The sequence below is a fragment of the Nyctereutes procyonoides genome, unplaced genomic scaffold (assembly GCF_905146905.1).
Source record: "Nyctereutes procyonoides isolate TBG_1078 unplaced genomic scaffold, NYPRO_anot_genome, whole genome shotgun sequence".
Lineage (NCBI taxonomy): Eukaryota > Metazoa > Chordata > Mammalia > Carnivora > Canidae > Nyctereutes > Nyctereutes procyonoides.
In genome coordinates this window covers 38,369,130-38,477,215 of record NW_026575142.1, presented here as the reverse complement: position 1 = coordinate 38,477,215, position 108,086 = coordinate 38,369,130, and the positions used below count along the sequence as shown (strand labels likewise).

Genomic DNA, 108,086 nt, shown 5'->3' with positions numbered 1-108,086 from the left:
CATTTTATAACTAGGATAAATCAGAACTATTGATGTTTGCGTGTTTGGCCCATCTAGCCATGCTGCTGGAAGTTATTCTGTGAATTCCTACCATTTTCTTTGGTGGTTCTCCGGTTTCCTAGCTTCGTGGTCATACCATTTGCAAACATGTCTAGTTCTTGTTTGGCAGTATTTGAAGCTGTTGCTTTCGTTGTTGTTTGCTTCTTATGTTAGCAAGAAATTCAAGAACAATACTGAAAAAAGAGATGACTGTCAGGATTCTTGTGTGATTTTAACAGGAATGCCTCTCTTTGAGTTTGCTGTTTGGAGTTTTTTTTTCTTTTTTTCTTTTTTTTTTTTTTTGGCATACTTATTGGTCTGTTTTCTACTTTGGCCAATGGGATTGGTTGTTTTTTTCTGGTTTGTTTTGTTTTTGTTTTTGTTTTTGTTTTGCCTTAAAAGCTATGGTATTTCTTTTGAGATTTACACAGGTACTCCATACAGATCAGAAATGAGAAGAGGGTTTGACAGCAGGTGCAGAGAGGGTGGCAACCTGAGAACACACCACCTGGACACTCTGATCTTGTGTGTTGTTTTCTTCATTAGATAGTCTCAGTTTATCTTGTTTTACTCTAATTTTTGTTAGGGTGATTTCCTCTGTATCTTCTAACTTCCTATCTGCTTTTATCTTATTTTCACTCTTCTCATTTAGGGGAGATCTTTTCATTGTACTCCTAACTGCTTAGGAGGAGTGCCTCATTCAGCTGCTTTCTTAACAGGTGTATTTTCAGCTTTTAAGGTTGTGTGCTTCTGCTAAGTGACACTGACTGCATTTCCTGGAGTTTAATGACCTTCCTCAAATTATGATCCTAAGTGGTCTCTAGCTGTTCTTCCCAGGTTTGCTTTGATCTCAGTGTTTCTAGGATATTAATTTTTACTTGGGTGCTTTTTACTTTTCAACCATTTGGGGGATTTCATTGAAAAGCTTTTTAGTTCTTTTTCACACTTGTGAATATAGTAGAGCCTGTCTGCTGTGAAGTCTCTCCTCCATGGATTTGCAGTTTCCTTCTGTAGCCTCAAGCCTTTTATGATGATGACAAGGCCATTTTCTAAATTTGCTGCTGTTTGTTCTGTGGTTTGTTAGTTCAGGGATAGTGATCATATTGTTAAAACTCTCTGCAACCTTATTTTTCTTCCATGTCAAATTTTCCTTGTATTTCTAAGAGTTTCTGCTTTGTGTTTTGAGGCTGGCATTCTGCAAAACTTTCTATGTATCCCTGTTACCAATATAAGATCATCTTCCTGCTGAATGCTGCTCGCCTGGGCTCCGAATTTGATGAGAATACCACAACACTGCTGCTATCATTGGCAAATCCATCCAGCATTTCCCAGCCCTCTCGAGGGTTCAGGTGTCATTTGTTTGGTTGTCTTTAACAACATGATAAACAGACTTTGCCATTGAATAAGTGGGCTGCAGTTCCCCCACTAGCTGCTATATTGAGATGTTCTTTTATCTTTTTTCCTGTTTTTATTATTTGTTTGCAACTTCCTTTTTTTCTTATGTTTCCTATAGTGATTTAGAAAGGTATTTCCTTAAAAAAATTAGGAATGGTTTTTATAGTTTTTAGAAATATGCTTAAAAGCTTGCAATTTAATACGATAAACTGAACATGTGTTTTTTACTCCCGCTCCCAATCCTGACCCGTTCCAATCACTGTGAATGAATTGGAAGGCACAGGAGCTGATAAGGCAGGGCAGGAGCTGTGGCGATGGAGAGCCCGCAGTGTGCCCTACTGAAGTGGCAGGTCCTAATGCCACAGATGACGTAAGGAGATGAAATGCATACCTCGAAACAGCCAACTGGGCACCGTTCTCTGCTCTGAGTACAGAGCACTCCTCAAATAGCACATAAAACCCAGAAGATATATACACACACACACACACACACACACACCCGTTTCAGGGAAAACATAGGAGTGAGGTTGGAGTAGGAGCAAGGGACCTTTCATGCATAAAAATTAGCTATTTGGGGAGAACCAGGGTATCTAGCTATTGGCATCCCAGAAAAAAACATTCTCCACATTTTGGTCCTTAGGGATCCACCAGTGGTAGTAGCTAGCCACCTTCTGCCTTGTGTTGTGTGAGAGTCTGAGGAGGCGTGGTCTCTTCAGGTGCGTGGTCTCCTCAGGTACAGGCTCCCTCTCAGCTTTTCTGGGGCTTTTTCAGAAATGTTCACCAATGACCAAGAATCACCAGATACTTAGAAAAATCTGTGTCATGAAAGAAAAGTAAATGCCTCTGGAGAGAACATCATTCCACTAACGAAAGGGAAATGTTTTTTTTTTTTTTTATAAATTAATTTTTATTGGTGTTCAATTTACCAACATACAGAATAACACCCAGTGCTCATCCCGTCAAGTGTCCTCCTCCGTGCCCGTCACCCATTCACCCCCACCCCCCGCCCTCCTCCCCTTCCACCACCCCTAGTTCATTTCCCAGAGTTAGAAGTCTTTATGTTCTGTGTCCCTTTCTGATATCTCCCACACATTTCTTCTCCCTTCGAAAGGGAAATGTTTTAGAAAAAAAAACTGTAACATCAGGGGCATTGGACATGAGCAGGTGAGTGGACAGAGAGACACAGTGCCCTGGAATATGACCCAGCAATGGACAGGAATGGACCACTGGCATGACGGACAAATTGCATATCTGAGAAGAGTTCCACATCCAAGTACATAAAGAATTCTCTGATTCCAACAATAAAAATTTTAGAGCACACACACACTGCTAGTGGGAATGTACAATGGCAGTTCGATGCAAATATTTCATTCCCAGGTAATTACCCAAGAGAAATGAAAGCATGTATCTACACGAAGACTTCTGCATGAATGTTCATAGCTTTATTTGCAACAGCCAAAAGCGGGAAACAATGCAATTGTCCTTCAGCAGGGGAATGACTAAGCATATCGTGGTATGTCCATACAAGGGGATACTCCTGGCTGTAAGGGAGGAATGTACTCTTAGCGGCAACAGAATGACTGTATCTCAGCATCACCATGCTGACTAAAAGCCAAGCAAGAACACAGACTGTATTGCGTAGGGTAAGTGTTCGCCTACAGATGGGGACATGGTGGGGAGGTTTACAAAAAGACAAGAGGACATTTGGGGCTGATGCTCATTATCTTGTCTGTGTGATGATTTCACATCGATAGGCATCAAATCATGCAGTTTAAATATACGCAGTTCCTTAAATGTCCGTGACACCTCAATGTTTTAAAGATACAAGTTTACTTTAGCCCTACAGTAACAGGATGCAATGAGAACAAAATTATCCGAGAACAGTGAATCAAGAAAATAAAACAAACGTGGTAAAATAGGTAGAGGGTATAATCAGGTTTATCCTAGAAAATATAACAAAAGGCCAAGAACCAAGAAACTCGAGATCAATTAAGACGTCCAACATCTGGTTTGTGGATGTTCCAGAAAAGCACTCTCTCCCTACTTGTGTGACGGGGATGATTTCAGACACTTCTCTCCACAAAAGCTGATCAGAGGTTTGCTTCAAGGTGACCCTTGAGACAAAGTGGGCTGGCTAGAACTGCCAGACCTGGTTATCTTTGTGGGGAAGGAAGGAAGCAAGTGATTCACTGGAGAATGATACAGTGTTTGCTATTTGAGAGGAAACACAAAAGAGTAATATCTGTGGAGAGCACATGTGTAGTAAAAGTTTGAAAATATGGATTGGAGACACATTAAAGCCCAGGACCATGGTTGTCTTTGAAGGCGAGGGGAACTGAGTCTAGGTGATGTCAGTGTTCTATGATGGGCGTTTCTTGTTGGTTTGAGAACTCTGAAGCAAATGTATCAAATCCATTTTTTTTAGATATTACTATTTATATTGGATGGTTGTGTTATATTCTGTAGTTTTTGTTTGTTTTTTAAGTATTTTATTTATTTGTTCATGAGAGACACAGAGAGGCAGAGACACAGGCCGAGGGAGAAGCAGGCTCCATGCTGGGAACCCGATGTAGGACTCGATCCCAGGACCCCAGGATCACGCCCTGAGCTGACGGCAGACACTCAACTGCTGAGCCACCCAGGTGTCCCCATACTTTGTAGTTTTATGTATTGTTTATTTCTTAATTTAAAAAAAAGTGGTGATAGAGAAGGGCCATGGAGCCTAAACTGTGAGGAGTGAAGTTGGAATGTATAAATCCGAGGGAGGGATGGGGCAACAAGGTAGGGCTGTCCCACGGATCAGAGTGGGACCCTGAGAGCCCCACGCAGGCGCCTGCCACGGGGCCTTCCTATTATTGGGATAGAGCCTGCAACACATCTGTTGCCCTGGTTATTGTGATTCGGGCTTCCAGGTGGCACCAGGAGCTCCTTGGCCCCTCTGCAGGCTGACGGGGTGGAGGGGGAGTTAAATGGGATAAATACTACATCCCCTACATCCTGGGACCTGAGGGAGGCCCGCAGGGGCAGGTCACCCAGGGGATCTCTGGAGCAGCTTGTGGCCCACATGGTCAGGCTCCACATTGGACAAGGCTGATCAAAGGCAAAATATGGTTTTGTCCACAGGAGATCTTGACCTTGTGTGGAGACAGAGGTGCTGTGAAAATACAACCTGATGTTTGCGTTGTGGAAACTTAAAAGGACAGAGAGCCCTCACGTCTGCTCAGAGAGGGTAGAGTATTTGTATGATTGGGGAGAAACAGTCTGCGCACAAGTCATACCTGTAGGGCCCAGAATGTGGAAGAGCAGGGAGGCCTGGGGCTGCGGGGGAGGACGTCACACCCACCCATGTGGGTGCTGGGTGGGGTGGGATGGGGGGGTGGCCATGGGGAGACGCAGTGCAAGGGATGGTGCTGGGAGATGGCCGGGGAGTCTAGAGGAGAGAAAATGAGGATTGGAATTAATGAAGTGCAAATTTTAGGAATCACATTTGTGACATTCATCATCCCTGGACTTAGAATTACTGAGAGCTTTCCTTTATGGTCACAGCTCAGAAGTGTTTATCCCATGGACTGAACTACAAGTGTGTTGTTGGAGGATTTGGAGGCATTTTCTCACACATGAAGTATAGACCGTAATACCGTAAGAAATTCCAATTCAAGCTGGCAGGCAAAACATAATTCAGGCTTAAGGATTTATTGTATTTAAAAAGAAAGTAAAAAAAATAAAAATAAAAATAAATAAAAAATAAAAAGAAAGTAAAATTTCAGTTTGAATAATAATTTAATTTATGAATAAATAATATTTTCATTCATAAATTTTATGAATGAATGAATAACATTTTCATTTATGATATAATACTGTATGAATGCTGGTGAATAATATTTTTGAAATATATTTGAAGGCATTTATGAAATATTCTTGAAATATTTTTGAAAAATATTTATGAAATATATTTGAAATACACTTGCAAATATTTATGAATAAATAATTTCATTCATGAAATAATGTCATTTTCAAAGGCTTAGCATTGCAAAGAATGGAATGCACACACAAGAGTCGTTAATACACTGTTGCCCCACTTGGCTCTTTCTGAGGACAGTGCAGCTGGTCAAGCCATGAAGACAGGTTTTTTTTTTTTTTTTTCCATGAAGACATTTGATGATTCATAACCCAAGGGGTCACTGGCTCCTACATCAGCTGGCTTTGCACATAGTTCTTTGATGTGAAAAGTTGAAATCTATAAAAATACATTCTAAATATGTAGTGGCCAAAATACGAAGATTTTCCCAGTAACACTCAAGAGTCAGAGTTATACTATGATACTATGTACATAACGTATATATACTATTTATACTCTAAGTTATACTACTATACTATGTGTATATATACATTATATATATGCACACTATACTTATGTGTACTATACTATGTTACAATACTTCATTAAATTTTTTCACATTTACATCAAAATGTATAAGTTTGCTCAAAGTGGAGGTTCTCCAGGTACAGTGCAAACTGGTTGGACCAGAAAAAAAGCGAATATTATTAACTAAAAATGCTATTTCAATTAACAATTTAGTAACAATCTTATTAACAAAATCGGCCTCTTGAAGTCCAAGACGCCGAATAATTACAACCTGCAGTAAGTGTGAGTCGGGGGTTGGTGGTTCCTCCAGCCTCCTCCTTCCTCCGCCCCCCACCCCGCAAGGCCCACTGCCTTTGTTAATTTCCCATGTGCGAACATGTGCCCCCACCCCCCAACCCCCACCCCACCCTCCGGGAGCAGCTCTTAACCAGGATCCAGACCTGTGACCCTGGCCTGCCCACCAGGGCCTCCCCGGGGAAGGAGGCTGTTCTGAGGGGAGACAGCCGGGCTGCTGGGGCTGCAACCTGTCCTCAGGGAGCCCGTGTCCCAGCCGGATGGGTCAGGGCACTGGCCCCCGGCCCGCTCTGCCTGGCTGCAGCCCTCCCTGGGGGTTGAGGGTCCCAGGGGAAGCAGGTGCATCCAGGCGCCCCGCTCCCTACTCTGCTGACCCTCTCCGCACCTGCAGCCTGGCTCTGAGAGCACCTCCCGCCACCCTTCAGCGTCCCCGGGGCCCCACCGTTCGAGGAAGCGGGCTCCCAAGCTTGTGGGCAGCCCAGCCTGTCTCTGGAGGCCACGGGGCTGCTGCAGGGCCCAGGGAAGGCTGGCCGGCAGGAGGCAGGTGAAGTCAGCATTCCAGAGATGGTCCCCATCTTCCAGGCGCCAGCAGCAGGCAACTTCCCATCTGGCCCCATCGCCTCTCCTCCACTGGCTCAGAATCCCCCCAGCACCCCTTGGGCTCAGTTCTGAAGCTTCTCCCGCTTGGCTCTTCCCAGGGACTTCTCTCCACCCTTGCCCTGCTGTTCACCCGCCGGCTCCTCCCCCAGCCAGGCTGCGGGCACAGCCTCAGGCGCCTGCGCTCTCTGCTCAGGGGCTGCCCTCTGTGGGAAGGCTATACCATACCCACCGCTGTTTTGGTCAAAGTGGAAATGCACCGAGGCAGAGACCTATTGACCCCTCCTCAGAGGACGTTCCCCCAGGGCCAAGAGTGCATTCAGCACCATGTACTGAGCACGGACTGTGCCAAGCACCCGTGCCAAGCACGATCAGAGGAGCTTCCGCAGGGGCACAGCGGGACCAGCCCCTGCCCAGGGGCCCTGACAGACAGGAAATAAGTAGCTAAAATAATGGCCTTGTCCACAATAGCCAAACTGTGGAAGGAGCCTTGGTGTCCATCGAAAGGTGAATGGATAAAGAAGATGTGGTTCATGTATACAATGGAATATTCCTCAGCCATTAGAAACGACAAATACCCACCATTTGCTTCAACGTGGATGGAACTGGAGGGTATTATGCTGAGTGAAGTAAGTCAATCGGAGAAGGACAAACAGTGTATGTTCTAATTCATTTGGGGAATATAAAAAATAGTGAAAGGGAATAAGGGGGAAAGGAGAAAAAGGGAGTGGGAAATATCAGAAAGGGAGACAGAACATGAGAGACTCCTAACTCTGGGAAACGAACTAGGGGTGGTGGAAGGGGAGGAGGGCGGGGGTGGGGGTGAATGGGTGACGGGCACTGAGGGGGACACTTGACGGGATGAGCACTGGGTGTTATTCTGTATGTTGGTAAATCGAACACCAATAAAAATTAATTTATTAAAAAATAAATAAAATAAAATTAAATTAAATTAAAATAAAATAAAATAAATAAAATAAAATAGAATAGAATAAAATAAAATAAAATAATATAAATAAAATAATGGCCAGTAGGAACAAGTGACAAAAAAACACGCAAGGCCAGGTGAAGGGATTATGACCCTTGGTGGTGGCTGAGCCTCCATCCCAGGCCATCGTGGTGGCCAAACCCTGATCAGTGTGCTCCAGCCCTGTCCCCATGTTGCCCTCCTGGGGACGCACTCCCCTGAGCCCTGCTGCAGCACGCCCAGGCTTCATCCGGGTGCATTCCTTCCAAAATCCTCCAGCAACTTCCATCTCTACTGGATCCGGGGGCGTTTTCTGCTCTGGGTTTCAAGGCGCTGCAGTTTGGATTACTCTGCCTCCGATTCCATCTGGAGACTGCCCTGCCCTGCGGGGCAGGACCGTGCATGACAGCAGAGAGAAGACAAGTGCAGGAGGAGCTGCAGAGCCGTGAGTCAGCTCCCGCAGGCGGAGCCTTGCCCTCCCCAGGCCCTGGGGACCCAGCCCACCTCCAGGGCCCACTGGCCGGCCAGCCGTGCTCTGACTTGTGCAGTCACTGCCCGGAGTCAGGGAAAGCACTTCCAGCTCTACAACACACATTTGAATCAAGTCTTTACAAAATTTAGATTCAAATCCACAGTTCAGACGTCTACTTATATTTTAGAACATTTGGGGAAAAACGAATCAAATATGATGCAAACAGATGGAGAATTCATTAGAGATAAAGTCACATCTTGCTTTTTCTCTTTTTCCTGGAGATGTCTAGTGGCTGTTTTGAGGACCTGGGTGTGCTGCCCTCCAAAGCCCCGCCCTTTGGAGCCTTACACCAAATTCTCACAAGGAATGGCACCGGGCCATCCAACCATGGCCACCATGCTGGAACTTCCTCTTTTCTTTTTTTTCTTTGCTTGCCTTTTCTTTTCTTTTTTTCTTTTCTTTCCTTCTCTTTTTTTCTTTTCTAAGATTTTGAGAGAGAGCAAGTGAGAGTACAAACAGGGGGAGTAGCAGGGGGAGAGGGAAAAGCAGACTCCCTGCTGAGTGGGGAGCTAGCCATGAGACTTGATCCTTGGACCCTGGGATCATGACCTGAGCCGAAGGCAGACACTTAGCCGACTAAGCCACCCAGGCACCCCCACGCTGGAAGCTTCAATCTGTGAGTCAAAGACGCCCCAGTGCCAGGCATTCTGACAACCTTGGACAGCACGGAGCCCTCATTCTGTGTCACTACCGCATCTCCAGGTGTCTTGGGCCATCTGGTGCACTGCCCATCCTGCTTCTAACACTGGTTGCACCTCCCTCTGCTCTTCCTCCCTCCGGTTCAGCTGCCTCTCTCCCTGCCCTGATGTAGGCCCTCTCCTTCCCCCGGATCCCTGGCTTGACTTCCCATCATGCTCCAACCTGGCCCATGAGTGTGAGTTTCAGGAGGCGTGGATGAGCCATTCCCTGGAGGACACCTCGCCCGGGACCATGGCCCCAGCTCCAACGTAGTGTGGACTGCTAGGACAGGCGGAGTGCTAGGAGTCACTGGGCTGAGTCCTGGCTGCACAGTCTCCTACTCATGTGACCCTGAACAAGCCACTCCAATTCTGTGCCTCCTTTTCCTCATTTGCGAAGCAAGGATAATAATAACATTGGCCACCTGGCACAGGTGTGAGCGCTGAGTGAAATAACATTTGGAAAACTCTCAAACACTGTCTGGCACATGGGTGTATTTAAAAAACGTTAAAAGGTAATATTTGCATTATTGGAGAGCATCAACATGGTGCCTTCAATTTAGCACCCAAATACTATTGGGATCACCCACTTATGAGAAAGCCGCTCTGCTCCCCCCTGGTCTTAACTAGATTCTTTCTCAAGTCCATGAGCACCTTCACTTCCTTGTCTTGTGCTCTAAAAGTGACATTGTTCCATGCAATGCCTTCACATGTTTAACCAAGTATCTGGGGATCCCATGTCCTAGTTCAGTTAACATGTAGAATTAACCATTGCATCTCCTCCTGGCAAAGGTGGTGGGAAGGTTGTGATTACGTGTTTGTGATTATGATACATAAGATTGTAACACCCACCTTGCGAGGCAATGCTCCCTAGGTGACTTCTTCAAAGCCACGTTGAAAGCCGCCCTCCAGGGAAGGCCACAGGGCAAGCAGCTGAGAGTGGCTCCAGCAGACTCCCAGCAAGAAATGGGAGCTCTCTCACACATCCGCCAATACTGCCAACAACCTCAGGATCTTGGAAGCGGATCCTCTCCCACTAGGGTCTCTGCTGAGACCCCAGCCCCCCTGACACTTTGCAGCCTGGAGAGACCCATGCAGAAGACCCGGCTAAGCTGTGCCCACCCTCCCAGGCCTCAGAAACCCTGAGGTCATAAATGTATGTGGCTTTACACCTCTAGGTTTGTGTTGCCACCAAGATACAACAACAGATAACTAATGGAATTATAAGGTATATGATGGTTTGCTCTTTTTGAAGACCACAATTGCCCAGGGTCAGAAAGTTCAAAATGGCTAAGGTAAATAGCCATGTGTCGGGATGTCAGTGTTACCCCACAGAGAACCAGACCTTTCCTGTTGGAAGATGCCCTTTGGTCTGTCTGTCCTAACCTCACTGGCAGGAGAATGCCCTGGCCATACTGCTCTAGCTGTTTTGGGTCATTTCAATACTCAACATGTCAAAAAATATATATATATATGAAATGCTAACTCAGCAAAACTTTTGCCCTGGACTTCCAGGGCCTCACTGTAGAGTGATGGGATCCAACGAACACTATCAATCACCAGTACACCAGCTGAGAAACTGCTGAAAGTAGACCGATTTCCCAGGCTTTTTTTTTTTTTTCTTTCTCCCCTTTCCTCTAAAGAAAATGGGGCTGGAGGGGGCACCTGGGTGGCTTAGCAGTTGAGCGTCTGCCTTCAGCTCAGGGCCTGATCCCAGGATCTGGGATCGAGTCCCACATCAGACTCCCCCCAGGAAACCTGCTTCTCCCTCTGCCTGTGTCTCTGCCTGTCTCTCTGTGTCTCTCATGAATAAATAAATAAAATCTTAAAAAAAAAAAAAGAAAAAAGAAAATGGGGCTGGAAAGTCATATTTTTATCACTGCCAACTAACGGAATTCAAGGATAATATTTCAGAACGTTCACCTTTTCTTTATAAAAGCCTCATCTCTGTCAAATATAATATAAACAAAATATTATATTGTTATTTCTTCAATGCCTGGTTCTGCTAAAGCAGTCAGTTTTTATGTAAGATGAATGGCTATCTAATGGAGCAATATAACAATCCCTCTGCATTTAGGGGTGGGTCTAGATATCTGCCGGCAAATGGACAGGTATCCATCTGTGGGGCAGAGCATGAAGGCTTAAACACCATTCAGCTGCATTCTGGAAGGATGGTGGGCCTCCTCCCACCAGGAAGTAGACAAGACTACCCACCTGGACCAGAGCATAGATGCTTGAGGGAGGATCTCAGGGGGACTGGGCGTCCACACCATCCATGCAGCTAGTCCTGTGATGAGCGTTGTTTCTGCCTCGACTAGGAAAGGGGTGGTGGAACCTACACCCCCAGAAGGCTGATGTTGGCCCCAATTATTCCCTGTTTTAGAAGAACCCTGACGACGGACGGCCCTCAGCCAGAGTACCTCTCCAACTTGACATTTTGTTTAGGGGGATGCTGGAAACTGAGTTGTTTCATGGATTACACTGGAATAATGGGTTCTTCGGCCTCTACAAAAGAGTTGGTTAAGAAAGAATGGCTGAAATTGTTAAAACTCTATGTTCTGAAGAGAATATTTGGGAAACCTTTCTGTGATGCTCAGAGCTGATTGAAAAGCACAGTCACTGAAGGGTCCTTGGGCCAGAAACAACCCCTGGGCGATGTTAAAAGACATGTTACATCTCCATCTTGCTTCTCTGATGCTCATCAGAGCTAAGCCAGGATGGAAATGAGGGGCAGCAAGCTCACGGTTGAGTTGCACAAGTCCAGATGAGTTTAGGAAGAGTCTGGCCTGGATTCCTGGGAATCTTGAATTAAAGAGACATTTCAGGGGATCCCTGGGTGGCGCAGTGGTTTAGCGCCTGCCTTTGGCCCAGGGCATGATCCTGGAGACCCCGGATCAAATCCCACGTCAGGCTCCCGGTGCATGGAGCCTGCTTCTCCCTCTGCCTATGTCTCTGCCTCTCACTCTCTCTCTCTGTGACTATCATAAATAAATAAATAAATAAATAAATAAATAAATAAATAAATAAATAAATAAATAAAGAGACATTTCAGAAAGTGAAGAGTTCATTAATTCCCAATGGTTAAGGAAGAAAATAATTGGAGTCTCTAGGACCAGTGCTGCCTACACACTAACTGTTTCAGGGTCCCCTTAAGGATCTTGGACCAACAGCCACTCAGCTGTCATGCAGGGGGTGCCCCTGAGAGCAGAGAGTGTCAACTACCAAAGTCCAACTAGAGACTGCACCCAGCTCAAGCATCATCGTCAAGCTGGACACTGATAGTCCTGGCTGCCACGTTCTTATCTGTAGATGTTGAGAAACATCTACAGATATCTCTGTCGCTATCTGCATATTACTGCTGTCTTCCCACAATGATGAGGACAGAGCCACCACTCTGTGCATCCCTCACTGTACTGACATGGAGACGTGGTGGTCTTCGATGTCGCTGTCCTAGAAAGTAGTGGCCAATGGAGGATATGGGAGCAGCTCAGGCACTTTTAACTTCTTGTTTGATAGAATTAAAAGTAAGCTGGTTCTATCAGAGAGCTAATGATTTTCTTTTTTAAAATCCAGCTGGCCTGGCCTGAAGCCCATATGTGGGAGTTAGGAATGTAGAAACATCTCAAATCTATTGGTATCTTAATCTTTGCAAAGTATTCAACAGTCCGAATTGTGCGAAGTATTCAACAGTCTGAATTGTTACTTCCCCCATTGCAAAGCAGCAAAATCTGTTCTCCAAGGATCCATGTGGCTAAGAAAACTCCATCCCCAACCAGGACCCCCTAAGGAGAGTCCCAATTATTCCCTATTTTAGCGTTGATCATCTGTCTAATTTGAAAGCATCTAAAAAAGATGTTGCTTGGTATGAGTATCCTTCTCCATCACTTTTGAAAGATGTGTTAAGGGAATGATTAGCTCTATCAGTCTAGAAATGTATTTCTCCCACAACAATAAACCAACTCTTTCTGCTTGGAGGAAGAAATGTCTGCATTAGGCAAGAAATGTCTGCATTAGGCTCATGAAGAAAAAAATACCTGGGGAATAGGCATATGGAAAAATGCTCAATATCACATGTCACAGGGAATCATAAATTCAGACCATCGTGAGATACCAGCACACACCCATTGGAGTAGTCCAAATCCAGAGCACTGATGACACCCAATGCTGACGAGGATGTGGAGCAGAGGGAACTCTCATACGTCACTGGTGCAGGGAAAACCTGCGCACGAATGTTTACAGCAGCTTTACTTACAACTGCCAAAACTTAGACACACCCAAGATGTCTTCCAATAGGCGAGTGGGTAAAGAAACCGTGGTCCATCTGGACAGTGGGATATTATTCAGAGTGAAAAAGAAATGAGCTATGAAGCCACAAACAGGCCAGGAAGAAACTTGAAGGCATATCGCCAGGTGAATGGAGCCAACCTGAAAAGGCTACCTACTGTATGATTCCATGACATTCTGGAAAGACAGAACTTTGGAGAAAGTTGAAAGATCAGAGGTTGCCAGGGGTTGGGGGATTGGGGGGGTGGGGGAAGGGATGAATAGGTGGAGGATTTTCGGACCATGAAACTGTTCCGTATGGTATTATAATGATGGATACATATCACTATGCATTTGTCAAAGCCCATAGAGGGTCCAATGTGAAGAGTGACCCGTAATGTAAACCACAGACTTGAGTCAATAATGATGTTCTATTATAATAAAATTATTTCATTGTAATCATTTGTATTTCTCATTTAAAATTGAATCTATTTTAGTGATTCAGTTTAAATGCCATTTATATTTTGCTCTATTTGAATTATTACTATATTATTAATATCTCTAATCGTCACAAATGCACCACGCTAACAGAAGATGTTAGTAATAGAGAAACCATGTCCAGGGGGAGATAGGTAGATGGGAAGGAACTCTACTTTCCCCTCAACTTCTGATGCTCTGAATTTCACGGGGCTGTGCTCCAGTGTCTTCCTGTTACAAGTGGTCAGGAAAGCAGACAGGTAACTCAGTGAGCTGCTTCCCAGGGCCCTCACACTGGGCGCATTTCTTAAAGGCAGGTGTGTAAACTCCAACAGGGGGCCACCTTCCCAGGAGTCGTTTCAGGACATGTGTGCCACCTGTTTGCACAGCTGGTCCCTTCTGCAAACCGGACCTGTGGAAGGAGAGGTAAGGGCAGGTGGGATGGGTCTGCCCCACGTGGCCGCAGAGCTACTAAGGTGGCACTTTGGGGCAAGTTATAAAAAGGTGCCCTTCTTCAAGACACTTCACATCTATCTCTCAGAAAATTGTCACAACGTTCTGGTCGTTTCAGAACAAGTCACTTCTATCTGCTAGAAAACTGTTTAGAGAAATACGAACCTGTGCTGTTCACACCTCTGAGGGCATCCCCTAGATGTGGTGCCTGGACACAGCCACCCCCCATCAGCTCCAGGCACGTCCCTCCTGGTGATGGGCACCCTGGACCACAGCCCAGGCCCCTGAGAAGCTTCCTTCTCCACATTCACATACCCCAGCTTAGGAGCCAGAGACATTTCAGAAGATGGTCAGAACCCCTCTGTGCAGCCTCATCAGAGGCCCTTTGTTTCTTAGATTCAGAGCAAACAAATGAGCTACTCTTCCGCATTTCTGTGTATTTCAATCGGTTAATCAGACTCAGTTCTGCCTGCCTCAGAAGGGTTTCTATATTGAGCTCCTTGAATAGAGAAGTGTTGGGGCACAGTCCTAAATCTTCGGGGGACAGCCTCCCCACACGTCTTCCTCAAGTACTGAGAATGTCCGATGCTCGTATCTTATGGGATTTTTCTTTCTATTATAAGTAACAATTTCATTCAGGACAGTAGATACTATTTAAAGTAATATATAATTAATAGCCTCTGCTGAGAGCTCTCATTGTGTTAAGACTAATCTATTGGGAAATGTGAAGTTACCAGGTGAATGCCAAGAAGGAGATGGGGAAACAATTTGCCCACTTGAATAAATAAAAAAGTGCAGGATGTTACTTTCATTTTTATTAGGAAATATGTCTTATGATAGCCTCCAATTTTTCCCTTTCTAAGAGAGAAATCCGATTCTGCACACCTCTCCATATTTACTCCCAGCCTGGCCTCCCTCTGATCTCCTCATTCTTTTGACAAGCACTCAGCACCTGCATGTGCCCGGCCCCAGCCAGAGCACCAGGCTCAGGTGCTAGGGTGATGGGCACAGGGGATCTTTCTTTCTTTCTTTCTTTCTTTCTTTCTTTCTTTCTTTCTTTCTTTCTTTCTTTCTCTCTCTCTCTCTCTCTCTCTCTCTCTCTTTTTTAAAGATTTTATTTATTTATTCATGAGAGACACACAGAGAGAGGGAGAGAGAGAGAGAGATGGAGACACAGGCAGAGAGAGAAGCAGGCTCCATGCAAGGAGCCCACAGCGGGACTCAATCCCGGGACTCTAGGATCATGCCCTGGGCGGAAGGCAGGTGCCAAACCGCTGAGCCACCCAGGGATCTCTCTCTCTCTTTCTTTTTGCAAAGTATGGAATGCTTCATGTTCATCTTCTCTCATCACTCCAATTTTAGTACATGTGCTGCCGAAGCGAGCACTACAGGACAGTTCTTAACCTTAAGGCAATCATTACCTGGCGGGTCTACAGACAATAAAATAATTTTTAATCAAAGAGACAGGTGCAAATTATGTACAAGACCCAGTGTGAGTGGAAGGGAAGTGGCTGATTCTGCAGAGCTTTCAGTTGACATTTCAGACTGGTCTTTGTACCAGAAATCATTCTAATTATTGTTGACCATTTAATTATCCTCCTGGGCACCCAGAGGATGACATTTACCATCGCTTTGTACCTGAGTGGGGCCATAAAACTGATTCTGACCGACGGAATTCAGGCAGATGTGATGTATGACACGTCTAGGCTGGCCCGTGAAATATCTGACCCTTTCCTCTCTTCTCCTGTGGCAAAGTTGGGGCCCCATATCAGAAACAGCAGCATCCCAAGGTGGAAGGCACCTGGATCACTGAGTCTTTGTCTGCAGGAGGAGGCCCTAACTGGAAAATCCTTAGTGGACACGGGAAGGGTGGGAAATAAACTTATTTTGAGGAACCACTGGAATTGGGGATTGTTTGCAACAGCGAGCCTGAATATTATTGAATACCACAGAAAGTGGTATCTTGCAGGGGCCTGCTGCTGTACCAGAAATATGTGGCCATTTTCTTAGCAGTTGGGCAAGAGGCGAGGAAGACACATGGCTGACTGGGTTGCTGAACATCTATGTTATGTGTGGACAGAACACGGCAGGATGGCTGCCCCTGGGGACTTGGAAGGCAGATCCCATCACCGTAGGCTTGTAGGAGGAGTTGTTGGAAAATGGAATATTTGAAGCTTGCTTAGATTGGCGGTGACTCGGTTTGGAAAGGCAATACAAGAAAGAGAAGAGCTCAGGAAGTAATTGGCTGTTTTGTAAGCAGAAAATGAAAGGTAATGGAGTCCAGAAATTCAAGGCCTTGTACGATTACAAAAGGTAATCTGCTTCTAGCCCCTGAACAGTAAGTACAGGAATAAAAAAATCATTTGAACTGATTAAGTGCCAGTGAACTTTCTAAGGTTCATAAAGTAGGGATCCCTGGGTGGCACAGTGGTTTGGCGCCTGCCTTTGGCCCAGGGCATGATCCTGGAGACCCGGGATCAAATCCCACGTTGGGCTCCCGGTGCACGGAGCCTGCTTCTCCCTCTGCCTGTGTCTCTGCCTCTCTCTCTCTCTCTCTCTGTGGCTATCATAAATAAATAAAAATTAAAAAAATATATTAAAAAAAAGAATATTAAGGTTCATAAAGTGACTCAGAGCAAAGGTGTGAGTAAGCGCGTGGATTTCCCACTCAGCCCGGTGGCCTCGGAGAGCTGCTGTTATGTTGAGACAGGGTCACAGGAGTGAGGAGGCAGGGAAATGAAACAGGTTCCAGAACAACATCCAAGAAAGGGATATTGTTACTGGTATAAATCAATCGGAAGTCATCAAGTTTTTGGGACGATCGTATCACTAAGAATACCATGGGTCTGGACCCAAAATGTCCTTCAATTGTTTTCCACTTAAAAACAGTCTTTGAGGAGTTCCCAGTCTTTCCTTTAAAAAAAAAAGATTTTTTATTTATCCTCTTGAAACAGAGAGATCGAGAGAGAGAGAGAGAGAGAGAGAGAGAATGAGCAGGGGAGAGAGGGAGAGGGAGAAGCAGACTCCCTGCTGAGCAGGGAGCCCCCCAGGAGGCTCAATCCCAGGACCCCGAGAGCACAACCTGGGCCAAAGGCAGACACTTAACCATCTGAGCCCCCCAAGTGCCCCATCCCCAGTCTTTCCTAAACTGGAGGTGAGCTCCCAAAGCTGTCCTGCCACAAGAACACACTGCCTGAAGTCCAGCCTTATGTGGCCATACATGATAAGGACTAAGGAGGAGCCCCCAGAAGGTGAATTCTGGGGCTGTACCCACGGGGTCTCAGCATCCAGAGCAGATGCGTGTGCACTAAGGCGCATCCATGGGCAAGCAATGGGTGTGAGCCCCAGGAGGGAGGGCTCCACGAGTTCACCCGCCTTGATCCACCACCGTTGACTGGAAACCAGGGAAGCCAGTGGCCAATCCAGCAGCCCCCAGGTGCAGGAGACCAGACCAGAGGGGCTGCTCCTGCTCCACGGAATGGCCAGAGCCACCCAGTTGGCTACCGTAACCGAACGGGTGTCCACGTTCTCTCTCGGGAAGAGGGAGGGCAAGCTGTATTGTGTGGGAAGAAAAAGAAAGCCCTTTGGTGACTAGAAGGGTGGCCGGTGGCAGAGACCATGCTATAGCTCGATTGCCTGCTTCGTTTTCCTCCTGGGATACAGTAAATGACATTTCCCTTTCTCCTGCATGTGGGTACGACCTAGGATTGGCTCTGACCATTGGAATCGGGGGAGAAATGATGCAAGCCTATGTTGGCTTGTGCTATTTAAAGAAACAAGGGACGCCTGGGTGGCTCAGTGGGTGAGCGTCTCCCTTTGGCTCAGGTTGTGATCCTGGGGCCCTGGGGTCGAGTCCGCATGAGGGTCCCCACAGGGAGCCTGCTTCTCCCTCTGCCTGTGTCTCTGCCTCTCTCTGTGTGTCTCTTGTGAGTAAATAAATAAATAAATAAATAAAATCTTAAAAAAAAATAAGGAAACAACAAAAGCTTCCACACACACTTCTCCTCTTTCTTGTTTCTGTGTTGATCTTAGAGGCCACGAGGTGGGGATGGCAGTGTCCTAAGCGGTTCCTACACGTGGAGGAGGGCTTCTCAGGAGAGCCACCCAACCGAAGACATCCACACAGACCTCGAGTAAGTGAGGAGTGAACTGCTATTATGTTGGGCCACTGAGGCTTAGGGGTGTTGCGGCTTCTAGCATTACATGCCTGAGTAATATTGTCTGGAATAATGATTAGGAATTCACATGGCAGGTAAGGGGGGAGAAGCAGGGTATTCAGCTGTAGTGGGGATGGAGGCTGAAGTGTGTTCACTGGAAGGAGCCTGGGGTGGAGGTCATGAAAGACAAGACCGAGGATCTGTCATAGGTTGGAGGACACACAGGACACAGCGAATGAAACACCATGTGGGACCCTGGACAGTAAAAGGACATCTGAGGAAAAACTGGTAAAATTTTACAAGATCTATAGTTTATTGTTGATTTCCTGGTTTGGCAGTTGCACGAAGAGTATGTGGGAACTCTCTACTACTCACAACTTTGCTACAATCATCTAAACCTATGAGAGAATAAATTAGAAATTAAACAATTAAAATTAAAGAATACATGGCAGGACACAGGATCAGATTGGACAGCGAAGCTCAGTTCTGTCAAAAGGTGCCTCTGGCAAGAGGTGGTGGGGGAGGGAGGGCTGGTAAGGTAGGTGAGGTAGACAGCCAAACAAGTGGAACCCCCCAGCCATCCAAGCCACGCACAGGTTATTCCATCCAGGCCTCAGACTCAGACACCAGATGCCTGTGAATGTGGAGGGGACATGGGTTCTGACTCAAATGGAGATCAAGGGTGACATGATACTCAGTCTCAAGCCTGAGCTGGTGATTCTTCAATCCTTTTCATGTTCAGTCAGGATCCATCCTTGGATCCGAAACATGAATAAGCCTGCAAGTGGAGAACAATGAGGTACGTGGGGAAAAGAGGCGATCTCCAGCCAAAAAATGAGGCTATCTCCAGTCGAGAGATGGTCAAGATTCAGTATTCTAATATCTAGAACCCAAACTTTCCATTACAGATGGGGTGAGTGTGGCTGCGTTCATTTTCTGGTGGGTGTTGCATCCGTATAACTGGCCCCCAGCAGGTACAGGAGGGACAAGCAAGTTGCATAAGCCGTGGTTCAGAGTCTGACACCTACCCCTGCTCTGTTGCCTCTTCTTCCTTGTGGGAAGCTCTTCATGTCCAGTGACTGGGGAAGAAGAGCCCTTGTGCTTGCTTTATGGATGGTCTTGCACAAGACGGAGGAGCCAACTGGAAGTGCTCTGCTACGGCATCAGGAAATCCCCAGGAAGACCATGCTGGAGGGAGAGCTCCTCGAAAGGCAGGGGGCTGAGCAGTCCATTAGCTTGTGCACTTTGTCTGGACTGAGAACGACCAGGACAGATCTACACTCATTTATGCGTGGCAGCTACTGATTTGTGTGGCTCAGAGACTTACAAGGTGAAGGACTGGGCGATTGGTAACAAGGAGACGAGAGGGAGAAGCACATGCACCATCCTCTCAGCATCTTATGTGAATTTTTTGGATTTCTAAATGTAATTAATTTAGAAGATTCAAGAACACTGCACAGGCCAAAGAATGCATGTCCTTGGGCTTAGCTTTAGCCACGGGACACTTGTAAATTACAAAACCAAAATTAAGCAAAACAAGTATTTGAGACCTGACATGTGTCTGCACTTCGCAGCGAATCAGGACAAACAAAAAAATCAGAGAGGAAAGGATTAAATGTGTAAGTCTCTTCATGTTGGGCTCCAAAGATTGAGGTGGGGGATTCAGGTGAGCAGAGGGATGCTGTGCAATCCCTTAATCACCACCGGAGCAGGGCCGGTATCCAGGACACGATCCGTGTCGTATTTCTATGACCTCAGATATAGCCAGTTCTCGCTATTCGCTTTATGTCTGAAAAGCGGCAGCAAACCCCAAAGGAGCAAATCCTGAGCCATTGCTCGTAAAGAAGTTGCAGGGTTAGTTTCCTATGAGCCACTTGTCATAACGTTTTCATCAACCAATCAATACATAAGTGTTTTATTGTTAATTAACGAATGGATTATGGAAGCAGCTTATTTAATGTACATAACTGATCGATTAACATTGGACTTTGCTGTCAATAGCACTGCAGCGTGTGCCTGCACAACAGGCAGGGCACATCGCAGCCACCTTGCCCTTAGGACCTCTAGACAGGCGCTGTCCCTGGGCCACTTGACACAGGGAAATCGACAAAAGACCCCAAAGTGAGGAGAACATGGTGCGACCTACACTGCATAAAGGACGCTCGTTTACCATTGGTTGACACAAGAAGGCTGAGGGCTGCCTTTTCTCTCCCAGCTGGAAACGTGCACATCGGGTGACCCTTCTGTCCCTCCCTCTACATGTGTCCGTGAAAGGCCACGGCACTGCTGCAAGTGCAGATTTGGGGGGGAGTGTAGAATATAAATTTTTGCAAGCAGGTGAATTCACAAATATGGAATCCATGAGTAATGAGAACCGACTGTGTGTGCCTATGCCCACATCTGTGAAAATTACCAGTGTATGAGATGGGGAGGGGTCAGGAGCCCAGCACAGATGGGCGCCAAGAGAGGGACGAGAGCCCCACAACGTCCAGGCACTCGTGTGCCCCCCACACCGGCACCAGCACACCCACTACGGTGGCAGAGTCCTTGGACAGGGCAGGGAGGGCGCAAGGCGTCGCCAAAGTCGGGGATAACACATCTCGGAAGCTTCCCTCTTGTGACCATCCCAGGGCCTTCATGTCATGTGTAGAAACTACCCGGAGCCCCCAGGCCCCACGGGGTCAGCGCTGGCCAAGTGGAGATGCCGGACAGGCGCTGGAGAGCCAGGGCAGCAGGTGCACGGTGCTGCCACCCCGCCGCCCCCCAGCTCAGCTCTGCTTCTGCCTTCACTAACCTTCCAGGTGGGCTCCCAGCACTCCTAGCAAGACGTGTGAAAGTCAGGATTTTATTCTGAAGGTCAGGTGGTGTTTCCTTTGTCAATGGTCACTAAAGACAAACACTTCTAAGCATAAAAGTAAATAATGAAGTTTTTACATTTTTTTCCACTTTTTGAAAAGAACAAATGCCTTAAGTTGATATAAAGCAGTGGGAAAAACAACCTACCACCTTAGGAGGAGCAATTCAGAAAAAGCACAAATGATCATGCAGTATGTGTTTCTATTCTTAGTAAAAAAAAAAGAATTTAAGTCCCCCAGGAGTAAAATGCAGATTCCCATAAATACACTGCCTATCCAATGAGTATAAGAATGTCACTTTCAAAACAGCCTGTGCATCTTAACCACAACAGTCCTTAATTAAGCACAATTGAGAAGTCACCAGAAAGAAGCCGAGTTCCAGGGGTTTTTGCCCTCCTGTTTACCCTGGGTTTTACACTCTCTCTGTTGTATGCACGACACTTGGAAGTCCGTGTGCATTTCATTCTTGAATATTGTGCCCCCGTATTTGCAGCCTAGAAACCCACCAGAACTGAAGCCTTAAATAAACTTTCTTCTCAAGTCAAGCCTCAGCAATATTTATATAACTGAGAACACTGTATTTTAGATGTGACAATTAAATATTAAAATATTATGCATAATATTAAGACTATCTTAGGATGAGTAATTCATGATAGTAGTGAAAGCTTTCCCTGAGAATTAAATATAAAGAGATGTTTGGAATAATTATGATGAAAGAGGAAGATGAAATGGAGGGAAAGGGGAAAACTATTTGACCATCCAGGGCAGGGTTTGGCAAAATTTTTCTGTAAATGGCAAGATAGTTAATATTCTCAGCTTGGGGGGCTGTGGGGTCTCCATCACAATGATTCAACTCTAATGGGATAGCACAAAAGCAGCCAGAAATACTGTGGACCAAATAGGCAAGACTGTGTCCCCCCCCAAAAAAAATCTTTATTTATAAAAAGAGGGCCGGACCTGGCTAGGGCCATAGTCTTTGACCCCCAATCTATGGGAGACAGACTCTGGAATTGATGATGAATAAGATGACACTGGCCATTACAGACCCTATACAGCCACTCAAAGAATATTAAAAACCACTTTGGGATTTGATAATAGTCCTGGGGCATCCATTTGCTATGAATTATTTCATACCCGCACCTAAAGGGAAAACTTGGTTTTACTTTTCATTTCTAAAAGGATTTTAAAATACACAGAAGATAGATTCTATTATAAGATAGATTAGTATGCAGGCTACTCGCCATAAATTAAACAGCGATTATTCTCAAGGAACAAGGAATTCTTTGCTTTCCAAAAGAAATCGCTTTTGAATTTCTTTAAATATTTATATCCCTTGTTGGATTTACTGTGCTGGATCAAGAAACTGGAATTTTCAATGAAGGTGATGTGTGGTGGGGGACCTTTTTAACCTGATGAAATATTATAGCTAATTTGTTTTAAACTAGTGAAAGGGGAGAACCAACCAGTGGGACGGGGCCTTTGAGTACTTGACCTTTGAGTAGCTGCGTGCACTTGTGTGCATGTTCGCATGCGTGTTCACTGTCCCTCACTCTGGCGCCTGTAGAACCACCCTTCAGAAGGCCATAGGCCACTCTCTGTCCTGGAACCGGCCTGGGCCCTGCTGCAGGCCATGTGGTGGGCAAGGACGTCTGAGACACAGACCCCTCTCCTGGGCAGGAGTGGCCACTCGTTAGAGCATCTCTCCTCCAGGCCGGGTTTGGATCCCCAGGCTCAGCCTCCCCCGGGGGCCTGTGTCATGCAGCAGAAAGAGCCAGGCTTCTGGACAGACTCCTAGCCACCCCTCACCAGCTGTGTGACTCCTCATGTCCCCTACTGCTCTAAGCCTCGGTTTGCTTACCTGCAAAGTGGGCACAATGCAAGTGTTCCCTACAGAGATGTTGCTCTGATTAAATGAGATGGTATTTGAGCACCCAAGACGGGGCCCGCAGGCAGGGCTGGCTCATAGCCCGGGTCAGGCCTGCTTCCTGCATTCATTCACCCTTCTTCAGTGAACAGGAGGTCTGGTCAACTTGCCTTTCTTGACATATCAACACTATCTTTACACAAGTGTGTTTGTTTTGGTACCTGCATTACATTTCAAATATGTACTTTGTCAGTCAGGGTTTTCTAGAGAAATAGGACCAATAGGATGGATGGATGGATGGATGGATGGATGGATGGATGGATCAATAGAGGGATATAAAGAGGTATATTTTAAGTAATTAGCTCCCATGATAGTGGAGCTGGCAAGTCTAAACTCTGTAGGGCAGGCCAGCAGGAAGGGCAGGCTGGAGACTGAAGCAGGAGTTGATGCCGCCATCTTGAGGCAGAATTCCTTATCCTCTGGGAAACTTCAGTGTTTGTTCTTAAGGCCTTCTTCGGATTAGATGAGGCCCACCCACCTCACCAAGTGTTCAGTCTTTCACTTCAAGTCAACTGACTATAAGCATTCATGATATCTATAAGGCATCTTCACAGAATGCCTGCGCTAGTAATTGCCTAAACACCTGGGCACCATAAAGCCAGGTTAGCCCATAAAGCTCGCCATCCTCATAATGTTCACAGGCACGTGGTCTATTCTTTTCAGGAAATTACACATTTAAAAATACCACCATGCATGCAGAAAAAGAAAATAATTTACTAAGTTTTACTCAAGAGGGATCCACTAGAAGAGCTGATAAGACTCTAGGGGAGGTCAAGGCCTCGGACTTTGGAGGTTTCCCTGGGGAGACAGGCAGGCATCCTCCAACAGATGAAAGCATAGGAGGCCACAGGCTGCTCTGTGGTGTGCCCTCTGAGTCCCCAGGGCTGCCATCAAGCACACAGGCTTTCCTGGGCTCCTGCCTGCTGCCATGTGCTTGGGGTCAAATCCCAGGGGGGGACCTAACAGGCTGGCAGGTTCCTGCCCTCAAAACCCCCACCTGTTACCTTCCTTTCATAGGGGATTTATTTCAACCTTCATACTCACTGAGTGCCCGCTGGCCCCACAGTGGCACTGCAAGGTGAGGACCAGGAAGCCACATCTCAGTCAGAAGGGGGAGGCCACCAGGCTGACTGCAGAGGGGATAGGTTAGCTGTGGGTCTGTCACGGGAGCTCGGGAGCTCAGAGTTGGGGTGGGAGGAGGAATGTTTCTACATCTCGAGAAGTTCAGGGAAGGTTTCTTGGAAGAGGTGACCCTGAGCGGTCTTAAAAATCCTATACCAATTGTGCAAAGATTGAAATGCAAGCCACCTGAGCCTGTTTGTTACAGTTCGAAATGATTGCAGGAAAAGTGCAATGTCTTAAGAGAGCCTTAAGACTTTCTCTATAACACGAGTCATATAAATGGTCTGAACTGAGAGTCACAAACTCCATATCCCCGTTGCCTACTCTTAGCTCCTTTGTAGGTATAAGCAGCTTAAACCAGAGCAAGGTGGGGGAAAGTGACCGAACACCAAATAAACAGCAGTGACCTTGAACTCTTCCAAAAAGGTGGACAATCCATTGCAGGCAGAAAGCGGGTTGGAGGCCACCTAAACGAGCCGAGTGCCTTTCAGAAATCAATGCAGACAAGTTCAGGAACCAGAGGACTGACAAGTCTGTGGGGATCCAAGTGTACACGTACAGTGTGAGCCTTTCTGCTTGAGGAAGAATTAATGACTCATTAATATGCTATAGTTATTTATCAAGGGCCTTCCTCACAGCAGCCCCTGTTCAGTGGAGTTCTTGGAGGGGAGAGTGAGCACGGAACCAAATGTGTGCTTAGAAGTCTAATTTATCTGTGGGCTCAGACGTAGGCCTCGCAGGGTGACTGGCTGCCTGTCACGTTGGCCACCATAACAGTGCACTGTGGACTGGGCACATGGGCCTTCCTGGATGTGGGGTTCGTGAGCAAATGGTCTAGAAAGAGTTGTTGAGATGTTCTCAGTGCAGAAAGATGCCTTCATTATAGCACGGGGCCAGGATCTGTGGCCAGGAAGAGCTGCTCTGGGATTGAGGGGAGTGGCTGATTCTGGGCTTCTCAGTTAGTGGGGTGTAGGGAGAGCGAAGTCTCTGAGGAATCTGTGTCTGCTGAAAGTGAGGTTCATAGGACTTAGAGGGCTAGCTGTTGTCCAGATAAGGTTACCCTTCATTATCTAGTGAAACGCTAGTCATGGGACTCTTAGGCAAAGCCACGTCCTGTGTGTCTTAGATGTGCAGCAGTGGGCCGGCCACACATAAAATGGTTTTGGCTACATTTCTCCTGCCAACGCACTTCTCATTTCCCCACTGAACAATTTTGACCCTTAAGACTTGAAGGTTGTCAAGGGTAGAAGGTCTCATCTTGCATAACTTTTTCTTGCTGAATGAGGGGGGTAGAGACATCCTTTCTTGTGTGTCAACATTGATCAGTTGGGAATTCGCATGTAGGAATTTTGAAAGGCTGAATCCAAGGTAGACAACATTTATGCGTCTCCTTGAGTAGAAAGGATCATCTGTCCACTTTAAGTTATGGCAACGAAGAAGTCTGGGCACGAGGCACATATACCTCCTTGTGCTGCTGTCAAAACATCGGAGGCCATTCAGTTTTGTAGGGCAGCCTTACTCATCTGTGCTACTTTAATATCTAGCAGGGCTATGCTATTTGGGGAGTCATTTAGGGCTTTGACCGTGTACTTATTGAAGGCTTCCATGTGCCAAGGGACATCCTCCAGTCCTAAAGGGGGAACAAAGGTGGGTGCTAGGTGGTCATACCAATGAAATGTGGGACGAGGCCATGGTTGTCTTGAATTCAGAAGATTGGCTGAGTTAGTAATGGTTTTCACAGTATATCGGTGCATTGAGGCAAAATCCAGAATACAGTGACCTATCCAGCCTGGGGGAAGCCATGGCTCTAGGTTAGGGCTGTATAACCATTGGGTCCCATTAGGAGCCAGCTGCCTAATTCTGGGCTGCCTCATCTAATCAGTAGCAAACCAATCCATGGCCTGAAGAACAATGATTTGTGAACATATTTCTGATGGCACCCACCTTAGCTGCCCAGTGTTGTTTGCCTATGTATCATAAGTATGGTTTCTCTGTCCCCAGCATAGAATTGCTTTTTGACTTAGCCATCCAATTGTGGGGGTGAGCTGTTCATATTGCCCCCCGATCTGATATATTTCAGCCTGTGTATACCAATAAGTTGGATTTTATAACATAGGCATTCTCTGGTACATATTTATTTGTAGACAAGTGACTTCAGTCAGAACCTTAATGGTTTGAGAGCATGAAAAGATCTGATCTTGGCTGGGGAGAATCCAAGTGGTACTGGCCATAGGCCAGAGGGTAACATTTTGTTTTGTGATAGAGCTATCATGAAATATAGTAGAACTTGGGTCACAGATCGTCTTCGAGACATAGGTATACAAGGAAAGCCAATTTGGGCCCCGTGACGGGGAGGCCCACCAAGCCCAACCAGATGGGCACAATATAGGCAGAGTCACATACACTCAGCAAGCTGTTTGATTTTGCAGTCAAATGCTCTAACTCTGAGCTATACCCCCAAGCTGTTTGATTTTGAAGCCCAGCATAATGCTGTGCCCATCTTAAGAAGGAATTATCAGTAAAAATTGGGAAAAAAGAGAATGAGAAAGAGAAATGCAATGTTCATTGTCATTTGAAGAGAAGTCTGAGGTCTTCTACAGGTTCATGGGAGTGAGAAAGCATGCAAGCTGGCACACTGGGTTCCTGTGGGGAAGACACAGGTTGAGTTCTTGATATAGGAGTCCACGAGGAATGGCCTTCTAATAGTAGGATGGAGGGGGCACATGATATGGCCCGGGAGGGAAGCTCTTGTTTTGCAGTCAAATCCCCGCTGTATTAGACTTCCAGTCCTTTAAGTAAAGCATGTCTCCTGGGTCTGGATGAGGTGGATTATTAGCAACTGTCAGATCAGATTTAGGGAGGATATGGTCTGCATATTTTTGTAGAGATTTGTGAATTAACTCAGCCTCAAGTGAAGTAATTCAACAGAGCATTAGAGTCTCCAGCTCTTGACAGTTCTACAGTGAGAACAGGCGCCATATATTACTTCAGAGGGGCTTGCCCCTATTGGTTCCTTTGGGGCGATTCTCACTCTCAGAAGTCCTACCGGTAAAAGAGTAACCCAATTTTCTTGAGTCTCAATGCTTACTTTGGCAAGATGTCGTTTTAAGGTGTGGATGGCCGATTCCACCTTTCCGGAGCACTGTGGATGTCAGGCCGAATGCAAATAGCAGCTAATTTTTTAAGTCCTGAGCTATTTGCTCAGTTATTTGTGCAATAAAAGATGGTCCATTGTCACTTTGTACAGATGGAGGGAGTCCAGATCAAAGGGGGTAATTTCCCCTAATAAACTTTTTGTCACTTTAGTGGCCTTTTCTGTTTTGCAATGGAAGGCTTCTATCCATCCAGGAAAGATGTCTACATAGACCACCAAGTATTTATATCCTTTACAAGATGGTCTTTGTGTAAAATCTAGTTGCCAGTCCTCCTCAGGATATGTCCCCCCAGTCTGGACTGGTTTTAAGGGCAGCAGAGGGTGGGAGGTGTGCCCTCTGGATTTACTTGTGTGCAGGTAGCACATGATTGGCAGTGGTAAAGTTAATCTCAACAAAGGTGTTTTCAGCCATTTATTCCAAGGCCTTCAGGAGTAGCCTGATGCGTACCCTGCATTAGTTTCCATCGGTTGCCTTTGGACATAAAGACTTTTCCTCTATCATTTATAACCCAGTTTTGCGCATTTTTTGAAAATCGCCATTCCGGGGCTACCTGGATTTCTTGGTCTCAGTAGCCCAGGAATCTATTTTTCAGCAGTGTCAGGACTGGTATGGGGACTCAGTACTTGCAGGTTTTGTGCAGCTTGCTTGGCTACCCGCTCTGCCAGCTGATTCCTTTTGGATTCCTTAGACGTGTCCTTTTGATGTCACCTGAGGTGACTTACAGCCGCCATGTTAGGTTTGTGTACAGCCTCTAAAAAGGCTATTATTTCAGGTCCATGTTTAATGGGAGAGTTATGACTTGTTTATAACTCTCTTTCGAAATTGCCCCATGTGTGTAGGACCAGGAAAGCATATTTAGAGTCAGTATAGAGATTAATCCTGAGGCCTTTTGCCAATTGTAAAATACAAAGGAGTGCTATTAGCTCTGCTTTCTGGGCAGACGTATTTGCTGGGAGGGCTGTGACCTCCATAATCTGGCTTAGACTGACGATCACCTGCCCTTCACCATGAAACTGCTGCCACCAGGAAAGCAGTTGTCACCTGCATTACCAATAGGAGAATCTTTCAAGTACAATCTGCTAGAATAAACAAGATCAATAGCTTCTGAACAATTATGCTCTATAGAAGTGCAATGGTCAGATCCAGGCATAAGGGCAGCTGCGTTTGAAGTTTGGCAGTTCTTGAGGATCGGTTCGGGTGTGTCTGAAAGCATGGCCCGGTATTTAGTAAGTCAGCTCACGATCATCCTTTGGTGGCCTTCAGTTCCTAAAACACTTTGGACGTGATGTGAACTCATCACAGTCAGGGACTGTCCTGTAGGAAGTTTTGTCCCCTCCTCCTACCGGGAAGGTGGTCATAACCACCACTGGAAGACAAACCAGCCACCCTTGTGCTACATTGTCAAGGGACTTTGAAGAATAGCCCACCAGGCTCATTTTATTTCCTAATTTTGGGGTCAGAACTCCCAAAGTTTGGCCTTGTTTTTCTGCTGCATATGAAGGGAAAGGTTTTTCTAAGTTTGGTAGAGCCAAAGCGGAGGCTGATAAAAGCTTAGCTTTTAATATTTTGAAAGCCTTCAAAATCTGCTAGGCTTTTTTCCAGAGTAAAGACTCTTCATTAGGACCCTTAATTAAATCATATGATGGCTTGGCTAAGAGCTTCAGATCCAGGAATCCACAAGTGGCAAAAACCTGCCATGCTTAGGAAAATGTGGAGTCCTCTGCAGGTGGGGCTCAAGATCTCATAGAGCCTTCATTCTCTCAGTAGGTAGAGTTCCATGACCTGGTGTTAGTTCATACCCCAAATATTATACTTTCTGTTTAGACACTTGTGTCATTTTAGGGGAGACGTGATGCCCTTTGTTTGCCAAGAAATTTAGTGAGGTTATAGAATTGCTATCAGACATTTCCTTTGTGGGACTACAGATGAAAATATCATCCACGTATTGAATTACAGTCCCTTGAGGCAAGGATACAGCCCCGAGGTGTTCTCTAAGAGCAGCCCTGGATAAGTTAAGATGGTCTCTAAATCCCTAGGCAAGTCTGGCCAGGTTAATGGAGGGGCCTACGGGCTTGTAGGTGGGGCTCATTCAAAAGCAAATAGTGTTTCTTCACTTAGAAGGATGCAGAACAAGGCATCTTTTTAATCAAGTACTGTAAACTAGCTAGCATCTCCAGAGAGCTGGGTAAGAATAGTATATGGATTTGCACTACAGAATGAATAGGGACCACTGTCTCATTAGTGCCCCTAAGTCTTATGCCATTCAATATTCCCCATTTGGCTTCTTTACTGGTAAAATCGGAGTGTTATAAGGAGATTGACAAGGTCTTCAACTACCATGTTGGAGAAACTTGTCAACAAGTGGTTGTAACCCAGCTTTTATTTTACCTCTGGTTTTAAGGGATACTGTCTCTTATGAGGTATAATGGTTGGGTTCTTTAAGGTCACTTTAACTGGTTGGGCCTTAAGAGCCCATCCCCTGGGACATACAATCCCAGACTGTGGGTATTTGCTACCTTCCAGACATTAGAGATGATATCAGGGCAAGGCTTTGGTTCTCCGGGTGTCAAAGAGAACAAGCCATACTCTTCTTTAGTAAGAGTAAACCTGCTTCCCAGTTTATATATTAAGTCTCATCCAAGGAAAGGAGTGGAACAAGATGAAAGAACCAGGAAAACTAAATTTCAGCAGATGTCATGTGCTGACTGATTTATATAGTGCATGTTTATAACAGTTCCTTCCTCAGGTGTAGTCGGTCTGGGTTTGTGTACAGATAGCTTCTATTAAGTGACTTTGAAACAGAGCTGGATTTTCACCAGCAATTTGAGGGACTTTCTGAATTTTGGTAAAGTTTACAGTTTGGGAGAATCCTTTTCTATTCCTTCTATTAGACAAGCTTTTAAGTAATCATATGATCCCCTCTCTCCCTACATTTTCCTGATAGGTGCAGTGTGGCTTGGTAATTGGGACAACAGTGCCCCCTACCAGAAAACATTCTCTATCTCTTCTGGCTAGTTGGTCCCCAAACTCAAGCCCCTGTCCAGATATGGTTCTTTTCTAATATACATATATGATATATATATATTAGTAGTTAGTGTTATATATATATATATATATATATATATTAGTAGTATATATATAAATCTTGTCAGGTCAAATGAAACCTAATGGATTTCACTGGATACTTGCTGAAAGCCTTCAATAAATTGAGAAAGGTTCTCAGAACATAGACCTAACAGTTGTTTAATCTGATCCAAGTCTGCCATGGAGAATGGGACATGGACTCTGATACTGCCCATTTCTCCATTAGCAACCTCCCTAAGAGGATACAATCCTGATTTAGGGGTTACTTCCAGGAGATAGGGAGCTCTGCTCCTGGTATGTCCAGTTGGGCTGGGAGCAGAGGGGTCTTGAGGCTTGTAAGGAGGAGGGATAGTGACAGTATCAATGTCCTCTTAATGTGGAGAGTTGTGTGATTCCTCTGGTAGCCTAGGTTTATTAGGAAAGAAAGGGCCTATTTAGACAATCATCATCCAATATGTCAGGAGGGGAGTTATTTGCCTGGTGAGTGGCCAAACACATTCTGCAAGAGGTCCTTATATTGGGGTTCTGTTTTATGGCCATGAAAGCCTGGACATAGAGTATCTCCATCTATTTATCCTGTTTCCTGCAGAAGAGATTTAGTTGATAGATCAGATTCAAGTTTAATATCCCATTCATGGGCCATTTTTCCTCATCTCCTAAGAGTACCAAGGCCATGAAGTGTTACAGAAGATCAGGCTTTTCTTTCTTAACTCTTGCAACCTGAATTGATCCCATTGTGTTAAAAGGCATCCCAAAGGAGAGTCCTTGGGGACTGAAGACCCCATGATCCTAGAAAAGTAGAGAAGGTCCGCTATCACGAAAATCCCCCCTCTTGACTTCCAGGTGGAGTCCTATGCAGGATATATCAGAGGTTCCTAGTGTCAAAGCACCTGGGGGGCATCCCTCCAATGAGACTGCTATGAGCACAAGGGATGCCTTGTAGGAGGGATTCTGGCATCCCTCCGCTTCACCATTGCATCCTAGGCTACAAATGGGTGCCAGGGAATGGACTTAAATAATATCATGTGCCAAGAAGAACCCACTGTTTTTAACCCATGGAAAACCCCAGAACAGTTTTACAGGGGGAAATTGCCCAATGTTGTAAGTAGTTAGTAGAGGACATTGACAGAAACAATAAAGATAGAAATCCATCAAATTCTAAACGGCATTCCAACACATGGAGTCTTTCACAGCCAACCTCCCTTGGAAATGGGTCCCTGGTTGGGTTTTAATTCAATTGGGTATTGGTTTCCACTGGTTCCAAACAGATCTCCCATGGCCAGAAGCAGTCAGACCAGAAATGTGGAAGCGATTACATTAGAGCAATGTGGAGGAAACCTCACATGGGAGTCTTCAGGTTGGCAGCTGTCCTAGTGACTTAGGTGGCTGTCTCATGCCCAAGACGGACACCTTTGTATCCTGGTCAGGGTCATCCTGATCAGGGTACTAGCTTCCAGCTAAGAATAGGCTTTTGTTCCTCCCTGTAGAGTAGCCCTGAACTAGAGGATCGCAGCCTGAGCGATCTGTGTGAACGTGTTCCGAGAAGACTGTACTCCTTGAAAATCCCCTTGAAGCGAAAGTAAAAGAAAAGAGGGAGTAACTCACCAACTTTGCCCTGTGGCTCCAGGCCCAGATAAGACAGGCCTCACTTTGGGTGCCAAAATACGATGTGGGGTCAGGGAGCAAATGGTCAAGAAAGAATTCTTGAGACATTTTCAGTGCAGGAAGGTGCCTTCGTTATAGCACGGGGCCAGGAGCTGTGGCCAGAAAGAGCTGCCCTGGGATTGAGAGGAGTGGCTGATTCTGGACTTCTCAGTGGGGGCATAGGGAGAGTGAAGTCTCTAAGGAATCTGTGTCTGCTGAAAGTGAGGTTCATAGGACTTAGAAAGCTAGCTATTGTCCAGATAAGGTTACCCTTCATTATCTGGTGAAACACTAGTCATGGGACCCTTAGGCAAAGCCACGTCCTGCGTGTATCAGATGTGCAGCAGGGGCCACACGTAAGATGATTCCTTTTTGGTTACATTTCTCCTATCTTTGTTTTCTTTATCATTTATGTCTTCCCAGCTCTGCAGACTGGAAGTTCAAGATCAGAGTGTAGGCAGGTGCAGTTTCTCCTGAGGCCTCTCTCCTTGGTGTGCAGATGGCCACCTTTGCACTGTGGCCATGCGTGGTCTTTTGTCTGTGCCATCATGCCATGTGTCTGTCTGTGTGCCCTAATCTTCTAGGACACCAGTTCTGTCAGATTAGGGCCCACTCCGATGGCCTCATTTTAACTGAATCCCCTCTTTAAAGGCCCTACTTCCAAATATAGTCACATTCTGATCTTCTATGGTTAGGGTTCAACATAAGGATTTGGGGGGACCTCATTCAACCCACAGCACTTCTCTAGATGGGGAGGTAAGTGGTGGAGGCATTTACCACTGTCTCTCCAAGAAGGTGATATTAAGGCAAAGGGGGGACAGGTGAGGAGTCAGCCATGGCAGGGGGTGGAGAGCCTTCAATAGGAAGGAATTAGACAGGGGCTCCAAGCATTGCCAGGAGGCCAAAGTGGCTGCAGTTGGGTGGGTGGGTGGGGGGTCGGAGGGGCTGAATGGGCTGGGGAGGTACCCAGGCCAGATCTGCAGGGCCCAGGAAAGGGCTGGGCTTGATAGAAATATAGGGACTCTCTGGTATAGGTTTAACCTAGAAGCTGTCTTCACCTTCCTGGTTGCTAGTTGCTGTGATCTTTGACAGGACTGCAGACCTGGATGTTTTCTTGGTCAGGTAGTTTCGATAGGAATTCCTTTCTGTCCTCAAGGTCAGCCTCTTGTACCCCTCCCCTCCATGGTCCCCCAGGCCAGATGAGCCTGACAAGTGGATTCAAACACTTGGCCCAACTATTCCCACCATATTAAATTTCCAATTTGCAAGGGCCTCGTTCTTCCTGGCAGTTCCATCTCTTGCTGCCAGCCCAGCGGTGTTACCACGCTTGTGTCTTGATGGAGGAGGGAAGCTGGTATGAGGGCTCGGGGATTCTTGACTTTGGCTCTGTGTTAGAATCCTGATGGACATTAAGATGTTCATATAAAGGGCCAGGGCTACACATAAACCTCCTGGGCTGTTCTGTCCCCAGCTGCCCTGCTCAAGCCCTGGTGTGTATAAAGAGAATGGCCAAGGTCAACCAACACTGAATACCAACAGATGACCAGATTTCTTCTAGGAGAACAGACATTTTCTTCTTTCTTTCTTTCTTTCTTCTTTCTTTCTTTCTTTCTTTCTTTCTTTCTTTCTTTCTTTCTTTCTTCTTCTTCTTTCTTTCTTTCTTTCCTTCCTTTTCTTTCTTTCTTTCTTTCTTTCTTTCTTTCTTTCTTTCTTTCTTTCTTTCTTTCTTTCTTTTCTTTTTTTTCCCTGGGAGTCTCTAATTATAAGCTGGAAGTTGGTCTGTGCTGCTCTCACACAGCCATTCTGAAAAGCAGAACTGTTTCCTGTGTCCAGAGAGGTGCTCTAACACATGGGCAGTGAGACTGGGTCTATGACCAGGAAAGGCCCCCCCAATAAAACTGCATTACAGACTCAGACAGATCAGAAAAGCCAAGTCCAAGAGAATTGCTATTATACGTGAGTCCACTTGAGAACAGACCACACAGTCTAACAACTGAAGTGCAGGTAAGGGATGAAAGTGTGACCTTCATTTGCAAGTGCTATCCTCTGTGGCATTCATCTGCACACTCAGCACAGCTGGGCAGTGAGGGCCACACCCGGGGCAGGGTGGCTCACAGCCCACAAGGAGGCCATGCCACAGTGGGCAAGGAGCAGGCTCTGGACTCAGATGCCCAAGATTGGAATCTTGGGAAGGGTATTTAACCCCTGAGCCTCATTGTCTTACCTGTGAAACGGGGACGCTCCTACATGGAGCGTGGAGGTGGGACAGGGATGCTCCTCCTACGTGGAGGTGGGAGTGGCGGGGACACTGCAGAAAGGCCTTTGCAGACCACTGCCCACACTGTTCAGGCCCCGGCAGCATCTGGTCTTCCCTTCACCACCTCTGTTCCCACTTTATAAAAATAAGATGCTTCTCCAATGGTGCTGTTTCCTACCCTCCCACAAACAACTGCATCCCCCCACACACACCACACATACAGCACACAATTCATTCACACACATTCACTCACACACACACCGCTCATTCACCCACACACGCTCACATGACACATCCACTCATACACACTCACACACACACCACAATTCACTCATATGCACGCACTCATACAGACACCACACATTTACTCATACACATTAATTCCACACCCACAACACACATTCACTCACACATATATTCATGCCACCACAGGCACACACACACTCTTGCACATGCAGTCACACCACAACAGGCTCAGGTAAGTGTCTGCTGTAACTCTAATGCACCTGCCTCTCAGGGACCAAACACAGAGCTGCCTGCATTGATGTTTATGAAATTTGAGAACTCTTTGCTTCAAAGCCACATTATTATCTTTTTTTTTTTCTAGGAAAAGCCGATACTTCATCTTTTCCTCGGGTATTTGAAATACCACATCCTTACATTCACTAGACTCTACATCTGCCTAACTCTGTTTTGGTGTTTGCTATCTTGCTTATTAACCTACTAGGTACAAGATTCTGGGGGTACTATACTGTTGGAATATGTTATACTGTTCAATGTACTATCTATGGGGGAATACTGTACTCTTACAATATTATTTGATATCTGGAATGACCCGTTTCCTCTAATTATTTTTCTTTTAAGATGTTTCTCTTTTGAAAAAATTTGTAATACTTTCAGGCATTTTCTATTATTTTATGTCTTTTTTACTTTATCCCACTTAAACTTGTAGCCAATGGAAGGGGCTAAAACAACCCGTAATATGCTTTTTCAAAGTATAGTAAAGACTCAAGTTTTCCTGGCACAAAGCACTGAAGTGAGTTAGTTGAAGATGTGTTTCTCCCAGCTAAGATGTAAAAAGCTGAGGCTTGAAAAAACAAGGTTACACACGTGACTGGTAGTGAGCACAGGACTCTTAGAAAGTCAATAGTACATGTATTCTTAAATGAGAGGATTAGGAACGTAAAAAAAAAACAGTGAAATTAAATGAGTGAATATAAGATGCCAGATTATATTTAAAATGTGGAAAAGTGGATAGAAGATTGTACTGACATCACTGGTATGTGTGTGTGCATGCACGTGTACTTGGAGGCGTGGGTGAGATGTGGCAATAGATGATAAATCAGAAAGTAACATGTAGGGGCACCTGGGTGGCTCAGTAGGTTAAGTGTCTGCCTTCAGCTCAGGTCATGATCCCGGGGTCCTGGGATAGAGCCCAGCATGGGCCTCCCTGCTCTGTGAGGAGTCTGCTTCTCTCTCTCTCTTCCCCCACTCGTGTTCGTGTTTTTTCTCTCTCTCTCTCTCTCTGTCTCTCAAATAAATAAAATCTTAAAGAAAAAGTAACATGTAAACCTTCACTCTGAGAATTAGAGAAAGCTAGTTCATAAGCTTATATCAAAAATAATCAATATAACCCATTGCTAGAATTAAAAGCCAGGGAATATTATAAAGCACCTCCTCCACACCAGCAATAAAATAAAATAAAATACATAAAAATGAAGAAACAACAAAGAAGTAGAAGATAAACCCAAAGAACAAGATAAGAGAAGTAAGTGAAAATGTAGCAACCAGAATAAAACGTAGAAATGATACTCCAGAGTAAGAAAAGAAAACTTTCAGAAAGTTCCTTAAAATAAAATACAGGCATGTGCTCTTTATGAGTGGTGCCTACAAAAAGCTGATGTGCCTAGGTTAGAAGTTGAAGGAAGTGTCTAAGAGCAGAAGGAAGCCAACTTTGTTCTAATTCAAGATTCTCTTGGCTATTTTAGCACTTTGTGTTTCCATTTTTGGAATCAGCTTGCCAAGCTTCATGGTGCTGGAATTTTGCTTAGGACCGGGTTCAACCCACAGATCAATCTGAGAGAACTGGCATCCTTACAATGCTAGCTTTCCAATCTATGGAGATGATATGCCCTCCACTCAAAGAACTCTTCTTTATTTCTCCTAAGGATGCCTTGTAGCTTTCAAGTAAAGGTCTTGAACATATTTTGATATATCTATTTCTAGATGTTTGATTTTTATACTATTGTAAAGGATGTATTTTTGAAATTTCATGTTCTCTTGTTTATTGCTGGTATTTAGAAATACAACTGATTTTTTGGTGTATTGGCTTTGTATTCAGTAACTTCTCTAAATTTATTAATGTGAATACTTTCTGTAGATCTCTTTGGCTTATCCAGGTACACAGTCATGTCCTCGGCAACTAATGAGTTTTATTTCTTTATAATTCTTTTGCCTTTTTTTTCTTGGCTTGTCATGTGCATTGGACCTACAATATAATGGTGAATTGTGTGACATGGGCATCATTGACTCATTCCTCATATCTGGGGAAAGTTTCAATATTCCACCATTAAGAGGTTTCCTTAAAGTTTTTGTTTATGTTTAGCATTAGATTAAAAATGGACCATTCTATTCCTGATTTTCAAGAGTTTTTGCGTTTTTAAAAATGCATTAAATCCCTGGGTGTCTCAGTTGGTTAAGTGTCTGACTCTCAATTTCTGCTCAGGTCATGATCTCAGCATCTTAAGATTGAGCCCATGTCAGGTTCCAGGCTCCATGCTCAGTTCAGAAGTCTGCTTGTCCCTCTCCTTCTCCTCCTCCCCCTGCTTATGCATGCACTCAACTTTTCTCTCTCTCAAATAAATAAGTAAATAAATAAATAAATAAACTCTTAATGCACTAAATCTCATACAATGTTTTATGTTTCAGCATCTATCTAGATAAGATTTCTACCCTCTTGATGTAAATGTGGCAAGTTACACAGACTTTTAGTGTTAAATAAATCTTACATTGTTATAAACCCAAATTTTACCTGATGTATTATTATTTTTGTGTATAGCTAAATTTCACTTATATTTTATCTAGGATTTTTGCATCTACATTCAGAAGAAAGACTGGCCCACCATTTTACTCTCTGTGACATCCTTGATGGGTTTTGGTAATAATGTTATGCTGGCCTCAAATCTGAAATGTGTTAAGATCTATCATTATGATTCATCTATCCTCTATGTCTTGTCAATTTTGCTTTACATTTGTTTTGAAACTCTATTATTAGATGCGTAGATGAAGATTTGTGAATCTTCTTAGCAGATTGACCCCTTTATCATGTTCAGAAGTTTATCTCTAGTGACACTCTTGCCTTAAAGTTGACTTTGTCTGGCATCAGTGTAAGTATATCAACTTCATTTGGTTTGGTTTACCTGGCATATCGTTCTCCATCCTTTTACATTTAACCTTCCTGGGTCTTGATATTTTAAGTCTGTTTCTTGTAAACAGTCTATTGTTGGGTTTTAAAAGCTATGAGTCACAGTCTTCATCTTTTTCAAGGAATATCTAGGCTGTTTATGTTTAATCTAATTACTGACAGAGTTGTGTTTATATCTACCATCTCACTATTTGCCTGTTATCCCATTTTCCTGCTTTATGTTCCTTTTTTCTCTTTTCATGACTTCTTATGAATTAATCAAATATTTGCATCATTTTGTTTTCCCCACATTAATATTGGTTACACATTCTTGCAATATTCTTATAGTGGTTACGTAGAGAAATTTTTATTCTAAAATTTAAAAACTCTGTTTAAACATGTATCAAAGCATGCTTCAGAGGATCTTGGGAAAATATATCAAAATGAAAATAGCGATTATAAATTAATACCAAACTAACTCAACGTATGTTGGTTTGTATTATGTAAACTGGGTGAAGACTAATGAAACTACAATTCCCAGAATCCCCTTTTCTGTATGGTTCTTTTTCGAGTTGAAAGAAGAAATGCAAAAAAAATTTGGAAGGTGGGAACACTCAGCCTTAGAAGCAGAAGTCATTAATCTTAGGTTGTCATGGTCAGCTATAGTGACAGACAAATGTAGAGACAACTGGTAGACCCTCGCTATCTTTATTCTCCTCTACTCTGGGTCTAACTCATCCTCCTGACTGCTGGCCCTGCTCACCAAACATGTCCCTAGGCCAGCACCAGACACCTGTGTGGACCAACATGATGGTACTCAGAGGTAGTATCTCCCTTGAGGCAGAAATCTCCCTGGATTTCACTATGGGCACCACCCTTTATGGTCCCATTGTGGAGACTAGATCTGCAAGCTCCTTTATGTCACTAGCTCTGGGGCTTCAGGTCAGCTGGTGAATAGCTTCTCTGATCCTCCCCTTCCCTCTCTAGACCTTCATTCCCTGAGCTCCTCCCACACCTGTAAACCCTAATTCCTAGGATAAATCCCTTATTCCGATAGTACTAACTGCAGCTCTGTTTTTCTGATAGAATGCTGACTTACATACAAGACAAAGAGGATTGAATGGAACATAGGAGGTCATTTTATACTGTTAGATCATACAGTTTAGAATGATTATATAACTTTAATGAATCTTCAATTACCCAACAGCAGTACTTAAAAACTAACTGTTGAGGTGAATACCTGGGTGGTTCAGCAGTTTAGCGCCACCTTCGGCCCAAGGTGTGATCCTGGAAACCCGGATCCCTGTGTGGAGCCTGCTTCTCCCTCTGCCTGTGTCTCTGCCTCTCTCTCTGTGTGTCTTTCATGAATAAATAAATAAAAATTTTAAAAATAAAAACTGTGAAACTACTCAGAAATACAAATAAGAAATTGGTAGAAACACAGCTTCGTGCTATATAAACTTGAAAACACTGATGTTTTGCTAGAAAGATGCAAATAACTCAAGAGGATATGATAAATACGAACCTGGGAAAGAGCTCTGGAAAATTTTAGAAGTTATCAATAATGTTGTTGTAACCAGATAATTTTACAAATCATTATCATGAAATCTTTAGGGAATAAATGCTGGTTTAAACTACACAAGACTCACAGATGCAAAAACTTTAATAAAATATTAATGTATATTGTCTAGTAGTCTATTCCAGTAATAATCCATCCAGTCTATCTTATTGCTGGAATGTAAAAATAAGTTAACATAAATGAAGCCATTTTATGATTCTTTTTTTTTTAAAGATTTTATTTATTTATTCATGAGAGACACACACACACAGAGAGAGAGAGAGAGAGAGAGAGGCAGAGACACAGGCAGAGGGAGAAGCAGGCTCCATGCAGGGAGCCTGATGTGGGACTCGATCCCTAGTCAGGGATCATGACCTGAGCCGAAGGCAGATGCTCAACCACCGACCCACCCAGGCATCCCCATTTTATGATTCTTGAATGAATAAACAGATCAAGGGGGAAAGGCTATAGGCTTTCTTGATAAATATTTTAAAAATCAGTATTTGATAATATTCATTTCTGAATTTTAAAAAAACTTCTAGAACTAGGAATATAACGTAATTTTCTTGTAATCTAACAACCTATTGGGAAACCATCAATTAAAGTGAATCTAGCAATTTAAAAATATGGGTACTCTGTTGAAATCAAGAATATTAAAACCACCAGCAATCAGTCAAATGGTTTATTATTGATTTGAAATTTTAAACAATGAAGATGTGAGAAACATGTAGCTGCATACTGCAAAATAGTAAGCAGTATTATCTATCTTTACAAACAATTTGATTGTCTACCTGAAGAGCCCAAGGGAAACAACTCCCTAAATCTGCTCTAATTAATAACAAACTCAAATAGAGTGGCCAGTTAGCAAGCCAACATACAGAAATCATTATCTTTCTGACATAAAAACAATAACAAGGGAAGTTTAAAAAATTCACCTCTATGTTTTTAATAAAAAAATAAAGATACCAGCAATTAATTTAAAAATAATATGCAGAGTCTCTGTGAAGTCACTAATAATATTTACCTAGAGACACAAATTTCTGAATAAGTGACATAATATCCTTCTGCATAGAAAGACATATTAATTTTTATATATGTTTAATATACTTTAATAGAACTAATTTATAGAACCTAAAAATGTAATAGTTAATGCAGTTAACTGTAGAATTAACTGCAGTTAATCTGTAGAATTCTATTTTTTTAAAGATTTTATTTATTTATTCATGAGAGACACAGAGAGAGAGAGAGAGAATGAGAGAGAGAGAGAGAGAGAGAGAGAGAGAGAGAGGCAGAGGGAGAAGCAGGCTCCATGCAGGGAGCCTGATATGGGACTCCATCCTGGGACTCCAGGATCACACCCTGGCCTGAAGGCGGCGCTAAACTGCTGAGCCACCCCGGCTGCCCATAGAATTCTATTTTTTAACCTTGAGAAAATTATTCTAAGATTTACAAGAATAACACATTTACTGGAATACACGCAATAATTTGTTTCTTATAAAATAACATTCAATTTTGGAGGAGGGAAACCCACACCCCCCCCTTGTCAGACATTAAACAGATCAACTTATAATCTAATAATTAAAATGGTATTTTTCTGGTCAACGAATTGATTGACGACCAATAATGACTAGAGCAGAAGGAAACTTTAGAAACACTCAAGTGTTTTAATATGATTTAATTTGTCATAAGATTTAATATGTCATAATTCAATAATTAGAGAAATAGTCATTGGACTTGTTGACTATTTGAAAAAAAGTAGATTTCCTATCTCATATTTTACGGGAAAATCAATTCACAATGCATCAAAGTTTTAAATGTAGGATATAAAGGCAGATGGTAGAAATACAGGTATGTGACTGGGGGAAGAAATGTTAAGCATGACTCACAGAAAAATTATCCTAAAAATAATTCTCTTTGCTTTGGTTGATCATTGTTCTTAAAGTTTGGGCCATATTTTGTTCTACTTTTATTATTTATTTGTTTGTTTATTTATTTATAAGTAATTTCTACACCCAACATGGGGCTCGAACCCACGACCCTGATATCAAGAGTCACAGGCTCCACTGACTGAGCCAGCCCGGTGTTCTCTTCATTCTTAACATATTATACTAACTGTTGTTTTATGAATCAAACTATTGTTTTATGTATCATGTCTCACTAGTTGAAAATAGTATACATATTTTTCTCTCAAATTAGCCTCTCATTAAAAAAAAAAAACCTCACAAATGTATAAAATGTTTTCCAGTGCTGGGCTTAAATTTACCATAAATATCTTTTCTCCTATGAAATTATGTGTCACATTTTAAACATCAGGAGACTGGATCCTAAGCTAGCCCAATCTGAATTTAAACTTTTCTACCTTTTAATAACTAACCAATACACTATAAAGAATGTACCAGTATTGGCAATAATAGTTCACAGCTAGTTTCAAATCTCAAATTCTGGAAATGCCTTTGCCAGGCTGGCATGTTTTGTTGGCTTTGGGCATTCTGCAAATAAGATGCCTTTGAACAGTTCTTTCTATTTCCCCCCCAAATAATTTGAAAAACACTCTTGACTTGGTCAATGGCTTGGGCCACCAGCTGGTTTGTCATTTCATTGTTTAGACATAAAATGGATTCATCTGTCCATCACCAATCAAGCTCTATTAACTACTAACATAATCACAGTGTTCATGCATATATTTCTTTTGACACTTCAAGTTTCATGAACTTGTTCTTAGAAATCAGTGGTAAAAGAACGAGGTGAAAGCTCTTCTCACCCCCCCCCCAACAGCTGTGTACTCTGTGGAAAACATGTACTATGTTCTGTGTCTCTAAAATAGGCTGGGTGCATTGTCCTAGAAAGAGCCAGCTTTTTTGGTAAAGAAGCTTAGCCGACTCTAATTGTACGATAGGATGTAGTGTTCCAATTAATAAAGCAGACATTTCATTACAAAAAAAATGGAAGTGAATTTTAGAAATATGATTTGATTGAGCCAGAGAGTAAGATAAAATAAATTGAATATTTCCTTTTACCCAAAGTGACATTTTCTTCAAAAGTTTTAGTACCCAGATAATCAAATGTGTCAGCAGTTGTATTGAGTTATAAACATTATTTGACTCATTAAGCGACCCAGTTCAATCTTTTAATTCTTACTTGGGAAGTGCTTCTATTTCCAGACCAGTGGGACAACCTCTGTGGGGCCCCTTAGTTGAAGTCTTCTGGTCAGTGGCTGGCTCGCCCCCCGCCCGGGGATGGAGCACAGACTCTTGAAATGTTTACAGATCCTGGGACACCTGGGTGGCGCAATGGTTTGGCGCCTGCCTTAGGCCCAGGGCGCGATCCCGGAGACCCAGGATCGAATCCCACGTCGGGCTCCCGGTGCATGGAGCCTGCTACTCCCTCTGCCTATGTCTCTGCCTCTCTCTGTGACTATCATAAATTAAAAAAAAAAAATGTTTACAGATTCCAATGTCCTTTTTGTCTTCAGATTCCTCCGTTCTGTTCATGTTCTGTCTGTCATCTGTCTGGGGCATTGCGAGGTGAATACTTTGGGACTCTTCTGGTTCTTTTATTTATTTATTTTTTAAAATTTAAATTCAATTAGCCGACATCTAGTGCGTACTTAGTTTCAGACGGAGTGTGCGACGATTTATCCGTTGCGTTTTCTGGTTCTTTTTCAAGACCTAGTCGCTGCTTGGCCCTGGGATGCAGGGGTCCAGGGACGCCCCTGTTTCTCCGTGAATCACCCAGGCGGGGTGGGGAGGGTGCAGGCGGGGGAGGGTGCGCGAGGGGAGGGTGCAGGCGGGGGAGGGTGCGCGAGGGGAGGGTGCAGGCGGGGGAGGGTGGCGAGGGGAGGGTGCAGGCGGGGGAGGGTGCGCGAGGGGAGGGTGCAGGCGGGGGAGGGGGAGGGCGGGGAGGGTGCCGGCGGCTGGCTCCAGTGAGTCACCCGTGGGTACCTAGCGCCTCCCGCGGCGGGCCTCGGGGCTGGGCGCCAGGGCTCCGATTCCCATTCCCAGGAGGTGAGGCTGAAGTGAAACACTCTCCCAATCCTTCCAGTTCAAGGAAACAGATGAACGGACGAGGGCAGAGAGGAGAGCCTCCCCGCCGGGCCTTCTTAGACACCAGTACTTACCATTTCTTCTCGGGGGCGAGACACACGCCTTTTTCAGCGCGATCTGCTTAAACAGGCACTGGAGCATCTTGAATCCTCGGCCTCGGAAATGGATCCCCTGCCCGGCGTTTTTACAGACGGGCCACCCCCCTTCCCCGCTTCTCCCCCCCTTCCCCGCTCCTCCCCCCCGCCCTCTTTCTGCTGCGGATCCGCCCTCTTTACGGGGTCACGGGGGGGGGGAAGGGAGGAGAGGGAGGAGGCTCTGGCCTCGTCCTGCCCGGCGACCCGGCTCACTCACCTCCTCACCTCAGGCTCAGAAGGAAGGAGACGTTGCCAGGAGCACTTCCTCCCCGCCCCCCCCCCCCCCCAGCCCATCAGGGGCTGCAGACAGTCAGCGCCTCCATCTGTTTTTCTGGCAGCACGGAATTCACTGGAAAGTTCCCTGCCAGCCAGTCTCGGACTGTGCCTGCCTGGGGGCCTGCGACCCCCCCCCCCGCCCGCCTGTGGAGCCTGCGCCTTCCCCCCCAGCCACCCCCCTGTCTGTGGGCTTGCACCTCCCCCCTTCCCTTGCCTCCCCACCCCCCCTTGCCTGCTGGCTGGGCTGAGAAACCTCGCTGTCATGAGAAAAGAATCCACAGGTCCTGAAACTTGCTATTTTTAGGTCTTGGTGGACTTGAGCCAGTTTCCTGAGTGTAGTAATTACCCAAATATTTTATTGAATACGGCCTTGAAAAATAACAACACTCATCAACTCTACTCGGAAATTCAAGCAGTTTTAAAATGGCATGTAACTGATTGGCAAAGACAAATGACAGGCGCCTGCGCTCTCCTGGGCTGGCCCCACCCTGTCTTCTTCTGTCCATACTGGCCCCTCACCTGCCCTCACCTGCCCCCACCTGCTCCTGGTCCTGTTCTCCAGCAGGGCAGGGTTGGCTCCCAGGCACACCTGGCCAGACCATCTTCTCTACTCAATGCAGGCCGTGGGTGTCCCACCGCATCCTGGACATCTCAAACCTTATGTTTCCAAAGGGGAATGCTTCCTGCCTCCCCCAACCACCAGGGTGCTCCATCTGGGGAGAAGACTTGGCCCATGCCTCACTCGGGCCACCAAACTGAGACCTGCTCTTTGCCCTTCCCTTTGGCTCACGACCCAGGTGACCCTGATGACTCTACCTTCAGATGACGAATCGGCCTCTGGGTCCCCTGGAGCCCCACCACCCTGCTACCAGTGTCCATGTCCCTTCCCATGGAACTGGTGCCCTGCCTCAACGGGCACCCTGCAGCCCAGTTTGTTCTTCACAGACATACGTAAGGACCTGTTAGAGAATGTAAACCCCATTTCGATTGCTCGCTCAGCGTCCTGCAGTCCTCCCCCTGGTGCCCTGGCCTGTTAAAGACGAGTCACCTACCTATCTGTGTGTCCTGAGACGGATCTTCCCTCTGGTTGCTGAATGTCAAGTTCAGAAACTCGTGACTCCAGGGATGGCTTAGCGAAGACTGCAAAGAGAGATGCCTCCAGCCGACTCACCCCAGTTTATATGATGGAACCAAACACTCACGCCAAGGTTCATCTGGGAACCAAGAATAGTTAGAGAAATAGAAAAATTAATGAGTTCATTAGAGTGGGGAGCAGTGAGCTGTTCCCTTCCATCAACAGGGAAATCTGGAGCCTGCCCAAGAGCAGGAAGCGGGGAACAGTGCTCCCTGGGCCACATCTTCCCTTCATTAGAGGACAGACCTGCTGAGACAAACTCACAAAGGAAATTCCAGCTTCTCTAAGAACCTCAGAGAGATGGCATCATGAGCCCACATCGGGCAGGTGCAACTCGCCGGTTCTCTGGCAAATAAGTCTTGTGTGCTGGTCCTCTTAATCGTCATTCTATCTGAGGCCTAAGTTACAATTCTTGTCCTCATTCTGCAGATGAGCAAACTGAGGTCACAGAGGTTAATCAGCGTGCTGGAGACCTCACAGTCAGGAAATGGCAGAGCCATTGCAAAGAAAACTGGCTCCACGGTCCCCATTCCTGACCAAAGAAACAGATCTGAGTTTGGGAATGTGCTGTGTGCCCTGATTCAAGTCCCAAAACAGGGAAATTTCAGCGAAGTCCACAGGTCAGACCGTCGGGCTCCAGTACCCAGAAAGGCTTCCCAATGACCTCGGTGGGAGGGGGCACGGCAGCCCAGGGACCACTCAGCTGCAGGTGTCAGGTGTCGGGTGGTGGAGGTAGAGGATCTGGAGTATAACATAGACAGGAAGTGCGACTTGTGGTCTAGTCCTAAAGGTTACAGCCAGGGAGCAAGGGGAATCAGGAAGTGAGGGGGCCTTCAGTTGGTAAGAATGATACGTGAGAAACGGGAACATTCCTGTGTCACATTCAGGTTTGTCTCTTACACCCCAGATTCACATCCATTTATATATGTGTACGTGTGTATATATGCATGAGGAAACGCTGGTCCTATAAATGGAATGCAGGTCACACAGTAAGACACGTGCCACGCGTCAAGTGTCCTGTGGTGCTTTTAGAATAGATCCGTGCTATTCTAAGGCAGTGGCTAAGGCAGTGGCTCCTGTGCTCTACCACCTAAGGCATCTACCCCAAGCTCCTGGGTGGGAAGCTGGCAGCTCTTCCCTCCTCCATATGGGATCAGTTATGGGGCCCGATGATGATTTTACGTCTGAAACATTTTGTGGCGGAGTCAGTAGTGTCTGTTGGCCAGGCCTGTTTCCTTCCTGCTCTGGGCTCTCAGCTTGACGACACTTTGGAGACTCTGCCATATGAGGTGGGGCCACAGTCCCGAATTCTGTGTGGGGCCACCACAGGCCTGGCCCCTAGGCCTCCAGCAGGACCTCTGGCCCTGTATGTTCCCTCTCAGGCCGGTACTCTTCAGGGGATGGCCGGGCCCAGGGGAACAGCAGAACTTCTGGACGGAGGAGGCTGGGTCCCTGAATGACTACATGGAGTGGAGCCTCCCTGTCATGGCCAGGCCCCATCACAGACCCACACTGGGCTGGGTGTGAATAAGAAAGGGACTGACTTGGCCATGTGCTGGGACTTTAGGTTGTTCCCTCCAAAAATGTTGGCTACTTGCTGAATCTCTCTTCTCCTAGATATTCCTTCTGGAGCTGACGCTGTGCCCATTGCTGCCTTTGTACCTCTCTCCAAGTCCTCCCCACCTCCACCTCACCTTCAGGCAAGATTTATTTCATTTCCATCACTGTTCCAGCTACCAAGGCAGAGTGAGCCTCTCAAAGCCCAAGTCAGTCCCATCTGCTCCTGGGTGTACACCTTTCTTCCAGGGGCACCTCCCAGTGCAGCCTTTGAGTGGTCTCACATGGCACACAATCTTCCCATGCCTGCTTCGGTCCACACCGCCGGCCTCATGTTGGTTCTCTCGTAGCCACCACAGGGCCTAGCCACAGGAGCAGCGGGGCCTTTCTGTCCTCAGGGCTGCTTCTCTCACCACCTCCTCCTGGAACCTCCTTCCGTCTCTCTGCCCTCTACCTCCCTCTGTTGGCTTAATTGTTCCTCATCTTGTAGGATCAGCCTGGCAGCCTCCTCTGTATCCTCCTCACCGCCCACCCCCCCAATAACCTGCCCACCATGCATGCCACTGTGTTTTTGTGTTTTCTGCACCAAGGACACTTGGCACAGAGACGGGGTTGGTTCTCTGTGTGCCTGACACCACAGGGCCTCAACAACTACACATGGGCCCTGACAATAAAAAAGATGTGTCTGGATATCGCCGGACGTTCCCCAGGAAACAAAATGAGCCCCATTGAGTGAGAAGTCCTGCTCTAGGGTCATGAAGCAGGCGGATTCATCTGCTAAGCCTCACAAGAAGTCAGAGGGCACCTCACAAGAAGTCATCTTGATGAGGTCACCCTAGTCCGTGTTAATCTGAAACTAGATTTTGTCCAAAGTGGCTCTCAGAAGCAAAGTTGTAGGGACCAAGTTCAGACCAGATTCAGGGCCTACAGGATACCCACCCGCTGCTGCTCCTCTGCGAACAGACTCCACTCTTTTTCAACGTGGCATATGCCTGACACAAGCAGTATCTTGACATTGGCCTAGGCTGTTCTGGATCATTCTGTATCTTAACTTCCCAGCCTTTCATGCAGGTAAGGGAAGCCTAATGACCAGTTCCAGTCAAGGAGATACAGGGGCAAGCTTAGTGTGGGAGTTTGACATTTTTGCTTTTCTGAGAGAAAAGGTCACAGGCAGCAGACACCCCCCTCCTTCCTTGATGAGGGCACGAGGGTTAGAGCTGGGGCAGCCAGGGAACAAAGGCTGAGGGGCCAGTGGGGTCACAGCGGGGCCAGCGTGGGCCTCCTGGAGCACAAGCCCAAGCCCTCTACTTATTGCAGGAGGACAAGACCTCTTGGCTCTGGCTCTGGGTGGAATCAGCTCACCAGGAAGGGAATGGAGAGCCAGTTGGGAGCACAGCCTGGGGTTTTCATTTCCAGGTGCTCTGCCCTGATGAGAAGGAGAGCAGGGCAGGGGGAAGGTCACTCTGGGGAGAAACAAGGCCATTTCTCCTACTTCCAGGTGGAAATTTCTTTTATTAATTAGGCTCCAAATATTTACCACTACTTTATTCCTTAATTTTCATCATTGAGACATGGAAAAGGTAGAAGATTTATATGATCTGAAGAGAAACCAGAGTTATCACTGAGACTTTTAAAGTGGAGAATATGCCTAATACTTCATTTATCTCACACTGTGAGGAAACAGGACTTTCTACACAAATTGGTATCACATTCATCAACTGAGACTTATCATTTTCTGTGTTCACAGACTTCCAATATTCTCTGCTTTATACCTATTTAATATTTATTTATTTTTTTTATTTTTATTATTTTTATTTTTATTTTTATTTATGATAGTCACAGAGACAGAGAGGCAGAGACACAGGCAGAGGGAGAAGCAGGCTCCATGCATCGGGAGCCCGACGTAGGATTCGATCCCGGGTCTCCAGGATCGTGCCCTGGGCCAAAGGCAGGCGCCAAACCGCTGCGCCACCCAGGGATCCCCCTATTTAGTATTTAATATTAATTTGAAACACTGTCAAATATCTATTTTCTGCTTTTTTAAGTCAATGTTTTTAAATGTGTTGTAACTTATGTAAGAACTTTTTAAAAAATTCAATCTCATTTATATTAATAAAAATTGTATGTATTTAAGGTATACAACAAATATATACAAAATTCCATCTATTTAAGGTACACAACATGGTGATTTGATACACCTCTACAGAGCAACACGATGATTACAGTGAATCTAATTAACATATCCACCTCCTCACCTAGTTTACCCCCTCCCTCCCTTTTTTAGGTGGAGCCTTTTGAGATCCTCCCCGCTCCGCCCGCCCCCCCCACCCCCCGCCACCCCCCCATAGAGCTCACTTTCTGGTGAAAGACCATGTGTGCCTACCAGGATGAGGGCGTGCCTCCTTGGACAAAGAGAGTCCAAGCATAAGTTGGGGGAACCCTCTTTCTACATTCCCTACAGACCACTCCCCCAATTCTCCCATGTTCCATTGTGTCATATTCCAGGTGACATAACAAAGCTAATTTTTTGTGGGGTCCCATTCATAGGACTTGCTTTGCTGAGCCCCCAGCTCTGGTTGTCCGTATTGGGCCTTGGTTGTGGGCCAGCCTCAGATTCCTCATCTGGAAAGCAAAGAGTCTGAGCTGACCATCTGCAGGGCATCTGCTTCTCAAATTCCGTGAGAGGGGCAGTCCTGGGATCCTGTGTGGTTTGAAGGGGATGTTTCCTACCACAGAAACACTGGAGCAGGGCTTGAGGCAATGCTCATCGAAGGAGCTCACACTCATGTCACCAAAGAGAGCACCAGATGCTGTGAGCCTCAGGAGGGACACAGCAGCACCTCTGCAGTGAGACCGAACGCGGATTCAACGGTCAATTTACAAAAAATATAGATGACAGGGAACGTGTTAAATGATACCACAGGGAGACATAATTGGCAAAATCCAGACTGCAGGACAAATGAACCATGTTTTTGAACAACAGTTTACTCCCCCTTCCCCAACAAAAGATGACAGAGAACAGATTAAAAGCATTAGAAGGTACAAATCAATCAATTGCAATATACAGATCTTTTATTTTGACAAAACCAATAAAAATTTTATAAGGTAATCAAAGACATTTATCATGGATCAGATATTATGATATTAAGTAAGCCATTAGTTAATACTTTGATGTGGTAATGTAGTTATGTTTCAAAACAAATATGCTTACTTATGAAGCATACTGAGTTATTTATGGGTGAAAGGACATATAATCAGGGGTTTGCTTCAAAATCATCGGAGATGGAGAAAGCAGGTGAGGACAACGGTGAACAAGTGTGACCTTGAATTGACAGTTCTTGAAGGGGTTCAACACATGTAGTCTCTCCAATGTTTTTGTTTGTTTGTTTGTTTTTAGAGATTTTATTCATTTATTCATGAGAGAGAAAGAAAGGCAGAAACACAGGCAGAGGGAGAAGCAGGCTCCGTGCTGGGAGCCCAACTTGGGACCCGATCCCAGGTCTCCAGGATCGCTCCTGGGCTGAAGGCTGCGCTAAACCGCTGAGCCACCCAGGCTGCCCAGTCTCTCCAATGTTATGTAAGTTTGAAACTTTCCATAATTAAGGACCAAAGGAAGATCGTTTTGCAGGAAAACTCACTCCCAGGATTTCCTTTAATTAATTAATTAATTAATTTATTTATTTATAATAGCCGCACAGAGAGAGAGAGAGAGAGAGGCAGAGACGCAGGCAGAGGGAGAAGCAGGCTCCATGCACTGGGAGCCCGACATGGGATTCGATCCTGGGTCTCCAGGATCACGCCCTGGGCCAGAGGCAGGAAAGCTCACTCCCAGGATTTCCATTTATTTATTTATTTATTTATTTATTTATTTATTTATTTATTTATTTATTTAATTACTTATTTATGATAGTTGCAGAGAGAGAGAGAGAGAGAGAGAGAGAGAGAGAGGCAGAGACACAGGCAGAGGGAGAAGCAGGCTCCATGCACTGGGAGCCCAACGTGGGATTCTATCCTGGGTCTCCAGGATCGCGCCCTGGGCCAAAGGCAGGCGCCAAACTGCTGCGCCACCCAGGGATCCCCCAGGATTTCCTTTAATGAGTGGTGGCACTGGTGCCTGAAACTTTCAAAGAGCTCAGCATTCACCCTTGCAGGCAGGAACCTACCTCTCTGAAGAATACCTTTCTTCATGGCTGAACACAGAACCATGTGCATGGTGCATGGTGCAGATGAACCACCACCTGCCCTACCCCGTCACATTATTTGCCTTCTGGTGGCCAGAGATTACCCACAAGATAGACATGACTCACCAGGTCTTATAGGCTGCCCTCGGCGATATGTTAACATTTTCTGAATTGGTTGCTGTGTCAAGGTGCTTTCTGCAACAAATGACAGTGTGGCCTGTCCAGAACATGCAGCAACTCGTGAGTGTTTATCACTTCAGATGCTAGGGGCAGGGGAGCGGAGGGCTTGACAGGGAGCTGTGGTGTGGTCAATTCTGCTGCTTGCTGGTGATCTTTCCAGAGGAGGATCTTTCCCTCCTCTGGCCTGGTTGCCAGGGTGCTGTCACCTCTCTGGCCTCAAGAGGGCTGCAATGATGCCAGGCATCCTATGCAGATAGAACTATGTCCACTGGTGAAGCAGGGAGTGTCCTCTGGCACGTCTCTTCTTCTTCACCTGGAAGATTTTCCCAAGAGTGTCCCAGCAGCCTTCTCCTCTAGAATAGAGGTGTACATTGAGCTTATGTTGGCATTGGCAGAAAGAATGACACCATTGGGAGTGCCAGAGACCCTTTCTGTACACCTGGCCGTGCAAATACTTGAGCAGAACCAGGGCTCTTGGGGCTCCTGGGTGGTGGGGCCAAAGGACTTGGGTGGACAACCAGCAGCATCTGCTTGGAGGTCGACATTTTGAACCAGCAGAATGCAGGCTCATGCCTGCTTGTCTGGGTTCTCATGAGAATGGACATTGCTGACACCTTGGGCAGGTCCTGCATTCCTGCCAGCTGTAGAAGAGTCGCTTTACACCTCTTCACATCAGGCAGGTGCTCTCTTCTCCCGGGTGCTAGCCCCTCCTCATTCAGGTCACACTGGGGTCTCCATTGTCTGTCCCCGGCATCCCACACCCCTTGCCATGTGACTGCAGCCTTTCTGGTCAGGAGGTGAGGGCTATTTCCCCACCTCTTGAATCTTGTCAAGGCCTGGTCACTTGCTTAGGCTCAAAGAATGGTTATGAGGTGCAGGCATGCCAGTCCTTCATACCTGTTGGCTGGCTTTCTTGAAACCCTTTTAGCCACTCTGAGAACAAGCTGGGGCTAGCCTGCTGGATAATGAGAGACACATGGGCCAATCAACCCTGGAGTCCCAGCTGCCAACCAGCCAACTGCCCACCATGGGAGTGTGGTCATTCTAGACCAGCCAGTCTCAGCCCATCTGCCAGCTGACTGCAGCCTCTAAGTGATCTGTAAGCCAAGGTCAGCTGTGTCTGACCCAGATCACAGTTGGGAGCGCCCGGGTGGCTCAGTGGTTGAGTGTCTGCCTTTGGTTCAGGTGGTGATCCCTGTGTCCCAGGATTGAGTCCCCTATCAGGCTCTCCACAGGCAGCCTCTTTTCCTCTGCCTATGTCTCTGTCTCTCATGAATAAATAAATAAAATCTTTTTTTTTTTGAAAAAAAGAACCATACAATCAATCTGTTGATCTGTAGACTTGTGAGCCATTCTAAACATTTACATGGAGCCACTGTGTTTGGGAGTGTTTTATTATCCTGTAGTAGCTGACTAATGCACACACACACGGATTTTTTTTTTTTTCCGGTTACTTACATAAACTATTCAGTTTCTGAGAGCAACTGAGTTTGGAAACCCTGAATTAGGCAGAGATTTTCAAACTTCACTGTGCTTAAGAATTTCCCAGGGAATTTACTTAAAATACAGATTCCTGGACCTCACTCTTAGAAAGTTGCAGATTAGGTGAGCCCTTGCTATCTGCATTTTAACCAGCATATCTGATTCTTGCACAGGAAGTCCACGGTAGTCTGTGCTTTGGAGACTATTTGTAAGAATGAATCACTAAAAGCATAGTATAATCTCTCATGCTCCTCCTCTAACATAAGGATAGAGAGAGAGAAAAGAGTTGGTTTTGGCCACAGAAGGAAAAAGCTGGGCTTATCTGTGAAAAATGATAAGCAATGAGAAAGATTTCCCCTGGCCAGAGTCACAGGGATTGCATTTGACTTAGTATTTTTTCTTGTTTTACAGAAAGAAACATATTGCTTCTAATTTGCATAAAAACTTATGATGAAATCATATATAACGAAACCCAAGATCTAATTACAAGAAGTAGACTATGGCTGATGAGCCAAAGTTAGAGGCATTAGCTAGAGACAAACTGCAAAGATAGAGCAGGAGGCTGTAGGGGAGAAACAAATTTAAAACGTTAAGAAGTAAACAGTAATATGGGATAGATCCTGGAAGCCAGGCAAGGCTTTCATTCCCATTGAGTTGGTCAACCAGTCGGTCATTTCGCCAATTTCCATCCAGGACCTACCGCATGGCAATCGCAGTCCTGAAGCTCACAGATAGCAGGCAAAAGTACAGATAAAAAGCCATCTCCTTGTGGAACTTAGACTCTAATGGGGGGGCAGGGACACAGGATAAGCAAGGTAAATAAAATTCATGAGATGGCACAGGGGATCGAATTGTGCCCCCCCCGCCCCTCCCCCAGATGAGCCTCAACTCCTAACCTTGGATACCAGTAGAATGTCAGCCTTATTTGGAGTTCGGGTCTCTGCAGATAGAATCAAGGTAACACGAGGTTATTAGGGTGAACCCTAATGCAGTACAAATTCTCATAACAAGGAGACATAGACACAGGGAAAACTCTATTCAGTGATGGAGGCAGAGTATGGAGTGAGGCCCCTACAAGCCAAAGAAGGCCAAGGAAATCAGCAGAAGTTAAGAGAAAGCTATGGAGCAGATGGTCCCCTAGAGACCTCGGAGACAGCAAGGCCCTGCCAACACCTTGAGTTCCGGCATTTAGCCTCTAGAACTGTAAGAGAATACATCTGTGTTGTTATAAGCCCCCCCAGTTTGTGGTATTTCATTGTTTGTGGCCCTAGGAAGCCAACGGAGATGAATGCTAAGAGAATAATAAAGCAGGGAATGAGAGTGGGAAGTGTTGAGGGTTAGGTTTGTAGTTTAGATAGAACTAAGGTGTGAGAGTGGATAAGTCGTGACCCATGTGGGTAGGTCGGGGAGGAGCATCCAGGTAGATGGAACCGCAGGTGCCTGCTCTGCTATGACTGGAACAGGCTGGGTTAGGGGCAGAGCTGGAAGGTGAATGGGAGAAAGCGGGAGAAGAGCCAGACAATGCAGGGGCTTGCAGGGCAGAGTAAGCAGGAGTTAGAGAAAGAAAGCCACTAGAAAGTTTTGGGCAGGAAAGTGACATAATTCAGCTTTTTTTTTTTTTTTTTAAGGATCCCTCACAAGCTGCTCTGTGGAGAAACTGCCAAAGAGGGCAAGAAGGGAATGTGGGAAACTAGCAAGGAGGCACTGTTTCAAAGTACCCTAGAAATAGTGGTGGCTTGAAAGGGCTGTAGGTAAGAAGATGGAGGGACGGCGGGGTAGTTGCTGGGTTTAGGATGATTCCTGCAGGTTAGACCCCAGAGAATCTGTGGGTTATGGGCCAGGTAGGCTGGGAAGACTCCAGGGATTTGGGCCCTGGGCCCCGGACGCCAGGGGATCCAGAATAATGGCTGTTTGGTTTGGGTGTGATTTTCTCCAATTTATTTAATGCACATGTTCTAATCCTGGGTTTGTAATTTCCACACACACAATACACAACGCCTGAACCAAAACAGGCATTTATGTTTTTAATACCATTTGCCAAAAAGCCGTAGTGGGCCGTGCACGGCTTTTTCCCGTTGTTGCGGCGTCGGGAGGCTCCCAGCGCCCGGTAACCGGGACCCGGCGCGCACTGCGCAGGGGCCGAGCCGGCTCGGGGCCCGTCTCCGCGTCGGAGCATCCTCGGGGCCGGGCTCCGGGAGGCGCTCGGCGTCCGTCTCGGGCTGGGCTCGCGGGGCACAGGCTCTTACATAAGGACACCCCGGCGTCTGCTGCGCACTCCCGGAGCGTGCGGCCGCGGCACCGTCCCGCCCCGCCCCGCCCCGCCCCGCGCGGGCCCCGGGCCGGCACCCGGCACCCGGCACCCAGCACCCGGCACCCAGCACCCAGGCGCGCGGGCCGCGGCGCCACGGCAGCAGTGCCAGGGCCGCCCGGGGAATCGCGCCAGTGAGCTAACTGCAAACTTCGGACTGCGTTTCCTGCACAAGAAACCGTTTTTCAAAGGGAACAGAAATGCCTGCACGGGGACCCGCCGAGGAGGGCCCGCTCCCCCGGGAGGACGCGGGCGAGCACGTGGGCGGGCGCGGGCACGAGTGACCGCTGGCGGCCGGCGGCAGAGCCCGGGGCACGTCTGTCCTCTCTCTGGGACCGCGGCCGCAGCGCGACCCGTGCCGGCCCGGCCCCCCACGGATCGGGAGCCAGCGGCCGCACAGCCCGACCCCGCCCCGCGGCGCGGAAACTTCCACGCGGCGGCGGCGGCGGCGGCGGCGGCGGCGGCGGCGGCGGCGGCGGCGGCGGCGGCGGCGGCGGCGGCGGCTCGTCTGTGCGCACGCGCAGCGCGACCCGGCGGCTGCCGGGGTCCCCGGTCCCAGCGCGCATGTCTCCACGCCTCGGCCTGCGCCCCGCGGCGGGAGGTGGGGCCGGCGGAGGCAGCCGGCGCGCGGAAGGGCGGGCGGCGCAGCGGCCTCCTCACTTGTCCCTCGCCCCGCCGCAGCCCAGTCTGGTCTAGAAGGACCTACGCCGCCGTCGCCGCCCCTCCCGCCCCTCCTAGTCGCGTCTCCTTCCGACGCGGCGCCCTCCCCGCCGCACGGGGGAGCGCCCCAGTGCGCAGGCGCGGTAACCAAGGCGGCGGTGTCTAGTGAGGATTTGAAATCGGCCGCGCGTGCGCACTGACGCCCGGGCCCCGGCGAGGGAGGCCGCGCTTCCTCCCCGCCCCGCTCCCTCCCCGCCCCTCATTGGAGCGGAGGCGGCGGCGCCCCCTCCTTCCCCCGCGCCCTGTCGCCGCCGAGAGTGTCTTTTCGCCGCCGCCGCCGCCGCTGCAGGAGCACGGAGCGAGCGGCGCGAGCGTGACCGAGGGCCCGGCGCACGGCGGCGGCCCTCCCGCGGGTCCCGGGCCGCGCGGCGCCTGGGCCCGCCCCCTCGGCCCGGCCGCCCGCCCCTCTCCGATGGCCTCTCCCCCCGGCCCGTGTGGAACGCCGCCGCCGCCGCCGCCGCCGCCGCGGCCCCCGCGCCCGCCCCGCGCCGCCTGAAGGCCGCCCGCCAGGCCCGAGCCGCCCGCCGCCGCCGCGGCCTGCCCCGGGCCCCGGGCCCCGGGCCCCGGCCCGACCCCGACCCCGACCCGACGGGAGCCGCCGCCGCCGCCGCCGCCACCCCGCCGCCAGCCGCCGGAGCCGCGAGCTCAGCCCCGCGCGCCCGTGCGCCCGTGCGCCCGTCCGTCCGTCCGTCGGTCCGTCGGTCCGTGCGCCGCGGCCGCGGCCGGGGCTCGGGGCGCGGCGGGGGCGGGGCCGCGGCGGGGCGGGCGGGCGCGCGGGCCCGCGGGGCGGCGCGTGGATGGATCCGCGCGTGGCCTGGATCCAGCCCGAGCAGAAGGGGCCGGCCAATGCCCTGTGGATGCAGATCTGGGAGACGTCGCAGGGCGTGGGCCGCGGCGGCTCGGGCTTCGCGTCCTACTTCTGCCTCAACTCGCCCGCGCTGGACACGGCGGCCGCGGCGGGGGCGGGGGCGGCGGCGGCGGCGGCGGCGGGGCTGGGCGGCGGCGGCGGCGGCGGCGGCCTGGCGGGGCCCGCGCTCCCCGCCGCGTCGCCCCCGCCGCCCGCGCCCGGCCCCGCCGCGCTGCCCCCCGCGCTGCTGACGGCGCTCGGGCCCGCGGCCGAGGGCGCCCGGCGCCTGCACAAGTCGCCGTCGCTGTCGTCGTCGTCGTCGTCGTCGTCGTCGTCCTCGTCCAACGCCGAGTCGGGCACCGAGAGCCCCGGCTGCTCGTCGTCGTCCTCCAGCAGCGCCTCGCTCGGCCGGGCGGGCGGCGGCGGCGGCGGCGGCGGCGGCGGCGGCGGCGGCCGCGGCGGCGCCTTCTTCCACTTCGCCGACGGCCCTCCCAGCGCCCCCGGCGCGGCCAACGGGCACCCCGCGCCGCGCGGCCCCGCGCCCGCCGGCTCCCCGCCGCAGCACCAGTTCCACCCGGGCCGCCGGAAACGCGAGAACAAGGCCAGCACCTACGGCCTCAACTACCTGCTGTCGGGCAGCCGCGCGGCCGCGCTGAGCGGAGGGGGCGGCCCCGGGCCCCAGGCGCCGCGGCCCGGCACGCCGTGGAAGAGCCGCGCCTACAGCCCGGGCATCCAGGGGTGAGTGCGCGCCGCCGGCCGCGGGGCGCCCCGCCGGGGAGGGCTGCGCGCCGGGCCCGCGGCCGCCGCCTGCCAGCAGCGCGGGGAACCGGAAGCTTGGCTTAGATGTTGACTTTCTGTCTTTTTGAGAAGAGCCTTTTGGAAAAGGATTCCTTGTGCCTTTTTTTGTTTGTTTGTTTGTTTTTTTCCGGTGGTGATACAATTTAACCAACGGGGAGTTTAGAAGTGATTTTTTTTTTTTTTTTTTTTTGGGTGACGGCTTGTGCGTTGGGATTTGATTTTGTGCAGGAATTTACATAAAAAGCATCGTTTGCAGTCTTTGAAAAAAGCGTTTAATAGCACCCAGAAGAAAATAAAAACGTTTGCAGCACGTATTCTTTGGGAGATGCCAGCTATGTTTTAAATCTTTGCATGTTAGTTTGCAGGGGATTACAAATCCCATTTAGCCTTAGTGCAGTTACAAATGACAAGGACGGTTTGAAAAAGAAAACCGAAAACCTCAGGGTGGGGGGCCCGGAGTGTGAGTCGAAGCAGTTCCAGGTGAGGCTTCGCAGGGCAGGTGGGAATGCCACTTACCGAGCCCCTTTGCTGCCCTTTTCTCAGCACCTGCACACAAAGCACTTGTACATAGGTTTTATGTATTTCGAGACTGAAATCATGAACTTTCATCGCAAGTTGCATGCTCTTTGAAGAACTATGTAAGGATTTTCCAGGATTTTAGGGTTTTTACAAATACTAAGAGTTCTATGAATCTGGCAATTGCTACATATTGAAGTTACTTCTTAAAGTAACTTTGTTTTCTTCTAAGACGTTTATTCAAGTTGGAAGATGCTTAAGTTGGTACTATTTTAAAGCATGTGAGATACACCCTCAGAGCTCATGTCCTACAATTTGTTTCACCTGGTTTGAGTTAGAAGTGTTACTTTCTCTAAGTTCCCTGAAGCCCCCAGCTTGCATTTCAGTCCCAAGTGGGAGCCATTCTCCTCCTGCCTCTCTCTCTCTCTCTCTCTCTCTCTCTCTCTCTCTCTCTCCAGTCCTTACTTGTCAAACTGTCCAAGAAGAGGTGTTGGGGGAACTGATTTCTTGATGTATAGCATTCATACCTGAGTTCCTTGGTTTGGTGGTGATTGGGGGGTGGTGGTGCAGGTTTCCAGCTGATCATGTCACCGGAACTGACTGTGTCTTGGCACTGGGAAAATAAGACATGTGGTCTTCACTTGAAGAGCATTTCGGGGGTCCAGACAGTCCCAAGTCTTGCTTCTTCCATGAGCTACTAGGCAGTGGCAGCATCATGCCCTTCCACAAAAAAATTCAGGCCCTGGAAGAAGCTGTTTCCTTGCCCCTGGGCTTCTAGTAAGCTTCAATATGCACGTGGCTGTTGCTATTTATTTATTTATTTATTTATTTATTTATTTATTTATTTATTTATTTATTTATTTATTTATTTTTAAGTAGAGAAAACACGAGTGGCCGGGCTGGGGTAAGGCAGAGGGAGAGAGAGAGAAGCAGCCTCCTGGGGCTTGATCCCAGCACCCTAGGATCTTGACCTGAGCCCAAGGCAGAAGCTTAACTGAATGAACCACCCAGGAGCCCCTGTTGTTTTTATTAGTAAACAAGCCCACCATGTACCACTTTCTTTGCTAGGATCTGAGGCAGTGGTTGGCCTGGAAGAGGCGAGTTTCTTGATCCTGACTGTGAACCCTGCCCCTGTCCAGCACACACTAGCACGGTCTGTCCTGTGCAGGTGTGCCGACCTTCGCTCCTCCTTGTCTGTCTTTCATCAGATCCTCCGTACCTTCTCTTTATCCTCGTGCAGGTTTGTCCCCTCTGGTGGAGATTGCTCCAGTGGCCAGAGGTGGTCATCTTACACGCACTGTTGCTGGTCTCTGGGCCTCTCCCAGAACTGCCTGCCAGTGGCATGTTAAAGCATGAAAGAGGGCCAGTGAGATAATCTCTTCCATCAGGTTTGGTTAGGTCCGACCCATTTAGAACCCGATGGCACCCCGTGTCCTCTTGAGGTTAAATACTAAAGCCTGAGACTCTTAGCCTACCTCTAGGGCGCAACTGCCTGGGGGTCTGCTGAAGGGTCCTACCCTGTCAACCCCTGCTGGCCTGTTAGAACTCTGCTCAGAGGCCACGAGGAGGGTTGCAGAGGAGGTTCTGAAGCAGTGGAGGTCCACATTTTAACTTACCTAAGTAGGGGCCCTGCAGTAATGCTCTTGGTATTAATGTTCCTTTTTTCTTCCTCTTTTGCTGCCCACCCTTCTTTCCTGTGTCTGTGGGTGCTGTGTACCGCTCCAGGTCTAGCCACTTATTGCCATCTGGCCTAGAGGAGGAGCCTGCTAGGATTGCCTGCCATGTGTCTAGGAGGGTGGGGTGCCTCCTATTGGTTTGCTACTCTGAATGCTACTAGCAGGCCACCGTTTCAGGAGGGACAGAGCAGAGGAATAGTAAGGCAGAGCAGAACTTGAGCAGTTGAGCTGTGTCTGTAGTCAGAGGTGGGAGATGTTTCTCATGATCTTTCCATTGAGGTTCGCTGGGCTTATTATGGCAGCTCATTTTTTGGTATCAAGAAATAGCTTTGTCTAGAACTTGCTCCTGGCCACCAGCTTACTCAGAGTGATGGGAAGACCACCACCGAGTGTCTGTAGTTTAGAAGGGGAAAGAACTGTGATGAGAGAGCCCTTAGCCTGGGCAGGAGAAAGGAAGCTTGTTGATGAGCAGCTGCTCATCAAGATTTACCGTGCAGTCTCAGGACAGACCATGCTGGAAGGACCATGTCTGCTGTCCTCAAGAAAGGATAAGCAGTTCCCTGACGCTGTGGGAGGTTGAGTAGCATCAGCCAAAGCCAGTTGGGCATTTGCGTGGTATTCCGTGTAGCAACCTGCAGTGTTTCTTCTTTTCTGGGGTGGAGGACTCTGCCCTTAGAAACGTGACCAGTGGTGTGGCTTCAGGAGGCTGCCAGCCGTTTCATCCTTGGCTGAGGTGAACGGAAAACAAGTGGAGGAGAGCAGGGATCAGGATGGGAACCCTCAAAGCAGTGAAGATGAAGTGCTTGCTTTGGAGCCGCTCTAGTGCTCGTTCTATATTTTGGTTGGACACTCAAACTTTTGTTTTGGGAGCCGTGTGAAATGTGCTCTGTACCTGGGCTTAGAGACTTAGAGATGCGGGCAGGTGCAGACTGGCTCCTGGGCCCTGTGCGTCCCAACCTCTGGCCCCTGCCGCTTTCACAGGCCCTCACCTCCACCACCCTGGCCCAGCAGAGTGCTGTTACTCTGTCCTGGTCAGTCCTGGCAGCTTCAGAAACCTCAGCTTCACGGCAGAAGTCCCAGGTGAGGAAGGGTGGGAGACTGGATCCAGCTACATTGCTGCATCCTTACTAGTGCCCCGTAGAGCCCCGGGAAGAGCATAGTGAGAGAGAGGAGGCCCCCATGGCCCTGGCCAGGTATCCGAGTGGGCTTTGGCCTTCTGCAGGTTGTCCTCTGGAATGCTGATAGCGTGTAGCAGTCTTGCAGCATCCTTTCTGCAGGTGCCTCAACAGTGTTTTAATTTTTTACATCATTGTACCCTCAAAGAAAATTCAGTTCTTCTTCTGGTGAGAAATGGACATGTGTCTTTCACAGGATGTGGTTAGCCACACCCCTCAGGACCCCAGGTGGTCTTACCCCATGTGGGTGTGTTCTCTTCACTCTGTTCCAAGAGTCAGAGCTTGGAGGAGGAGTGTCCAAGAACACCACCACCCTTGCCCCCCAACCCCCCCCCCATGCTTCCAGCCTGACTTGGCCCTTCCTCAAGTACCGTGCCTATGCCTCCCTTCCCCAGCATGTCCTCGTGGGGACCCAGTGGGAGGGCGCAGGTGAAAGCCCGGCAGGGCTCGTGGCAGACTACAGTATCGTCACTCCTGTACAGGCCTTGCTCTGTCTCCCACCTCTGCCTGTAAACATCGTGGGACACACAGGAGAGGTTATTGCGAGACCTGCCTTGTGAGGTAGTGGTGGCACACGCAGGGTGTTGATTTCTCAGTGTGCGTCATTTGCGACCCCACGGGTGTGAGATTGTGGATGGAAACAGCAATGACCACACCGTGCACACGTTAGCTGCTGCGCTGAGCTGACCCCATGAAATTAGCTCCTATTCGGAGGTTCCTCCCCTCCTTAATAATAGCATTGCTTGTTTCTGCCCAGTCTACCACGGCCTGTCACTGCCCAGTGAAATCGAAAATCTAGTGCAGGATGCTGGTCATGACGAAGTTGGGGAAGGTTGGGCCTAGTCACAGAATAATGTGACCAGGGGCACAGTTAGGACTGCTGACGGGTAAATATGACCAGGGGCACAGTTAGAGCTGCTGACACACTGAAAAGGGGTTGCTGCAGAAGAGGAGGGCAGGATAGATGCTCTGGAACAGGATTGGAATGTTAAACAGGCTGGAGGGGATCCTTGGGGAAAATAGAGACCTCAAATGTTTTTTTTTTTTTGCAGAAAATGGCCTTGTTAATGCTCATGCTGTGGAAGTCAGAGTAGGGTGGAGTGGACCGCATCTTGTTGCTGGGGGCTTGTGATGGAGAAGCAGTAAGCAGGGCCGTTTGCTTCTTAGAAACTGTGATCGAGTGCCGTTGAAAATAATCTTTAAGTGAATGTTTTAAAGTATCAATTTTTTATAACTTTAAGATTTGTTTTTCAGGGTAAAGCCTCAGACCTTCTTTAGGTCACTATTTAATACAGAATTTTTGTCTCCCATTGTCAGTGGAGTCCTGTACCTGCGATGGGAGGAGGCAAGATAGTTACCCCAGGAAAATGAGGACTTTTTGTGTGTTAGGGTAGGTCGGTATCGTTTAGGATCTGCTTTTTTAGTTATGGCATGAAAGAGGGCTGTAAACAAAACAAAACAAATAGCACACTGTGATGTTGAAGTTGAGAAACCTGCACAAGAACACAGCCTGACAGGTGAGGGGTCACGGTGTCATGCTCCCTGGATCCCGAGGAGATTACTGTTGGCCGTGGCTCTGGAGAGGCCGCTCGGGAGGCTCTGGTCTTGTAAGGCTGCCGAGGGTGTGTGGCACCAGAGGAAAGGCGTAAAGGCAGGTGGGTGATCTTGGTGATTAAGACGGTTGCCCAAGACACCTGCTCTCCACCCCCACCCCATGCCAGTACGTGTCCCAGGTGAGGTGAGGTGGTCAGGGGTGTATCTTTCTACAGTGTGGGACTTGCACTGCAAATTAAATGTCTTTCTCTGAGATTTCTGTCCCGCAATGGTAGTTTGTTGCTGTGTGACAAATGAGCACAAACTTAACGGTTTAAACCAGTACTCATTTACTCTTTTGTGGACTCTGCATATCAGAAGCTGGGATGGCTGGGTTGGCTTCCTGCTCAGGCTCTCACCAGGCTGCAGGCAAGGTGTTGGCTGCTGTGTTCTGGGCTGGAGCTCAGGGTCCTCCTGCAAACTATTCCTGTTGGCAGAATTCAGTTCCTTGCTGTTGTAGGACTTAGGTCCCTGATTCTTTGCTAGCTGCCAGCCGGGGGCCTGTCTCAGTTCCCTATAGAGCCATCTCTGCCTTCCTTGACTTGTGGTCCCTCCATCTTCACACTAGTAACAGGGCTTTGAATCTCTCTGACCGTGTCCCTGCCAGCTGGAGGAAACCCTCTGCTTTCAGGGCTTATGTATTTGCCTACCCAGGTCATTGTCTCTCTTAAGGGCATGCTGTAGTACAGCATGATGACAGGAGTGGTGATGATTTTGTCCTGGCCACAGGTTCTGGGGATTGGGGTGTGGAATATCTTCTGGAGGCTTCCTGCCTCGCATGGAGGTGTGCTCCTGTAGGTAATGAGGAGGATGTGGTTTTCTTTTCCAGCAGTTCTCTCCCTTGACTGGACTCCAGCCCATCATGATGACTCTGGTATTGCTGGTCCTATCCTCTGGTTTTGTCTTCACAACTGAACTCCGGCAACCAGAGTGACTAGCTCCCAGTGCTTTTCTGTGCCTCTCTCATAGGTCATCTAAGAGTGGTTTACTTGAAAGCCATGTGAATGAAAACATGAGAATGACGGCGATCGAAGAGTCCCATTTGTGAGACACCCTGCATTGGCCAGCTTAGGAAAGCTGTCATTCTTGTGTGTTGGGCAGGTAGGCGGGGATGCCAGGTGATTCATTCCAGTAGCCTCTGGAATTTAGGTGTAAGTACATAGTAGTCTGTCGTGGTTTGCACAAAACCCCACCAGTTGTATGGCAGCCCAAGTTAGTGGGAGAGCCCTGTGCCTCCTGCGGGCAGAGCAAGAACACTGCTCTGCTGCTCTTCCCTGGTCCCTTCCTGTGGAGTGACTGCTACTCTTACACAGGTGCCAGCTGACCCTTGTTCTCTCACATCCCCATAGGGCGAAGGGGCTGTGTCTTTGCCTGTACTCAGTGCCAAGCACGAGCTGCTGCTAGCTACCTCTGAGTAAGCGAGGAAGCTTCTGATGAACAGTGAATGAGCAAGCGAAAGGGTCTGCTAGCTTACATGAACACGGGAGGGGTGGCCAAGCTTCATGGTTTAAGTCAAATGCTAGAGGTAACTTTTGTTGTTTGTTTTGGAATTTTTGAAGACTTGATTGCCGACTCTGAAGTTAGTTAAAAACAGAATGTTAAAATTGATTGCAGTTTATCTGCTTGTTTCTCCCAAGGAGTGCGGCTAAACCAGTTTTATACCTTGCAGTGCAGAACTCAAAAGCAGAAAGCTATCAAAAAATTCTGTATTTGAAAGACATCACCATTTAGATTTAGTTGGTTTCTCTGTTATTATAAAACTAATACCTATCCAGGCAAAGTTAGAAAACTCTGGAAAGTATGAAGATACGTTGCCTGTCCTTCAGCCACCTGATGGGTGTCCTGTGATCGATCAAGCTAGGGGAGGCCTGAGCTCCATTTGCCAGAGAAAAGGAGGAGGCACCCAAGCTCCCTCCAGACACACCAGGTGTCTGCGCAGAGGTTTGTCTGTTTCCACACGGACAGACGGGGCAGACTCGGTGGGAGCGTCTCTGAGGTTCCCGTTGTCAGAGAATGTCTTTCATTGTCAGCAACATGCCTTTTTATTGTGGGTTTGTGCTCTTTTTTAATTCCCAGATCAGCTGCTCTGCAGAACCATTTAGGCCCTCCTGTGGTTTAAGATTGGAGTTAATTTCCTAAGTGATAACATGTGGATGTAGGTGGTTTCTGTCTTTCTATATTGGAGAGAGATTTCAGATGATCATCATGTTTCTGGAATTCTGTGGATCTGAAGCAGTGGCTAGGATGCAGGAGTCAAAGGGAAATGAAAAATCAAATCATTTCATTTTTGCTTAGAGCTCTTTGGCTGGCATGTGTCTCCCACCGTTTGGGAGGCATGCCTGTGGCCTCGGGCTCGCTCCGTTAGCCTGCATCCTGCATCCCTGGAGCCTCCTTCACAGGCCTGTTTTTCACTGGTTGCATCATGGGTTCTGACTTCTGAGGCTCAGCTTCTCCACCCATGAAGCTAAGTGTCCGTACGACATCCCCCCTGGTAGGACACGCTACATAAAGGAGACTAGGAAGTGCCGTGTGAATTGTCACGTGGAGGTTTGAGAAGGCCACTCCTTTTCTTCCCCTTTCTCCTCTCTTCTCTGAGGAAACTGAAACCAAAAATTAGGCGGGGCTCATTGCCAACTGGACAGATAAAAGCTTTTTGCTCTGAGTTTGAAAATACAACTTTCCCTCTCAGGCTAGAGCTTTTCTCTGAGAAACTGTTAAAGCCTAAAGTTCCAAGTCTTCAGGGACCAATGCGATGTTGTGAGGATACTTCTCCCTTTGAGTCAAGGCGTCTTTTTCTGATTTTGAAAATCTAACCAGTGCCCAAGTAATGTGTTCTGTAGGTTTTAAATACATATCTTTCCAGAGCTTCTTAGGCCCTGCTGTCATATATCATCAGGTGTGTCATCATGTGTGACTTGTTGAAAGTTGTTGAGGATTTTTTTTGTTGTTGTCGTTCTGTGCACTTAGTAGGAGTGGATGTTATTTTTCTGAGCCCTTTGCAGCTTCTAACTTCTGTGTATGGCAAAGAAAACAAAAGTAAGGGACAGGGCACTGCAGAGCTAGAGCACGCTGTCTAGCGGCTTGCTCTGTGAAGGTGGAAGAGCTCTGGTTTTGTGCGGTCCAGTACAGAGGCCACTAGGATATGTGGCCATTGAGCACCTGTCATGTGACTAATGCAACTGTGGAATTGAATTTTAATTGCATTTAATTTTAATGAAAACTTAAATAGCCTTATGTTTGGACAGCACCAACCTAGAGTAACTTTAGACTCTTTATTTGAAACACAGTGTTTGATTCAGTAACTGCTGCCTAAATAAATCCAAACGGGAACAACAGCAAAAGCTGTAGTACTCAGCAAGCCACCACTGGAAAGCTCTAGAACTGGTGTTTCTGAGTTTCTGGCGTATATTCTTTTCAAAGGGCTGCTGTTTCAATAGCACAGGAAGCATAGTCTCGGTTCATGGCAGAGGGCAACACGGAACAAGCTCGGTACGGCTCAGAGCATCTAGTCCAGCCTGGAGGTGGTGGCCTGGCGCTCCTGCCTACAGTCCCTTGCCGACCGCTCTTCTCAGACACACAGTGGCTGCCACAGCTCCCAGGGCAGGGGGCTCTACAGGGCTCTGCTCTCTGCATCACTTTCCTCCCTGTGTTCTTAGAGCAGGCTCAGGAAATGGGTAGCACCATTCCCCTTCAGCAGATAGAAAACAGACGCCTAGCCAGGCTCACAGCCTTCCAGCGCTGATGTCTGGGAGCTCCAGGCAGTGTTCAGTGAAGGAGACCTCTTCAAGACGTGCGGGAGGGGGGTTAGCAACTCCCAGCCTCAGCGAGTCTATAGAGGGCCCTTTGCTTTTTTGTTTTTCTGAAGAGAGGTCATATTAGGGGAGAGGGAGCACTGAGGTTCTCCTGTAAGGACTTGGACTGTCAAATGACGAAGATGCTGGAGGTGGGGTTGGAGGAGTTTTATGCCAGTCCTGCTGCCATGGTATGCTGAAATTCCTGCTTTCTGCAGACACTCCAGGACTGGCCTGGGAGGTGAGGTGGTCCTGAAGGGAGCAGGACTCCTCCTATCTGGATTTTTTTCTTACAAGTTGTTATCTAAGAAAAATGGAGTATTTGATGAGTTGCTATTGTAACTGAAGACTACTGAGAGATGAAAGCAGGACTAGTAAGCGTTTGTTGACTGCCTCCTCCCATTTCTTCTTGTCAGTAGCTCGTTTTAAAGAGAGAGTAAGCCTTTTGTAGATAGAACATCTTGCCCAAGGTGCAACCAGAAAATAGGAGAACTGTAGCTTCCCAGCAGGACCAGACAGCAGCTTCCCTGCTGGACCAGATAGCCTGTGCCACCGCTGCCTCCCCACGATGGGAACAGGTGTGCCCGAATCCAGAGCAAGAATCAGGAACATGGTGAACTGGCAGAGATGGGAGCCATGGTGCAACGCAGTAGAGTATTTTGCTATAGACACCTCTGAATTTAAGCAAAGAAATTTTAAAAATTGAAGGACAACTCTGAAGAGATAGCCAGCATATGCTGGTATGGATACCTTAGGTGGCCTGTGAAATGTGGAGATCCTAAAGTATTGTGATAAGTTATCTTGTGGAAGGAAATTGATGATGAATCAGTCTAGAGAGAATGTGGCTCCATCAGACACTGACTCACGGGAGACTGATGTACAGTCCTACGTGCAAGCATGATGTAAACAGAACATAGAACGGAGACCAAATTCCAAAGAATGGGAACCTGCAAGAATAGTCACAGGTTAAGGTTTGGAATGAACTGAAGCTTGCAAAATTGTTAAGAGTGAAAATGGCCTTATAGGAGTGCTTTTGGGGTAAGACTGTTGGAAGTAAGAAGTTTATGGTTGGGAAGATGGCCCCTTGTTCTCGGCACCTTCCTTTGCAGGTGGGTGCTTCAGCCTTTCCTTTTTTCCTGTCAGGTGAGGGGTTTTCAGCACTTGTCACTCTCATCATCATCACTGGCCTGTTGAGCCCGCACCCCTGCATGCAGCATCTTGGGCAGCCCTCCTGGTACGCGGGGGGTGGGGAGCATAGCACAGAGCAGAGTGGGCCCACTGGCTCACCCAGCTGGTGGGTGCAGTGCCGGTGTTGGATCCCAGGCAGTCTGATTCCACAGCCCAATTTTTTTTTTTTTTTAAGATTTTATTTATTCATGAGAGACACAGGCAGAGACACAGGCAGAGACAGAAGCAGGCTCCATGCAGGGAGCCTGACGTGGAACTCGATCGTGGGTCCTCAGGATCACGCCCTGGGCTGAAGGCGGTGCTAAACCGCTGAGCCACCCAGACTGCCCCACAGCACATCTTTTTAACCACTAGACATGTGGAGCAAAGAAGGGATTGTTCAAAGAGGTGTGGTAATAGGGAGAAAATAATTATATGAGTTCTTGTCTCTGGGTAGAGGGACATGATCCTCTCAGGTTGCAGAGAGCATCGTGAAGTCATTGGGCTCTAAACAGTGCAGGTACCCCAAAATGGACATCTTTGTCCTGATCTCCCCAAGAGGAGTCTGGACTAGTTTCTCACAAACCAGGCATGAGGCCTGGCGCTTCACCCTATGTTTCCAGAGTGACTTCTTTACGTGGTCAGTGATGCCACTACCGTGTGTGACACCGTGCATCTTACAGTTCTGTGTACTAATTGCTAAGAGTGCTTTCTGTGGATTTCTAAATCATTTTTTTCATTAAATGGATTTGTGTGTGTGTGTGTGTGTTTGTTTAACAAAAGAAAGCTTCAAAATCATGAGTCTACCACCCAGAGATCACCAAAGTGCTGTTAGGTGACTGCCGTTGTGGACCTCTCTCTAAGCCCATAGTGGATGGACACATGGATGAATCAGCAGGACTTTTTCTGTTACAATTCATGTTCTCTCTAAATACAGCTTGCTAAATTATTAATTTTGCTTGAAAGTGAAGGTAACATGGAACTTCCTAGATGGAAATACTAGTTTCTAGGAGGAATTGCTGAGACCAAGAATGGAAGAAAATGATGAAGGGCACCTGGGTGGGCCAGTCTATCAAGTGTCTGACTCTTGGTTTCAGCGCAGGTCATGATCTCAGGGTTGTGACATTGAGCATGGAGTCAGGCTGGGCTCTGGGGGGTGGAGTCAGCTTGAGACTCTCTCTCTCCCTCTTCCTCGGCCCCTCCCCCTCGGCTTGTGCTCTTGCTTGCTCTTTCTCTCTCTCAAGTGAATAAATTTTTAAAAAAATTATTAAAAAAAAAAAAAAAGGCAGCCATCTGCAGGCCAGGAAGGGGGCTCTAGCCGGAACCTGACAGTGCCCAGGCCCTGATCTTGGACTTGCAGTGTCCAGAATTGTGAGAAATAAATGTCTGTTGTTTAAATTGCCTAGTCTGTGGTGTCCTGTTACAGCGGCCTGAGCGGACTAAAATAGCCTTTTACGTCCTGATTTGCGTTACATTATTTGTCACCATGAGTTAAGCGTTTATATTTTGTTCTGTAATTATAATTGCTGCCATTTATTGAGCCTTTCCGGAGTGCCAGGTCCTTTTCTGCATAATCTGTCGGGACTTATTAAATCTTGATGTCAGCACCCAGTGGGGCACCATCCGTATCCTGCTGGGTGTCTGACCCCGGGTGGCCTGGGCCCCTGGTGGCTCTGCAGCCCTGCCTGGACGCAGGAAACCAGTTTGCAGTTGATTAGTCTTGGTTTTGTTTTTACAGAGCCCTCAGGCTCACCCCAGGCTCTTCTGGGATGCCGTCAGATGTCTGGGTTCCCCGCATGGTCCCTGTTTCTCCTGGGTTTTGTTGAGGGGGCGTCTTCCCCGCCAGAGCTCGCGGAGCCATCTCCTTGCCTTTGCGTGCTGCCGTGAGCCTTGCAGGGCGGCCTGTGTGCCACTCTGGCTGTGACCCCGGCCTCACTCCCCATCCGCTGGCCAGGGCGCCCGGGGCCTGAGCCTGGTGGAGCGCCTGGGGCCCTGCAGCCGCAGCCTGGGGCTTAGTCACTGGCTCTGCCCCTGGAGGCCTGTGTCAGTGTTCGGTCAGGGTTGTAAAGGGAGCTGATGGTGCTGCGCTCCCTGAGGCCCGCCCTGTGCCTAGTACCCGTCTCCCTGACTGTGAATGTCGTCAGGAATCTGAGTCCCCCATCAGTGAAGATGGTTCCCGGAGGTTAATTTCTCAGTTGCCTTTCTGAAGCCTTCCTCCTGTCCACGCTGGCCCTGGGAGCAGCGTCTGTCTGTCTCAGCGTGGGCCCCTGATGTCACTCCTGCTCAGAGTGGAGCTGCACCCACAGGGCGGGCTGTGCCTTGGCTTTAGGGAGGCCGTTCCCCCCCCCCCCCCACCGCCCTGCCAACCCATTCTGAGTTGTCTCCCTGTTACTGGCAGCGTGTCTGTCCCTCCAGGGGGGGACCTCTTCCCCTCAGATGACCTGAATCCTTTTCTGTTTCCTCTGCATTCATCTTGTTGAGCTCGGCTCTTGTTGCTCCAGCGCGCGGGGCGTGTCCCTGTTCTGCTTGTCATGAGGGGAACCCCGACGTTAGTGACGTGTCCTGACCGAGGTTGCTTTTCTGTTGAATGAGGCCCCATAGCAGGTTTTTCCCAATTTCAGCTTTTGTGTTCCTTGCTGCTGGGTTTATTGTTTCTGTTGTGTACTGTTCCTTTTCTCTCTCTCTCTCTCTTTTTTTTTCTTTTTGCTGTGGTGTGTTCATGGGGTTGCTGCCAGGGCAGACCTCACAGGCTGCCTTTATGCTGATGTGGCATACGTGTGTTCCTGCTGTGCCCTTTCCACCTCGCTGGGAGATTTCAGCCTGGGCTGCGGAACTTGAAAGGCTGGCTGCATTCTGGGCTGGCCTCTCTGGGACCTGGCAGCCCCATGGGTGGAGAGTGTGGGCTTGGGGCAGCTGGCAGGCACCTGTGTCAGGGCCCGAGTCTTTCTTAAGGGCCTTGGCTATCTCAGGCCTCTTTGGTCCCTTTCTTCCTGGCCACTGGGTTTCTTCTGGAGCCTGACAGCCTTGTTTGAAGTTGGCCCAGGGTTGCTGCACCCCAGACCCAGGCACCCCTGTTCCCTGCGCCATTGGGCTTCCTCCCAGTTCCTGAAGCCTCCCGAGCTCATCTTTGCCGTGGGGGCCTTGGGCTGCTTACCCTTTTCCACGATGCTGTCGTGCCAACTATTCCATGTCTGGCTGCTGCTTGCACTTCCGTCAAGGCTCCAGTACCAGCTCCTCACCACCCCAGCTGAAGTAACCATGTAGATGGCTGTGGGTCACCATTTGAAGGCTGCATAGTGCACTCTACTTTTTTTGGTTATCATCTCCCCTCTCCATGCTGCCCTCGGCCCACTCCCAAACTCAGAGCAAGGGCCTTACTTACTTTGTTGTGCTTGCTACTCCGTAGCCAGTATCAGAATAGTGCTTGCTACATAGTAGGTCTACAGGAAATCACTGTAGAAAGATGAGTCACATCTGCTTTCTGCACTTTCATATTGACTTAAACCTTGGATCCGTTAAGTCCTTTCCCATTCTTATTCCAGTAGTGTTTTCCTTTCTCTTAAAACATTTCCCAGTCATCTTGGTGGGGCCTTGGGAGGTTGGTGAGTGCTGGCCCCCCTCCTGAGACTTTACGAGGTTGCCACGTCTAGTTTGTGCCCAGGAGAATTGGTGCAGATGACTTGTTTCCTCCTTAAACTGGATGGAAACAATCCAGGCTGATTGAATGAAAAGTAAACACGTGATAGTTAAAAGTTATATTAGTTTTTTCTGACAGTGTAAATTGAATTTTACCTGTACAGATACTGGGTTCAGTGAAGTGAGGTCAGTTCATTGCAGTAGACTTCCCAGATGTTACTGCACTAGTGTGCGGGGCACTGGCTCCCTCTGTGTGCATGTCTCCGGGCCCCGTGGAACTGGACATAGGCTCTTCCAGGTGCTCTTCGAGTCTTGGTGACATGGAAGGTGATTGTCATGTCTTCTATTGGGGCGCTGGGACGCCTTGTCCCCTTAGGACGGCATCACCAGTAGTGAGACTGCTCGTGTCTGGCACCTGATATCTCTTGAGTGGTCAAGGCCAGGGAGGGAGCCGGTGGGAACAGAGCAGCTTAGGGAGGTGGAGGCAGAGTGTGGAGATTCAGAAGCCTGCAGGAGGCAGACAGGGAGGGGTGGTTGGTGGGAAATGGAAGCTCCAGGGAGTGCTTTGAGCATCAGGAGCCCACAGTAGAGGTGCTGCCCTGCCTGAGCTCTCTATGCGAGACATGCATCTCTGGAGGTGCTTTAACTGCTGAGCCTTCCATAAGGAGGGGTGATGATGGTGCTTCTCAGGATCATGCTCAGTGAAGTGTGTCGTGCAGTGCCTGGACAGAGCCAGCAGGTGGTAAATGTCAGCTAAAAAGAAGAATATTGATATGATATGATCACCAACGAATGACAGGCTTTTTCCTGTAGAGTCTAAACGTAGCCTCCGAATCTTACTCAGCACAGCTCTTTGGCAGTGGTGCTGTGATGAGAGTGGGCCCCTAGAGAAGGCCTTAACAGGGAGCTAACGCTCTCCCTGGTGGGATGTAGCCAGAGAGAGTTGGGGTCCTTGAGAGAACACCCCCTTCCTCAGAGAAGTCTCCTCAGGCTCATTCTTCTGCATCTGCAGAGGATTTTCTGGGATTGTGGGGGTGGTGTTTTCAGGAGCCCTGACTGTTGTGGGGAGTGAATGCTGCAGTCTAGAGTAGCTTCCTGAACTGGAGGCTTGGGTGGCACTAGAACCAGAATTTTAGGGTTGAAGGGGCCTGTAGCTTGCTGGACCTCTATGCTGAGCCATCAGCGGGGTTCCCTGGCCTCCCTGGTCCTGGCCTAGCTCACTCGTGGGCTGGGACGGAGCCAGGAGATGCCCCTGCTGGAGTGCCCCTTACATAGAAGCAGGAGACCAGAGACTTAACACAAGCAGAAATGTCTGTCCTGTGACCTTTGGAAGTAAAGAAGTAGTATCAATGAATGAAACCAAAGTGATGGTTTTTTTTTTTTTTTTTTTTTTGGATGGGGGGTTATGATTATAAAAGCAATAATATACTTATTGAAGAAATTTGGGAAATATGGAAGAGAAATTACCCATAATTTTCCTGCTAACACTTGAGCATATTTCTTTGTATGGTTTTTAATACTACTCTCAGTACATTATACAGGTATCATTTTGTATTTATTTAAATCTAATTCAAGATAAAGTTCCTTCAGTCATCAAATAGCTCTTTTAAACAATTAAAAAATATTATACAGATGTACATGATCCTCTAAATAGAGTTATTACATTTATGACTTTTTGCTCTTTATAAAGGGACCCACAGTGAATTTCTGCACGTTTCTCTGTGCCAGGTCACCTGAGTGTGGCTTCCTACCTTTGTGGCTAAACACTCAAGTTCCAGAACTACGCAGCTCTGGGTCTGAGTCTTGGCTGCATGATCTTGGGCTGGTTACCATCTGCCTAATGAATACTTAGTTTTTTCATCTGTAAAATGGAGACAGTAGTATTTGCATTGGAGACTATTTGGGGGGCTCTAATGAAAATGCTGGTAATGTGGCTGGTGCTGTGTAGTGTTCCAGAATACTAATGTTTTCAGACTCTTAAACACTAATCTTCCTTACAAGATTATCCCAGTTTGCCTTCCCATTGAGGGTAGGGATCTCTGGAAAGATGACAGATCATACAGCTATTTTCATTTCAAAAATGATGTAGCTACTTGAGCTAGCAAACAAGGCTCAGGCTCTGACTTTTCGACATGGCTGTGTGGTTCCCTCTGAACACCTACAGGTGGCTGCAGTGGTTGGTAATTGTGCTGTGGCTGCCATGCATGGCTTGATGGTAGGTGGCCTGAGCCAGCACAGAAGAAAGCCAGCACAGTGAAGAGCCTTCTGGACCTCTCCTTGCACCCCAGCTGCTCTCCTGGCTGTGAGCTCCTCCATAGGCTTGAAGGTCCTGGATTGCACTGTGGTCTCTCTAGGGCACCAGTGTCAGGAGACTGAGTCCTTTGGTCATTTTTGCTGCATGATGGGTTGTGGACATGCTAAAGGCAGGTGGTTTTTCTCCAGCTGGTACCTGCGGCATGGGGTGGTTTGGGGGGTTATAATGCAAAAGTGTAGTACACTACTAATTCTATCACTGGACTGTCTACTGACTCAGGTTGTGAAATGCCGGGTTAGCTTCATTCTGGTCTGTAGGAAGCTCTCAGGTGCCTCACTGGTTCTCTCTCTAGAAGCCATATCTGAATGTCCTTTCTTCTCTAGCAGTAGATTCATAAGAAATACATTAAATTAAGTATTTTTGTCATGACTTAATGATAAGCTTTTGGTGTCTGAGTTCTTCTTGTTCTGAGGCGAAGAGAAGACTCCTGTGGTTCTCTGGTCCCTGGGCCTTTGCTTGGCACTTGCAGCATCCTTGGGTTTGCTTTGCTAAGGTAGAAGAGTATCATTTCCTTTGCTGGCCTTCAGTTTAGGTTCTGAAAGGCCCCAGACATCTATCTAAACCAGGGTTGAAAGTTACCCAGGAGGGGTTTTGGAGGGAAGGGGATGAAGAGCCCACTTTTACTGGGAGCTAAATGTGCATGGGCCAGAGTTATAGCATTGATGATTCCAAATGCAGAGCCTTTCTGACCTGGCTGTTTTGTGAATGCTAGATGATTTTAGCTCTTTCGATCTGGGTTGGCCCTGGGTCATAGCAGCTGTGCCTTCCCAGTCCATCTTGCCTACTCCTACCCCAAAGAGGTACCCTCCTCTTCCTATCTGTTGCTCTCATCCCCTCCCCTCGTGGCAACTTCTCCCAAGGGCCTCACTCTTCCACTAACATTTTAAAAGCACTTGCAGGGGTAGCTTTGTTCAAAGCCTGCCTGAAGAAAGATGTGTACACAGGTCGGTCTCCGGAGTAGAGAGATGCTCAAGTGCAGGCCTTTACAAAGCAGCCTGATAGGGCAGCTGCCACATTAACAACATAAGTAGAGGAACGTTCTGGAAACAAACTGGGTTCCAATTGTAGTTTCAGGTGTTTTCATTCCATTTTTGAGCTTGTATCAAAAAAAAAAAAAACTTTGAAGGCCTTCCTCAAGGTTTTCTGAGTAATTGGTGCAGATATTAATTGCCTTGTCACATAATTAAAAATAAATAAAAATGATTTGTAATTAGTTCATTAACTGTATCAACACATGGGTAATTTAAAGAAGATCGTTCATGCCTGAAAATAGAAACAGCCATTCCCTCATGGATGTCTGCACTTGCCGCAGGCTCAGCAGTGGGTACTTCCTGATTAGGGTCTGTGCTGCGGGGTGGGGCGTTTAGGTCCTCACAGCTCCCGTGGCTAACTCTACTTGGTTTCACTAAGGCATTGTTTGGGGCAACAATCTAGACCATGAATGTTGTGGAGCTGAGGGGAAGGAGCCCCAGTTTCTGAGAAACCTGGCGTTTTAATGCCTTTGAAAGGCTTTGAGAAGAGTTGGGGGATCGGGGGGGGGGGGGGATGGAATCGATTAACAGTCGAAGGTAGTTTCTGGTATTTTCTATTGTATTTTGCATTGTGATGGAAAGCTTGATTTTTCCCAGAGCGTGTGAATTGACCAGGTTCGTGGGGGGCGTTAGGAGTTAGCTGACAGCATGGACAGGGACCATGGGGACAGGGGAGCCCCAGGAGCCAGTGGTCAGGGTTTAAGGTCTCAGTGAGCTGGCAAAGGTCCAGCGTGGAGACCCTTCACAGCATGGCTTGTATTTAGAGGTTCAGGGACCAAAAGCTGGAGGCCTTGCTGGAGGCCATGCATGTGTTCATCTGCCTTCCCTGTTCCCCTAAAACAATGAAGACTAAAATCTGACCTCTGACCATGGTTTTCCGTAGAAGAAACGCTGGGATTTAAAATCGAGGGGAGCAGGCAAGCATCATTCACCTATAGGGAAAGGCGTGTTTCCTGTGCCCCCCCCCCCTTTCTTCCCACAGGGTTTTATTTAAAATACAGTACTTTGTTTTCACTTCAGGCATCTTGTTTACCTGCTGTAGCGTATCTTCCTGTCCTTGGTGGGAACAGAGAAGTCACCTTTGGGCCACTTGCAGGTTGTGCCAGGGCTGGGGTTCGAGGGTTAGGGGGCTGAACGCCCGAATGCCCCCAGTGAGGGTGCAGAACCAGCCAGCCCTCCTTGGCTCCAATTCAAAGTTAGACAAAATTGAGAGCCATGTAACCCCACCAGCTCAGCTTCTGAAATCAAAAATCTCCCTCTTGAAATGGGTTGTCTGTGTTCATCAATAGCTCTATTAGCTGTGAAGTCAGATAGTTTGGTTTGCTAACTGAATAACATATCTTTCACCTTTTAAATAGCCCATGGAGTTGGGTTTCATAAATATTTATGGCAACCATATACCAGGTGCTTATAAGAGAGACACTAAATTGTTGCTGACCTTCATCATTTGGTACTAAAAGCAGAAATTAATTTGGAAATGTACTAAAAATTGAGCAGTCATTACTCTTTGAATGGAGTTGGAGTCTTATAAGAGAGCAACTGTAGATAAGAAATGTCTTTTTCATTTTTCACAGAACTTTATTTTCTAGTACTTAGTTTAAAAGTGCATTGGAAAATCATGCTTCAGAAGTCTATGATTTTGTGATTAAAACTGAAATTTACAGGATCCCTGGGTGGCTCTGCGGTTTAGCTCCTGCCTTTGGCCCAGGGCAAGATCCTGGAGACTGGGGATCAAGTCCCATATCAGGCTCTTAGCATGGAGCCTGCGTCTCCCTATGCCTGTGTCTCTGCCTCTCTCTGTGTGTCTTTCATGAATGAATAAATAAATAAAAATCTTTAAAAAAAAAAAAAACCCTGAAATTTACTGAAAACTGTAATCTTACCATTGCCATCTTAAAATACCCAGAAAATGAATCCTTTAGGGCTCCGTTCACTGTGAGGTGTCAATTGAGATTCTTCCAGATGGAGTCTCAGAGTTGCTCCTGATCTGTATGGGCCGTCCCCTCGCTGGAGTGTCGGCATTCCGCTTCTCAGAGAAAGCCACCAGAGGTGTGCTGTATCTGCGCAGCCAGGGCCCGCAGCCCTCGCGTACACAGGGCAGCCGGCCTCCTTTCCCACTGCGCCTGCCCACATTGGTGACCCACTTAGCATGAGGCTGAAGCGTCACCACAAAGCAGCAGAAGTGCCTTCTCTGTCCGGGCCCCAAGCAGCGTGTGCACTTGGCTCCGCAGCTTAGTAGGAGGTTTGTGCAGTGCAGGGGTTCTAGAGTTTGTTTTCACAGCTCCCTCTAGCTGAGAACAGCAGTGCAGGCCTCACATTGCCCTGGTTCTTGCTCTACTCTCGTTGCCTCTCCAAGATGCCCTGTGGTCAGCTTCTGAGGCCATATTTTGTTGAATCCAAGGTGCCGTTGCATGCAAAGAGTTAAACCATTTGCAGTTGTTTTTGTGGGTCAGAAATACAAACTTTGTATAGACAACTTCCTGTAGAGATCAACTGACCTAAAAGGATGCACCATTGTGAAATGTGCACAAAGGAAGAAAAACGTTTAATTTTGAGCTGATCTGATGCCCAGCCATTGATTGAAAATTGCATCCCAGTTTCAGACATGTTAGAGTGTTGAGGGAGAAAGAGTGCCTTCTAGTGAAGATGAAAGAACAGTCTTTGCTCAATTCCATAATTACATCAGTTCCTTTTGGAAAATGCCCTAATCAGGCACTATTGTTACTAACATCTCGTTACGCTATTAAAGCATGGTTTTGTAAATGTAGCAGTGAGTATGTGTTTAAATCATATCAAGAACTAAAATGTTTAGCTTTGACAGACATGGCTCTTTTTTGTCCATATTTAGCTCCAAGGTTTTAAGATGTTTATTTTAGAGGATGTTTGGAAAAGAGAGTTCCCGGACCTATTAGAAGGTGTTTTGTTTGTTTTACTTGAGGTAGAGTTGGCCAGCGGGTTACATTACTTTCAGGTGTACCACATGCTGCTGGAGGAATTCCCTGCATCACCCCCTGCTCCTGGCAGATAACGTGTGACCACCATCTATCCCCCATACAGCATTGTACAGTATCACGGACCGCCTTCCCTGTGTTGTAATTTTCATTTCTGTCACTTATTTTATACTTGGAAGTTTGTATCTTTAATGCCCTCACTTACTTGCTCAGTCCCCCTACCCCTCTCGCACCCATTTCTTCCCTGTGTTGATGAATCCACTTCTGTTTTTTTGTTTGTTTGCTGTGTTTTAGATTCTACATATAAGTGAAATCATATGCTATTTGTCTTTAACTGTCTTGACTTCACATAATACACTTTAGGTCCAGCCATGCAGTTTCAAATGGCAAGTGTTCATTCTGTTCTGTGGCTGAGCAATCTTCCACTGTGTAAGTGTGCCACATCGTTACCCACTCCTCTGTCATTGGACACTTGAGTTGCTTCCATGTATTGTCTGTACAGATGACCAACAGACACGTGAAAAGATGCCCAGCATCAGGAAATGCAAACCAAAACCACGATGAGAACCTCACACCAGTCAGAATGGCTAGTATCAGAAAGACAGGAAATAACAGGTGTTGGCAGGGATGTGCAGAAAAAACCCTTGTGCACTATTGGCGGGAATGGGAATTGGTGCAACCACTGGAAAACAGTATGGAGGTTCCTCAGAAAATTAAATACAGGGACGTCTGGGTAGGCTCAGCGGTTGGGTATCTGCCTTCCGCTCAGGGCGTGATCCTGGGTCCTGGGATCGAGTCATACATCGGGCTCTTTGTGGTGAGCCTGCTTCTCCCTCTGCCTGTGTCTCTGTCTCTCTGTCTCTCATGAATAAATGAATAAAATCTTTAAAAAAAATTAAATACAGAACTATCATATGATCCAGTAATTTTACTGAGTATGTACCCAAATCAAACAAAAACAATATTTTGAAAAGATATGTACACCCTCTGTTTATTGCAGCATTATTTGCAATAGTGTGTTTTTATCAAGTTTGTCTCCTATTGGAGGGTGTGCAGGTGGTGGAGCTCTGCAAGTGAGCCTTATCCTTGCGGGGGGCGGGGGTGGGGATGGGGGGCGCACTTCTGCTTTTGTGCACTGTTAGGCCTGCAGGGATGAGAAGAGGGAGGACCTGGGGGAGGAGACAGAGCCCAGGCGGCCAGTTCTGGAAAAAGCTCGAGAATTGTGCTCTGATGGTGCTGCCCTGTCTGCTTGCTGTTACGTTTTGCCTGTCTTAGGTGAGGTTAAGGAAGAAGCAGCCAGATGTACCGCTGGTCACATATGGCTCTTTGGATTTAAAATGAGTCAGATTAAAAATCCAGGTCCTCAGTTGCAGTAGCACATTTCAGGTGCTCAGTAGCCCCGTGGACAGAACATGTCCATCCCCTGGCAAGTTGTGTCAGCTGCACCCTGCTGCAGAGCACGTGGGTCTCCGCTCGTGTCCCCACAGTGGACTTGCTACCTGTGCTTGGGGCCTGCTGGTGAGCCCAGACCCACACAAGCCAGCTCTGCTCTGGGAGCTTACTGCCCTGGCTAGGGTGGGTGGGAAGAGGCACCAGGGCTTTGGAAGCCTCACTGACTTGATACTTTTTTTTTTTTTTTTAAGGAATCTATATTTATCATTAAAATTAGAAAATGTGTACAAGCAAAAGCAATATAAAGATCACAGTCTTGTCAAGTTGTCATCTAAAATGCAGTTGGCTTTTTTCTGTTTATTTTTAAAATTTATGTGATGAGCACATTCTTGTAAAAAACAAAAACACCTCAAGCAGTATAGAGGTTCTGAAGTAGAAAGTGGAGTGTTCTCACGCCAGCCCATCCTGGTGTCCAGGGCATGAAATACTGTAGGTGTTGGCATGTGGCCTTTTAGATCTTCGCATGTATTTGGTGCATATATGGGCCAGACGTTCGTATGAAGTAGGCCCACATCTTTTGTCTCTGTACCAGCCGTCTGTCCTGGGCATCTCCTCTTATCAGCTCACCACATCTTCTTGTCCTTAATGAGTGGATGGTATCTCATGGGGGACCATGTCTTATGGCCAGCACTCCTGCGGTGAGCATGCACCGCAGATTCTCCTGTGTGTTTCAGGGTCTCCTATCACAGTTTCCCAGAAGTGATAAATTGTCAGCTTACCCCAGAGAATGCTGCTAGGGCCTGGGCCTTTCTGCAGAGTCCGATTTGTCCTTTTTCTGCCATGGGCAGTTGTCATTTGGTTTTTAATTTGTTTATCTTCAGCATGTGTTTTGGAAAGAAGTTCTGCATTCTTTGTGTTGTGATTGTCGTTTTATATTGAAGTCTAGAAAAGCCTCTTCCGAGTCCAAAATAGCATTTGATTCCCTGTGGGTTTTTCTTCTCTTTGATTTTTTTCACCTGAAAAATTCAACTCTGCATCTGAGTGATGTTTTCAAGTATAGAACAAGGTAGGAGTCTCACACTGTTGTCTTTAGGTTCCTATGTCAGGATTTGGTTTAGCTACAGAAAACAGAAGTAATGGAGTGTTGGTGGTCCAGTCTAGATCATGGGGTTATCCCTCTGTGTCGCCTTCCTCCCTTGCTCTACACCAGGGGCCTTTCCTGGATTCTGTGGGCCTTTCTTCCCTTATGAAACCTGAGGAAGTCTCCTCAGCCTCTGCCAGGGCTCCCTGGCCACTTGAGGCTGTGGGAGGGGCCCCTCAGTATCCTGGTGGACAGCCAGCTGTCTCTGCCATCTGAGGCTGTGTCCCAGGGCCTCCCATTAAATAATCAGTTTCCTGCCGGTTTTGAGATGCCACCTCTGTGATCTATCGCAGAGGAGAGTTTTCTGTGATGGTCACAGCGTGGAAATTGTCATGGGAGATTTGGAGACTGACTGCTGGTGGGCTGACATTGAGCTCTATAAGGTAGCAACTAATTTTGGATATAAGGAGACTTCAGTGTGATTTTATGTAGACTTGTCTGCTGTGAAATGCTGTTAAGGTTTTGATATGTGAGAAGAGTGCATGTTTGTTTCTGAGCAGTAATGGTTATCTGGACATAAATGATCATGGACGTACCTATGAACTGCTTTGGAGCATTGAATATGTGGGTGTACTCAGGATGGGATGTCACAGACTCATAGAATGACCTGTGTTGTAGCTGATGCCTGCAGTTGGGCATGTGGTTAATAGCATTTGATTGTGAAAGTGCGTTGTCAAAAACATAAAATGCAGCTTCTTAAAGTGATGAGAACTATGTGTAATGTTAGTATCGAGTAAAGTAATGCAAACTAGCACTGCTTGGGATGTGAAGTTGGGATGCGTAGATCTTAAATGACAAGGTCATAAGCGAAATATTTTTTTAACCCAAACATGCTTTGGTTCATCCCATTCACACTGGTCACATGAGCAAGCATTGTTTTGGTGCCAGGATCAGGTGGTGAGCCGTGAGCCCCTCACCGTGCTGTGGGAAGGGCACAAGGAAGAGTGTGGGAGTGGCGTGGGGGGCAGGGGTGCCTCCCCGATCCAGCATGGTCTCTCTCAATTCCACTGTTCTTCCTGGGGTGGTCCGCCGCCCCAGACCCCATCCTTGGTGCTTCCTCACTTGTTGGAGGGCTCCTTGAGGAGCCCACTGAGCAGGAGCAGGCAGCTGAGGGGCTCTTGGAGTTTGCCCAGATGTCACGATGGTTAGACCTTGTGTCTTTCTGGGGCGATGGTGCCATCACACCTTGGAGCCCCTGGTCTTGGGGCAGCTCCGGGACTCAGGCAGCGCCTCGCCTCACCTTGCTTGCCTCGATGATGAGCCAGCAAGGCTGCTTGTCCAGCCTGTGGTCTGGGAGTGCTCCTTCTAGTCCAGAAGGCAGAGCAAAAATACTCTTCCTGATACTCGTTACAGCAGGTCACTTTTAGGCCTGATTGAATATACCTTTCAGATAGGTGTGTCATTAGCGTATCTGATTGGCTGGATGGGACCCTTGAAATCAGGAGGCCAGTGTGTTCTGCTTGGCACCACTTCTGCTCTGGGAACGTGGGCGTCCCTCGACCTCATTACTAATCTCTTCTGAAATATGGGCAGGAGTGAGGTGATGTGATGCCCCTTGGCTTTGTCACTTGACACCAATAGGTCCTGTTGAGACGTATTCCCTTCTGGTATGTGGGCTGTTTTGCTAACTATTGAGCTAACATTATTAGGTTATTATTGAGCAAATTTTATTTATCTTCTCTTTGTTTTACTAATCAAACTTAGAGTGGAAACAGGTGAATTTGATTTGTTTTATTCCCAGGATTAGATTACTTGCCCCCTAGAATTCATCCTCCAGACTGACTGGAGATGACCATCTTTCCTTCCATGGAAGGAGTCTTCTGTGTAGATCCTTGGCTGGCCCTGAACCTGAACTCCACAAGCCCTGGCCTGCCCCAGGATGGGCTTTTTCACCCTGGGCAGGCAGACAGTGCGAGAGGTGGCTCCTGAGGCAATGGGACGAGGCAGCTTTCTGAGCTCCCCTTCTGCTGGAAAGGCTACAGTTAGATGTCTGTTAGGAAAAGAGGGCCGCGCACACTTGTGCCGCACCTGCATTGGCCCCTGGACCTCCTGGGGGGCTGGCGCCCTCAGGAGAGGACAGCTGCGTGGCGGCCTCGGGGCTTGGTGGCCTCCAGGCCCCGCCCCACGCCCCTGGGATGTGCTTCCCTTGGTTTTCTGGCTCAGGCTCCCGGGTGACCGATGGGGACACGGCCTTCAGGGCTCTGGCAGATGGGCCTGCGGGGCTGCAGGGGTGCAGCGAGCCGGGATGGGGTGTGGTCTGCCCCGAGCCGCCCCTTTATCCTGCGCCTGCGGAGGAGATGAGCCGTGGTGGCTCGCGCAGCACAGCACGAGGGCTTGGCTGTTCCCGCTAACTTGGGCGTGTCTTTTCTTTTGTCCACCAGACTTCATGAGGAAATCATTGACTTTTATAACTTCATGTCCCCTTGTCCTGAAGAAGCAGCCATGAGACGGGAGGTGGTGAAGCGGATCGAAACCGTGGTTAAAGACCTCTGGCCAGCGGCTGATGTGGGTTCACTCTTTATTCGCGCCCGGGGCTGGGGTCATAGGGTGTCCCTGGCCCTAGGCCACCCCCCCCCCCGTCCCCACCCCTGCCCGGGCCTGGCCCTGTGGCAGGGCTTCTGCAGGCGTGGCCCCGGGGAGGGTGGTGGGGTGGCAACTGGGAGTTTGGCATGCACATTCCCACGCCCTGCACCTTCCCAAGCAGCACCCCTGGGGTTGGGAGGGTGGGCCTAAGGGAATTTATTTCTGGAATAGTGCGATTATTCTTTTAAACTCACCTTGAGATTAGAATTCTACCCATTGCCCTCATTCCACAACATAGTGTATGTTCAATTTTGTAGAACTGGAAAAGAATTTCCAAGAATTACCTGACATGAATGTGTGTTCCTTGAGATGGGGGCCGTGGGCACTTGGGTGCTTAGCACAGGCAGTGCGACACATGTCCTGTGACGACCAAGTTGGTGATGGCCCAGGGTGCCTATGCTGATCAATTACTCCTACTCATGATGGTGACAGGAGACCACCCAGTGATGGATGGATGAGCTGGGCTGGTGGATGGCACCCATGCTCCCAGTGAGCAGGTGCAGAGGGACACAGGCAGAGGGAGAAGCAGGCTCCATTCTGGGAGCCCAATGTGGGACTCATCCTGGGATCCCAGAATCACGCCCTGGGCCAAAGGCAGATGCTCAGCCCGCTGAGCCACCCGGGTGTCCCAAGTCCCTCTGCTTTTACAACAACATTCATGACATTCCACGTTTTTGTACTTAAACTTTAGTGCCTGGGGGCAAAGCCCTGCCTTTGCACCTTAGCTACGAGTTTGAAAATTGTCAGCTTTGAGCAGTTGTGGGAAAGGCCAATAATTGTTTCATCTCTTCATTTGAGTTTTTAAAAATTCCCATTTCGGGTGGGTCTTTAACTTGAAGGATAAGAGGATTTTGAGGGTGTTTTGCCACCTTTCCCCCAAGCCCCAGCTTGCAGGGCAGTTCTAATTTTTCCCCAGAGTAGGGGTGCGGCCTTTCAGTGAGAAGTGGGAGAAGGCTGCCTGCTTGAATTGTCCTGTGTCATGAGACAACCGCTGTTCTCTTTCAGGTACAGATATTTGGCAGCTTTAGTACAGGCCTCTATCTTCCAACCAGGTGAGTACTAGATCCTAACCGCTCGTGTTGTGGGGATGTAGGTCTAGTTGGGGTGGGGAGTGTCTGCGTTCCTGTGCCTATTAAGGGCTAAAAGTAGGTCCCTCAGCTTAGGAATGTAAGCTAAAGGAAAAGACTGGAGTATAGAGGAAAAATTGCAGGAAACAAAATCTAATTTAGTGTTACGAATAACTGTTGTATTTTTCCTCTTGCATGTCATTTGTTGTGTTACAAAAATGCTAGACACCAGACACATAAAGAAAGATGAGTGGGAGGGTCATGGGAAGAAAATGCGGTGCAAAATATTCTGAAAGTTTTGGGTATGTTTTTGAAAATTGATCTTCTATTTTAATGAGGATTCAAGCAAAAAGTCTATTTAAACAGAATTTTGTATTTTTTAATTGAAAAATAGCTAACAAATTTGCATCCTCAAATTGTTCAACAAATTTGCATCCTCAAATTGTTCTTCAGTGTTTCCTCCTCAAGAACTATCTTGATCCCAGAACAGTGTTATGTTAATGTTTCCTTAAAAGCTTACTCTCCTCTAATCCACTGTTAGCATTTGGACACTGAAGAGACTGTAATCTCAGGATTTGGGACTTTAATCTCAGGGCCAGTGGGGAAGTGACCAGATCCCAGGTGCCCAGGAAGCACAGGTTGACAAGAGTGATGCAGTGTATGTAGACAGCACAGGAGGAAGAGCCAGGAAACGTCAAAGGGGCAGGCATTTTCATTTCAACCTCCTTGATTACCTGGGGATGCTGGGAAACTCTAACCTTTGGGTTCTCCATCCTTGTGTTAACCAATAATTCATAAACTGTCTTCCCTCCTTCAGAGGGATATGCTTAATGGGTGGTGTGTATGGCCTGGAAGGAGATGGGAGTATGCAGGCCCTAGCACTGGTCCACCCCAGAGGTATGTGTTACTGGATAGTGATGTGAGCCAGGGGTTCATGGTCACTTCTTCTTCTGTCCAGTGACATCGACTTAGTGGTCTTTGGAAAATGGGAGCGTCCTCCTCTGCAGCTGTTGGAGCAAGCCCTGCGGAAGCACAACGTGGCTGAGCCGTGCTCCATCAAAGTCCTTGACAAAGCTACAGTAAGTGTAGGGGCCTCGGCCCGCAGCCCCAGAGGAGGCTTTCGCACACCTGCCAGCAGGTGTCTTTAGCTTATGTTTATAGGAGTTGCTGCTTAAACTTTTGAAGACTTCTCTTTTGGTATAAATGTATTTGTATTTCTTTTGAATAGTTAGGATTACCAGCTGAGAACGTTATTTCATGACAGTCTGAGCTACTGCAGGGTGTGAGAGCATCACGCTGTACTTGGCACTAAAATACATGATTGGTCAACTTTTGTTAGGATGTCTTTATAAGAAAAGGATGCATCCAGGTGCTGCCTGTTTGGGTACAGGTAGTACAAAAAATGTTTACCATTTGCCAAGTTCTCTTTAAGAAACAAAACTTGCCTATTCCTTTCATTGTTTAAAAATGTATCTATATAAAAACCTTTTATCTTGGAGAGAAGTTGGAAGATGAGGGTGCTTTGATGTGTGCTTGTCGAGGTGTGTGCTTGTGAGGTTCATCTAAGTCCCGGCTTGTCGAGGTTCATCTAAGTCCCGGATTAGAGATGCCTCAGGAACTGTAAGTCACTTGCCTACTGGCAAGTGGCCCTTAGTAGAAAGTTCCCACCATGCCCTCTTGGGGCTCTGCCATTTGTCCCGTAGTGTTGGCTCCTTGATGAGAACAAGGTGGTAGTTGTCTCTGACCAGGTATGCTGGTTTGGATGTAGAGGCCAGGCCAGGCTGGGGAGCAGAAGTATCTTCATGAGGGAGTTAGCGTGTTGTGGAGTCATGGGCTCCTTCTGAAACACTTTGTGGTAAGTTCTTTGGGAAAGCATTTTGTTTTTCTGTCTTCTTGACCATCATGCCTGGTGGTCCTGGTGATCTCCAGGAGTTGCTGTCATCCCCTGCTGCTTCCCTGTCACATGTGTATCATGGGCAGTTTGCCACCAGGTGTGTGTTTCAGGACCTAGGTGAGGTGTGCACTCTGTATTCTACTAGGAGTTTTAAACCTTCGATTAGACATCACTTGTTTTTGGTAAGGGAACATCCTTTTACATTCCTTAGAGGCTGAAGGAAACAAAGTCTTGCCTTTTGTTCCTGGAAGAACATGGGTTTTGTGTGGGGGTAGGAGGGAGTGTGGTCTGCATGGCTGCTGGGGCAGCTTTAATGAGGCTGGTTTTGAGCACCTTGTGGTGATAAGTCTTTTTTATGGGAATCCTTTCAAAATAGCTGCTTCTCTGGTTTTATAGGGAAGTGGTTTTTTTGGCTCTGTTTTTATTTTTTAAATTGTCTTAGTGAAAACCCAAAGTAGAATTGTTCAAGAGAAACAACATCAGCATAACATAAAATTGAAAAACTGGCTTTGAAGTTACTCTGTTTTCAGAAATTCTTTCAAACGTAATTTGGGGACCTGGAGGCACCCCTGGGGGCGCAGGGACTTAGCTAGCTTCTCCTCCTGGAGCCCAGGACTTCCCGTAATTAGTGGCTGATGCTGAGTCTGGCCAGGAGGGCTGGGCAGAGGTGAGCAGTAGCTCTTTTCGGGGGCGGGGGGAAGGTGGAGCACGGGGCTTGGGCTTTGGGAAATAGGCCAAATTCTAAACCCTAAGCATAATCAAAATACAATGAAGTCGACATTAGCAAAAATCCCTTTTCTTCTCGTTTTTAAAGTCTGGGGTTCATGATCTCTCAGCCCTTTGGTGAGTTAGAAAAAAAACCTTCTGTACAGCATAGGAAACATTTTGAGCCAGACTCTGGTGAATGTTGGCCATTAAAGCATAATTTTTTTCAATTAAATCTTTGCAGGTACCAATAATAAAACTCACAGACCAGGAGACTGAAGTTAAAGTCGACATCAGCTTTAACATGGAGACTGGGGTCCGGGCAGCAGAGCTCATCAAGAATTACATGAAGGTGCAGTTGTCAGCGAGTTAGCACTCACTGTAAAATTGGGGAACCTGTCGTGTCGGGTGTCTCATGAAACTAAACTGATAGTTTAGTCTTTAATGATAAAGACTATACAATTGAGTTGTTTATCATACAATATTATTTCTAGAGATGCTTTGAAATTCTTTAGCTGTTTCCTTGGCTAACCATAAAGCTGAGTGATTTTTAGAGAGCTTTCTCACTATTACAAAATGACTCTCCCTAGAGCTCAGTGTGCCTGATTTGTGAGTTTAGTTTATTGCAAGTGGAATGCATCACAATGTAGTTTTTGCTTGCTTTGGATCGTTTCTGTGCCCAAGGGTGGGGTAGTGGACTTATTCTTTGAGCCAACCAGGTGTGTGGTCCAGTTGAACAGCTGGTCTTGCCCTCCTATTTTAGGGAAAGTGGTAAAATCCCTATAGAGGTAACCCCAGTGTCATAATCTGGATAGTGCCTTTTCCCACAGGTTCAGGGACCTTGCTCCTTCAGTTTTTCCCTAACCCTGCAGCAGCAGGCTTGTCTGAAGGATCATTTCTGTGCCCAGCAGAACACAGGAGCCTCAGAAGCTTCCAGTGCCCTGCCCCTCCCCTCTTTACCAGCCTCTCTCCGTTTCCTCGTTACCTTCACCCTGCTCTCTGTTCTTCTGGTGTTGGCCTTCTGCCTCACGAGCTGCTCACCTCCCCACCACCCTGATGTCTCCTCTCACGGGGGCCTCTGGGTTGGGGATCTTGTGCATTGCCTCCAGGACCTTCCTGGCTCACTGCCCCATCCCCTCCTCTGCTTCCTGCTCCCAACCTGCACCTGTCACAGAGCAAGCTAGGCCATGGGAAGTAATTTGAAGGAATACACTCATTCATTCTTCCTGAGCTCCTCTTTGTTTGGGGATTCTTCACGTAAGCTTCCTCATCTCCTCCCTGCTTAATTGTGACCTGGGGTGTGGCTCCCAGTGGGGTCTTAGCAAGCCCCTCACGTAACTAACTCTCAGGCCCCTGAAAGTTGAGGATGATTGGCTTTAGAGCCTTCCAGGTGTCAAGAGGATGGAGTAAGCTTTTCTTTCTACTATGGGAAATTTGCTATGTGAGAAATCTTTCAAGGTATATTAACAATTAACAGAAAAATTTTTCTTTTGGAATTTACAGAAATATTCATTGCTGCCTTACTTGATTTTAGTATTGAAACAGTTCCTCCTGCAGAGGGACCTGAATGAAGTTTTTACTGGTGGAATTAGCTCATACAGCCTAATTTTAATGGCCATTAGCTTTCTACAGGTGAGTGTGCGTTCTCTTTAGAGACCTTGACACTGAGACTTAAATTGAAACACATTCTTCCTTGACGTTGTGAAGCCATTGCTTCATGGATTCCAGCAGTCCTTGATCTCTCTCCACTCTTCTGTTTTGGTTTAGTGGAAACTGACTTCTGATTATCATAATAAAACTATTTTGGTCAATACTTACTCCTTTTTCTCCTTTATAGCTTGCTTTTGAGATTGATTGAACAGTTTGAGGAAGGGTGGGCTCTCCTGGTCCTGTCCATAAGGGGTATACCAGTCTGAACTGAGGACCCTGTACATGTAGAGACTTTCATGCCTTGATGGACAATTAAAAAAAAAACCTGATTTTTTGTTTACTGACTAATTGATAAAAAATTTGTCTCAGAAGAAAATTTGGATACTATATATGACAAAAAATACAAATTGCTAAAGAGAGAGCCTTTCTTCTCAGATTGACAAATAAATATTTTGTCTTAAATTTTATATTGCCCTTACTTTGTTGAGTAGCTTAGAACAGCTGTCAAGGGCATCCCTGGGTGGCGCAGCGGTTTGGCGCCTGCCTTTGGCCCAGAGCGTGATCCTGGAGACCCGGGATCGAATCCCATGTTGGGCTCCCTGCATGGAGCCTGCTTCTCCCTCTGCCTGTGTCTCTGCCTCTCTCACTCTCTCTGTGTGACTATCATAAATAAATAAAAAATAAAAAAAAAGAACAGCTGTCAATAGAAAACTTGCCTGTATGTGTTAAATGCTGTGGTGTTGATGAACCATACTTACATATTTTAATATATTAAGTAGTTTCTAAGTGAACGGAAACAATAACTACCCCATTTATATTTTCTTGAATGAAGAAATTCAAGCTTTGTTTTTCACACAGTCTTCCCCGTATACTCTAGCTGTTCTTCCAGGTGTGTATCATTAATTTTGTATTTTGATTATGCTTAGGGTTTAGAATTTGGCCTATTTCCTCACCATTGATAACGGCTGATGGAAGTAGTGGTTTCGCCATCTTTCATTATTTTGACTTCCATGGCCCGTTTTTGCCACAGAATCTCGAAGAATAGTGAAAATGGAACCCCACACCTGTTTTCTTACAGTTTCTTATGGTTTAATCACATTGCTTTGCCTTCCACGTTTTCCTCTGTGAAGTTATCTTGGTGCCATTCTCCCCTAGTTTTTGGACATTATTTTGAACTAAAATACAACCTGCTCTTTCCTCATGTTTTCCTGATTGGAACTGTTTTAGTAGCCTTGCTATCATGTCTGCTGCTTGTTCCTGTGGCGCCAGGCCCCGGGCTCAGTGCCTCCTGGCCCCTCACCCCTGGGGTTCTGGCAGCAGTCCTCTGACCCCACAGAAGGCCACACGTAGCATGGCTGGGCTGGCCGCTGACCTCTCCATGCCCCTTGTCCATCCTGCCTCCGAGCTGTGCCTTTCTTGGCTAACTAAGGTAAGAGAGCCCAGCCTTGTGCTGGCAGCTCTCACTGGCTAGAAGGCTGGCAGGAAGGGAGTAAGGTAAGGCAAAACTCAGAATGCTGCCCTTGAGCCTCTGGCACATGCAGATCCTCAGAAGCTGAAGTTCTTGGGAACCCTAAAGTACTTATAGTAAGCGTCAGGAGATGCTTCTCCTCAGGGAGTTGTATGTTTTCAGGCTTTATGCTTCCGTCAGGAACTGTGCTTTCCCCTGGACATGACTGTCAGGATCCACACCTGCACTGTCCAGTAGAAGTTCCTGCGTGGCCAACAGGGCGGCCACGATCCACACGTGCTTACTGAGCACTTGCCATGTGGCTAGTAAATGCAGTTTTTAAGTAATTTGCTTTAATTAATTGAAAAGTAAACACTCGCCTATGGCCTGTGGCTGTTGTAATGGGCAGGTCTGCTGGTGGGCCTCTTGGGTTGGAAACAGATCCATAGACAGCAGCTTAGGTTCAAAACAAGTCCGTTACCTGCTTAAAGAAACCGTGGCACCAAATGGGAGGCTGGCGCTAATCTATGTGACAAGCAGGGATGTAAATTTGGTGTAAATATTATGACACAATACTAATCACCTGTACACAGTTAAAATTAACCTTTCCACACGCTGTTTGTCACACTATGACACTGTTCAGTCTAACACTGCCCTCTATGGGTTGTCTTTTGCAATAATGGGATTAAGGTTAGACTCTCACCATTTACCATCTAGATGACTTTACATTGCGGAGAACGTGGTCTGCTTATGGATCAATTTTTGGTAACTTGTGGTTACTCAGATGTCTGTGTTAGTAGGAAGACCCTCAAGGGATTATTAATTTTGGAGAATTAAAGTATAATAAAAAATTCAGATTAGAAGGTTTTATTTTTTTTTGAACACTACATCAACAAAGACACTCCAGGCTATTTTGTCTGTAGTGTCCTCACAGAGCTGGTGACTAAGCAGGTGCCACAGATAGCCTGTCCTTGGAGAGACCACTAGGTAGCAGACTGCATGCGGTCTTCTTTAGAAAATGACTTGAATCCAAATTGTGGATCTGTCGCTTTTACAGTTGCATCCAAGAATTGATGCCCGGAGAGCTGATGAAAACCTTGGAATGCTTCTTGTAGAATTTTTTGAACTCTACGGAAGAAATTTTAATTACTTGAAAACTGGTATTAGAATAAAAGAAGGAGGTGCCTATATCGCCAAAGAAGAGATCATGAAAGCCATGACCAGTGGATACAGACCATCGATGCTGTGCATTGAGGACCCTCTGCTGCCTGGTAAGGGCGCCTTGCTCCTCACTTGCTGTGAGCCAGGGAACGTGGCCGGCGCAGGGTGCAAGGAAGGGGGTGGGTACCTACTATCCCTGCAGCCAAGGGTGGCTCATCTCTCATGATGTGGGGTCCCACAGTCCTTACAGTTAATGGGGATACCTTCAGAAGTCTTTCTTTAATGCTCCTAATTGATTTCTTATAAAGTTGGAATTTTGTTTACATCTCATAATTAACCAGAAAAATGTAGAAAATGAAAATTAAGGAAAAGAGCTTATTTTTTTTTCTGATTGGGAAAGTATTTGTCACATATTCATCATAAACCATTCACTTCTGAGAAGTATGTCACATAGAAAAGCAAAGTGTGTCATAATCCCCTTGCATTCCCCGGATGTGTATTTCTCCAGTTCTTCTCTACAAGGATATTAATATTTTTATTGCAATCTTTATTAAGTGGATCACGTAATACGGTTTTTCGGCTTGTGTTTTCAATTAACCACAAATCCTAGCCCCCTTCCCTGTGTGTAAGGCATGTTCCATTGTGAGGATTGCTGCATTGACTGTCTCAAGGTGGTCTGTGGTCTCCCCGGTGTTAGTCCCATCAGCTTAGTGAGGGGTGCTTGTTCCCCTTCCTTTAGGGACAGTCTTTTTAGTCTTTGCCGATCTGATAGAGCTGTGCAACATACATGTTCGTTTAGTTTACATTTCTTAAATGATGAGTGAGGTGAAGCAAATTTTTATTTATCCATTCCACAAATGTTTATTGAGCATCTATTAGGTGAGACACTGTTCTTACTGTTGGTGATAAAGTCAGTGACGGACAGGTGACAGAAAAGGTGGTGGAGAATGTCCGCTCCAGGTACACTGCCCTTGTATTTCTGTTGTGTGAGTTCACATGCTCTGTCCATCTGTCTGCTGACTGTTTCCTAGTGACTTTGTGAGATCCTGCGTGTGTTAGGGAAGCCTCCTTGTCATGCTGTACATTTTCTCCCCAGTTTGTCCCTTACATCTGTATTTGCTATTTTTCACTGTTCAGTTCCTATATGTATATTTTAATGTCCTCAAATTTAGTGATTTGTTTTGTTTCATGGCTGCTGGAATGTGAAATTCACTTCTTAAAAATCTTGTGACAGGAAACCTCCTGACTGTTCTGTTGTTGATAAATGACAGGACTTCGGCCATGCTTCTTCAGAAGGGCTTTTCCTGGCAGCAGAGGAACATGTTTTCACATCTGTTTGTCTGTGTTCGATCAGTGAAGTTGGAGGGATTTCCAGTGTCTTCATTGTCTGTTTAAATGTACTTGAAAGATGAAAGCCCACATTATTGCTGGATTATACTACCAAATCTAGAAAAGATAAAATTCCAGAGCTTAGAATGGCTCCTAAAAATCCTGCTCACTTGAATTGTGAAGAATGTATATGTGAGTTAAAATTCCAAACTGTGCTGTTATAAAAAGTTAAGTTCCTCGACTGGGGCCCACTTGGTGACTTCAGTGATGGGTTCATCTGATTTGCCACCTGTCTGGTCCTTAAAATGGGAGCGGTCAGCCCTGGAATGTCCTACCCTAAAGGACTTGCTTCCCGCAGGTCCCAGTGCTAACTGAGCTGCGGGGTGCCCTGGCCAGGTGTCCACCGCAGTGCGCAAGCTCGGTCAGCGCGGCTGGGTCTCACAGAGGCCGCCGCCCTGGCTCTCTGGTGTGTTCACCACCTCGGGAGTCACCAGACTTCAAGAACTGTCACTCTGTCTCTGTGAATGACATCTCATGGAGGTGGACCCGGATCTGAGGCTGCAGGTCAGGCCCCATGGCCGTCAGGAGATTTCCCAGGTGCCTGCTGCAGCCCCGCTGATGTGGTCTGGGAGCCTGTCAGCAGTGAGAGCCCGCTTCAGGATAGCTTACGTGAGCAGATCAGAAACATCTGGATAAAGGGCCCGGCATCTGCAGAGTCATACAGCCGCCTTTCTGTTTCAGGAAATGATGTTGGTCGCAGTTCCTATGGGGCCATGCAGGTGAAGCAGGTGTTTGACTACGCTTACATTGTTCTCAGTCACGCAGTGTCGCCCCTCGCGAGGTCCTACCCCAACAGAGACTCTGAAAGGTAACTCACGCCCCGGGTCGCTGTGCTGGGCTCCCAGCCCCCATGGCATGGCAGTTCCAGGCCTCAGCCTCTGCGCAGCTGGCACCACTTACCTGTCACGGGCTTCAGGAAGTGTGTTAGAGGATGTGCCGGCATGTGCTAGCTGGACGTGGAGCTACTGATAAGGAGGCCTTGTGGGCATTTGAGGTGGCCATGTTTGGTTCATCCGTGGCTGAGCACTGAAAATTTCTTCTTTGGGGAGTTGACCGTTTCTTCAGGGTATTTTATTGGGGAAGTGATTTCTGGCCTTTTAACGCTTTGGAATGTGCTGCTTTCTCTTCAGGCCGTCCTCACGGTGCACATGTCGCGTTCTAAGTGAGTGCTCGTGGGTCCACAGGCCCCACCCCGCCTCTCCTGCAAATTCATCCCTCACTGCATCGCAGCACACTTTTGCAGTGTACCCTTCTATTGGTAGTGAGAAATACTTGCAGAGTGGTTGGGAGGTGGTGGGATTGGGGGGCGGAGGGAGGGAGTGAAGGGGGTGGGCAGTGGAAAGGAAGAATAATCAGATGGTGGGAAGTGGTCTTCTACACAGTGCAGCACGGTGCTTCTGAGGCCTGGCACCCCTCTGTTTGCTCGCAGTGCTTCCCAGCAGGGTGGTGGGCCCTGTGCTGGGTGCTTGGAGTCTTGGCACCCACCACGTGCCTGTGCCAGACCTTCGAGAGTGTTGGGCAGGGGCGGGGGATGCTCCCCTGCTCAGGCCCTGGGTTGAAACAGTCTTTCGAAGTAGCTAGCTGTAGGTTCAAGGATGTGTGTGGGAGGGAACCCACTTCTACACTGTGAGCTCAGAGCACATTTGGGCTCAAGCATCAGAAACTATATTTTATAGAATTATTTTAGCTTTTTTCCTCTTTCACTTGGCAAAGTGATATGTTGTTAAAAATACAAAAGAACTGGTCAGAAGGGTTTGTGGGCTCCGTAGTAGCTCTGCAGCACGTTGATTCCCCACTGTGTCCCTTTGCAGTACTCTAGGAAGAATCATCAAAGTGACTCAGGAAGTGATCGACTACCGGCGGTGGATCAAGGAAAAGTGGGGCGGCAGGGCCCCCCCGGCGCCCGAGCTTGGTGAGTGCCCATCTGGTCATTACCCCTGACCTTCTGACACCTTGATGTGGTAGTGTCTCTTTGTCCCTCAATGCTAATCCTTCACACTAAGGCAACACTGCATTTTCTCTAAGAGTTTACAGCTGGGAGATTTAGGCCAGTGGGAGTACAACGCATGCCACACATGGACTTTAATGTTTCTTCTAGTAATTACATGAAAAATGTGAAGAGAAACTCAGGTGAAATTCATTTTAATGTATTTTATTCAATTTAGTGTTCAAAATAGTAACATTTCACCACGTAATCAGCATAAACAAGTTTGGAGAGATTTTGCCCCCATTCTGGCGCTGGGCCTTTGAGACCACGGGTCCTTGCAGCACATCCTGCCCTAGTTTCCACAGAAACGTGCACTGGGTTTACATTTTGTTAAGATTTACAGTTGAAAACTGTTGTTGTGTCCAGGTTGTTCTAGGCACATTTGAAGGTTTTCCAATAACTGAAACAAATATAATTTTAAAAATTAAGTAAAATTAGAAGTTCAGTTTGTCAGTCTGGCTAGCAGCATGTCCAGTCAGTGGCAGCTGTGGCTGGAGGCTGTCCAGTGGGGTGTGCACATTCGTCCTACGATAAGGGACTCAGCCAGGTTGTTTTCCCCACAGATAACAGGATCAAGATAAAAGAGCGAATCAGTGCATGTGATGGGGATCAGCCGCAGCGCCGAGACCCGGAGTCCCCCTACAGCCAGCGCCTGACCCTGTCTCTGCCCAGCCCCCAGCTGCTCTCGTCCGGCTCCTCTGCCTCTTCCGTGTCTTCGCTTTCTGGAAGTGACATTGTGAGTGTGCGTGCTGGGGAAACATCCATGGTGGGTGTTGAACCTCTACTGACGTGCTCATTTCTCTCCCATCTGTGTGTGTGTCGGGGGGCACCCCAAGACTGCACCGAGGGGTCCCTGCTGTTCCTCGAGTGTCAGCTGGCAGTCAGGGACTCCGTCCCTGGGGCCTGGGAGCAGCCATGCCGCTCACCGTACAGCAGTGGGAGACTTCCTTGGATAGTTGTTGTAAACACTTGTTTGGGGCTGAAACATTGAAGTGAGGGATCTGTCCTGTGTCACTTGAACGTTCTTGGGTTTTGGGAGGACTTGAAGCAGCAGATATGGCCGTGTGCTCGTGACCACACTGCAGACACTGCTTTCCTAACTGAGAAGCAGTGCGCCTCTATACAGCTCTCCCTCTTATTGTTTCCACTCACAGGATTCTGACACACCGCCCTGCACAACGCCCAACGTTTACCAGTTCAGTCTACAGGCGCCAACTCCTCTGCTGGCCAGCTTACCCACCGCCTTGCCCATGCCGAGTGGCAAACCTCAGTCCGCTACTTCCAGAACGTTGGTCATGACAACTAACACTCAGGTACATGGCTGGCTGGCCCCCCCCTCCTGGAGATGGGCCCCTGGGAGCCACGTCTGAGCTGTGACAGCTGCTCCAGGAGTAGCAGATACTTTGGATTAGAAATAGATCTTTGGAAATCTTTTGAAGGTACATTTCTGTCTTGCAGGACATTCTTGTCCTTTTTTGGGCCTGTAGCATGTAATTCCTGTCATTCTGTAAAAGACCGTGTCCCCGAGGTCCTCCCTGCCCAGTGAGGGTCTCTGAGCTCACGAGCACTGAAGGGGCTTTAGACAAAGTCCAGGGTGAGCATCTGACCCCAGTGTGACATGTCCAGGACAGGTTGAAGATCAAATGCTGGAGCCCTGGTCTCATAGGTCACTTTGCTAACAGCCAGTGAGATTAAAGCTAAGATTGCTCATATTTTAAGCCAAGGCTCAAGGCCCACTTTCTCATTTTATCTCTAAACTGCAAACTTGACTTTCTAGTGTAGTAACTAAGGAAACGCCCACCATACAGCATCATGGGCGCTCTCTCCCATGAAGCTCACCAAGAGATGAAGTGCCTCGCTCGGGATGAAATGGGCACTGAGAGCTGGGGACACCAGGGGGCTCTTTCTGGTGCTGCGGTGCCTGGGGGGAGCCAAGCCCCCACCGAGGAGAGGGCCTGTGTGCTACAGCCCCAGTGGGGTCTTAGGTAAAGCGTAAGGAAGGCTCCCTGCTCTATAGCCCCTGTTGCCCTGCAGCTGCTTGGTCAGCCCCCCTGGAGCACCATCTGGGAGACCCCTGCTCCTGTGGTATCACTGCTCTCAGAGCGGGGGCCACAGTTAGTCTCCTAGATGTGAGCAGTGCGGTTCTTGGGGGCCTGAGAGGGATTTACACTGGCACCCGTGTGCCAGTGGGCACCGTGATGCAGAGATAGACGTCGTCCAGGACCCGAGGGGCAGAGGAAGCAGGGTTACCAGCCTTACCCCGCATCTCTCCACGGGCCTGTGTTGTGGTGTGGGGGTGAGGGGGTGGGAGGGGGGTGGTGGCCACACTTCTGTTCTTTCCAGAGATCTAGGGATGAGTGTTAGTCTGAGGACTGATTTATTGAGTTGTTGCTTGGTCTTCAATGAATAATGACACTTTATGACTTGGTTACTTTCTATTATAATTGCTGTTTGAGAACGTAGAATGTCTCTGATGCAAAACAGAATCCTGTGGGGTTGTAGTAAAATGCGAACTAACTGAAAGCAGTGCCCTCCGTTGGCGGGCTTGGCGTGGGGACTGTTGACCTCTGTCCACTCGATGTCTCACTGACGTCTCTGGTCGTTCTGTACCTAGACCAGGTTTACAATACCTCCGCCGACCCTAGGAGTGGCCCCCGTCCCTTGCAGACAAGTCAGCGTTGAAGGGACTCCAGCGTTGAAAGCCGTTCACCACATGTCTTCCCCGGCCATTCCGTCCGCCTCCCCCAATCCTCTTTCCAGCCCTCACCTGTACCACAAGGTAGGCCTCCCCCTGCCTGGGCTCCCCGCACTCTCTGCCAGGCACAGGGCTCCGCAGAGATGTGTTTTGAAATGGAATTTGTTTTCTCATCATTTAGCTTCATTTTTGCTTTTCTTTGTGGTGCATAGTGTTTAAAAGTGTTATTTTAAATGTCATACGGTTTAGCATCACTCTTTTTCCATTGAACTTGTTAGCATAAAACTAAAGTTCAAAATAAGGTTCAAAGTGAAGAATATTTTGTTTTCCCATTTATCTATTGAATTAATTTATATGCTAGCTACCTTGGTTTTCAAGAAGCAAATGATACCATCAGGAACAAATGCTGGTGTGACCCGGTGCGTAGTGTCACCGGGCCCGTGGGGTTTCACCCCCTCCCCCTTCTGGGGCGCTGTGGGGCAGAGGGGGGGCGAGGCCTGCTGCTGGGTCCTGCACCTGGGGTCCCCACGAATGCACTTGCCTGCTCCCTTGTGGCTTTTCTAAGTCCAGATTCTGCACAGGAGAAGCTGTTCTGTAGGAGGAAAACAGGTTGTTACTCGTTTCCTGTGCTCTCGAAGGGTCCGAGTATTTCCCAGAACTGTGATGGACCATGCAGGTTCTGAGGGCACATGTTTTCCCTCAGGTGCTGATGGTATCGGGGACGCTGACCTCCAGTACTTCAGACGGTTCCTCTGCTATTTATCTGATCGTTTTTTGCCAGTAAATTTTTAATGCTTAAGGGTTGGCTCTTTGAAGCTATGTCATTAAGTCCTACTGTTACTCTTATTTGGAGCTAAGTAATAGAACGTTCCTCGGATCTACCCCTCCTGTCACCATGGGGTTTTCAGTGCCCTGCCAGGCATATCACGCCGGCCTGCTGGAAACACTCAGGGGGAGGTGATGACTTTGCAAACAGGAGCTCGAGCACCAGCCTGCTGGACGTTGGAATTCCTGCAGGTGTTTCCAGAACATCAGAGCTGAGGTGGGGGAAAGAAAACAAGGGCCTGTCTTAGTTCTGTGGACTCATAGGACCAGTTAGAAGTGTGATGCTCACGTCTGCGGATGTGTGCATGTGTGCTTTGATCCAGGTGTACGGCCTCTACCTCGGTGGGTCACTGAGTGGGCAGGGTACTTGCCATGTCATGCGTGATGGCCTCCATGACCTGTAAGCATGGCTTGCTCTGAGCTCCTTCACATTAAATGTCATGTGGATGCTGCACTTGCATTGGGGACGGGACCACTTTGTGTGAGCCCTGGGCAGCCTCTGTACACAGTTCCTGTCCACAGGCCGGGCCTTGTCTCCAGGGAGGAGGGCAGGGACGTAACTCAGGGACACCGAGGCTCGCTGCCCAGCGGTGGGGGCGGGGTGGTGGTGGGGGGCCCACCAGCGTCTCCAGCGCCACCTCCAGCATCACTGTCCCTCTCTGTGTCTCTAGCAGCACAGCGGCATGAAGCTGTCCATGAAAGGCTCGCACAACCACAGCCAGGGGGGCACGTACGGCTCTGTTGGCAGTGGAGGCGTGCGGCCCCCGGTGGGCAACCGTGGACACCACCAGTACAACCGCACCGGCTGGAGGAGGAAAAAACACACACACACGAGGGACAGCCTGCCCGTCAGTCTGAGCAGATAATGGCCCTGAGGGTGCCGCCCGGCCCCCCCGCTCTTCCACAGACTAGCGCCCCGCCGGGACCTGAGACCAGCATCCAGCACGTGGGCCCGGGCCCCGGGGGCCGCCCGCCGCTGATCACTCTGCATGTTCCTTGTGTGGTGGTCACGTCCATCTTAAAGAACAGCTCCTTGTGCTCATCTGTGAAGCCTTATTAAACATGGACGCAGTTTTCTGCCTTCCCGGATCCTTCCTCCGTGCCCGGTCAGGTCTGGACCGGGAACCGCAGGGATGGGACGCAGGCCTCGGCGCTTCTCAGCAGCCAGTCTGGTTCCTTCGCGGTTTGGGTGTTTTCGTGTCACGTCCGCCAGAGCAACAGAGATCAGCCCCCGTTCTCGTTCCTTCCCCATCGGGTAGGGTTGGGAGGTCGCCATTGTGTCACTGCCCTCACGTTTTGTTTCAGATTTCAGAACTGTTTTTCTATGTAAATATTGAAAACTTATGGTTTGTGCAATATCAGATATTTTTATTTAATTCATATTTTCACATAAGTTATATTTAAGGGAGGAGGTTTTTTAAACAAGCTTAGATCCTTTCCCGAGTCGCATTTTCTAAGTTGGGTTCATCGTGTCGGCTGGTTGAGGAGCACCGCTACCAACACCGTGAGTGACGGGCTCGGGGTTTATTTTTGTGTTTTTCCTGTGGTCAGACACAAGGCCTCCGAGTTCGTGGCGGGGTGGGGCGGGCGGGCGGGCGGGGGGCGCTTCCTTGCAGGGGGCTCGGCTCCCCGGCCTTCTGACCAGCTGCCCGCGGCCCTGCCGGCCGGCCTGTCTGCTGTCTCGCTCTGACCGCAGAGCTTTCACGTTTTGGTTTTCGGTTCTTTTAAAGTAGACAACAAATCCAGCGTTTAAAGTGCCAGAAGTATAACTTTCTAAGGGGACGAAGGGTTGTCGCATTATAAAATCTTAAAAAACAAAAAACAAAAATGTGAAGTTGAAGTGCTCAGTCCGTGTCAGTCACAGAGCCTGTTGTAAGGACGAGGCCGGTGAGTACCCGTCCGGACAAGGGCGCCCAGATTTAGGAATGTGGAGAAAGGAATTATGTTGATTCCGTTGAGGAATCTGTATAGCAGTATGTGTTCGTTCTGTTAAGAGCAAATCTACGAGAAGTACTTCAGCTGTTCATTGCACCGGGGGGAGTATTTTTACCGTATGGCAGGAGAGCACAGCCCAGGGATGGGCCGGGGCAGCTGGCGCCCGACCGCAGAGGCGTACAGGAATACTATGCAAGTGTAGTCCGCCATGACAACCACTGTCTTTGTTACCTTTTTTTGAACAAGAATATATCCATCCTGCCTAACCCTGAGTTTTTGGAGCACCACAGTTGTCCTGGGTGTGAGTTGCATCTCATAGGTCATCTGACTCCCCATTTTTGAAATGGGGGGTTCTGGCCCTGCTGAACACTACAGGTAGGTCGGTCTTTGAAGTCCACTAGTGGAGAGTGTCGCGTTGAGAGACTGAACTACCATGACGCCTGGTTGATGTGCAGAGTGGGGAGCTCTGGAGTGCGGACTGAGGGCCAGGTCCAGCCAGGACGCCTCTGACGTGCCCGTGGCTGGCCTCCGCCCCGGGACCGGTCCCCTGGCGCCGTTGGGAGCTGCGAGCTGCGGCTGCGGGTTCTCCAGGGGCATTCCAGAATAGAGTAGCACATGTTGTCTGCAGTTCTTGATTGAAAGTTATCAAAAATATTTAAAGATATTTAAATTGTGAATCTATTGATAAAGAAATATTTATAAAAACTGATATGTAGGCCTGTACTAATCTCCACACATTAGCAATATTGACTCACCCTACATTAAGGAACCCCCTGCGGGGCGAGTGTCCCGTGGGGTGTGCATTTTAAAGCTCGATTCACAGACACAGGCGCCATGCTCCATCCCCGTCATGGTGAACCGAATGAATTGGCCTGGCTACCACTGTGGTCACGCACTACAGGTTGAACAAAACGATATCATGTTTCGATTTTTTTTTGTGTGTAGACAACAATGTGGAAGCTAAAATTGACATATTTTTATGTAAAGTTTTTCTATTCTTTGATTTTTAATAAACTTTGAAACCAGGTGGTGTGTGCTTTCCTTTCAAGGGGAAGGGCAGCTTCTACCATTTAATGTTCTTGAACATTCTAAATAGAGTCGTGAAAAGTAATGTTACGGTCGGCTTAGGAAATTCAGGACCTAGCTGAGGTTGCGGGCTTTGTACAGAAGAATCACAGCTGACACTCCTTGTTTGCCCTCACGTTCTGTGCCCGGGGGGTCACTCACATCACTGACATGACACTATCGACGTGCCGTTCCTGAGAAGCCAGCTGCGGGATACTGTGCACCAGTGAGACTCTCCAGGGAAACCGTGCCTTCTACATCTGGCTTACATCAAATTAGATCACTTAAAAATAACAAAGACATTTTTTTTTGTTTGAGAGACGGAGAGCGTGGGTGGGGGAGACACGGACACCCTGCTGAGCAGGGAGCCTGATCGGGGGCTTGATCCCAGGACCCTGAGTTGATGACCTGAGCTGAAGGCAGACGCTTCACGACAGCCACCCAGGCGCCCCTGAGAGTTAACTCATTGTAAACAGCCAAGCAATCAAAAGTAGCTTAGAATGTAACATATTTAGAATTTGTGAGGAAGTATCTAAAAACTCACAGAGCAGTGAGTGATGGGAGGACATGCCTGCCGCCCAGAGTGTGTGCTGGAATGTGCCACCACGGAGCCTGGGACAACCCTTGTTCATCTGCTTCCGCAAGGGTGTCGGGTGTGCTCCTAGCAGGTGCTGCCCTGAGGACACAAGGCCCTTTCCACAAAGACAGGGCTGCTGAAGACCCCACAGAGCAGGAAACAAATGTGCCAGGTGTCAGTGCTGTGAACAGTGTTGGAGGCAGAGTGACAGAGTGTCTATGAGTAGGACACTGGAAAGGCCTTGAGCTGGGGCTGAGTGGCCCACGGGAGCTGGCACGGTGGTGGCACAGCAACAAGGCCCGTTGGCCGGGAGCAGGTGCAGAAGCAGAGGCTGGAGGGAGGTGAGCCGGGACGGGAAAGCAGGGGGTTTCTATGTCCCCATGGCCACTTATGGGAGGATGGACTGTTGGCGGGTGGTCCTGGGGAGCAGCGACTGCCACAGGAGGGCCCTGGTGGGCTGGGGCTGCCAAGGCCCCCTGATGGGCTGGCCAGGTGGGAGGGCAGTGGCCCGGACCCCGGTGGCTGGCGGCCCACAGCCCTCTGAATGGCACCACGTGCAGGAGCCCCAGGCCTCCAGAAGGAGTCCATTGAGTAGGTAAGTCACACCTGTGAGCTGGAGCCCTAGGGAGGGGGAGACCGCATTACCTGCAGAGTGTCACCCCATCTGCTCAGGGGAGGCGAGAGGGGCGGCAGTGTCCCTGTGTTCCCGCTGGACTGTCGGGAGGTGCCCAGCATGGCCGCTCGCCGCTCACGCCGCCCATGCTGCTCAGCTTCAGGTTGGTCACCTGCAGATCGCAGTGATCCCCAGCCACGGGGGATCCGAGGGTTTGGCCGCAGCCCGGGGACGTCCTCGCAGCTTGATCCTGGGCCTGGGCGCCAAGCTGCAGGGGCACGCGGGAAGTGGTGACGTCCCAGTGTGGACAGGCCAGTGCACGTGTGCACATTTATGCTTCAGTCGCCCTGTGATGGCCTCACTGGGGCCTCGACGAGTGTGTAGTGCGTCCTTGGAGCGTCCAACCTGCGGAGGCCGGGCCAGTCCTCGGGTAACTTAGACGAGCACGGGGAGCTGATGGAGGAAGGAAGCGGCTGCTGAATATCCCGCGCTCGGGCTGGTTCTCTCGGCCGTGGTTCTCACCAAGGGCTCGGAAACAGGCTTCGGGTTGTTTCCGCAGCTCCTGGGGCTGGGCAGTTCGTGAGCGGCTGGTCACGGGGGCCCTTGGACTGAGCTCGTCCCGTTAGTCTCCCAGCGTCACTGGGCCCTGCAGCTGGGCCCTCCATGACTTCCCAGGCCCCGGGGCGCAGTCCAGGCCACATCAGTAAGGCTGGCTGGGATTCTTCCAGACGCCGTGCTCAGCATCCACACCCTCTGAACAGCGGAAGCACCAGCAGTGCTGAAGGCCATACAGAGGCCCTCTGGCGGGTCACTTACAGTTTGGAAACAGTGTGACCCGAGGCAGATTTGGGTCCTGCCTGCCTGTGTTTGCAGAGTATCTTCGTGGTGATGACTGGGTGGCTGTGGCAGGTGTGAGAGACCCTGAAAGGTGGCCGGGCTCCGGAGCCCGGGGGGCAGCCCTGCCTGGGCGAGGACACCGCAGCCCCCCGACGGGAGCGGTGCCCCAGGGCCGGGCTTGCGGCACCCCTGGAGCCCCCAAGCTGGGACCAGAGTGAGAGCGGGCATCCTGACTGCGGAGGGTGGGGGGCCTGTAGCCTGACGCCCCCTCTGGTTCTCTGATGGTGTGAGAACAGCTGCTCATTTGGGGTGGAAAATCTTCACTTTACATTACTATTGAGCCTGTTCACAGCTCCCCACAGAGCAGCCCAGTGGGCAGCAGAAATTGCTCGGCCCAGCATGCAGGGTGAGGAATCCTAGGGCCATGCTGGGCCTGGGCCATCTCATAGGATGTGAGCTAATGACGTCAGGGCCCGGCAGATGGGTAGCGCTGTGGTTTGCACACCACCACCACTACCACCAGGGCGCGGGTGTCCTTCCCAGCTCCAGAGGGATGCACCAAGGCCCAGAGCGGAGCATCCTCTGCTAGCAGCTCTGTGAGAGAAACTCAGGTGGGCAGAGCCCACAGAGCCTGGCCCTTGGAGAAGCATCTGCGTGGTCAGGGTATCATGAACGGTGCTGAATTCTGTCTTGAGTTTGTAGAACAAAGAGTGGTTGGGGTGTTTTGGGCTGGCCTCCCTCCCTCTCCGTGTCCTCAATTTTCAGCTCAATGCAGTTTTATTTTTTTTTTGTTATTTTTTTAAAAATGCTGTAGCCATTTTTTAAAAATATTTATTTATTTATTCATGAGAGACACACAGAGAGAGACAGACACAGGCAGAGGGAGAAGCAGGCTCCCTATGAGGAGCCTGACATGGGACTTGATCCCAGGACCCCGTGGTCATGCTCTGAGCTGCAGGCAGATGCTCAACCGCTGAGCCACCCAGGGATGTAGAGTATAGAGGACCCAGGGATGGGTCTGGTGCAGGGAGGGGGTCCTGCCCGAGTTTGATCTGCACCTGCGCGTGCCGTGCCAGGTGGAGCAGAGTGATGCTGGCCGTCCTTGGGGGTGACCCCATCCTCCTCGATTTCCACCCTCCCTTTTGGGACTGGCCCCTTCGTCCATGTCAGGTGGGGCCCTTCTCCCCCCAGAGCCACCTGGAGGGGGCCAGAGGATCGTTTTCCTCTCTTCTAACGTCAGGTCCTGGAATCCTCACTGGTCAGTAGTTAATCAGCTATTTCTGACATCCGCTCTGTCATGGTCAGAAACACGCGGGTCGTCTTTCCTCCGTACAGATCGTGAGCCCTCTGGAGTGTGTACGTGTGCCTGTGCGTGGTATTCCTCCCGGGTCAGCTCCGTGCTGGACCCCTTCCCCTGTCCTGCTACCACGTGTCACAGAAAGTCTGCAACAAACAGCAGAAATTGAGTGAAGGAAAAACATGTTTTCACGTTCAGAGGAACAGCCGCAAATCGGTTAAGACTCAAGGTGTCTTTTTTTCTGTAGGAAACTTGGGACCTGGATACGTACCAGACTTTTTAAATATCAAGTCCTCCTTGCAGGCTGTGGCTGAGGGTTGTGTGTGGTGCTGTGATCGTGAGCCTGCCAGCTGTCAGCCCAGGAAGGGGGAAGGCTGAAGCCACAGCAAAGCCCCATCATTGCCAACATTTTGTTTTGTTGTTTGGCGTTATCCTGGCTCCCTGGTGTCCTGTGTCCTGCCCCTGGATGGGGCGCATCTACTGACGAATCCATCCCCTACCCCGCAGGCGGACTCACCTCCCTCCCTGCTGCTGCCTGCCTGGGGAGGGGCAGTGCCCTCCCACTGGGGTCCTGCAGCTGGTGCCCCTGGGCCCTTCCAGAGGGAAGTTCTGACTGTGGGAGCGGCTCAGCGCAGGGAAGAGAGGGGGCGCTCCTGCCTCACCACTGGGTTCCTCAGCCCTGCGAACCTCTTCCCCGTCCCCACCGCCCCTTCCCTTGCTCCGCAGAGCTCGCACACCTGCACATCAGCCCCGGGCTGGAGGGTCCCCGGAGGGGGTGGGTGGCCCCCCAGGTAGCCTGTGATTAAGTTAATAGTTGAAACCGTGTGCTCTGGTTAAAAAGAAGGACCGGGAAATAAGGCTGCCACTTGTTTCTCCTGCTGGACAAAGGAAAGATCCGTGGAACCCTAACAGTGGCAACGGGGTGGAGCTGGAGACTTTGGATGTGGGAGCGGTGGGGGCTGGGCCACTCTTGCCACCGCTGCAGGGGGTGCCAGGCTCCCGCTCGCTCGGTGCAGCACCTGTAGCTGCTCTCAACCCAGGGCAGGGGATTGTCCTTCTTGTCACCCTTGTCCCCAGTCCCCAGCGTGCTGAGAGGGGACCTGCACACCGACCCCCAAGCCGTGGCTTCTGGGGGACTCTGGGGGTGTTGGAGGGTGGGAAGCAGAGCAGGAGCTGCGTACAGGGCTGAGGACGGTCCTGATCCGTTGCCCTCCCCAGTAGCCCTGTGAGCCCCCCGGGGCCAGGGAGGGACTCTGTGTCTCAGCCCTTCCACCTGGGGACGCCTGGGGACAGGGCATTGCGGCCTGCATCAGGGCCAGGGCAGGGAGCCCGCATGGGAACCTCTGCACGAAAGCACTTGGCACAGCGCCAGCTGCCCCGCATACCTCTCCTGCCCGGGTGTCTGGATCCTGGGTCACAGCTGCTGCCCCCCAGCCCCGCCCCCCGGCTCTTTGTCCAGCTGCCTTGGGCCCAAGTCCAGGGCAGGCCTCGTGGCAGCGACCCCCAGGAGCTGCACGACCACAGCCGGGTGCCACGCGGGCCTCAGGGAGAGGTTGGCCGGTGACCAGGGCACTGAGGCCGAGCCCACTCCTCCCGCAGCAAGGCCGCACGGGCCTGGGAGGAGGGGTGGAGTGGCTGCCACACCCTGGGGACAGGACGGGCCACTCCCTCTCAGTCTGTGGCCGCAGGCGTGCGCTGGCCAGCCGTGGGTCCCGACGGCCGGGAACCTGACCGTTAGGTTTAGGGCCCCCTTACGAGAACACTCCACACGTAGACACTGGGAACCTGCTTAGATGCAGAAGAAATATTCCTCCTTGTGTGAGGACAAACACCACAACTCACTTCACAGCCTGACTCTGCTCTTCCTTCCGGTCACGGCCACCTCCCTCTGCCTGCGTCAGCCCTGAGGGGTGGGGTGCCCCGGGGGGTGAGCTCCTCTGGTCCCCCCCCCCCCCGTGGATGCCCCTGGACCTCCCGACCTGCCCTCCCCTCCAGCGGGAGGGGACAGGCCAAGACGGAAGGCCACGCACAGCTCAGCAGGTGGACGTGCCCCGAGGTCCCTGAGGTTCCCGAGGCATCTGGGAAATTCCTGCTTTTTCTCAGAAACCCACCTTGTCCCCAGAATCCAGTTTTTTGTGTATCTGACAGTTTGAACTGAATGATCATGAAAGCTATTTCAGCTCAGGAATGGGCAGCTCTCCCAGCTTTTGGTGATTCAATCCGCATCACCACTCACAGGGGGCTCCTGGTTCCCCCACCGGCCCCCCTGCCGGCCTCGTTCACCCCTCCTTCACTTCACGACAAAGGTGGGGGCGGCACCCAGGCCTCCCGGGGGCTGCATAGCTGTTGGGAGGGTGACCCAGGAGGGCAGGCATGAGGAAGTTCTGTGTAGACAGGAGAGTGGGCTTTCCTGAATATCGCCTATTAGGGAACAGGTGACGAGATTTCAGAAGCGGACACCAGGATCTAAGTCTTTGGAAGGTGTTGGGGGGAGCAAGCATGGCCTGACCCCTTGCCTGAGCCAGGAAGACTTCCTACCGTGGCTAACATGTCACCCTGAGTGATCGAGGGTGCCGGGGCCCTTGGAGGTTCAGCTTGCAGGGGCTCCCAGGCTGGGCCCTGACTGGGTGCCCTGCACTCCGCATGGGTGGTAGGTGTGGGTGACCGTGGAGTCCACCTCAGCCTCACCTGTCCCAAACTAAGAGTGCGTTTCAGATCTGTTGCCCGGCCCAAGGGGCTTCTGGTTGGCAGAGGGGTGGGCCGGGAGGCTCCTGGCTGTCTCAGATCCAAACAGTTCCCAGCCCCCACCAACACCTCCCATGAGGCCCCAAAAGCCAGCCTCAGGGAGAGGGTCCTGACCAGGCAGGAACCGAAAGCTCTGGCCGTCCTGCAGTCTTCACTCGGAGCAGCTTCCACTGGGCTCAAGGGTCCCCGACACCAGGGCGGCAGCTGACGTCCAGCGTAGATGGAGGTGTGGTGTTCTCACCTGCCTCCTCACCTAAGTCCCCTCATCAGGCCAAGGTCTTCAAAACGCTGCCAGGTGGGTGGCGGTGAGTGTGCTGCCAGCTTCGTGATGTCAGCGTTTCCCAGCCCGCGCAAGTCCCCCTCCGCGTCCCTCTGCCTCTGGCAGCTTGTCCTGCTGCTACCCTCGGCTGCTCCGTAGGTGCTTGGGCAGGTGGCTCTGGCTGAGCAGGGTCAGGGGCTGTCTGCCTTCGGGACGGCAGCAGGAGGCTCAGCCCGTCTCTTAGTGTCACAGCACAACATCCTGTGTGGGGCTCAAGCCCACAGGCACGTCCTGACCACCAACCGCTCTGCTGGTGTGGGTCCCCCGATACTTGGTGATTATGTGGGGTGCGTGGTGAGGTTCGCAAGCCCATCGCGTCGCAGTGATCTGCTGAGAGGGCCCCAGGCTGCAGCAAGGAGTCCTACTGACGGCTAAGATCGATTCCAGCAGAAGGATTCAGAGCAGAACCAGCAAAGGGAAAAGGTGTGTGAAGTCCAGGGGAGACCAGATGTGAGCTGCCAAGAGCCCCCTCTCCTGGAATCCCACAGGACGGGCTTCATTCCTTCAGTGAGGAGTTGAGGACACGGGTGAGATGCCGTCTACCAGGGAAGTCATTAGAGTTCAGGGGGTTTTCACGCAGATCTGGCCACGTAGGCTCCTTCGGCCCAGCAGGGACCAGTATGCCAGACCTGAGGGAGGAAGCAGGTGTTGGTCTAGCCTGGGCACAACCAGTCCCTCCAGTCAGTTGGGGACTGGGGGAACCAGGGAGACACAGGCGCCGAACCTCATCCTCAACAAAGAGAGAGGCTTGTCTAGGGCACTTTATCGGCAGGAGCAGAGTGGGGCGGGGAGCTTTTTGAGGCCCCTCTGACCTGATTTCACCAGGTGTGGAGGTGGCCCTGAATGTTGAGTCTGAATTTTAGGCTTTAGCCCATGCACAGCAGATGCTCAGCAGCTGTTTGTCGAGGGAGGGCAGGAATGTATGGTGTCGCTTCCAGAACTCTCCCTGGGGACTGCTCCTCCACCGTAGCAGCTTGGCAGGAATCACACAGACCCACAAAGCCCAGCTCGGGCCTGACCTCAGCTGGATGGGGAATCTCGGACCACGCTTGACTCACTGGTCCCCTTGACCTGACAGGGGAGCCATGGGGGCTGCCTTGCCTCCCACGACAGCAGGACTTAAATCCCGCGACTGCGTTTTCCGCTGCCGTGTTGCCGGAGTCCTGAGCGGCGCCTGGTGCACAGATGCTCCTTAAGCATCTGCTTGTTAGGAAGGCCCAGCCCCTAAACCAACCTCTGATTAGAGGAGAGCATGGCCCAGTGGGCTCAGCTTGGCCTTCAGCTGCCCCCACCGCTGGAGGCTGGAGGAGCAGGGTCCCTTCAAGCACCAGAGATTCCCAGGGGGAGGGAGAGGGGAGAAAGGGGGAGGGGGAGGGGAGGAGGTGGGGCCGTCCCTGGGAACGCTCCGCCCCCGAAGGCGAAAGCACAGCCATCTGCACTTCCTCTGTGGTCAGTGCACTCTGGGCGAATTTCTGCGCTGCCCTTTCATCCCAGGGGGAGGGAGCAGGGGCTGCTGGGGGCAGGAATGGGGGAATGATGGAGGAGTCATTGCCTCTGCACGCAGGCCACTTGAAATCCCATCGCCCTTGTCCCTGGGCCAAGAGCCATGCCATGCTGGCGCTGGGGTCTGTCCTCACTGGACCAGGCACTGCTACTGTCCTGTGAGCTCAGAGGCGGGGCCAGACTCAGTCTCCCCACCTGTCCTTCTGTTTCTCCGAGGCTCTACTTGGTGGACCTTGACCCCAGAGGGCTTCTCTGACACCTCTGGGGACCGCCCTGATCTGCTAGGATGACACTGACCCCCCCACTGGGGCAGGGCTCCAACTTGCCTGCCCCAAGAGCCTCAGATACTTGGGAGTTTTCTGGGCTCCCCGGGGCCACTTTTGGGCTGTGCAGGTGGTTCCTTGCACCCGGGGCTGGCACCGTACCTGCCTGGAGGAAGGAGCACCTCCTCCTAATTGTCACAAAGGCCCTGCGTAGACTAGCTGGGCGGGGGGACCCAGGCACAGCCACAACGTGACGGCCTCCAGGA

The 108,086-nt window shown here is 48.7% G+C and overlaps 1 protein-coding gene across 2 annotated transcripts; it reads left to right on the top strand.

The window, feature by feature from the left end:
- Nucleotides 1-56,002: 56,002 nt before the first annotated feature.
- Nucleotides 56,003-99,627, top strand: TENT4A (terminal nucleotidyltransferase 4A). Of its 2 annotated transcripts, none has more exons than XM_055307915.1 (13): nt 56,003-56,820; nt 81,645-81,768; nt 82,852-82,898; nt 83,872-83,992; nt 85,757-85,864; nt 87,016-87,144; nt 89,667-89,880; nt 91,841-91,967; nt 92,971-93,071; nt 93,710-93,882; nt 94,301-94,459; nt 95,761-95,925; nt 97,341-99,627. In XM_055307915.1, the coding sequence occupies exons 1-13, from the start codon at nt 56,033-56,035 to the stop codon at nt 97,530-97,532; spliced, it is 2,448 nt and encodes an 815-aa protein (XP_055163890.1). In that variant the 5' UTR covers nt 56,003-56,032; the 3' UTR covers nt 97,533-99,627. The 2 variants fall into 2 exon arrangements, with proteins under 2 accessions (XP_055163890.1, XP_055163889.1); XM_055307914.1 differs by having other exon boundaries at nt 97,338-99,627.
- The last annotated feature ends 8,459 nt before the right edge of the window (nt 99,628-108,086 follow it).

What these genes read in the sequence shown, in the direction of transcription:
- TENT4A (XM_055307914.1), top strand. Translation starts at nt 56,033, where the DNA reads ATGGATCCGCGCGTGGCCTGGATCCAGCCCGAGCAGAAGGGGCCGGCC. An exon ending in GGCCTCTATCTTCCAACCAG is followed by an intron (nt 82,899 to 83,871) that starts GTGAGTACTAGA and finishes TCTTCTGTCCAG; the next exon opens with TGACATCGACTTAGTGGTCT. An exon ending in TCATCAAGAATTACATGAAG is followed by an intron (nt 85,865 to 87,015) that starts GTGCAGTTGTCA and finishes TGGAATTTACAG; the next exon opens with AAATATTCATTGCTGCCTTA.